Here is a 139,873-nt window from a genome sequence, read left to right as displayed (position 1 = left end):
GGAACAATCAACAGGTAGTGATGACTATACTACATCAGCCAATCAGTTCCAAATGTACAGTCACATGACACAATTTACTCACATAGAATTAGCCAATGGCACTTGTATACATTCAAATGTACAATAGAAAAGTGGCAGTACACAAACATGATCGAGCAGAATAAAGTGCACGGCTTCCCGCCTAAAACGACACAATGAAACCAGTGTGTAGAACAGTGAACGCTGCTCTGATCAAACTCGAGCATGCACTCCCACCATTACTACTGGTGTGAATCCTATTTAACAAAGCTTCAGAGAACAATGCCTAATCGGATTACTGTATATTACTGTTCCCATAGATGTGAGGCTATCTGCAGGGAAAGACCCATGCAGTTTCCACTATGCTGATAGGGTATAGTAGAAAGAGCAGGTATCCCTTCATAAAGGCAGATAGATATCAAAACAATATTGACTCCGCACAGCAATACACATAGATCTATACCAGCAAACAGATCCACACATAGCGCATGGAGTGGTAGCCGGCGGAGATGTCTACGTAGAGGGAATACATCTACACACCTAAGGGAAGGTTTTCACTGCCAGTAGTTTTTCCTCAATGCCGATTTGCCCGTACACGCTCTAAAGAGCGTATTGCAAGCAAACCGACAACAGGAGCCATAATGACAATCTAAATAAAATGCATCCTGAAAAATGTCCACACTAATCCTAATAAAATTTCCACAACAATGTGATTTAAGAAAACTGACACTTCCAAAGGCATCGTAATAACAGATTAGAGCTGAATATACCGGGAGCCACACATCAGAACAAGACCTACTGTGTGCAGACAAGTGGCAGTCTCAGCCTGGACACCCGCCAGGCCACGCTCCAACGTGTTTTACTCTGTCCACTGGAGCTTACTCATGGGGATGCAATAGTATTTGATATAGTAATTTATGTTCTGATGTGCAGCTCCCAGGATCTTCAGCTCTTATCTGTTATTGTCTGGAGCGTGGGCAGGCTCCTTCATGGCCGGCACTCACAGCAGCAGGTACAGTACTACACTTCCTAGCAGCCTGAGCGGCTCACATACACACCACAGGCATGGTAATGTTAGGCACATTTGTAGGGAAGCGTACACTTTGGGCAGTGTAACCTATAAATTAACAATCAGGTGGGGGCACTGGACAAAGTTTGGACAGCCCATCTGTGGGGCTTTTTTATTTTTTTTTTCACTCGCTCTTTCTCTATCACTTTCTTTATATTTGGCATCAGAGGAAAAGTAGTAGTAGATCTTATTTCAAATTTGGATAATACTTTCTTAGCTTTTGAAGGTCAATAGCCTGCCTAACCTTGCGCACCAAGTCATCATTAAGAAAGTTGACTAGAGAGATGGCCCATCCTAGATTTGACCCCCTCTGCGTGAAATTTATTTTCTTTGATGTAGACACACGGTGAGAGTTACTAAAACTGGAGCACTTAGAATCTGGAGCAGCTGTGCATGGTAGCCAATCAGCTTCTAACTTCAGCTTGTTCAATTAAAGTGGTCAAGTCAGATATTCCAATTGCTTCCAAGCCCTCTGGAATAGCAACATGTATAACACAGTGTGTGTGTGTGTTTTTTTTTTTTAGTTCGGCAGCTAAATATCTTTTTTCATATCGCTGATGTGTGGTCATATGACCGCCTGCCGCTCTCCTTTCCCAATCTATGGATTACAGTGGGAGGGGCTGAGTTTCCCTTCTAACCTCAGCTGGGCGGTCAAGTGAACATCGGTAATGTGAACAAAGACATTTAGCTGCAGAATTTTTAATAAAAACACGCACACTGTGTAGTACATCTTGTTATTGCAGAAGGGCTGGCAGAAATTGGAATCAGTAACTTTTTACTTACGGAATAGCGGCAGGAGGGGCAGGGAGGAGATGGCTCACTACACAGACTCCAGCGCTAACGGGGGGGGGGGGGGGGGTAGAGGAGAGTAGTGGGATGATGGAGGCATGTAACTTGACCACAGTATCATGGATCATATGGATCATCAGCCATGATAACCCATGGTCAGCACACAGGAACAGGCAGGATCAACCAGGTATGTTACAACATAGAAAGGAACAAATGACACTGCAGAAGCACTATGTTTTTTTTTTATTTCAGGGTTACAACCACTTTAGGCTTTAAAAAAAAAAAATAGAAGCTGATTGGTTTTGCACCAGATTTTGCATGCTCCAGTTTTAGTAAATGTCCCCAAAAATGTCGTATGCTGTCTAAAGTATGGACCACTGGAAATTTTCCCAGTGGATTTCCCCACAGCTGGGCCCACGATGTCAGCCACACGTTTCCTTAATACCCAGTCCAGGGGTGTTTTTGTTGTTTTTTTCTTTGGAGAACTTGGATAGCATTGAAGGAATTGAGTTGGACACTCCAAAAACAGAACTATGTACAATTTGAGGACCGTGATCCCCTTTCTGTATAACTAAAGCAGAAGTTCTTGCTTGGAGCATCTGTGGACTTGGCTTGTAATAGAAACAGTTAACAGCACACAAGCTTCTTCCTTTAGATCACCAAGAGTAAAGTCCCTTCACAGAGAACTAGATAGACTAAGCTCTTCCCGACACCAGACAATGTCCCCTTTAGCAAACAAAAAGCTGACTCTATAGCACGCTGGGGGTAGCAGCAGCCTATAGGTCTCTAAGATCTATTAGCGGTCTGTACTCACAATGTCCAGGGACAGTTGGTTGTTTCCTTCCAACTTCCAAGCGACACCTTCCTCAAGTGATACCAGACTAGATTTTCAGCAGACAGCCCCTCAACCAGATCTTCTTAGCTTCAGCATCCAGGCCCTCAGATCACCCACCCGAGGCCTCACGAACAGCAAGCACATGGCAGCGTTGCCCTGGAGGGCAGCAAGTCCTCCAGGCTGGACTGATCCTTTCCAGGAAAAAGACCCAGATCTCAGGGTCCCTGAGAATATATACAGACTCCCTGCAACCTTCAGGGCCCTGCTCCTTGGGATTGGCCAGGGCTTTATATTTATACTGCCATCTGCATAGCTCCACACCTATGCTCCAGAGAATTCTACTAGCTCTCTGGAAAGTAAAACAGGGGACCAAACAGACTAGCAGCAGCTGAGAACACTGAACCGACCTTAATAATCAGCTGCACTGGCTACAGTCAGCAGACCTAACTTTACCTAACACAAAAATTACAGCTACACTGGTTACAGTGAGGCAAGCTAAATTTACCAAAAACACTCCCAACTCCACTAAACACAATGAGCCAGCACTAAATCTAACTAACCTTAACACCTACCTAGGAGGGTGCTACATACACCCCCACCAAAAATAGGCCATGGTCTAAGTTAAGCGCTCCCCCAACGAAAACTTTATGAAAAAATAGGGAGGAGTATCGCACAAAGTTGGAGGGGAAAAGGGAGGTTAACAAGGGAGGTTAACAAGGTCATATGTCATTCCAATACATATTTACACAAGGATGTACAGCCTAGTTGGTAGAATCCTACCAATATACACTGCTCAAAAAAATGAAAGGAATAAAAGGATGACACATCTTTTGATGGAAATGAAAATAATCAATCTACAGAGGGCTAAATTCAAAGATACCCTGAAAATCAAAGTGAAAAAATAATGCAGCAGGCCAGTCCATTTTTTCTGAAATTTCATTGCAGCAACTCAAAACGGTACTCAGTAGTTTGTATGGCCCCCCACATGCTTGTATGCATGCCTGACAATGTCGGGGTATGCTCCTTTTGAGACGATGGATGGTGTCCTGGGATATTTCCTCCCAGATCTGGACCAGGGCATCACTGAGCTCCTGAACAGACTGAGGTGCAGCCTGGTGGCATCGGATGGACCAAAACATAATGTCCCAGAGGTGTTCTATTAGATTTAGGTCAGGCGAGCGGGGGGTGGCATTCAATGGTATCAATTCCTCCATCCTCTAGGAACTGACTGCATACTCCCACCACATGAGGCCGGGAATTGTCATGCACCAGGAGGAACCTAGGACCAAATGCACCAGAATAGGGTCTGACAATGGGTCCAAGGATTTCATCCCGATACCTAATGGCAGTCAGGGTGCCATTGTCTAACCTATAGAGGTCTTGTGGGTCCCTCCATGGATATGCCTCCCCAGACGATCACTGACCCATCACCAAACCGGCCATGCTGAATGATGTTACAGGTAGCATAACCTTCTCCACAGCTTCTCCAGACCCCTTCATGTCTGTCACACGTGCTCAGGGTGAATCTGCTCTCATCTGTGAAAAACACATTGTGCCAGTGGCAGACCTGCAAATTCTGGTTTTCAATGGCAGATGCAAATTGAATTCCATGGTGCCAGGCAATGAGCACAGGGCCCACTAGAGGACATTGGGCCCTCATGCCACCCCCACTAGAGGACATTGGACCCTCATGCCACCCTCATAAAATCTGTTTCTGATTGTTTGGTCAGAGAGATTAACACCAGTGGCCTGCTGGAGCTCATTTTGTAGGGCTTTGGCAGTGCCCATCCTGTTCCTCCTTGCACAAAGGAGCAGATACCCATCCTGCTGATGGCTTAAGGACCTTCTACAGCCCTACCCAGCTCTCCCAGTGTACCTGCCTGTCTCTTGGTATCTCCTCCATGCTTTTGAGACACCAAAGCAGCAGAAACTGATTAACAACTCCCTCTGCTACCTAACTGATGAGATCAATATCATCTGATAAAAAAGTGTTTATTTAATTTTTTTGACCAGTGTAAGAATACTCGCAATAAATGTATCCCTCCCGCGCCAAAAAGAAATGGAGAGGTGGGGTGACATAGCTAAAATATACTGTACATGCATTATCCTAATGAATCCCTTTAACTATCTAAGCTTACAAATATTCACAGTTGTAGGTTAGTAATGAAGCTGAAGTTCAACAGTCTTCACCTAGAAGAAAGCAGAGTTTAATACATCCTATCAAACTAATATGTACAATCTACTTAGGATAAAGGTTGAAGCACTATGCAGGTGTGCACAATCTACTCTAAGCACATAATTTACTATACCAAATACTTTTACATCCTACTCTTAGCAAACGGGGCCACCTAAACACACTACCAGGCCCCTACTGGCCACAAAAGAGCACTTGCGAATGAGCAACATATGTATATTTGGCTACATTTTGCCACATAGAGTCCTCCAGAGTACTGGAAAACAAAGCAAAAGCAGACATCCTAACTATGCTTAAATGGTAACTCCACTTTTGTGGGAAAAAAATAGCAAATAAAAAAAAATAATATAACTTAAACATTTGCAACACAAGTCATATTGTAATTAAATGTTACATTTCCTTTTCAATCTGCAATACTGTAATTTTCTATAAAATGCAGTACAATATGGCTACCTAGAGGTGTACGGTATCTAGAGGTGTACTGTGTACAGAATGCCCCCCACAGATATGTAATTTCCTGCTTGCGTGATTGGCTCACTGATTTTCCCAGAAGTCTGCACAAAGATACAAATCAGATTGCAGGCATCCCCTTCAATAACAATTACATTTTTTGTGAGATACTTCTAAAGGTGAAATCACATCTAAAGGGAAGCAGACCCTGCAATGTTCCTCATTAGAGCTTTGCAAGTGCTGCTAGCAGCTGGTTGACCATTATGAAACCACTCCCATTAGACTCACTACACACATGGGCACAGAGAAACACACAGAGATTTCTTCAGAATAACAAAAGGTAGGAATCTGCAACAAAGTTTGTTAAAATCCTTGCAATGTGCATAGATGACCCAGAGGGGAATGCTTTTGTTTCTAAACAAAAGTGGAAATACTTTTTAAAGCATTACCCTTAAAAAAAAAAAAAATGGATCCTGTTACCTTACAGCATAAATAACAACACAGTGTAATTTTGCTGTGTAATTTGGCCCCTTCTATCACCTAAAAAATCTGGCTGATCCTGACAGTTTCTACCCTCCCCTCTGTACACTGACCATGGTGTATCATGGCCACTGAGCCCTGCCACCGTGGTCACTGTATATGCCTCCTTCAACTGCAGCCCTGCTCTCTGCTCTCCTGTGTCCCCCCCCCCCTCCCCAATCTGCCTGTCAGCTCCGTGAACGCCCCCCCCCCCTCTCCTGCTGTAGCTGAAATGACTGTTACTATATTATGTAATGCTCTTTGTTTTCTAAGCCTGTGTGCCTCTGTCTATGTGTTTTTTTTTTAAATGCTGTGAATACCATATTTCAATGTGCTGCTTTGCGATCATGTGACCGGCCGGCTCTCTCTCTCTCTCCCCACTTCTCCTCCTGAGTGATGTCAGCAGGGGAATCTCGGCCCTGCCCCTGCAGCTGTCAGACAGGGAGAGGCCAGTCACATGAACGCAAAGCAGCACACTTAATTAAGGTATTCACAGCATTTTTTTTTTTTTATAAAACATGTGGACAGCGGCACACAGGCTTAGTAAACAAATAGAATTATAGAAAGTCATACAAGTGGCTTAACAACCACTTTAGGCTATATACAGTGGTGATCGAAAGTTTGGGCACCCCAGGTAAAAATTTGTATTAATGTACATAAAGAAACCAAGGAAAGATGGAAAAATCTCCAAAAGGCATCAAATTACAGATTAGACATTCTTATAATATGTCAACAAAAGTTCGATTTTATTTCTATCATTTACACTTTCAATATAACAGAAAACAAAAAAATGGTGTCTGCAAAAGTTTGGGCACCCTGCAGAGTTAATATCTTGTACTGCCCTGCCAGACCTGCCAGTGTCATGGATTGTTCTCAATCATCATCTGGGAAGACCAGGTGATGTCAATCTCAAAGGTTTTAAATACCCAGACTCATCTGACCTTCCCCCAACAAATCCAAGTAGATGTGGAATTCAGCTTAACGGACACTTGCAGTGCCGTCACCCCTGCAACGTCAGGAGCACCAACTTCTTTTTAACTTTAAAGTAGTCATTAAAAATTGGTAAGAGAAAAGCAAACATTGGCCTTGGGACTTTACACGAGGTGAGCAAGTGGGGTCGGTGATGAAAGATGAACACAGTAAAAATAAAATAAGTACCAATTTATTGTAGTATAAAATGTAACATCATATATCAACGGCACATGAGAGTGCCATAATGGTAAATATAGCTGCAGTAAAAAATACTGATAAAAATAAATTGCAGACTTGTATCCATGACATGTTGATCATTGACAGTAGTACATACATATAATACATTACATCATCTCTAGTAATCTTGATCTCGATGCGTTTCACGAGCTATACTTTCGCTTTTTCAAGAGGGGATGCATACAGAACATGTCTGAGGAAAAACATGACAATGTTGGAGAAAACAGGCCAATATATAGAATAGTTAGAAAATCCTGCAAAGGGACTCAATATTTACAAATATATTGTACTGGAAGCAAATGATGGGCTTCTGATAGGTGGCAGTGGTATATGTCTGCGTACTAATACACCTTGGGGTGGCGGGAGGAGGGTCACGTTCGGCGTCCCTCTCCCGCACGAGGTTGCCGACGCCTTTGGCGTTGCATTTCCTCTAATGCCGGCCCCTCACATGGCGTTCGGGTCTCTAGGATCATAATCGCTGTGGACTACAATTGGTGCCTGGAGGTAATTTCTTGTGCTTTCATCACTTGACCATCCCTTGCACGGCACTATCCTCCACTTGGTGATGGTTTTATGTTCTATTTACTTTTTAAATCTTCATTTTAAGGTATCAACCTGGTATATGGGTACTTTTTCATTCTACTTCAGCACCTTTGTTCATATTTATATTTATATAATTTTTTATTGAGGTCTTTGTCATCCTCTGATGATAGTGGTGTTTCACTTTTCACACTCTCCCTTATTGTCGTATTTTTTTCACATCAGGCAATTTCTTTTTTTTTTTTTTTTCTTCACTTATCACCTCAACATATCACCTCTACAGGTATCAGCATTTATACCCATTTCTGTCCTTCCTTGACCTAATATCAGTATTTAGGCACATGATTACTGGAGATATTTTTATCCACAATTATACTACTACTACTACCTAATTCTTTTTGATGACAGATAAGGAAGGACATACCTTTTATTGCATGCAACTATTACTCCATCCACCATATGCCGCTATGCTGGGTCAGGTCCGTTTGGACCCGTCAGCTTCCGGGTCAGACATATTCCACTGCCACCTATCAGAAGCCCATCATTTGCTTTCAGTACAATAGATTTGTAAGTATTGAGTCCCTTTGCAGGATTCTCTAACTATTCTATATATTGGCCTGTTTTCTCCAACATTGTCATGTTTTTCCTCAGACATGTTCTGTATGCATCCCCTCTTGAAAAAGCGAGTATAGCTCGTGAAATGCTTCGAGATCAAGATGCGATGTTTTACTAGAGATTACGATGTAATGCATTATATGTATGTACTCCTGTCAATGATCAACATGTCATGCATACAAGTCTGCAATTTATTTTTATCAGTATTTTTTACTGCAACTATATTTACCATTATGGCACTCTCATGTGCCTTTGATACATGATGTTACATTTTATACTACCATAAATTGGTACTCATTTGATTTTTACCTGTGTTAATCTTTCATCACCGACTCCACGTGCCCACCTCATGTAAAGTCCCAGGGCCAGTTTTTGCTTTTCTCTATAGTATATTGGGATGGAGGTGTGTCACAGATGACACCAGACCATGTTCTCTTTTTTGTTAAAAATTGGTAAGGGATCCTTCCCCTGCTGAGCAGAAAGTAGTTTTTAGCAGTCAAGAGTCTCCTGTAACGAGCCATTGCCCATCACTAATAACAGCTCAAAACAATGTCTCCTAATAACTAGCGAGGGCTTCCCCATATGATGGGCAACAGTTCTGTTCCTGATTGTAGAACATGAAGAAGAGGAGCTTCTTCCTTTCGATGGTAAATCGTTGTCCCGGCTCAAAGCAACCCCCTCAGTGGAAGAGATTTAGAACTGGGGGATTGTCCCTTTAAGCTGCAGTTCAGTTGAACACTTAAATTTAAAATTTGAAAAATGGACTGGAGAAGCTTTGGCAGAACGTCTTTCCTCCTTTGCACTTGTGTAGAACTTTAGGGAGCAACTGCCCTTTGCCACAACAGCAACTCACTGGAACCTAAAGTGTTACTAAACCCACAACAGTAGAATCAATCTGTATATACAGTAAAGCATGCCTGTTATACTTACTGTGGTAGCTAGGGGTTAATCCTTTGCATTGTGTATAAAAGCGGTTTGATCCTGCCTTCCTGATCCTCCTCTTCCTCCACTGTCTCCAAAAAATAACCTGATAATTACATAGCCGGGGGATGGGCTGTGCATGCTCAGTTTGATGTATATTGCTAGAGTTTCATTTTTCTTGGGAGAGTGCATGTGATCAGCACAGGACCAATCAGCACTGTCCAGACAGAGGATCAGGGGAGAATGAAAACTCCTCCCACAAGCTTTATTAGGAATTGATACAAGTCATAAGACTGCTATATACTGCTGATGAGAAAAGATATTTATCAGTTTTATTTACTAAAATATTTGCATTTCCATGATCTGTGTACTGTGGGAGACCAGATATTGTGAATGCAGGTTCTGGGTTTAGTTACAGTTTAACTTCAGCTGCGCTTCAGGAGCTGAAACACCCTTCTCCTTAACTTGCAATGATAGAAGGGAAGGGTTCTTTTTTTTCTTCCGGAAATTAGGGGGACTGCCCCCTTTAAGTGTCCTTGTTGACACACAAAGGAACGTTCAGCATCAACTGCACTTTAGACGTAACTTCAATAACTGGCAGTGGAAGGTGGTCACCATTTGAGAGCTCAACACTCAGCTCTCTGAACAGGCACACTTGAAACAGACCAAACGGAAGCAGCTTCTTGTACAGTCGAAGTCGACCTACCTGTAGAATTCTGGATTTGAGATCGGCAACAGACTTCCATCCAGACCCCAGACAGAAACAGACCACACTTGATCCTCATGTCATGCTCTCCTGAGGACCACATGGTCATGAGGAATAAAGTATCCTTCACTCCACTCAGTTTTAAGGCTCTGGAACCGTTCCCAGAAAGAGGCATACTGAGGGCTACAGCAGGGTTTTGGTAAATATAGGAAATCCAATACATATTCATCACCCCATTGCTCCCTTAGTGCCTCTAACTCTTCCATCACATGCTGAGGCACATAAGGGTATTGATACCCATACTCGATTGCTACCTTCCTCTGTAGCATGTGCCTTTGGGTCCCATTGGGACACAATAATCAATGGCCTTTCGAATTAGCTCCCTTTGACTCTAAACAATGACATAAGCCTAAAAGTCCTCAACAATAACACTCCACATAGCACTTTCATATTCGTGCCTCCTTGGATGAGTGAGTCTCTTCTGATTCTGCGACAAACCAAGTAGCTGACAGTTTAAACTTGCCCCTCCATCACCCTCCCCCATCAGCTCACCTGATAAATCAGTAACTCCTCACCCTTTTGTGTGGGGGCGACAAGGCCCACTTGGGTAATGGACCTCCCCAAAGCATCTCTCGGATGGACTTCAGCTATAAGCCTTGCTTTAGTAGTGAAAGTAGCGGCCTCGCCCCATGGGTGCATTTGCTGGCAAAACCTCTAGGCATCTGTACTGGCCCCGATACCTGTTTAGCTCCTGCCTGCTTCACAGAATTCAGTCCATTTAGTGTTACAAACAGCTTCCCTATTAGTGATGGACGAACATCTGATGGGACGGTTCGCGAATGCGATCGCACGAACTCGAAACTAGAAATGTGAGGTAGTCAACACTGTCGTGAGCTAGGCAAGTATGCTTATTGGTCACGATCCCCCCTGCTGCACTGAACGTCCTTTTGGACAGGACACTGGACGAGGGGCAAGCCAACAGTTCCATTGCAAATTGTGCAAGATCTGGCCAGAGGTCAAGCCTGCCCACCCATATGTCCAGGGGCCATTAACCAGATGTAGTCGGACACCTGTCGGTCTAGGCATTCCCTGATGCTGGATTTGGAGGACAGCTGTCGATGGGTCGGCTGAAAGAATGATTTAATATCAGAAGTGACCAACACATCTTCAAACCGCCCTCTTCTTGCAGGCGCTGTTGGATTGGTACCCGCAACTGTTTCTCTGTGAGTGGAAATTCCTCTGCCAGCGCACGCAAAAGCAGAATGCAGCATTTCTCGAAGCAAGGCCTGGAAGTGCTGCATTCTGACAGCCCTCTGTGATGGTGGTAACGTTTCCGCCATTTTTATGTTTGTGCCGTCTAAGTACGCTGCCACCCAGTACTGGTCCTTGCCCTTTATGCTTTTTATATGGGGGTCCCTCTTAAAACACTGGAGCATGAAGGCCACCATTTGCACTAAACTGGAAGCGGTGTAGTGGCCTGGCTCCTGCTCATCATCCAGGATAATGTCATCCTCGTTCTCCTCCCCCCATCCACGGACAACACCAGGGATCCCAGAAAGGTTTAAAGCATGCTCTTCTTGCTCCTCCTCATCCCCCCGGCACCATCCTCCTCTGACTCCTCTTCAGACTCCTGTTGTTGACTTGTCTCAGATGGAGTAGCCCCCCCTGGGAATTCATCCAACATTGCGACTTGCTCATCTTCCTGCTCCTGCTCCTCGACGGCTTGATCAATGACGCGATGCAATGCACACTCCAGAAAGAAGGCGTAAGTTACGATGTCACTGATGGCGTCCTGGACGCGACTGACCAGTTTAGTGATCTCATCAAATGGCCGCAGAAGTCTGCATGCGTCGCGCATGAGCAGCCACTGGCGCGGTGAAAAAAAAAAAGCTCCCCAGAACCTGTCCTGTTGCAGAGTTCGTACAGGTAGTCATTAACTGTACGTTTCTGCTGGAGCAGCCTATCAAGCATATACAAGGTTGAGTTCCATTGCATCGGGCAGTCACAAATAAAAACGTCTGACAGGCAGGTTGTGTCGCCGCTGAATATCAGCAAGGCGAGCCATGGCTGTGTAAGATCTTCTAAAATGGCCTGAGATTTTCCTGGCCTGCTGCACGACCAAGTTCAGGATGTGTGCCATGCATGGCACGTGTGTAATTTTGCCCTGTTTCAGCGCACTCAGCAGATTGGCACCGTTGTCGCACACCACTTTACCAACTGTCAAATTGAGCGGTGTAAGCCACTGATCTGCCTGTGAACGCAAAGCTGAAAGGAGTGCAGGACCAGTGTGGCTCTTGGCTTCCAGGCACAACAGACGCAGCACAGCATGGCAACATCTCACCTGGCATGTGGAATAGGTTCTGGGGATCTTGGGCGGCGCAGTGGAAGAGACGGTAGCAGCAGAAAAAGGAGGAGTCGGCCAAGGAGGAGAGGGAGGATGGAGTAGGAGGAAGAGAAGAAGAGGCAGGCCTGCATGCAATCCGTGGCGGTAAAACCAAATTTACACGGGTGCCACGGATTACATGCTTGACGGCCGTCAGAAGGTTCACCCAGTGGGCAGTAAAAGTTATATACCTTCCCTGCCCGTGTTTGCTAGACCACGTGTCTGTGGTCAGATGTATCTTGGCACCGACACTGTTTGCCAGAGATACATTTCCAATGGCCACAAATTTCCGAAAGGCCTCCGAGTCCACCAGTTGATATGGCAGTAGTTGGCGGGCTATCAGTTCCAACAAGCCAGCAGTCAACCGTTGGGCAAGAGGGTTATCCGGCGTCATCATTTTTTTATGCTCCAACATTTGGGCCACGGAAGCCTGCCTTTTTCCAGAACAACGTGAGGACGGCATGATGGAAGGTGGAGTGGAGGACAATTGTGAGGAGAGAGAAGGAGAAGAGGCTGGACGGTGAGAGCCTGGAGTGTGGCTTTGTGGGTTTTGACGGTGTTGATCCCACAGGGCTCGGTGATGGGAGTCCAGGTGCCTTCTTAAGGCGGTCGTCCCTAGGTGAGTGTTGGGCTTACAGCGACTTATGCATTGACTGCAAAGGCTGCAGATGGCAACACTATTGTCAGCAGCGGAAACATTAAAAAAAGCCCACACTGTGCCGGCGTCCTGGGAGCGCCAGATGTGACTGTACATGGTTGATGGCTCGCTCCTGACACATTAGCAGTCTGCTTTGTCCCTCCTGTGCAATGTAAGTTCCGCCTGCTTCTCCTCCCTATCTGCTGGTCCATCTCTCCCTCTGAACTCCCCTCCTCTTCCTCTCTTGTGGGCGCCCATGTGACGTCCATAGACACGTCATCATCGATGTCATCTTCCCCACCACTAACATTCGAGATCTCAGAGTAGGCAGCAACAGCGGGGACCAACCTCCTTTGGCTGATATAGGTACTGTCGTAAGACTGCTGGGTGGCGGCTGTTGCTAGCTCCTCTTCCTGATCCAATGCCAAGAATGGCTGCGCATCACAAATGTCTTGTGATGGATCGGAAAAAAATTCCAGTGACTCAAGCGGAGGGTATATGGTGGTGGTGGTGTTGGTGGTTGTGTCTTTGGGGGTGCACACAGTAGAGAGGGAAGAGGGTACAGATAGAGAGGATGAGGAGGGTGCAGAAGAGGAAGACTGAGTGAACCACTCATCCAAGTCTGGTGCGTCCTTTGACGTAATCAAACGCACCTTCTGAAACTTCACACTTTATCTCCGGCCTACTGCTCCTGCCCTACCCCTACCACCCCTGCGTAAGGGCCTGCCTCTTCCTCTGCCTGTCATTTTTTAAATTACCCTGTAACAAAAGTCTCTAGAGAAGCGCAGTATATGTGGAAGAAGGTATATAACACCCCGCTTCAATCTGTGGTTTTGGGGAGCCACTGGTCTATCACACCAGTTCTACAAAAAATTAGCCAGTAACTGTTGTCACTGTGTGTAGCACAGTTAACGCAGCAAAAGAGGCAAAATTTTTGCAGGACAAAAATACACTGTTATAAAAGTATATTGTAAGATAACACCCGCTTCAATCTGTGGTTTTGGGGGGCCATTGGTCTATCACACCAGTTATATAAAAAATTGGCTAGTAAGTCTGGCACTGTGTGTAGCGGAGTTAACGCAGCAAAAGAGGCAATATTTTTGCAGGACACAAATACATTTATAAAAGTATACTGTTAGATAACACCCCACTTCAATCTGTGGTATTGGGGGGCCACTGGTCTAGCACACCAGTTCTCCAAAAAATTGGCCAGTAAGTTTGGCACTGTGTGTAGCAGAGTTAACGCAGCAAAAGAGGCAATATTTTTGCAGGACACAAATACACTTATAAAAGTATACTGTTAGATAACACCCCGCTTCAATCTGTAGTAGTGGGGGGCCACTGGTCCATCACACTAGTTATACAAAAAATTGGCCAGTACGTTTGGCACTGTGTGTAGCAGAGTTAACGCAGCAAAAGAGGCAATATTTTTGCAGGACACAAATACACTTATAAAAGTATACTGTTAGATAACACCCCACTTCAATCTGTGGTTTTGGGGGGCCACTGGTCTATCACACCAGTTCTATAAAAAATTGGACAGTAACTGTTGTTACTGTGTGTAGCACAGTTAACGCAACAAAAGAGGCAACATTTTTGCAGTACCCAAATATACTGTTATAAAAGTATATTGTTAGATAGCACCCCACTTCAATCTGTCGTTTAGAGGGGCCACTGGTCTATCACACCAGTTATAATACTTTTTTTTAAAAGTGCTTTTGTCACTCTTTGTAGTTGTAGTATCGCTGCAGAATTGGACACCACACCAGTCACAATGCTGCACGGTGCACAATACAAATCCACTATAATATGCTTTCTATAATAGAAAGTATATTATAAGTGTATTACACCCCTATATAGTGCACACCATAGAATAGCACACCTATACCAAATACCAGTCCTTGAAAGGACTTTTGTGGACCTATAACAGAGCGATCTGTGTCACTGAAAATCTGTCCCTGCTCCCCACAGCAAACCTCTCCCTACACTGACAAAAGAGACAATATAGATAGTACACCTATACCAAATACCAGTCCTTAAAAGCACTTTTGTGGACCTTAACAGAGGAATTTGTGTCACTGACAATCTGTCCCTGCTCCATACAGCAAACCTCTCCCTACACTGACAAAAGAGACAATATAGATAGTACACCTATACCAAATACCAGCCCTTAAAAGGACTTTTGTGGACCTATAACAGAGCGATCTGTGTCACTGACAATCTGTCCCTGCTGCACACAGCAAACCTCTCCCTACACTGACAAAAAAGCAGAATGTGAAATGGCAGCCACCTCAGGTCTATTTATAAGGTAGGGAGTATGTCCATGTGCTGAAATGTCTCAATTGGCTGTCCTGTTCCACCTGATGGATGTGTCATGGGTCAAAGTTCTCCCCAATGTAAACTAATATGGCCGCTGCAAACAACGCCATATGTTCGCAAGATCGGCGAACTGCGAACGAGCAAAGTTCGCCCCGAACCGACCACCGGGCAAACCGAAAGGCCATCTCTAGCCACTGGTATATCACACCAGTTATAATACTATTTTCCAGTAACGTTTGTCACTGTGTGTAGCAGAGGGAACACAGCAAAACAGAAAAAAAATTCTGCAGTACCCAAATACACTATTATGAAAGTTTATATAACAACCCGCTTCAATCTGTCGTTTTTGGGGGGCGACTGCCTATCACACCAGTTATAATACTATTTTCTAATTGTGTTTGTCACTCTTTTTAGTTGTAGTATCGCTGCAGAACCGCTCACCAGTCACAATGCTGCACAATACAAATCCACTATAATATGCTTTCTCTATTAGAAAGTATATTATAAGTGTATTACACCCCTATATACTGCACACCAAACAATAGTACACCTATACCAGTCCTTAAAAGGACTGAAGAAAAAGAAAATGGCAGTCGCGAATATCGCCACGGCCATATGTTTGCATGTTCGGCGAACGAGCAAAGTTCGCTGCGAACCGACTGCTGGGCGAACCGCAAGGCCATCTCTATTCCCTATCTCCCTATCCCAACTCCATAAGTATTGAGCGGAGGGTGATTTGCACCAGCCAATTATGGCAGGTGTCCTCCTATAGATGCTGTCATCTTGGTGCTCTCTCCACCGGGCTTCTTCTCTGCTACACCCAGAATTGGTATGTCAGCTCCATCCACTTTCTGCGATAGGCTGACACTTTGGCAGTAACACACTCCTGTTGGGCAGACTTCCTCAGTGTTCTCTCTTCCATGCTGCACATTAACACTTTTCCCACCATACTCCAGCATTCTGCAGTAATATACACACTGGCAGTACCTTCACTTGTCACCAAACAGGCTTTGAAGGCCCTCTCTCTCTAGCTCCCTAAGTTAACTTCTTCACTGCCACCAGCTGAAAATGCTTCTGCACTGGCAACAGTCTCTATTGTCACACAAACATTCTCCCTGACAGCATAGACATTGACGGTGACTCTGCGCCACACAATAACTCTTCTACTGCCGCCACTTGAAAATATACAGGCACACAATCTCGACCACACTTTTTCTCAATAACCAGTCTAGGGGTGTTGTTTTTGTTGTTTTTATTTTTGGAGAACTTGGATAGGGGTTTAGGGACTTCAGTGGAATACTCAGAAAACAGAACTATGTACACTTTGGGGACAGTGAACAAGCTTCTTAATTAGAACACCAAGAACAGAGTCCCTTCACAGAGCACTACATCTGACTGTCTAGCACGCTGGGGGTGGCAGCCAGCGCTGGATTTAGACCTTTGGGGGCCTGGGCCACTTCAAGTTCGGCGATCCCTTAGCCTAGAAATTAAAATTACATGACAAAGAAAAAAGTGAAATAAATGATACTTCGCATTTGTTCTTAAAAAAATATATACGTTAGGTTCCAAAAAAGACACTTGTCTGTATGTTTTTCCTAATTTTATTGACTGCAAGAATACACATTACACATGTAATTGGCAAGTCATATATCACAGTTATGCATCACACTACAATATTTACAAAAAGTCTTTCTTCCTGCACCTAGGTAAAGATTTTACAGATGCTAACTCATCAAACTGTATCATCCTAAGGACACTGCTTTCGACAGCAAGTAGACACAGAACACAGGAGGCGGTGTGTATGAATCCACAGGCTGAAAAGTTTGGCAAACAGAAATTCATTTGTGGGAAGTCTGGTCGAAGGATTCAGGATACAGACAAAACCCATCGGTTAGGAGTCTACTCTTCTCTCTGCCACTTTCAACTGACATTCTGCTAAGTCATTCTGGCAAAATTTTGATCCAGGGTGAATTCAACCAATTTCTGAATTTTATTATATTTGAGATCGCGGAGTGTCGGATTTGCCCATTGACCCAATCAGTGTCAAGCAGGAGAGTGAGCTTCTCTCTCATGTTGCTCACTGCGATAAATCAGTGCTGATCATTAATTTCACTCCCACACTATGGGTCGGGACTGTTGCCTGGCACTTTCCAACATTTTTTTTTTTTTACTTTTCCCTTGTCCCAACCACTTGTCTGTCGTAAACAAGGCAATAAATTCCACAACACAGTCATGTTAAAACAAACATCTCAAATAGTAAAATAATATTAGAAGTTGAAATGTGAAACATTTGCCAAAAGCCCTCATCCCTTTCTTTGCCTCTGAAGTCAGGTTTAACCATTTTGACAATCACACACACACACACACTTTGTTCATTTTTTTAATAATAAAAAGAATTATTACTTTTTTTTTTTATAAAGGAAGTTGAAGGCCCGGGGCAATTTTCCCTTTTGCCGCTTTATAAATCCAGCACTGGTGGCAGCAGCCCAAAGGTCTCTAAGATCTCTCAGCAGCCTGTACTCACAAAATGTCCAGGGCCAGTTGGTTGCTTTCTTCCAAATTCCAAGTGACTCCTTCCTCAAGTGACACCAGACTAGATCTGCAGCAAACAGTCCCTCAGTCAGCTCTCCTTAGCTTCAGCATACTACGGGCCCTCAAGTCACCCACCTGAGGCCTCACGAACAGCAAGCACATGGAAGCGTTGCCCTGGAGGGAAAAAGACCCAAATTTCAGTGTCCCAGAGTACTATAAAGGGGGCACTGTGATATAAAGAGGACTGCACTGTAAAGGGGCACTGTAATTATTACAGCGCCCTTTTACAGTGCGGCTCCCTTTTTATTACAGTGCCTCTTTACATTAATGTAAAGGGGGCACTATAATGTAAAGGGGGGCCGTAATGTAAAGTGGACTGCACTGTAAAGGGGGCACTGTGAAATAAAGAGGACTACACTGTAAATAATAATTACAGTGCCCCTTTACAGTGCAGCCCCCTTTTTATTATCACAGTGCACCTAGCAATCACAGCCACCTCCATCACGGTGCTCCTGCAGTTTGCTCCCCCCCCCCCCTTTCCTCTCTGTGACACTTCCCCATTCTAATCTCTGCCTAGGACTCCTACCTTTGACAGGGCAGAGGCTGTGATCAATCCGGGTGCCCCCTTTTGGCTCCCCGCCTGCCGGACAAAGACATCCTATCAGCAGGGCAGGGGGCAGGAGGAGCTCTCCATTCCAATCTGCAGCTCCTCCCACCATTTGCCCTGCTGATTGGATAACATTGTTGGCTAGGTGAGTGGAGGAGCTGGGAGAGGACACACAGGCATGGCCCCACAGCAGGAGGCATGCGACAACCGCAGTCTGCCCAGTCATCAACAGGCTGCGGACCAGCACCGGTTCACGGCCCTGGGGTTGGGGACCCCTAAACTAAAGGGTGCACATCCTGTGAGAACCAGAATTGGGTAGGATGCAGGGGACATACCCAGAAAAAAAAGGAAATTGTGGTGTTAGAGGAAGTCTGGAGCAAGGGCAAAAGAAGAACACTGTAGGAGGCCCTCTCAATTTGTCATCTGTCAGAGGTTGTTCTGTATGGGTAATGGGGCTAGAGCTGACCCCATTTGTGTGCTGACAGAACTAGTAAAGTCTATTTAAAATTACATGTCCATCTAAGACTACTCTGTCCAAAAGGGGTATAATAAAGGGGACATAACCTTAAGGAAATTGAAGCATTAGAGGAAGTCCAGACCAAGGACAAATTAAGAACACTGATCATGGGAACCTCTCTCAATTTGTCATCGGTTGTCCTATACAGGTAATGGACAGGAAGCAGACCCCATTAATGTGCTGACATGATGTAGAGCCAGGAAATTCTATTTAAAATGACATGTCCTTCCAAGCTTACTTCATCCCACAGGGTGACATTACTGATGTACAATTTTACTGCAAAACAAATAGCTTTTTCACCCTATTACAGCATAGAAGAAGAAAAATAGCTGATCTGCTGGCAGAATCAACAGGTAATAAAACTACCTTACCAAAAATATATTATATTGCAGCTTACCAATCATTGCATGTGGTGACTGCATTTGTTTTATTTTATAGGGCTTTTTCCCTAAGATTTCACCTGGTCATTTTACAAGCAAAACACCTTTTGCATTAGAGTGCCCCCGCTCTGGATGTCATCTTTGGACAGCAGCATTGTCAGTTTTTGGGGGAGGGGAGTGTTAGATGCACTAGCAGATTTAGATACACTAAACAAATTGAAGAAAAACTTCAGCTAAGACTAAGGGCTCTTTCACACGGGCGTTCCGTATGTCCGTTTTTCATCCCATCCGTTTGCGGATGAAAAACGGACATAATGTATCTCTATGTAAATACGGATGTCATCGGATGATCATCCTCTGACATCCGTTTTTTGTCAGTTCAGTTCAGTTCAGTTTTTTTGAACGGAGGAGAACCCTATTTTTTCTTCCTTTCAAAAAACGGAACAGAAGCAAAAACGGATGTCAGTGGTGTCATCCGCAGACATCCGTATTTACATAGAAATGCATTATGTCAGTTTTTCATCCGCAAACGGATGGGATGAAAAACGGACATATGGACCGGATGACACAAGTCTCATCCGTGTCCGTTACAAAAAAAAAAAAAAAAAAGGACCTGATCGGGCAAAAAAAAAAGGAACGCCCGTGTGAAAGAGCCCTTAAGTGGTTACAGCAACATATTTATTTTCCTTTTGGAATAAAGGTTTTACATAAATAAATAAAAGCTGATCATTAAAGGCACCTCTCTCAGCGGTAAACGGTTTGTCTCAACCCTCTAACTGCCACATCTGCTTGGTCACTAGGAGAAAATATAAGAAAAAGCCTGAAAAAGAAACAAATGCAGTCATCACATCTAAGAAGTGGTAAGCTGTAATATAATGCTTGTTTCTGTGTTTAATACTGTTTTAAAAATAAATGCTGTTAGGCAGGGTTTTTATATCAGAAGAGATCCTGATGGTCTTTTCTACCATAAATGCTGTCAGAGTAATATAAACTGAGTCAGCATGCAAATGTGGACGGGACCTGTAGCTGTGGTACTCAAAGGGAAAGCACTCACACAGACACCAATTGGTGGTAAAGTTCTTATATTGTAGTATTGCAGAAATTTAGTGAAGTACTTATAGTGACAATGGATGTAATATTTACAGTAACACTTGCAGTAGCTAATACTTTGCTTCTACACAGCACAGTCCAGATGTCAGATACAGTACAACAGTCCAAGCATTAATGGCACATGGTGCATTATAAAGGCATACAGGAATCACTGATTTGTAACAGCAGATTACTCAGCACTGGTGCAGATATGAAGCGGTGATTTACACAGGCGTACAGTAAAACACTATTTCAGGTACAGCCTACTTTACCAGAATGGCATCTGCTGGAGAGTTTGCTGACTGACAACATAGATAGCTGGTCAAATAGATTGCAGCTAAAGTGACAGTGACAGGAAACATGAAGAAGATAGCTGCGTCCGTATCCTGTCCTAATGCTTTCTTGCCCGCTCTCCCTCTCCAGGGTAAGACCAGTCCCTAGCCTTTCCACTCCACAAATGTGCACCAAACCCAGTAGGGCATTGCAATGTTTTTGCACTGTCCTCACTTAAAGCAGAGTTCCACCCAAAAGTGGAACTTCCACTTTAAATATTGCTGACCCCCTGAGATGCCACAGTTAGCATGTCATTTTTTCTTTTGGGGGGGGGGCGGGTACTAAGATTTGACTAGTACCCGCTCCCACTTCCGCTCAGGCTGCCTAGGTGGCTCGGGCGGATGTTTTCCTATCCCCCTCTCTCCCTGCAATCTTCTGGGACATGTCACAGGTCCCAGAAGACTGCCCGGCCATTCACAATGCAAAGCGCGACTCGTGTATGCGCAGTGCGCACCCGGTTGTGAAGTCGCAAGCTGTCACAGCCAGGTGCCCACAGTAGAGATGCCGGAACCGCCGAGAGGAATGGGAGAGGAGCGAGGCTTCGGGTGGCCGCATCACTGGATTGTAGGACAGGTGAGTGTGTGTTTATTAAAAGTCAGCAGCTACACTTTTTGTAGCTGCTGACTTTTAATAAACACAAAAATTAGTGGAACTCCGCTTTAAGATGGCCGCCAAAGGTCATCCGGAGTTAGCATCCAATCACAGCTGATTCCCTTGAGACACCTACAGAGTCTGAAGAGGAACAATGTTCCTCTGAGCCTCCAATCTATCTGCATTGTGACACAGCACCACCTACAGGATGGAGGACAAACTACACCTGCCTACTCACAGCTCAGAATACAGTATGATACCTGCCCTGTGCTGTGTTGATGTGACTCACATGCATGCGCAGGAAGTCACTGAATGAAGCACAGCGATTGAGGCAGAGGCGTAACTAGAACCTTTAGGGCCCCGGTGCAAGAAACCATGAAGGGCCCCACTGTCCCCCATCCGAGCTCTGGGCTTCCAGTTCTGGGAGAGCATAAATGGACATCCCCCCAGAATCCTGCCTCCCACATGCCCCCTGGGGCGCGCATCTAACATACTCTGTGACTGCTGTGATCTTCGGACAATCACAGTGGCCCTTTACCATGTGATCAGCTGATCACATGTAAACAGACTTGTTGGTTATCGGCACTCCTTTTTTCCCACGTGGTGTCTGTGTGAGGAAAGGAGAGCTGTTAACCAGCAAGACTGTCAGTACATTGTTTACACTGATAATCAGGGCTCTGGTCATCGATGTTCTGATTATCAATGCTACCTATCAGTGCTCATGAATGCCGCTGATCAGTGCCGCCTATTAGTGCTGCCTATCAGTGCCACAAATCAGTGCTTATCAATACCGCCTATCAGTGCCGCCTATCAGTGCTCATCAATGCCCATCAGTGCTGCCTATCAGTGTCCATCAGTGCTGCCTATCAGTACCACCTATTAGTGCTCATTAATGCCGCCAATCAGTGCTCATCAATGCTACCTATCAGTGCTCATCAATGCTGCCTATCAGTGCCACCTATTAGTTCTCATCAATGCTGCCTATAGGTCTCCATCAGTGCTGCCTATCAGTGCCACCTATCAGTGCTCATCAATGCCGCCGATCAGTGCTCATCAATGATGCCTATCAGTGCCACCTATCGGTACTTATCAGTATTGTCTATCAATGCTGCCTATCTGTGAATAGTGATGAAAAATGTACAAATATGCCACCAGCCTGTGATTTCACACCACACTTATCCTAATGTAGTGATCCCCTACAAATGTAGGTCCCATTCACTTTTTTGAACAACTGGAAGCAAAATCCAAATCTCTGGGATGAAGTTCCCTCAATCAGATACCAGACACAATATGGCAGCATCTGCGTCCCTCATTCATGAAAGGATACGCCAAGGAGCGCTCAGATTACCAGGATTTCATGCAAATAAAATGACCCACATAGCGTAATCTCATTTAAAATTTAATATACTGAAAAAAAAAAAGAGTAACACTCACATAGAAAAGCATTGGGAGAAGCATGTAATAGATACATGAGTATATCCAGTAATTAAGATGGCCGACATCAACCACGCATGTGTAGTAGTGTGTGTGCATAGCTAGACCCGATGCATTTCATCATATGTGACATCATCAGGGGTACGCACACACACACAAATATTATGCCTATAAATACACAGAGAGACCCGGGAGAATCCCAGCGATTGGACCCCCTCTAGATAAGGAAGACCCACAGCTAAGTGCACTGCAGGTGGAGGATCAAATGGGACTCTCTTCCAGGAATACAGGAATACCCCTCCAGATAAAGAAGACCCCAGCTGTGAGGACTGCAGGGGGTGATAAGACTGGACCCCCATCCAGGAATACAGGAACTCCCCCTTCCAGTTAAAGAAGACTTCCAGCTAGGAACACTGCAGGGGGGTGATAAGACTGGACCCCCATCCAGGAACATTGGAACTCCCCTCCATTTAAAGAAGACCCCTAGCTGGGTGAACTGAAGGGGGGTGATAAGAGGGGACCCCCATCCAGAAACATAGGAACCCCCTCCAGTAAAGACCACCACCAGCTGGGAGGACTGCAGCTAGGACTGAGCGGGGGCTGATAAGGGGGACCCCATATAGGAGCATTGGAACCTCCCTCCAATCAAAGAAGACCCCTAGCTAGAAGGACTGCAGGAGGGGTGATAAAACTAGACCCCCATGCAGGAATATAGGAAACCCCCTTCAGTTAAAGAAGGTCCCTAACTAGGAGAACTGCAGGGGGGGGGGGAGTGATAAGAGGGGACCCCCATTCAAGAACATAGAAACCCCCCCTCCAGGTAAAAAAGACCCCCAGCTAGGAGTACTGAAGGGGGTTAATAAGATGGGACCCCTATCCAGGAACATAGGAACTCCCCTCCAGGTACAGTATCTCACAAAAGTGAGTACACCCCTCACATTTTTGTAAATATTTTATTATATCATTTCATGTGACAACACTGAAGAAATGACACTTTGCTACATTGCAATGTAGTGAGTGTACAGCTTGTATATTGCTGTCCCCTCAAAATAACTCAACACACAACCATTAATGTCTAAACCGCTGGCAACAAAAGTGAGTACACCCCTAAGTCAAAATGTCCAAATTGGGCCCAATTAGCCATTTTCCCTCCCCGGTGTCATGTGACTCGTTAATGTTACAAGGTCTCAGGTATGTTTAATTTGGTGTTATCACTCTCACTCTCTCATACTGGTCACTGGAAGTTCAATATGGCACCTCATGGCAAAGAACTCTCTGAGAATCTGAAAAAAAGAATTTTTGCTCTACATAAAGATGGCCTAGGCTATAAGAAGATTCCCAAGACTCTGAAACTGAGCTGCTGCATGGTGGCCAAGACCATACAGCGGTTTAACAGGGCAGGTTCCACTCAGAACAGTCCTCGCCATGGTTGACAAAAGAAGTACGTGCTCAGCGTCATATCCAGAGGTTGTCTTTGGGAAATATACATATGAGTGTTCCAGCATTGCTGCAGAGGTTGAAGGGGTGGGGAGTCAGCCTGTCAGTGCTCAGACCATACGCCGCACACTTCATCAAATTGGTCTACATGGATGTCGTACCAGAAGGAAGCCTCTTCTAAAGATGATGCACAAGAAAGAAACATGTTTGCTGAAGACAAGGAGACTAAGGACATGGATTACTGGAACCATGTCCTGTGGTCTGATGAAACCAAGATAAACTTATTTGGTTCAGATGTTGTCAAGCGTGTGTGGCAGCAACCAGGTGAGGAGTACAAAGACAAGTGTGTCATGCCTACAGTCAAGCATAGTGGGGGGAGTGTCATGGTCTGGGGCTGCATGAGTGCTGTCAGTACTGGGGAGCTACAGTTCATTGAGGAAACCATGAATGCCAACATGTACTGTGACATACTGAAGCAGAGCATGATCTCCTCCCTTCAGAGACTGGGCCACAGGGCAGTATTCCAACTTGATAATGACCCAAAACACACCTCCAAGATAATCACTGCCTTGGTAAAGGTGTTGGACTGGCCAAGCATGTCTCCAGACCTAAACCCTATTGAGCATCTGTGGGGCATCCTCAAATGGCAGGTGGAGGAGCGCAAGGTCTCTAACATCCACCAGCTCTGTGATGTTGTCATGGAGGAATTGAAGAGGACTCCAGTGGCAACCTGTGAAGCTCTGGTAAACTCCATGCCCAAAAGGGTTAAGGCAGTGCTGGAAAATAATGGTGGCCACACAAAATATTGACACTTTGGGCCCAATTTGGACATTTTCACTTAGGGTTGTACTCACTTTTGTTGCCAGCAGTTTAGACATTAATGGCTGTGTCTTGTGGTATTTTGAGGGGACAGCAAATTTACACTGTTAGGGCTCTTTCACACAGTCCGCCTCCGGCGGATGACAGCTCCGTCTCAGCTTGCAGTGCGGAGAGGGAGGTGTCACAGCCCCCGCTGCTCTCTATGGGGAATCGGATGAGAGCGGACCGCCTGTCCGCTCTCATCCAATCCCATCCGATCCGATCCCCAGGACGGATGGAAAATAGGGTTTCCATCCGTCCGGATTTCGCGGACAGGATCGGATGTGGATGGCAGCGGGTGTCAGCGGACATGTCACCGCTGACATCCGCTGCTCCATAGGGCTGAATGGGGCATCCGATCAGATCCGCCTAAAAAACTGACAGGCGGATCTGATCGGACCGCCCGTGTGAAAGAGCCCTTATACAAGTTGTGCACTCACTACTTTACATTGTAGCAAAGTGTCATTTCTTCAGTGTTGTGACATGAAACGATATAAGGAAATATTTACAAAAATGTGAGGACTGAAGAGAGGCTGATAAGGTGGGACTCCCCATCCAGGAACATAGGAACTCCCCTTTATCCTTCTCCAATGAAAAAAAGACCCCCAGCTTGGAGGACTGCAGAGAGGTGATAGGAGGGGACTTTGCCTACCCCCTTTACTAGAAAGAGCTGCCTGTAGTCCTCCTGGCCAGTGGTCTGCCTCCTCCCCCTAGAGAGGGTGAATGGTGTGTAGTGAATGAACAGATCCAGAACCATACACACATAGCAGCCCTGGTCACAGTGCGGAGAAGGAGGGGGTGGCTCACAGTAGCAGAGAAGGAAGAAAAATCCCCCGCAGTTCAGATGGCTGTTAGTGAGGTCACCGTCACTGCCGCTTCCACTGCTTGCTGTGTTCTCCATGCTGCCAAAACCAACCCTCCCTTTCTTCACTGTACAGGGACAGCCAGATCCGATCCCAGGCTCTGCACAAGGGGGAGGCTGGAGGATCCAGAGTGGAGGTGGGGATGATACTAAGCCTGTGCAGTGAGTTAAAGCGCCCCCTACCAATAAAAATAAAAACACTGGAAGCTGACAGGAGGGTAGGGGAGAGGAGAGGAAGGGAGGAGAGGAGGACTGGTGCTGCAGGTCTGCCACTGATGTATCTGGGTTTTAGGCAGACTGAAACCTGGACACAGGATCAAAACCCGGACTGTACAGGTGAATCCCGGACAGGTGGCAACCCTACTAACCTCTGTGCTTGCCATCAACGGTTCCTCCACCAAGTACTAAGTCATGTTTTGCTTGGGGATAAAATACTTATTTTACTCACTGAACTGCAACTCAATTTATAGCATTTGTTTTATGTGTTTTTTTTTTTTCTGGATTTTTGGTTTATATTCTATAATTTAACCACTTTAGCCCCGGAAGATTTTGCTGCTCAATGACCAGGCCACTTTTTCAACTTGGCACTGAGCGAATTTAATTGACAATTGCGCGGTAATGCAATGCTGTATCCAAACAAAATTTACATCCTTTTTTTTCCCACAAACAGAACTTTCTTTTGGTGGTATTTGATCACCTCTGCGCTTTTCATTTTTTGCGATATTAATAAAAAAAGAGCGAAAATTATGCAAAAAATTGACATTTTCTACTTTGACTGTTAAAAAATATCCAATATATTCAATGTTTGTCATATATTTAGGCCAAAATGTATTTAGCTACATGTCTTTGACAAAAAAATTCTCAATGAGCGTATTTTTATCCACTTTAAGACCGGAAGATTTTACCCCCTTCCTGACCAGGCCCTATTTTGCGATTTGGCACTCCGTTACTTTAACAGGTTATTGTGTAGTCGTGCGACGCTGTACCCAAACAAAATTTATGTATTTTTTTCCCCACAAATAGAGCTTTCTTTTGGTGGTATTTGATCACCTGTGCGATTTAAAATTTTTGAAAAAAAAAAGCAACAATTTTGAGAAAAAAAATCAATATTTTTCACATTCTGCTAGATAACATTACCAAAAAAAAATTTAAAAATCAAAATTTTTTAACATTTTAGGCCAATTTGTTGTCTGCTACATATTTTTGGTAAAAAAAAAAAAATAGCAATAAGCGTATTTTGATTGGTTTGAGCAAAAGTTATTGCGTCTACTAACTGTGGGAAAGATTTGTCATTTCTTTTTTTTTTTTTTTTTTTTTTTTTTACTAGTAATGGCGGCGATCTGCGATTTTTAGTGGGACTGCGACATTGAAGCGGACAGATCGGACCCCTAACTGACATTTTTGACACTTTTGGGGGGACCAGTGACATTGCTACAGTAATCAGTGTTAAAAATATGCACTGTTACTGTAATAATGCTATTGACAGGGAAGGGGTTAACCCAGGAGCGATCAAAGGGTTAAATGTGTTTCTAACTGTATGGGGGCGGGGCTTGTGAAATGATCACAGAGACATGTGATCCTATATAGAAGGATCATAGGAGCTCTGTGATCATTCCAGGGAGAAGAACGGTCAGCTGTGTTTACAACAGCTGACCGTTCTTCTCTATCAGTGGGGAGCGATCATGGGTGCCAGGCGGCAATCGGAGTCGCCTGCCCTGTGCATCAAAGTCCCCGCTGCCGAGTGGAGGCGGGAGGGTGCCGGTGGCACCACGCGCTCGCCCCCTAGCTGCAAGCACGTGACTAACGTATACCTACGGCGGTTCGCGTAGGAGGGCCAGCCTGCTGCAGTATTTCTGCGGCGGGCCGCGGGCGGTCCAAAAGCGGTTAAACATGTGTTGCAATGCATGTGAAAAAAGAGCCTGTTTTGTGCAAAGCTTGCTAGAAAGGGTGTAAAGCAGTGTGTGGAGGGTTCATTTAGAATTTTTAGTGTTAACATGTGGTCACATCCCTTTAACACCTGATGGAATATACGTGTACTGTATACGTGTATAAGTTATTGGGATTTAAGAACAGCAATACAGTATCTTATTTTTATAATAGAGGGACTGGTGTATTTACTGCCAGCAGGCCAGCCAGCTGTGCCCCTCCCCCAGTCCCCAGCGCAAATACTTCTTCCCCTATGCTTGGTTGACATGATTGCCCTGACTCTGCTGGGGATACTTGGATGTAAGGGGGTTCATCTGGGCACTCCTGGAGGTAAGGTGGACTCTGATGGGAACAGATAGAATTAAGGAGGACTCTGATGGGCACACATGAATGGGCACTCCTGGATGTAAAGGGGACACTGATGGGCACAGGTAGATGTAAGGAGAACTCTGATGGGCATACATGAAAGGGGGACTCTAATGGACACTCCTGGATATAAGGGGGGACTCTGATATGCACAGATAGATGTAAGGGTAACTCTGATGGGCACTGATAGATGTAAGGAGGACTCTGATGGGCACACATAAATGAGCACTCCTGGATGTAAGGGGGGACTCTGATGGGCACAGATAGATGTAAGGAGGACTCTGATGGGCACACATGAAAGGGGGACTCTAATGGGCACTCCTGGCTATAAGGGGGGACACTAATGGGCACAGATAGATGTAAGGACTCTGATGGGCACACATGGAAGGGGGACTCTGATGGGCACTCCTGGATATAAGGGGGGACTCTGATGGGCACAGATAGATGTAAGGAGAACTCTGATGGGCATACATGAAAGGGGGACTCTAATGGGCACTCCTGGATATAAGGGGGGGACTCAGGTATGCACAGATATATGTAAGGGGGACTCTGATGGGCACAGATAGATGTAAGGAGGACTCTGATGGGCACACATGAATGGGCACTCCTGGATGTAAGGGGGGACTCTGATGGGCACAGATAGATGTAAGGAGGACTCCGTTGGGCACACGTGAAAGGGGGACTCTAATGGGCACTCCTGGACGTAAGGGGGGGGGGGCTGATGGGTACTCTTGGATGTAAAGGAGGGGGTGGGTTCAGTTGGGCACTTCTGGATGTAAGGGGGGGGGCTCTGATGGGCACATGTGAAAGGGGGGCCTGTAATGAGCACTCCTAAATGAAAGGGGGACTCTGATGGGCACAGATAGATGTAAGGAGGACTCTGATGGGAAGACATGAATGGGCACTCCTGGATGTAAGGGGGGACTCTGATGGGCACATATAGATGTAAGAAGGACTCTGATGAGCACACATGAAAGGGTAAACTGTAATGGGCACTCCTGGATGTAATGAGGTGGGGTGGGGGGGCTGATGGGTACTCTTTGATGTAAAGGGGTACTCTGATGGGCACACATGAAACTGAGGACTCTAATGGGCACTCCTGGATGTAAAGGGGACTTGAATGGGCACTTGTGAATAAATGGGGAGAAATATGATAGGCATTTCTGGATAAAGGGGTACTCTGCTGGACATTCCTGGTTGTAGGGGTATCATTCATTCATACCAAATGTATTATTTATTTATAAAACTGCTTTTTTGCAGCCCATGAGATATTATAAAATATTTAATGTCGCTTTTGTAGTGAAAAGTTTGGAGACGTTTGTCTTAGTGCTTAGACCAATAGGTAGAAGCAGTCCTCACCGTCGTGTAATCATATGCTTCCTCGGACACCTTTCTGCTTAGGAAGTTTATTATTGAAGTGCTATATCTATAAAGCAGCAGCAGGTGGCAGCATTAACACCCTTTGCTGGGAAGAGCCGTCCAACCAACCAAAGAGGAAGTGTGTGTTGATGGGCGGGGCTAGGCTCCGGCTCTGCAAGTTCCTGGATTTTATTATTGGAGAAGATTACTTGGAAGAGTTCGTATGAAGACCTGGGGACAGGTAAGTGACGGTGCGGTGGGTTCTCCTTGTATGCTGAGAATCATACCACCCCCATGTATGTACAGGGGGAGCATGTTCTGTATATGGAGGAGGGATTTCTGTATCCTTCACACAGAATGCAGCTAATGAGGGAAAGGTAATACAGTATAAAATGCCATCTAGCAGATGGAATAGATTCCTTTCCAGTGTGATAAGAAGATGCCAATGTACAGAGATGATTAGACCTGCTCAGTACATTGGGAGATATAGACATGGCTGGCACTCATTACACTTCTATTATGGTGAAGGTTGGATCTCAGATCTCTAACATAACCTGTTTCATTCTGGTATTCACAACCTAACCAGACCAAACCTGAGACCAGACCAAACCTGAGACCAGACCAGTGTGAATAAACTTTTTTTCCAGTTCAACTGAACCAATTATGGGGGAATTTTGTTAACCACTTAAGCCCCGGAAGATTTTACCCCCTTCCTGACCAGGGGGTATTTTGCGATTCGGCACTGCGTGACTTTAACGGACAATTGCGCAATCGTGCGACGCTGTACCCAAATGAAATTGACATCCTTTTTTTCCCACAAACAGAGCTTTCTTTTGGTGGTATTTGATCACCTGTGCGATTTTTTGATCATGCGCTATAAACAAAAAAATAGCGACGATTTTGCAAAAATAACAATATTTTTCACATTTTTTTATTTGAAATTCCCCCCAAAAAAATGTAAAAATCAAAATTTTTTAACATTTTAGGCCAATTTGTTTTCTGCTACATATGTTTGGTAAAAGAAATTTGCAATAAGCGTATTTTGATTGGTTTGCGCAAAAGTTATTGCGTTTACTAACTAAGGGAAAGATTTTTGTCATTTTTATTGTTTTTTTTTAATGAGTAATGGTGGCGATCTGCGATTTTTTTTTTTTTTTTTGCAGTACTGCGACATTGCGGCGGACAGATCGGACCCTTGACTGACATTTTTGACACTTTTGGGGGTACCAGTGACATTACTACAGTAATCCAGGGTTCATACGGTCCTGGAAATCCTGGAAAGGTTTTGGAATTTTTAGATGACACTTTCCAGGCCTGGAAAGGTCATGGAAAATTAGGAAACACACTAAGGTTTTGGAAAAGTCATGGAATTAAATTACTGTGGAGAAGCGGGGAGCTGCGGGGAGCGGATGCTTAATTATTTTATTTTATGATAATTATATTGCCACATACTGTATTTACATATCGCTGTATTAGCGTCCTTCCAGGTCCGCGGTATGCACGTGATGATGACGCGGAAGGAGGCGGTAACTGTTTCGGTTACCGCACCCCCGCGTCATCACGTTCATGCGGCTGGCCCGCCCTCCAGTGACGCTTCCGCATTGGTTAATAATCTCCTGGCTGTTGCTGCTGCTGCTAGCCAGTCACAGTGTCTCCAGGCAAACCGCGGCCGGCCCTCCCCGCTGCCTGATTAGGTCATCTCCTCGGCTGCTGCTGTTGGCCAGTGACTGACAGTAAGGGCAAACTGCGGACCCGGAAGGACACCTACCTGTACCAGTGCTATACGCTGAATGTAAAAATGCCCCCCCCCCAGTGCTCTTTAGCCCCCCCCAGTGCTCTTTAGCCCCCCCCAGTGCTCTTTAGCCCCCCCTCAGTGCTCTTTAGCCCCCCTCAGTGCTCTTTAGCCCCCCCCCAGTGTTCTTAGTCCCTCCAGTGCTCTTAGTCCCCCCAGTGCCCTTAAGCCCCCCCCGTGCTCTTAGCCCCCCCAGTGCTCTTCAACTCCCCACAGTGCTTTTCATCTCTCCCCCCCATGTTTTCTGGCTCCCCCAGTGCTCTCCAGCTCCCTGGCTCCCCCCTCATTGATTTCCAATTCCTCCCAGACAGTGCTCTCCAGTCCCCCCCCCCTCTCCCCCTGTGCTCTCCATCCCCCTGGTTTTCCATGCCCCCCCCGCGCCTTCCAACCCCCCTGCAATGCTTTCCAAACCCCCCCTTAATTCTCTCCAGTCCCCCTCCCCCCAGTGCCCTTCAGCTCCTCCAGTGCTCTCTGCTTCCCCTGTGCTCTTCTATCTTCTATCATGTCTGCAGTCTCTGACCTTCTGTTGTATCATGTCCGCAGCCTCTGACTACCTCCTGTATCATGTCCACAGCCTCTGACTACCTCCTGTATCATGTCCACAGCCTCTGACTACCTCCTGTATCATGTCCGCAGCCTCTGACTACCTCCTGTACCATGTCCGCAGCCTCTGACTACCTCCTGTACCATGTCCGCAGCCTCTGACTACCTCCTGTATCATGTCCGCAGTCTCTGACCACCTCCTGTATCATGTCCGCAGCCTCTGACCACCTCCTGTATCATGTCCGCAGCCTCTGACCACCTCCTGTATCATGTCCGCAGCCTCTGACCACCTCCTGTATCATGTCCGCAGCCTCTGACCACCTCCTGTATCATGTCCGCAGCCTCTGACCACCTCCTGTATCATGTCCGCAGCCTCTGACCACCTCCTGTATCATGTCCGCAGCCTCTGACCACCTCCTGTATCATGTCCGCAGTCTCTGACCACCTCCTGTATCATGTCCGCAGTCTCTGACCACCTCCTGTATCATGTCCGCAGTCTCTGACCACCTCCTGTATCATGACCGCAGCCTCTGACTACCTCCTGTACCATGTCCGCAGCCTCTGACTACCTCCTATATCATGTCCGCAGGCTCTGACCACCTCCTGTATCATGTCCGCAGCCTCTGACCACCTCCTGTATCATGTCTGCAGTCTCTGACCTTCTCTTGTATCATGTCCGCAGCCTCTGACCACCTCCTGTATCATGTCCGCAGCCTCTGACCACCTCCTGTATCATGTCCGCAGCCTCTGACCACCTCCTGTATCATGTCCGCAGCCTCTGACCACCTCCTGTATCATGTCCGCAGCCTCTGACCACCTCCTGTATCATGTCCGCAGCCTCTGACCCCCTCCTTTATCATGTCTGCAGCCTCTGACCACCTCCTGTATCATGTCTGCAGCCTCTGACCACCTCCTGTATCATGTCCGCAGTCTCTGACCTTCTCCTGTATCATGTCCGCTAAATGTACAGTGTGTGTCGTAAAACGTTTGACATTTCGAACATGGGAGAGGCAGCGCTGTCTAGCCACGCTAAAGGTGCAAAGAACCAGTCTGCAGCTGCAAGCTTGACCGCTTCCAATCCGATCGCTGGCTTTTTCACCCGTGCGCCTGAAGTGACACCGGCTCCCAACTGCGGCAGCGGTGCTTCCATCTCATCCACTGTAAAATAAGGGACCATTTTGGGTCACGCTGTATCCAGAAACGAAACCCTAACTGCAGAGGTACTGTACACTACAAAGTTTGTCATTTATTTTAGTAAAAATATGCTGGGTGTGATATGGATTTTCTTCTTATTTACCATGTATACATAGACATTTCATGAAACTTTAGGTCATGAATATTTACGTGAAGTCATGGAAAAGTCATGGAATTTTATTGTTGAAAATGTGTATGAACCCTGGTAATCAGTGCTATACATATGCACTGTTACTGTAAAAATGACACTGGCAGGGAAGGAGTTAACTTTATTGGAGAGGGAGGGGTTAACTGTGTCCCTAGGGGCGTGCTTCTAACTGTGATTGGATGTGGCTGTGTGTGTAACAGCAGAGATCAACGGTCCTACATAGCAGGACCGTATGATCTGTGCTGCTACACAGGGGAGAATGACAGGCGGCTTTGTTTACATTAGCCGCCTACCTTTCTCCCTCTCCACCCGACGATCGCGAGTGACCGGTCACACGCACAGGCTGCTTAGGGAACGAGCGGGGGCGGAAGCACGCCTCCGGCGGCACGCGCGCGCCCCCTGTTGGCTCCCAGGCTAGTGACGTACCGGTATGTCACTTTGCCTGGGAGGGGCTGACCACTGCCGTATATATAGTTGGGCGGCGGTCGGCAAGTGGTTAAAATAGAATTCCAGGCAGAGCCTAACTAAACTTAAAAATGCTCCCTCGCCCCTCCTAACATCTATTCTGATTAACCTGTGTAAGAAAGATCTGTATACTTCCATATTATCAGCCCCTCCAGTCTGATCACATGATCTCCCCTGTGTCAGTCAGCACTGGCTGCAGGGGAGAAGAGGAAAGGCCAACAATGGGCTATTGGAGCCTATGGGTGACATCACTACTCCCAGGCATTCCAGCCATAGTTGGCTGACATAGGAGAGATCACATGACTGGACTGCCTGAAAACAGGTACTGTAATTATACAGATCCTTCTTACACAGGTTAGTCAGAAGGTGTGGGCTCCCTTCAGGTTTATCTACCCTACACCTGTCCATTTAAATGTATGTGCTTCCATTGTTGGAGACTCCCAGAAATTAGAGTTAGGACCACAGATAATGGGCTTACGCATGTATTTGGGCTTACGCATATATTTGCAAATGCGTGCAACTAAACCCCTGTTTTTAACGCATACTGTTAGACAGGTCAGTTCAGTTGGTCGTAGACTAGCCGGTAAGTTGAGCTTGGAAATTTCTTTGGTTATTTTTTTTCATAATCAGAATAGGTGTTGGGAGGGGCAGGGAGCATTTCTAATAGTATTTAGGTTTTGCATGGAATCCTACGTTAAAGTGATATTAGTGATACTAAAGTCTAGTTTTTTGGGGGTTTTTCTGGTTAAAAAAACAAACATGTCATATGTATCTGCTCTGTGCAGGGCGTTCTGCAAAGAGCAGCCCAGATCCTCCTCTTCTTGGGTCCCTCTTCGGTGCTCCTGACCCCTTCCAGCTGTTAAATGCTGCTATGGGGGCACCATTCCGACACGGAGCTGTGGCCCACCCTCTTTTTCTCCTCATTGGCTTACTGACTTTGACAGCAGCAGGAGCCACGCTGCTGTCTCAGCCAATGAGGAGGGAGAGTTCCGGACAGCCAAGTCTCTTGTGCAACATTGCTGGATCTAGATGAACCTCAGGTAAGTATTGGGGGGGGGGGGTTGCTACACTCAGGTTTTTTAATCTTAATGCATAGAATGCATTAAGATAAAAAAAAGTCCGCCTTTACTACCACTTTTTAAAGTCTTGTTTTCTTTTTTTGTTTTTTTGTTTAAAAATAATAAACCTGTCATACTTACCTGCTCTTTGAAGTCCTTTTGCACAGGGCAGCCCAGATCCTCCTCTTCTCGGGTCCCTTGCTTGCGCTCCTGGCATCTCTCTGCTGCCGAGTGCCCCCACAGCAAGCAGCTTGCTATGGGGGTACCCAAGGCGCTACTCTGTGTGTTCATTCAGACTGAATGGCCTTCATTCAGACAGGTGCCTTGGCCCCGCCCCCTCTATCTCCTCATTGGCTCACTGACTTCAATTGAGCCAATGGCGCCCGCTGCTGTCCCAGCCAATGAGGAGGGAGAGTCCCAGACAGCCGAGGCTCTCGTGCAACATTGCCGGATTGAGATGGGGCTTGGGTAAGTATTAGGGGGGCTGCTGCACAGAGAAGGGTTTTTTTTTTATCTTAATGCATAGAATGCATTAAGATAAAAAAACATTCTGACTTTACAACCACTTTAACTGAGTGCTTTGGCCCCTTTCACAAGGGCGCCATCCAGTCTGTACAGCAAGGGATTCTGTGTGCAGATCCCCTGCTGAATTGAAATAGGATAAATGGATGTCCCTTTTGTGACATGACTGTTCAGTGTTGAGCTCTGTTTTTTTCATGAACACATATACACATATGTGTATAAAAGTGCCAATATAATTTAGTAAGCACTTTAGGCCTCTTTCACATGGGCGTTCCAAACAGATCCGCTTGTCAGTTTTTTAGGCGGATCTGATCAGATGCCCCATTAAGCCCTATGGTGCAGTGGATGTCAGCGGTGACATGTCCGCTGACATCCGCATCCGATCCTGTCCGTGAAATCCGGGCAAATGGAAACCCTATTTTCCATTCGTCCAGGGGATCTGATCAGATCGGATCGAATGAGAGTGGACAGGCGGTCCGCTCTCATCCGATTTCCCATAGAGAGCAGCGGGGCTCTGACACCTCCCTCTCCGCACTGTGTGCGGAGACGGAGCTGTCATCCGCTGGCTCAGCGGGGATCGGCGGATCGATCCCCGCTGAGCAGAGCATGGTCCACAACGGAATGCGGACCGTGTGAAAGAGGCCTTACTGTACAATAACACAACACATAGGTGTAAAACCAGCCTCAGACAACCATTAAGCTGACCATACAGGGATCTAATTTTGGCTGGTTCAGCAGGGACTGGCTGAATTTCAATCCATGCCTGGCCACTGTGCTTCAACAGAAGTTGATCGATCGATGGACTTCTGTTCAACCGCTCTGTTGGGAAATTTCTGCTATAGACTGCAGCGCTGATCAATTAATTTTGACCGTGGGGAGGTTTCCCTGCTGTCAGAATACAAGGACATAGTGGGGAGGATTCCCCATCCACCTTAATGGGGGGATTCAAGTCAGTTTTTTTGTTCAACCCCCCTGAATAAAAAAAAAAAACTAACTCATCCATGGCCTTTCTTAGGACGGTCCCAATGAGTTGCAGGAAAGAAGTTCACACGACTCCCCCATCAACACAGACAGTGCTTACTGGGGAATCCCTCCTGGGGGGGGCATGGGAAGCTGTCCCTGCCGGGAGGAGAACGTGATTGTTGCTAGCGGCCATAGTGAATCCGGCAGGCTGGTTGGAACCTAAGTTGACTGATTGATCAACTTGGTACATTCAGCCTGCCCATATACGGTTCAAATTTAAGGCCTTACTGACCTTTTAATGTGGTCTCTGTGGATCAATTCATCTTCAAAGTTCACAAGAGAAGCACTGTGTTTACATTAGAGATTGGAAGGTTACCAAGACACTATTGAGGGAGGGGAGCAGAGTGCATTGGCTTAGACAACTTAAAGCGAAGTTCCGGCCACAAAATCGACATAGTCGATTTTGGACCATCTGCTTGCTTTTCGTCACCTGAAAAATAAATGGATGGTTACGATTTCTTTTTTTTGTTTACTTATCTTGTTATTGAAGAAAAATATACTCACCTTTCTTCTACTTCCTCCCTCTGCGGCCGCAGCCCGCGCAGTCACTTCCTCTTTGCATTGATTCCTGGGAGCTGGAGGTCATCGCTTCCAGGAATCAATGCGCCTGCACCGGCCTTGCTCGTCAGTTCCGGTGTGAGCGCGTCATTCCCTTCTAAACAGCTTCTGGGCACCGGAAGTGACGATAGGGGCCGGTGCAGGCGCATTCTAGGAGAAGAGGACACGGAAGAGGACGCAGAAGAGGACGCGCTGGCTTCAGCTGCCCACATCCGAGATGGCAGCGCTGGAGAAGGAATTTTCAAAGTAAGTATTTCTTCTAAAAGGTAAGTGCGACCCGGGACAGTACAGAGGCTATCCATTGTGGAATTTACTAGCCCTGACTTTCCGGGGGTATTTTTATTGAAAAAACTTTTTCGTGGCCGGAACTCCGCTTTAAGCTGTTCTCTTTTGAATGTTGAGAATGAATTGCGCCACAGTGCCTGCTGCTACAAAGTGTCAGCAAGGGTTTGTTTTAAAGCTCATTTACTACTTGTTAAAGCAGAACTAAACCGTCATATTCTTTAGCCCCTGTTTGATCTGCATTTGCCATAGTGCTAAACATGTGATCAGTTATGACACCAGGCATTTAATGGCTTGACAGTTTGGTTGAGAGCGCAAGCAACTGTGACAGTTATTTACGACAATGCCTTGAATGTAACGGTTTTGAGAAACCATATATCAATCAGTTTAGTTCTGCTTTAAGGATCTATAAACAATTGATTGCTGGCATTACCACATTTAAACGGAACTAAGCAATAGTAATAAAACTTTGCTGGCTGGTAGGCTTTTTATTGCAGGAAAATATTGGGGGGATTTACTATAACTGGAGCACACAGGATCTGGTGCAGCTGTGCATGTTAGCCAATCAGCTTCTAATTTCAGCATGTTCAATTAAACTTTGATGAAAGAGATCTGGAAGCCGATTTTGTTTCTCTATGCAGAGCTGCACTGAATTTTGCATACTCCATTTTTAGTAAATCTCCCCCACTATGTCTTTTCTGTAATAAAAACTCCTATTCTGCCTGCCAGCAAAATTTTGCATTCTCACCATGCCTTTGGGCGCAGCGGAAATATCTCCTTTGTGCATGTGCTGGAGTCAGAATCTTTCAGGGGTGACTAAACAAAATGCCAATGATACTGAAAGAAGACTGGATGGAGATGGCAATGGCAATGGAGCAATAAGGGAGTCTTCAGCAGATAAGTCTGCCAAATTGAACAGTTATGCTGTGCATAGTTGCACATTAGGACAAAAGCCACAGGGATTTGGTTCTGCTTTAAAGGATGCCCTAGTGCAGAGGTAGGCAACCTTAAAGAGGTGGAGATCTACCTGAACAACATGGGAGAAGTCAAAGATCACCGGGCATAGTGTCGCCCAGTTTGGCCTTCTCACACCTGATTTAAACCTCCAATTGCTGTACTTCCGCGTTGAAATTGCGTGCATTGCATGGCAATCATGGGTTTAAATCAGATGGTAAGGAGGTAACATATTGCCTCCTCCTCACCTGTCAAACACACTCAGATCTCTATTTACAGGAGCAGCAGTGCCTACTGCACTTGTGATTGAGCTCTTAGTTGCATTCCGCAGCAGCACCTTTAGGGCCCATTCACACATAAAGTTGGGGGGTAGTAAAACACTGCGGTTGAGTTTACCACAGCCCCCCCCCCCCCCCTTTTAGCTGCTGAGGCAGCAGCCAAAGGTGTACACATGCTGCAGCAGGAATTAAGCTCCCTGTTGCCTTTGATGAATGCTATGGCCTGCCAGTAATGGGATCACTCTGCAAGCACCTTGCAACTGCATGCTTATGATGGGTCCAAGGGATTAGAGCAGGTGGTGAGACAGCAACACAATGCTGTCTGCTTTAACAACTTGTTTGCTGTACTGCACAAGGTTGCAAGGCACTTGCAGATTGATCCTATTCACTTGAATGGGTTATGCTTGGCAGGTGCTACACCCGCCAACCATGACAGGGCATTTAACTCCTGCTGCGACATGTGTACACCCCTGGCCACTGCAGCTAAAGGGGGGTGTGGTTGGGGCGGGGGTGGTAAAAACACAATTATGGGGTTTTCCACCCTCCAAACTACAAATGTAAAGTGAGTTCTTATGTTCTATAAGGCTGCTTTCACACTGATGTGCTGTGGTCTACTTGCACCTCGGATGCAGCGCAGTGCATCTGCGACTTTCCGGGGTTAGCTGCGCTTTGCCATAGACTTCTATTATATTCTGCAGGTGTCATACACATTCTGAAAGCACACCAAATCTCCTGCATTCAGAAAGTGCACCAAACCCGCAGGATATAATAGAAGTCTGTGGTTAAGCACGGCAACCTGCAGGAAAGCTGCAGGCACACTGCACTGCACCCGCCATGTGGGCAAACAGCACATCAGTGTGAAAGCAGAGGACAGGAACCAGCACTACAGAGGAATCATTGGTTTATGCGTCTCTTGCTCCCTACTACAGTCTCCACTTTACAAGCAGTCCCTCTACATTGTACTCTAATGTTCTGAGACTGCGGGTCAGCTACTACTGGTAGATCACTTTCTACAGGTTGCTGATTTCCGCCCTTGTGAATAGAAAAAGTCTTTCCACAAATCACCTAAAGTGTTACTAAGCCCAGGACCCTGCATTTACTATATCTGGTCTTCCAGTACACAGAACATGGAAATGACTGTACTTTGAGACTGCAAGTACCCTGACCCTTTTCTGGACAGTGCTGATTGGCCCTGTGCTGATCACATGCACTCTCCCAAGGAAAAAAAAAACCTCTAGCAATACACACCAAACTGAGCATGTGCAGCCTGACTCCTTAGACTCTGTGTTAACTGGAAATTATCAGTGGTCAATGGAAGGAGGAGACAGGATCAAACAGCCTTTTTACACAATGCAGAGGATTAACCCCTTAGGTTCCACAGTGAGTATACCAAGCATGCTTTACTGCATATACAGACTGATTTTACTGTTGTGGGTTTAGTAACACTTTAAATAAAATATTTCTTTCCCTAAACTTTTGCTTTAATAGTTCACTTAGCTTATAGTTCCATAAACAAAAGTACAAACTTGATAGTTCAAATAAAGGTAAATTCCATAAATGTTTGGCAGAATTCTCAGTTAGGAAAAGTTAATTGTGGTCATTCTGGTTACACATTTGCCTTTGCACCTCACACTGAGTGCCTGAAGAATAGTGTACAGTTCTTGTTGTTCCCCAGCCCTTTAGCTGATGGGGACCACTTTTTCTAGTGGGACTGAAGTTCATCTGTAACACCCTGTTACAGACAATACTGATGGGACACGATAACTTCACTCTAAAACATTTACAATTTTCTCTTCCACTTCATTGATCACTCTTGCACTTCAAGGGTCACTCTGTACCAGTGTACCCAAACCAAGATACATTCAATGCTTGCCACCGAGAGGCCACATTTATTGTAGGTTATTACTATATAACATCCAATAAATTATATTAACCACTTGCCGTCTGAGTACCGTAGTACTACTGCGGCAAAGTGGCTCGTTATCGTCTGACGACATAGTACTACGTCGCCAGACACTCCCCTTTCTCTGCGGCGCGCGCGCGCCGCCGGAGGCTCGCTCCCGCTGTATTCAGTCACAGCGGGAGTCGGGCCAGGGGAAGAGCAGCGACGATCGCCGCTGCTCTTCCCCGATCGTCGGGATCTAGTGTGGAGATCCGCCTGCTTGTGTAAACACAAGCGGGCGGATCTCCCAAGTGACAGGCAGGGTCAGATTGCAGGGTTCTGCATAGCTGAACCTGCGATCTGTCCTTGTGTCACTCAGTCACCTCCCCCCACACACGTTAGTAAGCACCAGGCATACATTAACCCCTCCCTCTCCAATAAAAATTAACCCCTTCCCTGCCAGTGTCATTTTTACAGTAACAGTGCATATGTATAGCACTGATTACTGCAGTAATGTCACTGGTACCCCCAAAAGTGTCAAAAATGTCAGTCAAGGGTCCGATCTGTCCGCCGCAATGTCGCAGTCCCGCAAAAAAAATCGCAGATTGCCGCCATTACGCGTTAAAAAAAAAACCACCAAAAATGACAGAAATCTTTCCCTTTGTTAGTAAACGCAATAACTTTTGCGCAAACCAATCAAAATACGCTTATTGTGAATTTTTTTACCAAACATAGGTAGCAGAAAACAAATTGGCCAAAAATTAAAAAAAAATTTGATTTTTACATTTTTTTTGGGGGGAATTTCATATAAAAAAATGTGAAAAATATTGTTGTTTTTTCAAAATTTACGCTCTTTTTTTGTTTATAGCGCATAAAGTAAAAATAGCACAGGTGATCAAATACCACCAAAAGAAAGCTCTGTTTGTGGGAAAAAAAGGACGTAAATTTAGTTTGGGTATGGCGTCGCACGATCGCGCAATTGTCAGTTAAAGTCGCACAGCGCCGAATCACAAAAAGTGGCCCAGACGTAAGACAGCAAAATCCTCTAGTGGTAAAGTGGTTAAAGACCTAAAAAAAAAAACAATACCATTGCACTTCACCAGTCACAGCAGGAAGCCCCCTATTGGCCTTTCTAAGCCTACTGGTAACAGTTCAATGGCTATGCAGTGCATTCTGGTTTAAAAACTTTCTTTTGGGTGAATCTGCACAAAAATTTGATGAGGCTGCGATTCTAGAACCAATACCAGCAGCAAACTAGTACCTCATACCTTTAGCGGGCCATATACCTGTAGAGTTTCAAACAAATATTTGAATAAGCATACAAACATTTTGCATGAACATTTTGGGTACATTTGAATACTTGACTGATGTTGTTCAAAAGTACCTCCAAATTTAATCTACTCCTAACATTCAATTTTTGGAATAAGTACATTTTCCCAGATGAAAACCTCCTTCACTGTTGGAAAATTGTACATTTGAGAAAAACCTTCCATGCAGCTATTTTGAATTTTCTAGTCCCTGTGGTTGAAAACGAATGGGGATTTGATCCTACTAACCATTTTCAAACAAAATTCTACCAATATATGGCCGGTTTAACCATACATTCCCTCAATAATTGTAGATATCAATCGAAATTTCAGAGCAGGACAAGGCCCCTTTCACACAGGTGGTCTCTGTGATACCCTGCTGAGTTGGATACGAAGGGTACAGCATTTGTGACATCCGTGCCCATTCCGTTTTTTTTTTTTTCCCACCATAGAAAAAATGGAACTATGTAATTCCTATGAGTGGGCTTATATAAGCGGAAATGCATCCTCCTATATCTGCTCACCACTTTTCTGTTTGGTAAAAGAGGCCCGAATGCAACGTTTTTCTCTTTGGTCTGCAATCATTTTCCTATTCGCTCTAAAAAAGGGCAGAATTTGAAAACCGGATTTATCCCCATAGACTTCAATAGAAATTACCTCTAAGTTCGGGTTTGTTGATTTTCATCAAGATTTGTTAAACCCTTGGCAAACTGAACCCAGGCAGACTGTATACTTTATATAAATGAAATACAATGTTCACACTTGTATGTTTTTCAGATATTAGTAAGGTTTCTTGCATCTTAGCTGGTTATGTTTTGGATATTTTACAGTCTGTAAATGTAGTTTTGCTTGCAATAAAAAAGAAAGAAGGTAATCTTCAATTTACCACCAATAATATTCCACATACAGTACATTCACTTAGTATAAAATGACTTCAGTCAGATCTTCAAGCATCTTAGAAATCGGACAGACACTTGGTCATGTATGACTGATTATTTATTTTAGATTCTTTGCTCTTATCTTGTTGATGATTTTTTTCTGAGATTAACTTAGATTTTTACCTCCATTTCCTTGTTAGGCAAACATCTTATGATAGAAATTGTATAATTTTAGGTCAAAATCTTTTTTAGGCCCCTTTTCACACGGGCTTTTCTGTTCAGGCCCGCCTGTCAGGTTTTTCAGGTGGACCTGATCGGACGCTCCATGCACCTCTATGGAGCAGCGGATGTCCGCTGACACCCGCTGCTATCTGATCTGATTCTGTCCGTGAAATCTGGTTGGATGCAAACCCTATTTTACATCCATCTGGAGGATTGGATCGGATGAAAACGAACAGGCTGTCCGTTTTTATCTGATCTCCCATAGAGGAGAGCAGGGTTCTGACAGGTCTATCTTTGCCCAGTGAGTGGAGATGGACCTGTCATCTGCCTGCTCAGCGGGGATTGACTGATCGATCCCCCGCTAAGCAAAACAGAGTTCACCTGGCGGAAAGCCCGTGTGAAAGGACCTTAAGAAGCAGGAGAAATTCTAAATCCAAACTGAATTCTTTCCACATTTCTGTTGTTGCACAAGAGAGCTGTTAATACAGGGCAGGTGTTTAGAGTAAATGCAACCAATCTGGAGCCTGACTAAAGTTTAATTTAAAGCATTATTATTTATATCTACTTCCTGTTTTAGTTCCCTTTTTGTTTCTTGCGATATTGCATTTACCTATCTGATCTTTCTTCATTTCTGTTCTTCTTTTTTTTTTCCTACTTGTATTTATATCTAGGGACATAAATATGAAGAAAAATTAAACGAAAAAGATAAATCTGCCACTTGACAAAAGGTGCATTCCCCAATTCCCATCTACGGTGCCTTGAAAAAGTATCCATACATTTTCCACATTTTGTCAAATGCATTTTATTGGGATTTTATGTGATAGACCAACACAAAGTGGCACAGAAAGGATAATGATGGTTTTCAAATTTTTTTACAAATATCTGAAAAGTATGGCGGGCATTTGTATTCAGCCCCCTTTACTCTGATACCCCTAAACTAAACTAAAATCTAGTGGAATCAATAGTCTTCAGAAGTCATCTGATAAGAAATGGAGTCCCACCCAGCAGTATATTACATACAGTAGTTACATAGTAGGTGAGGTTGAATAAAGACAATAGTCCATCCAGTTCAACCTGTGTAGGTGTGTGTGGCTGTAATCATCTCACATACCCCTGAATGTTCTGATCCTTGAGATGTAAGTCTAAGAGACTTTTGAAAGCCACCATACTTCCCGCAGAAACCACCTCTTGTGGTAGAGAATTCCACAATCTTGTAGCCCTAACAGTAAAGAACCCCCCACGTTGCCTGAGGTTAAAACGATTCTCCTCTAATCACATTGTATGCCCTTGAGTCCTCATGCAATCCCTTCGACTGAATAGCTGTTTTTCTATGCCGAGATCCCCATTGAGATATTTATAAATTGCTATCATGTCCCCCCTCGGGTGTCTCTTCTCCAGGGAGAATAAATCAAGCGATTGCAGACGCTCTTCATAATTAAGGTCCTCCAATCCCCTAATCAGTTTAGTTGCCCTTCTCTGGACTCTCTCCAGCTCCAACACATCCCTCCTGAGGACTGGCGACCAGAACTGGACAGAATACTCCAGATGTGGTCGGACCAGAGTTTTATAAAGTGGAGGGATTATAGTCTTATCTCTGGAATACATCCCTTTCTTTATGCATGCAAATATTCTGCTGGCTTTGGCAGCTGCCGCTTGACATTGCGTGATATTGCCTAGTCTATCATCTACCAAGACTCCCAGATCTTTCTCCCCCAAGGGTTCCCCCCCTGTATTGTCCTTTTATGTCTTTAGTCCCCAAGTGCAAAACCTTACACTTCTCCACATTAAACCTCATTTGCCATGTTGTTGCCCACTCCGTTATTTTGTCCAGGTCATTCTGTAGGATATCTGCTTCATGCTGTGTAGTTATTGCCCTGCCCAATTTTGTGTCATCTGCAAAAACTGATAACGAACTACTGATCCCGACCTCAATGCTGTTTATGAATAAATTGAACAAATTTGGTCCCAGGACTGAGCCTTGGGGGACCCCGCTTACCACTTCAGACCAGTCTGAGTATGCACTGTTTATTACCACCCTTTGGACACGCCCTTTTAGCCAGTTCCGCATCCAAGAGCAAACCCTGCTGTCGATACCTGCAGACCTTATTTTATAAATTAAGCGCTTGTGGGGAACTGTATCAAACGCCTTAGCGAAATCCAGGTACACCACATCCACTGGGCTGCCCCTATCTAGCTCACAGCTCACCTCCTCGTAGAATGTTAAGAGATTGGTTTGACAAGAACGCCCATTTGTAAACCCGTGCTGATTACTGCTGATGATGTTGTTGTCTTTAGCAAACTCTACGATATAGTCCCTTATCATCCCCTCCAGAAGTTTACATACTATCGATGTCAAACTGACAGGCCTATAATTTCCCTGGATATGCCTCTGCCCCTTTTTGAATATCAGTATCATGTTAGCTTTCCTCCAATCCCCTGGTACATTTCCTGTCATAATACTGTCAGCAAAGATCAGGAACAGTGGTCTAGATATAACCTTACTGAGTTCCTTGAGTACTCTCGGATGTACGCCATCCGGGCCTGGTGATTTGTTTGTGTTAAGTTTATCCAGCCTTTCCCTGATTTCACCCTCTGTTAGCCATAGCGGCAAGACCTGTTCTAGCATATTGTACCTGTATATGTTATAGCACTTTAACTTGTGGATTACTATGTGTGTTTTTAAGTTTTTTTTTTTTTTTTTTTATACTTTTAATCTTTTGTTGAAAATAAATAATACACTATAAGTCTTTTTCTCTCTGGCATTGGTGACTCACTGTTCAGATGGATGTGAGGGAGTTTTCCTTTTGATGTCCATGTATAATATTGGAGGAATATTATTTTCCAGTGAATGCTGCATGCACCCCTTGTGAAGAAGGAACACATCATCATGTCCGTTTTCATCCGGTCCGACCCGCTGGACGGATGGCGAACGTATCGCCATTCGTCTGTTTTCAGCGGATCTTGTTGGATGGGATGCCAGACGGGTTTCAGCCGACATGTCTGATGACATCCGCCACCCTATAGAGGAGAATGGGGGGGGGGGGGCCCCGATCAGGTCTGCCTGAAAAATGGACAGGCGGACCTGATCGGTCCAATCGTGTAAAAGGGGCCTAAGGTGGAGGTTCCCACACAGTCGATTGTCTTTGTTTTCAAATAAACTTTACGATTTTGTTTGTTTTAAAGCACTATGTATGCGGTGTAATACCACATCACTAAGTTTTGTCTACACTATAGATTGTCAATATTCACTTTTAATTCAATGTTTATTTGAGATATATAGCCCTCAGAGGTTTGTTACAGAACCTTAGTGAACAAACAGCATTATGAAGGCCAGGGAACACACCAGACAGGTCACGGTTAAAATTGTGGAGACGTTTAAAGCTGGGTCAGGTTATAAAAAAGTATCCCAAGCTTTGAACATCTCACGGAAAACTCTTCAATCCATCATCTGAAAATGGAAAGAGCACGGCACAACTGCAAACCTACCAGACATGGCCGCCCACGTAAACTGAAAGGCTTGGCAAGGAGAGCTTTAAACAGAGAAGCAGCCAAGAGGCCAATGTTAACTAGAGGAGCTGCAGAGATCCACAGCTCAGCTGGGAAAATCTGTTCACAGGTCAACTATTAGTCGTACACTTCACAAATCTGGCCTTTATGGAAGAGTGGCAAGAAGAAAGCCATAAGAAGTCCCGTTTGCGAGAAGCCATGTGGGGGACACAGTAAACGTGGAAGGTGCTCTAGTCAGATGAGACCAAACCTGAAATTTTTTGACCTAAAAACAAAACCCTATGTGTGGTGGAAAACTAACACTGCACATAACCCTGAACACACCATGCTTTTTTTTCAGCAGGCACAGGAAAGCTGGTCAGAGTTGATGGGGAAGATGGATGGAGCCAAGTAAAGCATTGTAATTTTGGAAGAAAACCTGTTTGAGTCTGAAAAAGAGACTGGAGCAGAGGCTCGTATTATGAAAACAAATGCAAGCCACACTTTTCAGAGCTGGTTCACACTGCCACGACCATAAAGTCGCCCCATGTCGGAGCAACTTTTTACCGCGACTTTACGGGACTTGTGAATTATTTTGCAGGACTTATATGACAGAGGACTTTGTGTTTGGCCAATCAGAATATGATGTGTTGTGACCTAATTCCCCTTTTCTGTTTTTTTTTACTCATTTCCTCATTGCCAACCAGTGCCACGTATCAGTGTCTACCAGAGCCACGTATGTGTCCACCAGTGCCACTGCCCACCAGTGCCACGATTCAGTGTCCACCAGTGCCACATATCAGTGCCACGAATCAGTGTCCATCAGTGCCACGAATCAGTGTCCATCAGTGCCACGAATCAGTGTCCACCAGTGCCACGTATCAGTGCCACATATCAGTGTCCACCAGTGCCACATATCAGTGCCACGAATCAGTGTCCACCAGTGCCACGTATCTGTGCCACATATCAGTGCCACGAATCAGTGTCCACCAGTGCCACGTATCAGTGCCACGAATCAGTGTCCACCAGTGCCACGTATCAGTGCCACGAATCAGTGTCCACCAGTGCCACGTATCAGTGCCACGAATCAGTGTCCACCAGTGCCACGTATCAGTGCCACTAATTGGTGTCCACCAGTGCCACATATCAGTGCCACGAATCAGTGTCCATCAGTGCCACGTTTCATTCTTACGAATCAGTGTCCATCAGTGCCACGAATCAGTGTCCATCAGTGCCACGAATCAGTGTCCACCAGTGCCACGTATCAGTGCCACATATCAGTGTCCACCAGTGCCACATATCAGTGCCACATATCAGTGCCACAAATCAGTGTCCACCAGTGCCACGTATCAGTGCCACATATCAGTGTCCACCAGTGCCACGTATCTGTGCCACATATCAGTGCCACGAATCAGTGTCCACCAGTGCCACGTATCAGTGCCACGAATCAGTGTCCACCAGTGCCACGTATCAGTGCCACGAATCAGTGTCCACCAGTGCCACGTATCAGTGCCACAAATCAGTGTCCACCAGTGCCACGTATCAGTGCCACTAATCGGTGTCCACCAGTGCCACATATCAGTGCCACGAATCAGTGTCCATCAGTGCCACGTTTCAGTGCCACGAATCAGTGTCCACCAGTGCCACGAATCAGTGTCCACCAGTGCCACGTATCAGTGCCACGAATCAGTGTCCACCAGTGCCACGTATCAGTGCCATGAATCAGTGTCCACCAGTGCCACTTTTCTGTGTCCACCAGTGCCACTCACACAGACCAAGCAGAGATAATGGAATATATATACCATTACATATATATATATATATATATATATATATATATATATATATATTTTTTTTTTTGTTATGTCAAGCGACCTGGGGCAACACAAGTTGCCTCACAAGTCGCGCTAGTGTGAATGGGCTCTCCGATGTTTATTTGTAAAAAGAATTTTGAAAACATGTATCATTTTCCTTCCACTTCACAATTGTGTGCTGTGACAGGAGTCACTTTGGGTGGGGGGCTTGTGGAACCCAGATTACCTTAGAGAGGTCAGAAAACTTCTTCTCCAGCTTCCCCGGCCCCTCCTATGTGTAAGTCACCCTGTGTCTATTAGGGGCACAGGGTGACCAAGAACCCCAGTTGGGTCTGTACTAATCAGACTTTCTGTACAACCACACCGGACTCAGCATTTTTTTTTTACCCCTGTTATCTTGGGTTCTATATGTGTGGTTTGTATTGAAAGAATATTGTAGGAGTGTCTCATAGACCATGGCTAGATAGTTTCAGGTGGTGTGAGGTTTGTTATTGTTAAGTGCCTGTATCCCATTGTTCTATTGTTTCTGTCTGCCTTGGGATAAACCTATTATGGCATGTATATGTGTATGTGGATTAGCTGCTAAAGGGGAGGAGGGATTGTCCCAGAGTGTATATCTCTTTGTGCCTGTGTTTGAATAAACTTATGTCTTATGTTTCTTACGACCCTACACTGTTGTCTCGACAAGTGACTGGGTGGGCTAAGGGATCTTGGATCGTGCTGGTACCAGGCAAGGGAAGCTTTTACGGCGGACATACTATTCTTGAGTAAAGGGGATCCGTCACTTTGTTGGCAAGCGATGGCATAGTGCTTCCTTCCAGTGAACACGTCCCAAATCATCACTGGGATCCAAGATCGGGATAGCTTGGTCATCCCGGCGGAGATATGGAGCTGGCATCAGAGTTCCAGGGGCTGCTGTGTATCGCCCTTTCAGTAATCCCCAGGACTGTGTCAGCGGATCAATACCTAGAGATTAGGCAGCAGATTCCGGTGGAGGTCTGGATTGAAGCCCTCCAGATTGCTGGTATGCACCAGGGCAAGTGCTTTCCAACCCCAGGGCAACAGGCCAGTGACCAACAGAAGTTTCAGATGGCATTCCTGGGAGAGTGGCCGCAGGAGCAATAGGTATCTGAGCTGGACAGGCTGGTCCAGCAGGAGATGGAGCTGGACAATCAGCATCGGGCTCTGCAATGGCATGCAGAGCAGTAATATTTAGGAGAGACATCAGAATGCTCTCCGGAGGGATATGACTTTGGCGGCCCTGGATTGCTGTGGGAGAGCCTTATAGATGTGTTTGTGTTTGGCGATGAAGGGGAACCTACCCTTGAGAACCTGGGAGAATACAGAGAGGATATGCTCGGTCTCGCAGGGGTCTCAAAGCTTAAATCTGATATAGAACACTTGCTAAGGAAAGAACAGAATCTGGAAAGAGCATACAGGAAACTGCTAGAACACGTTCAGCAGCATGCCTTAGAATCGGCAGTGGAATCTCCAGAGATTGACGTCACCAAAGCTGAAGTGTTGACAACAGGGCAGAGCTCTGCTAGTCTCTGCCCAGCACCGATAACATCTTCTGGGTTCCACAGACAGGAGATGGTGAATCTCGATCCCCAGACACCACCAGAGACTGGGGATTTAATATACTTTTTTGCTGAGGAGGAATAACCCGGTGAGCCTCCAGCAGAAGAGCTGACTTCAGAGCATGGCGTTGTTGATCCCTGCATGCAACAATCGGCGGCCCTGAAGGATTTGTGCAAGGCCCTCTGCGTTTCACTTTACTTCCCAGTGGAACAGCTGGCAGCTGGGAAGAACGCTACTGGCCTCTGCCCACAACAATCGACCCCGCAGGAGCTCCAGGGAGGGAATGCAATCGGCACCTCACAACTGCAGCTTGAGCTAATATCGGTGGATGGGACTGCAGTATTCACAGACAGCAACCCAGCAGAAGAGCATGTCTCCGCTCTGTGTGCAGAGACGCAAATGTCAGATCCCCGCACTTCTGTATGGGAGATCAGATGAGAATGGACCGCCTATCCATTCTCATCTGATCCGATCCTCCAGACGCATGGAAAATAGGATTTCCATCCGTCTGGATTTCATGGACAGGATCGGTTCGGTTAGCAGCGGGTGTCAGTGGAGATGTCTCCGCTGACACCCACCGCTCCATAGGGCTTCATGGAGCACCCGATCCGATCCGCCTGAAAAACTGGCAGGCGGATCGGATCGGAAAGCCCATGTGAAAGGGGCCTAAAGCTGGATACACGCTATACAATTTTCTCAAGATTTTTTTCCAGACAGGCCCTTGCACTACATAGTTGAAGGTACATCTAAAGGAAATCTACCAACAAAAGTTGTATAGTGTGTATCCAGCTTAAGGGCGGGTTTGAAATCAACTGAACTCGCATGATTTCAAACTGGTATTTCAGTCCGACTTTGGGGACGATTTAACAGACATCTGTGCGGGTTCCTGCACAAATGTCTATTGAAATCACCCCCCGAAGTCGCCAAAAGTAGCGCAGAAACTACTTTTGGGAATCGGTGCGGCATCGCACCGATTCGGATGATGCTATTTCCAGCAATAGGTTCTGATTTGGTATGCGATTTGACATGTCAAATCGCATGTCAAATTGACCCAATGTGAACGTGGGCTAAAGAATTGCTGTTAAGCCCCGGTTCACACTTGTGCGTGTGCGGGGTTCGCATGTAATGTCGGAGCGCACTGCTCCGACATTACATGCGATCGGCTGTGCGGTGCGAGTTTAGCCATACAAACTGTATGGCTAAATTCGCATCGCACCCGCAGCAAACGCGCACAGGAGGCATTTTTGCAGCCGCATCAGGATCGGATCGCACAGCGGTTCACACTTGTGCGATCCGATCCTGTGCGAACTGCACGATCGCACTGCGATATGCGATCAAACTGGGGGTGTCGTTAAGATTACATTGACACCCCCAGCGGATCGCATATGGCAGTGTGAACTGCCGGGGGTGCGTGTGCGATGCGGGAACAGGCTGCGAGTTCGCAGCCTTCCCGCATCGCATCAGTGTGAACCGGACCTTAACAATGATCATCATTGTAATTGCAATTAAAATGTTAAAAAAAAATTCCTGATCGCATTTTTTTTTGTAAACATACTGTCACCCATCAATGTCCCTGATCGCTACCACACCACTCATATAATGATATGCTGTACTGCGCTGGGGACAATATGTAAGAAAAAAAAAATAGTGCAAAGTAAAACCTAATTTCTTTATTTTCCAAAAAACTGTGACAAAAAAATGACAACTTCAAAAAACCTGCTATGTCTCTTACTAAACAATTGGGGAATATTTGTACTGTCCTGGCATTTTAGGGCCCCAGGAAATGAGACTGGCCCATTAGTACATCAGGATTGATGTATTCTCAAATAAATGTATCTTCGTTTGTAGACACAATAAATTTAATGCAAAATAACTGATATACACTTAGCCCCCGTTCACACTGGGGCGACCTGTGAGGCGACCTGGTCGCCTCACAGGTCGCCGCAGGTCGCCTCCCATAGGGAAGCTGCGGACCCGTTCTGATAGGAGCGACACAAGTCGCTCCGACTCAGAAAAAGGGTCCGGAGCTTCTTTGGGGCGACCAGGAGGCGACCGCCATAGACTTCAATGTTACGAAGTCCGTGGCGGCCGCTCCGAGGTAGCGGCGCGCTGCTCGCACCGCGACCTCGGAGGTCGCGGTGCGAAGTAGCGTCGCCCCAGTGTGAGTGGGGGCTTATTGGGATTATTTTTTTTTTTTTTTAACTAAAACATGTAGCAGGATACATTTTGGCCAAAATTTATGAAGAAATTCGATTTTATTGGATATGTTCATTTTTATCACAAAACAAAAAACCCAGTGGTGATGAAATACTACCAAAGGAAAGCTCTTTTTGTGAGAGAAAAATTATAAAAATGTAATTTGCATACAGTATTGCTTGACAGTGCAATCGCCAGTTAAAGTAGCTCAGTGTTGAATAGCAAAAAATGTCCTGGTTATGAAGGAGGTAATATCTTCCGGAACTTAAGTGGATAAAAAGCAATATTTTATTTTTTATTTGGTTACATGTTTTAATTTTAAGTCCAGCCAAGGCTAGAATAATAGATTCCTAGTTCCGCAGCCTCCTGGGATAATTCTGACACACATCCCAGGCTGCAGGGGCAGGGACACACAGCTGTTGATGGGAAGAGCTAGCGCCACGTCATCAGGAGCCAGCTGCCTGAACCTAAAAGGTGCTGGTACTTGATGATGTTGCAGAAGAAGATGGTGCTGGAGGACCACGGCTTAAGTCTGATGCTGGTCTGATGTGGAAAGTGAAGAGGTTATTTTCATACAAAGTCTCCCGTACGACAGAATTCTACTTCAGAAGTGATGTCATGTGTTGGATTGCTTTGTATGTGTTCTTTCATCTCTGAGCATGCCTAGTCTTGCTCTTAAGATTTTTTTCCGTCAAAATCTGTACGAGACGAAAATCGGACGTTGTATTACGAACGACAAAAATTTTATAGCCTGCACATCAGGGTTTTGTCAGCCGAAAAGTCGGAGTCGGCTGTCGAAAGCACCATACTAACAATCCGAAAATCTGCAGATCGGTCGTCGGATGAATTTTCCCATCAGATTTTCTTATCGTGTGTACGGCCTTTAGGCAGCAGATTGGCAAATCACAGCAGAATAATGCAAGTTTTGCTGGGCAGGTAAGGGTGTGAAGCTAGTGTTTAGGGGGTGGGGGGGTCAAGTTACTCTGGGTAATAGCTGACAGGTTTTTGGACTCCAGTCCTCTAAGAAATGTAAACCACAGTCAGATTGCGTCCCTGTGGCTGTTTGAATGGGGGCTGTTCCAAAATGCACCAATCAAACCTCGATTTTTATTTATTTTTCCTTTTAAATACTGTTTAAACTACTTGGCTTCGCCATTGTAAAGTATAGGTCACCCTGTGGGACTGTTGCGGCTTTTAAGTGACAATGTCACACCCCAGGTTGGTGCTTTTAAGTGGTTTCCTGTGTAATAACACTTTTGTTGGTGACAGACATTGGGTGCTATAGCATACATTTTTTTTTTTTTTTAGGTTAAGAAAAAAAAAAAAAATAACACCTCCTGTCTCAGAAAGAAATCTACTTCTATCTTGTGGCTGTGGGCAAAATCCTACTGTTCATTTAGGTCCCTTTCACACAAGAATTCCAATCAGGTGTGCTTGTTAAGCCCCGTACACACGTACCGATTGTCAGCCGAACGATCGGCTGTCTTTTGTCCAGTGTTGTTGTGTTGGTTGAAATGTGCTCTAGACTGCACACGAATTTTGTTGGCCAACAACAACCGACTGCAGAAGTGATGTCATGTGATGGTTAACCACTTAAGCCCCAGAGGATTTGGCTGCTAAAAAGACCAGGGGGTATTTTGCGATTTTTTTTTTTTTTTTTTTTTTTTTTTTTTTTTTTTACTGCGTGATTTTAACTGACAATTGCGCGGTCGTGCGACGCTGTACCTAAACGAATTTGACGTCCTTTTTTTCCCACAAACAGAGCTTTCTTTTGGTGGTATTTGATCACCTGTGCGATTTTTTTTTTTTTTTTTTTTTTTTTTTTTTTTTTTGATCATGCGCTATAAACAAAAAAAAGAGCGTCAATTTTGCAAAAATAACAATATTTTTCACATTTTTTTAATATGAAATTCCCCCCAAAAAAATGTAAAAATCAAAATTTTTTAACATTTTCGGCCAATTTGTTTTATGCTACATATGTTTGGTAAAAAAAATCACAAAAAGCGTATTTTGATTGGTTTGCGCAAAAGTTATCGCGTTTACTAACAAAGGGAAAGATTTTTGTCATTTTTGGTGGTTTTTTTTAAAGAGTAATGGTGGCGATCTGCGATTTTTTTTTTTTTGCGGTACTGCAACATTGCGGCAGACAGACCGGACCCCTAACTGACATTTTTGACACTTTTGGGGGTACCAGTGACATAACTGCAGTAATCAGTGCAATACATATGCACTGTTACTGCAAAAATGACACTGGCAGGGAAGGGGTTAACTGTATTGGAGAGGGAGGGGTTAAGTGTGTCCTAGGGGCGTGATTCTAACTGTAAAGGGACATGGCTATTGGTGTAAAAACAAAGATCAACGGTCCTACATAGTAGAACCGTCTGATCTTCATTTTTACACCAGGGAGAATGACATGCGGCTTGTTTACATAAGCCGCCTGACTTTCTCCCTTCACCGGAGCGATCGTGAGTGACCGGCGGACGATCGGGTCCGCCGGTCACACGCACTGACTTGTCAGTGAACGAGCCGGGGCGGGCGCGCGCCTCGGCGGGTGCGTGCCCGCCCGCAGTTGGCTCACAAGTCAGTGATAGGCGAGTGACGTACCCATACGTCACTCTGCCTGGCCGGGGCTGACCGCCGCAGTATATAGTCGTGCGGCGGTCGGCAACTGGTTAACTTTCCGTGTGTTTTTCTTCTCTGAGCATGCCCAGTCTTGCTCATCTGGCTTTTGTCGGCCGAAATCTGTACTGACTGACGAACAATCGCCCGTTCTTTGTTGGCCAACAAAAATTTTATAGCCTGCACACCAGATTTTGTTCGGCCGAAAAGTCGCAGTCGGTTGTCGGAAGCATCATACTAAAGCCGACAATCGGCCGATCGGACGTTGGCCGAATATTTACGGCCGGCAATCGGTACGTGTGTACGGGCCTTTAGTTTTTCACGCAGACCTGACCGGAAAGTCCATTCCTCTCTATAGACAGGCAGGTGTATACAGATTTGTGTCTGTTTACACCTGCCTACCTTTGGGTTTAATTAGGTCCACTAAGAAAAACCAAAGCGTACTCTGTTCTCTTCTGTTTAGGGGGAGTGGATCAGAGGTAGTCGGATGTAAACCGACAATGCAGTTTTACTCCTGGCCTGCCATAGAGCAAATCAGGCTCTGTCTGTGTCTGCTCTGCAGAAATTGAGCAGACAGGAATGTATCATCTTCCCCGCTCTGCTCTAATCAGCAGGCGATCTGTGGAATCCGCCATGTGAATGGGGCCTTATATGATGTAAATAAGGGTGCGCTGATAACTTAAAGCTGCTACCTGAACTATACCTAGTGAAATAAATGCTGAAAAATAAGGTGCGCTAAAATAATCAAAGTGACAATATGCACAGTGTGAATACAAAATCAATATATACAATCATACATATAGGTGATAGTGTTCCGGTGAAGCTCAAATAGTGAAACAACCAAAAAGAGTCCACAAATCCAAAGGGATTTCACCAAGTGTCATAGGCGATAAACTTTTAAATAAAGCTGTAAAAAACTTGAGCGTGCAATAACTGATATAAAATTGCAAAGTCCACAAAAGTCTTCACCAGATGCTATAAATAGTGAAAAGGTTGAAAGTAGTATTTACAGTGCTGTGTAATTGAAGATCCCGCCACCAACAAGCTATCCTCTTTACCAAATAGATTAGGATGGAACGCAGAGAAAACTCTGATTGTTGGGTTGGGAAGGAGGAGATATCACTAAATAACCACCCTGTGGTATGGTGCAGTAATAGCCTCTTGCCAGATGGTAAATAAACCCAGCGCAGGAAATATTCAATAGATGATGCCTTTTCGATGGATCGAATACCAGTAGCTGTGTTCCACTCTCTCACTATGAGTCCGTGTTTCTATTGGCTCTCCAAGGTTAGCATGTGTGGAATAAAGAATAAACGGACCATAGTGTATTATCCCCGAGATAAATTTATTAGGTAAGATATTGCACTTACATTTATGGATGGGAATGACAGCGACAGTATGAGTGAATCCGCCTAGCCCGGCTGCAGTCCGAGCTGTGCGTGACGTCTGTGGCGGCGTGACATGCCTCCTCTCTGACGCGTTTCCTCTGACAAGGCTTCTGCTGAAATAGGATTCCTCCTCGGTCTGCAGCTGGGCTAGGCGGATTCACTCATACTGTCGCTGTCATTCCCATCCATAAATGTAAGTGCAATATCTTACCTAATAAATTTATCTCGGGGATAATACACTATGGTCCGTTTATTCTTTATTCCACACATGCTCACCTTGGAGAGCCAATAGAAACACGGACTCATAGTGAGAGTGGAACACAGCTACTGGTATTCGATCCATCGAAAAGGCATCATCTATTGAATATTTCCTGCGCTGGGTTTATTTACCATCTGGCAAGAGGCTATTACTGCACCATACCACAGGGTGGTTATTTAGTGATATCTCCTCCTTCCCAACCCAACAATCAGAGTTTTCTCTGCGTTTCATCCTAATCTATTTGGTAAAGAGGATAGCTTGTTGGTGGCGGGATCTTCAATTACACAGCACTGGAAATACTACTTTCAACCTTTTCACTATTTATAGCATCTGGTGAAGACTTTTGTGGACTTTGCAATTTTATATCAGTTATTGCACTCTCAAGTTTTTTACAGCTTTATTTAAAAGTTTATCGCCTATGACACTTGGTGAAATCCCTTTGGATTTGTGGACTCTTTTTGGTTGTTTCACTATTTGAGCTTCACCGGAACACTATCACCTATATGTATGATTGTATATATTGATTTTGTATTCACACTGTGCATATTGTCACTTTGATTATTTTAGCGCACCTTATTTTTCAGCAATGGGGCCTTATAGTATAACACTGATTTTGTCATTCGCAGATTTCATTTGAAAGACATAGTATGATATTGCTCAGATTAGCAAAATTGGTTATCCGATGTTGATATTGCAACAAGCTTGCGAACGGACATCATTTTCTAATATTTCATATTTTTTGTTTTGAATGAATGAAAAAAAAAAAAACTCACAGTTAAAGCATTTTGATAGGCCATCACAAACCTAGATGATCTTTGATATCCATGGGATGCTAAGGCAATGTGTGTTTCAGCACTTTTTTTTTTGTATGTTTATTATTACATATATTAGCATTTGTGAATGCTGTCCTGTGTGTATCTCATATTTACGTAGAAACTTGAAATATGAAATATCTGCTTCCATTGCTTGTGGCTTTTATGCACCTGATTTGTTGTGTAACGTTTGTGTCAGCATGTTTTTTGTGTTAAACTAGGACAAAAGTCCTCAGGATCTGCTGACAAGAATGCTGACCTTAATGTGAAACTATAGTCATTGTACCGAACTTCCGCTTTTTATTTTTTTTATTAGTAATAAAGGTTTTTTTAAAAAACATTTACAGTGCTACTTTAAATACCATAAAAGTCCAATAGTTCCTTAAATTATAAAAAATTGCTATAGGAAACGGTAAACTGGACTTTGATTATTTGGTCTGCGTAGCATTGTTCACTCCATTATGGGTATGTTCTCACCAGCCACCAAGCAAATGGCGTAAGACAGGAGCTTCATACTCATCGACCAGTGAACAAGGAAAAGGGGGAAAGGCAGAGGAAATAAACAAGCTATAAATTAATCTATAGCAGTGATGGCGAACCTTGGCACCCCAGATGTTTTGGAACTACATTTCCCATCATGCTCATGCACTCTGTACTGTAGTTAGGCATCGTGGGAAATGTAGTTCCAAAACATCTGCAGTGCCAAGATTTGCCATTACTGATCTATAGGTTTCTTATTAACCCCAGAAAGTCCTTGTAAAGGAGTCCATCAAGTCTTTATCCTGCTCCACATACCAGCAGCTGCACCTCCATAAGAGTGAAGTGACCTCTGAGAAAATAGTCTGGCTCTCTGCTGTTTTATTTTAAGTACAGTAGTATGAGCACAGTTTTTATTAAAAGACAATTGGCAACTCACTTTTAGCTGTAAGAACAAAGCATGTCTCTATGATTTAAACAATGCTCTCCATGGACCTATGGATCTGCAAGGTGGATGGTCAGGATGCTGCTGTGGCCACCAGCAGATTTAGATGCCACTGTAGGATGAGCCAGTTAATGCAGAGAACCAGGCTGGTACACACAGGGGCACTGGATCAGAAGTGATGCCACTGTGGGCGAAACAGGAAGCAGAGGGGCATTGTTACGTATTTCAAAACCCTGCGACTTCTTACTCTAATCCTGCTGGTGGCCACAGCAGCATCCTGACCATCCACTATGCGGACCCATGGAAAGTATAGTTTTTTTAAATCATTTAGCCATGCTTTGTTCTTACAGCTAATAGTAAGTTGCCAATTGTCTTTTAATAAAAGCTCTGCTCATACTAATGTACTTGGTCTGGCACTCTCTGCTGTTCCATTTTATTTGCGTTACAACACTTGGGCTAGTGTGCAGTGCCTGGGAGGATTAGTATAGTTGGAATGCGCTAATTTTGGCGCTTTGCACTGTTCCTTTTTGTTTTTTTAAACAAACTTTGAGATGTCACACAGATGTCTAATGAAGTTCAATTGCAGACCATATGATGCGCAGCAGTGGATTACCTCCCACTGCGTTGCTCTGAAAAATAAGGACTGCACGCAGTGGTGTGAAGCGGGTAGATGGGGAGGCAAGGCATTTTGCCTTGTCATGCAATGAGACTGCACGGGAACAACCACTCAATGCAGTCCCACTGGTGTGGTGAATGGTGTGAATGTACCATAAATGTTTTAATGGTGGGGCATTAGAGTGATACCAAATTTAACTCCTCACTAAAGCCTGGTATGTGTGTACCGCTGTCTGAACAGAAAACAGTCCAACATTCAACTTCTACGAATAAGATTGCTGGAAAACTGGCATTCGAGCAGTGCTTACAGTCAATGGTCTCAAGCTCTGGCCTTTGTATTCTGACAGGGGAGTAGGGAATCCCAGTATTGAATTCATTTTTAATATTTAAGGCAAACTCCCCCATCAATCTATGTCTCTGCTTTTTTATTTCGCTTTCGTTCATTGACAGACACAGCTCCTGATCTTTATTACCATTGGGTTATACTGCTCCTTTCAGGGGTAGAGCACTAGGCAGAAAAAAAATCTGGCTATGCCTATGGGGTATACTCCCTTTCCCTGCTATAGGTACTCAGTTTTTTTTCTGCCTAGTCAGGAGTAAGGACCTAGTTGCTTGCTGGGATCTCTGGTCTGGGAAAATTTTTTTCCCTGCTTTTTTCCTGTGAGATTTACAATTAACTGCCAGACTGGAAGACGGGCTGTATAATCTAGATTCAATGGTCACCCCAGTCTGGGCAGCGAGCATGCGCAGACCTCCGCTCTGCGTTAGGTTAGCTGCGACATAGTCCTACTGGATGGGGGCTGGCCTGCGAGTTAAACTCCTTGTGAGGTCGCATACGACCGGGTCTCGGCCTGAGTCGCAGCGTTCCTCCTGGCCAACAGCCCCCCCTTTTCGATGGCGAGGGGTTCTTTCTGGAGCGCTACCTGCCTGGTTCTTAGTATGGTAAGTAGCTGCCCCCCTCTCATCCTGGAGGGTTTTGGGATGGACATGGGCCTTTCCTTGGGACGGTCGGACCCCCGGATTCCCCTCCTTGCCGTTAGGCACCCCCCCTTCCGCTGTCCCCCTACCCTCCCTCCACTTATGCTGGGGCTGTGTGGGTGGTCTGGTCCACCTCCCGGGGTCGGGGCAGGTTGCTGTGCTAGCTATGGGGGGGCCTGGGGTGCACCCAGACAATCGGCTGTGTTTGTAACTGGTGGGGGCTCCTGCCAGGGCACCCCCGTCTTGCCTGGGTCTGTCTTTGAGGTTTAGGGATCCCTCCTGGGTCCCTGGGAGCCTCATGGTGCTGCCATTTTGCTGTAGCCTGTGTGTTTCTATGCACAGCGGCTATGTTTGTGTAGTCCGGCGGCCATTTTGCGGTGGTTTGCCATTGAAAATAGCTGCAGCTATGACAGCAGAGCCCTGTGGGCTGCGATTTCGGCAGTGGGAGCCCCTCCTCATCCCCTGGTGCTGACTCCTGGATCTTTTCACTTCCTGATCACCGCACATGGAGTGCAGACTATCCTGGTGGCTGCCGGTGCCATTTTAAGGATTCGGCTGACAGGAAGGTGGCCCGCAATATGTACACTCTGGCTGATTCGGAACGGAGGCTGGTATTCACCATTGCCCTGGTGTCGCAAACTCTGGCCAAGTGGGCTAAGCTTTTACACCGTGACCTAGAGCGAGAACAACCCCCCCCCCCCCCCCCCCTGCCTTTGCCAGTTTATTGCAGTTTATCTGTGATGCCTCTTTGGATGCAGCTCCCCTAGTGTCTTGGCTTTCTGTTTCGGCAGTTGTCCTTCGGCGTGTCTTTTGGCTCAAATGCTGGTCTGCGGATCTGACTTCTAAAGAAGTCCTTGACTGATCTCCCCTTTTAAGGGGATTGCCTGTTTAGGGCTATCATTAAGGGTCTAACAGGGGGAAAGAGTACTTTTCTTCCACAGGCTACTAAGGGCAAAAAACCTCGTCGTAGATTTGGGCCCTCTTTCTTGGCTCATAAGAAGTTATTTCATCCCTCAGGGTCGATTTGACAAGGGCTTGAAGCCTTTCAGGTCTGCAGTGTCCCAGGCAAAACATCCAAAGGAAATTGCCTTGGATGTGGTCCGGCAATTAGGGTGTACCTGGCAGCTACTGAGTCTTTTAGGAAGTCAGACTCTCTATTTGTGCTCACGGATGGACCTCACAAAGGGTTGTCGGCTTCTTCTGCGACCATTTCCAGATGGATCAAATTATTTTTCTGCCTAGTGTCCTACTGCTGTAGGGGGCAGTATAACCAAATGGTTATGAAGATCAGGAGCTGTGTCCGTCAATGAACATCAGAGAATTGGCTTTTATTGTAAGTCAAAAATCCAATTTTTGCTGAGAAATCACTTTGAAAAACATTCCCCTAACATATCTTGGGCAGATGCTTTATGTAGCATTTATTTCCTGGAATCCATCTGCACTTAGCTCTGGCATGCATGCAGGAGGGTGTGCTAAGCCAGAAAAACCTATTTCCTGAAGACTCCTGGAATGCATGACAACATTTAAGAGACCCTAGAGATAAAAATGGAGACCGCTGCAACATTTTTTATCGCACCGTATTTGCGCAGAGGTCTTACAAACGAAAAAAATAATTTTTTTTAATAAAAAAATATGAAAGCAGTAAAGTTAGCCAAATGATGAAAAAATGGTCTCTTTAAGGCCGTTGGGAGGAAGCAACGTATGACGTCGCTCCGGTCCTCCAAGGGCATAGAGTCGAGTGGGGGCCATCTTGTCCTCACTCGACTTCCTGCCTGAGAGGGGCCAGACCGGACTGTTTTCCCTGCTACCGATGGCTCTGTTTAGCAGGGGGAGGGGCACCCTGTCCCGCCGCCCATAAAGGTGATCCAGCGGCGAATCTGCTGTTGGGACCACCCTTATGTTAAAGCGGACCACCGGCCATTTAAAAAAAAAATTGGGGTTCTAGCAGCTAAGTAAGTAAATATGATATACTTTCCTATCTATTTACCAATAGATAGGAAAGGCTAGCATTCGAAAAATCTGAACGTGTATACCCAACAGTTCTGTTGAGTTCTATTTACATATGGCTAATGCATGGGTGTGTCTTTGTGTACATCTATTATTGGACTGGTATGTCATTTTAGTTATTTCACTGCAGTTAGTATATACATTGTGTGTGCGTCTAAATATATCATATAATTTATGCATATTCTCTGCAAGCTTTAAGACTAATGTTTAGTTTCTTTGCCCTAACATGGAGCAGCTTTGTGATCATGGTCAAAAGTGGGACTTAAGATTATAAAATATAAACTTCAGTCTGTAGAATTCTTCTGCGTACTAACGCACTACATGTTCTGTTTGGTTGCAAGAATAACTGTCAGCTTTCCACTATGGTCCCAGAAACTAGCACATTGCTGTCTGAAATCCTGATGTTATGGGATTTGGGCACATTTGAACTATAATTTTATTATTGGAAATGATTGCTTTTGCTATGGTAGTAACATAGAAGTAATTAGCTTAGTTTTGTTATTGTTGTTTTGTTACATTTGCTTTTTATTTCCTTTTTAATTTAGATTTTGCAACATGAAAAACTCTCTTCGATATATTTTGTTGGTCACTTGCAGCCTGTGTGCTATACACAGCAGCTTCGTGGATAACTCCTTGTCTACAGAGTAAGATAAAATAAACCTTATATTATTTTTTTGCAGTAAATCTAATGCAGCACTTCGACAATAATAACAATAAGTCCAAATTAGTCCAGTTTGTCTAGTGAAGTCCAAATATAACACCTGTTTGCTTCAACACTATGCACTATACTATACACTCTTGATCCATATATGTATTATATTGGGGATGTCTTATAAGAATGTGAGGATTGGAGGATGTCCTAGCCAAGATCTGCTGATGCTTGTGAGATTCGCCCCTTAGTCAATATTCCTTTATCTGTGTCCTGGGTGGTAAAGGGAGAGAAGAAGTATCTTGATGCGGCCGCAGGTTAATGCATGCGGAGTGCAATATACGTCTGTGAGATTTTTTTTCTCTGGTAAGCCTTTTAATTGTCAGTGATGGGTTTGTGCATAAAGATCACTGCTGGTGTTGAAGCACACAGTGATATACTTGGATACTAGACAAGTTAGAGCAGGGCTAGGCAGCCTTTGAGAGTTGGAGGTCTACCTGAACAACATGAAAGCGATCAAAGATCACCGGGGTTCGAGGCACTTTTTTTTTTTCTTAAAGATATTAATTAGTAAGGCCTAGGCTTAGGACCAGGGGAGCACACAGGAGAGCCAAACAGCTGAAAGAAGAGGAACGGGCAGGAGGTGGGGGGCATTTACTGATACTGATCCCCTTTCCTCCTGCAGCCACTGAATGCCAGTTGGAGCGAGAGAAAGAGAGGCGTCTTTCAGCAGCTGCAAGAGGAAAGGGGATCGGTACTAGTAGGTGTTGCCCTTCCTGTCCAAGTTTCAGGGGTCAGCATCACCTACCAGTAGATTGCGATTGATGAGTAACTTTGATTTTTATTAGTTTTGCACAACTATGTTCAAAATAAAAGTGCAGCGCCTCAAAAACATATACAGACTCGCACACATTTAGCATTGAAGTCCAAAATAAAAAAAATAAAGTACAAACTGGTGACACAAATCTTCTCAGAAGTGCTTCAGTGATCTTCCATCACCCATGTACAGAGTGCAAACTCACCAAAATGAGTGACTGCCACTACAGCAGCATAACCGCCTCAATCAGCATGTTGCTCAGACACAAATCATTTGAATATAAGGATTCCCAAGACTTCTCCTTTTTAAAAGCCTCCAACACTGAATAAACAAAAGCTTACCAGGAGCCAAGAGAAGATTCTAATAGTGTAGTACTTTTAATATAAAAAGCATATAGACATCATATGTAGGACAATTAATTAAATTACTCACATCTCGGGTGGAGACTTTGGTGCTGACGTCACACCGCTGTTCGATTTTAGGTCGACATCGGCTTTTAGATGCGAGTGATTTGATTCATTGTCCTACATGTGCTGTCTACAGTGGATATAAAAAGTCTACACATCCATGTTAAAATGTCAGGTTTCTGTGATGTAAAAAAATGAGACAAAAAAAATAATTTCAGCACTTTTTCAACCTTTAATGTGACCTATAAACTGTACAACTCAGTTGAACAAAAAACTGTTGTTTTGTTGAAGCAACTTTCAGAAACCCTGACATTTTAACAGGGGCGTGTAGACTTTTTATTTCCACTGTATATGCTTTTTCATGTCACATTTACACTTTTATGTGTGTGTGCTTCCTCTTTTTGTTTTATTACAAAACAAAAGAATTTGTTATAGACTAGCCATTAGTGGCACAACAGATTATCTACTGCTATGATTTTACTTGGCAGCTGTTGAGGTTAAACATCAGCCAATGGAGTGCATTGTTTTCAATGATTTGGACAATTTGTTAAAGTAAAAAAAAAAAAAAAAAAAATTATATATACACTCATTGACCACTTTATTAGGTACACCTTGCTAGTGCCGGGTTGGATTCCCTTTTGCCTTCAGAACTGCCTTAATACTTCGTGGCATAGATTCAACAAGGTGTTGTAAACAATCCTCAGAGATTTTGGTTTATATTGACATGATAGCATCACGCAGTATGTGAATCTCCTGTTCCAGCACACATCCCAAAGGTGCTCTATTGTATTGAGATCTGGAGTATAGTGAACTCATTGTCATGTTCAAGAAACCAGTTTGAGATGACTTGAGCTTTGTGACAAGGTGCATTATTCAGCTAGAAATCAGAACATGGGTACACTGTAGTCATAAAGGGATGGACATGGTCAGCAACAATAGTTTTGTAGGCCGTGGTGTTTAAACAATGCTTAATTGGTACTAAGGGGCCCAAAATGTGCCAAGAAAGTATTCCCCCACCATAAGACCACCACCACCAGCCGTATGCTTTCATGTTGTTTATGCCAAAATCTGACCCTACCATCTGAATGTCACAGCTGAAATTGAGACTCTTCAGACCAGGCAAGGTTTTCCCAGTCTGCTATTGTCCAAATTTAGTGAGTCTGTGCGAATCGTAGCCTCAGTTTCCTGTTCTTAGCTGACAGGAGCGGCATCCAGTGTGATCTTCTGCTGCTGTAGCTCGTCTGCTTCAAGTTTTGATGTGTTGTGTATTCACAGATGTATTCTTGGTTGTAATGTGTGGTTATTTGAGTTACTGTTGCCTTTGGATCATCTCAAACCAGTCTGCCCATTCTCCTCTGACCTCTGACATCAACAAGGCATTTTTGTCCACACAACTGCCGCTCACTGGATATTTTCTAATTTTCGGATCATTCTCCAAAAACCCTAGAGATGATTGTGCATGAAAATCCTAGATGATCAGTAGTTTTTGAAATACTCAGTCCAGCCTGTCTGGCACCAACAACCATGCTACTTTCAAAATCAATTAAAGCCGAAGTAAACCCATTGATTTATTCGTTTAAAAAAACACTTCCATTCCCAGCATGCCAGAAATGCTAATTGTCGCATTGATTGTGCTCTCAACCAAATTGTCAAACCATCCAATGACTGGTGCCATAACTGATCACATGTGGAGCATGGCAGTTGAAGATTAAGCCGAGGCCAAGATGGCAGCTTCCTTTGCTGAAAACGATAGGAGGGTTTACTTCCAAAATCCCCTTTCTTTCCCATTCTGATGCTCGGTTTGAACTTCAAGTCGTCTTCACCATGGCTAGATGCCTAAATGCATTGATTTGCTGCCATGTTATTGGTTGATTAGCGATTAGTGTTAACATGCAATTGAACAGGTGTACTTCATAAAGTGGCCAGTGAGTGTAGATTCCCTTTAAAATTGTTACAAGTCATGCACTAGGTATAGAATCTTAGGTTTAAAATGTTTTCAAAGGAGTGAGATTTATATTGTTGTACTCCTAAACTGGAAACTAAAAAATGTACATATGTATAAAATGTGTAAATGGCAGAGTGATTAAAACTTCTTCTTCTTCACCCCCACACCTTGCGCTTCCTTTTTCAGTTCTCCCCTGTCTCTTTTTTTATGCCATTCACACAGGGTACTTTCGCCAGCTGAAAAAAAAAACAGAAGGGTGGGGGAGCTATTTGCAGATATACTGTTCAATCTGTTTCTGAATGATCTCAGAATATGTTGTATAATGCATGAAATGCAAAGTATTTTTTAAAGTATTTAAATAAAACTATATTTTTGTAGAAACGCTCCAGAATGGAAAAAACTAATTTTGACTCATCACTGGCCAGTTACAGTGTGCAAGGTAAGCTGTCTGTGTCTAGCAGCCTACACATGTGACTACAGTACTGTATTTTATTTTCTTAGCTTGTTTTGTTTTACAGATTGTATATTGTACATTTCCATTTTCTAGACTGAGAATTTTTTTTAGCAAATACAATAATACCTAAATCTTGCCAGAAAGGCATTGTCCTGTTTACTTATTGTGAGATTGCCTGGAAACACAATGTTATCTTTCTTGTGTAAACTACTTATCCCAACACCCCCATGTAATAAAGAAAAACAAAAGCAAACATGCTTGAATCCCAGCCTGGATGGCAACCATGGCTCCCTCCATAGATATAGTAAGGGTCCTTTCACATTGGCGTCTACTGGCATGCAGTGTGCAGAGGCAGAGCCTCCACATTATTAGAGTGCATCAGTCTTTACATTATTTAATTTTTTCAACTTTATTCAAAATTAACAAAATGCATTGATGTGTGTTGCGCTGCATAAAAGCACACACTAGCGCACATATATGGTATGAGTAGGGCAAATAGAGAACAATTTATTTATATAGGCTCTTGCAATGATCAGTGCAGATCAACACAGCTCAATCCACCTAGTATTAACGAGCCCTGAAGGAGTGAGCATACCCACCCTAATACATGAAGTGTTTTATTATCAGTATTACTGAATGATAATAAAGGAAGAAGCCTGAAAAAATAAGTAAAACAAATGCAATCACCTCTTCTAAAATCGGAAAAGCTGCAATGTATAACCATTTTGTGTTTGGATTTAGATAAAAGGATAGAAAATGGAAAACTTTCCTTAGTCTATTGATCCATGTAACTATTCAGGGGAAAAAGGAAAGAAAAGTGTGATTTGCCACATGAAAACCTGAAGGAAGAAATCCAATATTCTTATTAGTAATTCTGAATGCCCTGCTTTTAGTCTCCCTAGTACCAAGGGGGTCTTAATGCTATGGGTGATAATAAAAAATAAATAAATGAGCAGGGCAGGATTTTATTTTTACCTAAAATGAAGATATAAGTACAAAAAAACTGGGAGAGGTCATCTATTGCATTGTCTTTTAAAAAAGATGAACACAGTAATACATTAAATAAAATAAGTTCTTTTTTTCAGTGACAAAAACAAACAAATACAATCTAATCCTAACATTTTTATCTAAATATGATATATGAGACTCCAAAAAATGGGATTTTTGTCTTCCTGAAAAATCCATTTCTCTGATGTTCATTGACAGACACAACTCCTGATCTTCTTAACCATTGGGTTATCCTGTCCACTACAGGAGTAGGACACTAGGCAGAAAAAAGTCTGGCTATGCCTTTGGGCAGTCTCAGGGGGTATACTCCCTCTCTCTGCTATAGGTACTCAATAAACATCAGAGAAATGGATTTTACAGTAAGTCAAAAATCCCATTTTCTCTTTTGTTCATTGGCGGACACAGCTCCTGATCTTCTTAACCATTGGGACATCCCAAAATAGTGGTAAACATGAGGGGTGGGAACAGCAGAAAAAAAAATCCCCAAGGCTAAACCATAGCCAACCAGGTAACATGGAGCTCATCCAGGAACAACTGGAGCTCACCTGAAAAAAACAATACACCCTCAAAGAGGACCGAGTCCTCTAAGCAGCAGCCTTCAAAACCTTATGGCCAAAAAAAGCATCCACAGATGCCAATACATCCACTTTATAAAATTTTGTGAAAGTGTGCACAGACAACCAATGTAAGCAGGGGAACCTCCCTAAGACTTTCAAAAGGAGGTTTCTGGAGGATGGACAGTACCAAAATGAGGTCCTTGGGTGGCAATGGAGACCGCACTGGAGCCAAGTGTTGAACTCTCTGGATATAGGTACGCACCAAGGAGTGGGTGGCCAATGATCGTTGAAAGGAGACCGCCAAGCCTGAAACCTGTCCCTTGATGGTACTCAAGGACAGGCGCTGCTCAACCCTCCGTTTGGAGGAAGGTCAAAATCCTTACCACCGAAAGAGCGAGGATGAACCCCAAGAGACTCACACCACGCAATGTACGTCTTCCACGTACGATGGTAGATCTTCCTAGAAGTAGATTTCCTAGCCTTTAACAGAGTTGGAATCTGATTCAGACAATCCCCTAGCCAGCGACTGTAAGGCAGAATGAAAGATTGGCCCTTTGGGACAGCATTTACTCCCTGAGAGGAAGCTTCCAAGGAACGTCGCAACCAGCTGCACCAGATCAGTGTACCAGGCTCAGCTAGGCCAGTCCAGGGCTACTAATATGGGCGGAATCCCTTCTACCTTGATCCTGCCAACAGGTCTACCTCGGGAATGCCCCACCAGAGACACAACTGATGAAACGCCTCCGGATGAAGTGACCATTCCCCTTGGTCCAGCATCTGTTCACTGAGGTAATCACCTACCAGGTTTCCACCCCTGAAAACTGTGGGCTGGAACTAATTTTATGCCCATCGTAGAATTCCGGCTGCCTCCAGAGCTGCCAGGACACAACTTGTGCCCCCCAGGTGATTGACCTAAACCACAGCCGTGGCATTGTCCGATTGAATTTGCACCGGACCCCGGTGCAGATGATCCGTCCAAGATCCAGACAAAGTCCGATCGCTCAAAGTTCCAGTACATCGATCGCTAGTCTGGATTCTTCCAGTGTCTAGACCCCCTGAGCAGAATCATTGCCAAGGACACCTCCCCATACGGACAGGCTGGCATCCATGGCGACAACTGCCAAAAACAAGGAGAGGAAGGATTTGCTCTGTCGAAGCGCTGTAAAACCAAGCCACCAGATCAGGGACCCTCTCGTTTCCTGGCTCAGCTGGATCAGATTGTCCAGAGACTAGATTATTGTCCCATTTGACCAGAGACCTCGTGTGAAACCGCGCAAACGGAACAGCCTTGAAGGTAGACACCATCAGGCCCAGCGCCCGCATGCAAGTCCGGAGGGATGACCATCTGCTGGACAACAGAAGATGAATTGCATCCCGCAGTTTCCAGAGCAGACTTCTGAAAATTTAGAATCCAGCTGAACTCCCTCAGAATTCGTATAGTGATCTAAAAGTTGTCTACCAGAGCAGGAGGGGACTCTGTTCTCAGAAGAAGGTCATCCAAATAGCCCAGTACCACAATCCCCCGCTGACATAATGCCAGCATTGGGGCCAACACTTTGTGAAGACACAGGGGGCAGAAGCGAGACCCAAGAGCAATGCCACGACTGGTAAAACTCCGCTCCCTCAGCAAAACAGAGGCAGCACTAGAGTCAGGCATACATCGGAATGTGCAGGGAAGCATCCTTGCGAGTGGACTCCATTCTGAACTTCCGTACCCGCATAAAGCAGTTTAGAGCCCTAAGGTCCAGATTGGACAAACGTAGTCCTCTTTCTCAGGGACCGTGAACAGGCTTGAATAAAAGCCTTGAAACAAATCCGATACCGGAAAAAAAAAAACAGGCCATGCACCGCCTCAAGAAGCGCCTACAAGTGGTCCGGGACACACATTGTAAGGAAAGAACCTTTCCGGTGGGCAAGAACGAAACTCTGACTTGGAACTGGACAGTATCACTGCGTGGACCCATTGGTTGTTCACCAAGGAGGTCCATGGCCCGGATACCAGCAAAAACGCCCCCCCCCCCCACCCCAGGCATGGATGAGGGCACACCTTCAGATAGAAGATACCTTCTCTGCGGGTCTAGAAAAAAATCCCGCTCTTGGCGTGCCAGGTCAGGGGCGCTTGTATTCTCCCTAGGAGGACTTAAAACTTCTTGTGAACCAAGAAAGCTGGACTACGTCTGCTACGAAGATCTTTAATTCTTGGGTGAGCAAAGTACCCTCCCTCCCGTGACACTCTTAAAAGATGTCACCAAGGGTAATCCCAAACAGGTGATTGTCCGCTAACTCAGCCAAGACAGGGAAACCGGCTTACCCTCTAGGTCATGGCGCAAAAGCTTAACCCACTCAATTAGTGTTTGAGACACCAGGGCAATGGCTAGTACTGGCCTGCGTGCCGAGCCAGCAGTCGAAGATATTGTGGCCACAGCCTCCGTCTTCCTGTCAGCTGGATTCTTAAGGTTGGAGATTCCTCTACTGGAATCATGATTGCCTTGTCCAACCTGGGGACTGGGGGGCCCACCACCGGTGGAACAGTCCACTACTGGAGTAGTGACTGCAAGGGATACCTCACAGAAAAGCATTTAGGAACCACAAGGGGGCGTTTTGAACATAAGATATAGACACATTTGTCAAAATAGGAGGGATAAGGAAACACTGTAGCCATGCGAGATGGCTAGTGAGTGCCAAAAGAAGGGAACGGCAACCTATGCAGCCACTTCAGCTGCGCCTTCCATCTGCAAAGTCTCCTGCATGGATGTAATCAGCGTGTGAACCAGGGTCCCTCTACTGCAGCTACAGCTGTGGAGGGAATATCCTCACTATCTGACAGGTTAGGGATGTGGACTAACCCCGCAGGGTGGGCACGTCCATGGCAACAGAGCAAGATTCAGGATCTGGAAACAGATTAGGCAGGGGAGGGGAAGGTAGGGGGGCGCTATCAGGAACACAAAAAACCCAGAGGGGGCCAACGACTGAGACCCAACAGAAAAGCGCAGACTAAGGCCCCGTATAGGGGGCACCGACCACTGACACCCCTCCAAAGCCGTCTGAGGACCTGCTGCCAACCCCTCTCCGATGCCGGTAGTCCCGCAATCAGAAACCCCCTAGGACCCACAGCACCGCTGAGAAGGGTAGCATAATGACAGCTACTACTACCACAGACCAGGACCACGTCCACCGCGCTGCCTCTCCAGAAGTAGGTGGCCTAAATATTCAGACACCCGAGTGCAGTGCACGCATGGGAAAGAGCGAAGAGATTGGCCGAGGCAGCAGAAGGGAGGACGGATGGCGCGCACTGAAAGCGACCGGCTTCAGCCGCCCACACTAGAGTCGCCCCACAGAGCGCTTGGCTAGTAGGCTGCAAGTCACGGCCTAAATTTTCGGATGCCTGGCCACAAGTGTGTGGCTCCAAAGGAACTGGGAGACCCCCACCCCTTTACAATCAACTCCGAGTGGCGGGGGAAGGCCAGGGGGTCACAGTGCATGTACAATGCCGGGGGGGGCGTGAAGGTGAACCCCCGGAGAAACCGACCACCCCAGGGAGTACCTGCGCTCCACTCACTGTCCGGAAAGGAGGGAAGGGGCCATCTACTTACTGGTCCAGCGTGCATGCGGGTAACACACCCAAGACAGACCTCCTCGCCACCGAAGTGGGAGGGGGGGGGCTGTCGAACAGGGTAACACTGACGCGGACAATTGGCGCCCGGTCATGTGTCCCCGCGAGACATGATGGCTGCCCTGATCCAGGACGGGGCCTGTCGCGCACTGACCCAGCGCGAAGCTCTGGTCTGCATGCGCTTGCTGGCCAGACTGGGGTGATCACTGGATTTTTTAAAATATCCAGCCTGTCGTCCAGTCCAGCAGTTGATTGTAGAGTCTCACAGCAAAAAGAGAAAAAAAATCTAACTAGAAAAGGAAAAAAATGCCAGGACCAAAGATCCCAGCAAGGAACTAGGTCCTTATGCCTGACTAGGCAGAAAAAACTGTGTGTCAATAGCTGAGAGTGGGAGTATACCCCCTGGGACTGCCCGTTGGCGTAGTCAAGCTTTTTTTGTGCCTAGTGTCTGTAGGGGGCAGTAAAACCCAATGGTTAAGAAGATCAGGAGCTGCCCATCAATGAACGAAAGAAAAATTACCACATGGATATAGGCTGAAAATTATGTATGCTGGTGAAATGGCAAAAAAACTACAATACTCAGTTTTTTAAAATGTTTATCCTTTCCTAACTGTGACAGCTTATAGCTCTGAAGTTAAACACCTAAATAATGGGCCCAAAGTTGTTCTTCATTGGTGTGTTTGGAGATGCATAACGTGTGTGCATTTTTTTTTTTCTTACCTTAAATCCCATCTCCGGGCATTTTCCTGTTTTTTTCTTCTTCTTTTTTTTTTTTTGCTTGATTAAAGATGTGCACTCTAACCGAATCACTCTCCTCATTATCTGTTTTGGTGTTTCAATTTTGTTTCAGATGGCTGAAGAAAAATGTGATGAGATTCCAAACTACTGGACTTTACATGGACTGTGGTAAAACTAACAAATATGTTTCAATATTATCTATTATTTACTTATGACGGACAAGAAAGAAAAGTTTTGATCCTACATAAGACATGTGCAGCCTACAATGGCAAAGTGAAAATGGACCCTCAAAGATCTGAAATAAAGTTTGCTAAAAGCTATAGTTGACCTGAATGGAGGTGGATTTCTACAAAAAAAATAGATATTTCACATTCTCAAAATCTTATTTCTCTTTCGTTCATTGACGGACACCGCTCCTGATCTTCTTAAACATCAGGTTATACTGCCCCCTACAGGAGTAGGACACTAGGCAGAAAAAAGTCTGACTACGTCTATGGGCAGTCCCAGGGGGTATACTCCCTCTCTCTGCTATAGGTACTCAGTTTTTTTTTTTTTTTTTTGACTAGTCAGGAGTAAGGACCTAGTTCCTTGCTGTGATCTCTGGTCCTGGCATTTTTTTCTTTTTAGATAGAAATTTTTCTCCTGTTTTTTTCCTGTGAGATCTGCAATCAACTGCCCGACTGGGCAAAGGGCTGGATAATCTAGATCCATTGTTTACCCCAGTCTGGCCAGCAAGCGCGCGCAGACCTCAGCTCCGGGCTCGTTCGTCCGTAACATGGGCTGGCCTGCGAGTTAAACGCCTCACTAGGTCGCATATGACCGGGTCTCTGTGTGGGTGGTCTGGTCCACCTCCTGGGGTGAGGGCAGGGTGCTATGCTGGTGTTGGGGTGGGGTGCCTTGCCAGCGACCAGACGAGTGACTGTGTGGGGGGGTGGTTGTACCTGGTGGGGGCTCCTGCCTGGGCCTGTCCTTGAGGCCTAGGAGTCCCTCCTGGGTCCCTGAGAGCCTTGTGAGGCCGCCATTTTCTTGTAGCCTGTGTGCTCAATGCATGGCGGCCATGTTTCTGTAGTCCAGCGGCCATTTTGCGGTGGTTTGCCATTGAAAATAGCGGCGGGAGCCCCTCCCTATCCCCTGTTGCTGATTCTGACATATTTTCACTTTCTGATCGCTGCGTGTGTAGTTAGATTATTCTGGTGGCTGCAGATGCCTGTTTCTGCTGGGTGGTGAGTCTGGTGGGGTCCTCTTCCTCTCTGCTGAGGATCGCTTGGTGCTTTGTGCCTGGTGACCGGGTGCTGCTGCCAGCGTGGTGGGGGTTGTCCCTTAGCAATGTGTGTTACACTTTTTGTGGGGTCCCCCTGGTGACTCATGGAGTCTTTGGAGCACATCTCCCCACCTAATCCCCTCTCTGAGGCTGCAGGGCCCTCCGGGTCCCAATCGTCCATCGATGCACTGAGCCCTTTGTGTCCGAGGTGGAGGTGGCTTTCGCGTGACAGCTAGCAAAAAGCGCCTCCCCAACCAGCCTTCCCCTGCCTCATTTGTCTCATCAGATCCTGAATCTGATTCAGCCGCTGTGGACGTAGGTCACCCTGTTAGGTCTGTGCCCACACGCCTGGAATCCTCAGATAGTGAGGACGATTCCTTCACATCTGCAACCACGCACGAAAAGGTGCTGGTTGTATCTGTGCGTGAGACCTTAAAGATGGAAGTGCAGGTTCCCTTTGGCACTCACCAGCCATCCAGAGTGGCGAAGGTATTTCCTTTCCCCGCCTATTTTGACAGAATTGTCGCTAAAGCGTGGGGACGACCAAAGCGTCCCCTCGGGGTCCCTAAGCGATTTGCTAGGCGATACCCCTATGAGGAGTCCCTTATTAAGAAGTGAACTGTTCCACTGGTAGTGGCCCTCCAGTTTCCAGATTGAACAAGGCAACCATGATTCCGGTTGAAGAGTTCCTGGGCTATAAGAATCTGGCTGACAGGGAGGTGGAGGCTGTGGCCCGCAATGTGTATACTCTCGCTAGTTCGGCACTGAGGCCAGTATTCACCATTGCCCTAGTGTCGCAAACTCTGAGTGGTCTAAACTTTTATGCCGTGACCTGGAAGAACAGCTCCCCCCTGCCTTTGCTGAGCTGGCGGACCAGCTGGTCCAGGGACTGCAGTTTATCTGTGATGCCTCCTTTGTGGCTCGCCTAGTGGCTCGGCTCTCTGATTCGGCAGTGGTCCTTTAGCGTGTCTTTTGGCTCAAATGCTGGTCTGTGTATTGCCTGTTTTTTTTTTTAGCTACCCTGGATAACATCATTAAAGGTCTCAGTGGGGAAGAGTACCTTTCTTCGGCAGGCTACTAAGGGTAAGGACCCTCGTCGTAGACGTGGGCCCTCCTTCTCGGCTTATAAAAAGTTGTTTCGTCCCTCACGGTTGACTGACAGGGAATCGAAGCCCTTCAGGGCTTCTTCTGGGAGATCGGAGTGAACTTGGTCTGGCAAGTCAAATGTGAGCTTCTCCAGGAAGGTGCGCCCTCACCCGTATCTGGGGTGGGGGGATGTCTTCGCTGGTTCCCGGACCCGTGGACTCCCCTGGTACAAGAACAAGTGGGTCCACAAGGTCATTCGGTCAAGGCTACAGGATTGAGTTTTGTTGATACCCTCCAGTAAGGTTCTTCCTTTCGACGTGCAACTGTCCCCGGTCCACTTACAGGCTCTTTTTGGGGCGGTGCAAGACCTTTTACTTTTAAGTGAATGTCCCGGTTCCGACTTCAGAACATTTTTAGGGGTTTTACTCAAACCTGTTTACAGTCCGCAGGAAGGAACGCAAGGTGCGTCCAATACTGGACCTCAAGGCGGTGAACTGCTTTGTACAGGTGCAGAAATTCAGAATGGAGTCCGCTCACACGGTGGCAGCTTCCCTGCATCAGGGGAATTTTTCTTGCCTCCATCGACATCAAGGATGCTTACCTTCACATTCCAATATGTATCAGTCTCCTGCGCGTACTTCGTTTTGCCATGGAGAGAAGCATTATTAATTTGTGGCGTTACCTCTTGGTCTCTCCTCTGCTCCTCGGGTCTTCACGAAAGTGTTTGCCCCGGTGCCAGCAGTGTTATGCCAATGAGGGATTCCGGTGCTGGGCTACTTGGATTTCCTCCTTCTGTGAGCGGAGTCTCCTACTGCTCTGGTGGAAAATTTGGAAATCACCATACAAGCTTGAGGGAGTTTGGCTGAATTCTGATTTTTCAGAAGTTTGCTCTGGTTTCGTCCATAAGCTGGGCTATATGGGGCTTTAAGCTGGACACGGCCTTAGCCAGAGTGCTCCTTCCTCTGAACAAACTCCAGAAATTGCAGGCTGCAATTCGTCTCCTGCTGTCCAGCAGATGGTCATCCCTCTGGATTTTCATGCGGTTGCTGGGCCTGATGGTGCCTATCTTTGAGGCTGTTCCGTTTGCACAGTTCTATACGAGGTCCCTGCAAAGGGAGATTCTGGCCAAATGGGACAAGACTCCGCAGTCTCTGGACAATCAGATCCGGCTGAGCCGGGGAACGGAGTCGTCCCTGATATTGTGGCTTCTTTCTCTGGCACTATGGCTGAGCAAATCCTTCCTCCCCTTGTGAATCAAATGCAGGTAACACTGCTCCAGGTGAGTCTGCTGGGCTGAAAGTGGACAAACATCCAACCCGAGGTTTCCGCCACTGCTGCAGAAAATCATGGATGAATGGATGAGGAATTGGCTGCACTCCCGTAAGATGCAATTTCAAAAATGAGTATTCAGGAGAAAACAGAATAAAATAAGCACAGATGGTCCAAGGCTTACAGCAGGGGACAAAAGGTGACGCGTTTCACACGACTTGCGTGCTTTGTCATAACCATACACATGCAATCACATAGACAAAATATATAGGCATCAAATCACATGGTCATTAAATTATTAGCAGTTAATTACAGACGTGCTGCCCCAGTGATTGAATGCATGTGTTCTTTTATTCCTTGTCTTCGAGACACTCACTCATTTCTGTTCTCTGTAAAAATTAAAAAAAAGAGAAAAAAACAAAGCAAAGAAAACGGCAAAGAGATACAGCTAAACTGTATAAAAGTATACACATTACAAACCCATATCATAAGATTAAAAAAGTGATCGAACGACATGTGTCTATTCTAGATGAGGATGAATGTTATAAAAAAAATTCTGTCCAGGGTAAAAACTGTGTCCCGACGAGCTCCTTCATTAGCCAATTTTCTCTCCCCTAGTGATTTTGAATCCCGTGCTCACAGTGGAACATGGTGTGAAACGCATCACCTTTTGTCCCCTGCTGTAAGCCTTGTACCATCTGTGCTTATTTTATTTCATTTTCTCCTGAATAAACCTTTTTGAAATTGCATCTTACGGGAGTGCAGCCTATTCCTCATCCATTCATCCTTCCTCCTTTTGTATTGGACACCACGGATGCCAGCCTGTCCAGCTGGGAGGGCATCCTCTGCAAGAATTCTGCTCAAGTGATCCAGATACTGGAAGAGTCCAGACTACCGATCAATGTCTTAGAACTTCGTAACTCCGAGCGATCAGACTTTGCCTGGACCATTGGATGGATCGCTTCAGGGATGTCCAGTACGCATTCAATTGGACAATGCCATGGCCATGGCTTATGTCAGTCACCAAGGGGGCACGAAAAGTGTCATGGCGGCTCTGGGGATAGCCGGCATTCTATGGTGGGCAGAATGGTTTGTTCCACCTCTCTCCGCCATACACATTCCTGGGGTGGAAAACTGGCAGGCAGATTACCTCAGTCGACAGGCATTGGACCAAGAAGAGTGGTCTCTTCATCTGAAGGTATTTCATCAGTTGTGTCTCCTGTGGAGCCTCCCCGAGGTGGATCTGTTGGCTTCCCGGCTCAACAGAAAGGTGTAGAGGTTTGTGGCTCGGTCGCGGGATCCTCTGGCGTACGCCACAGATGTGCTGGTGGCCTCTTGGTTCAGTTTCATCTGATTTACGCCTTCCCTCCTCTTAAGGTTCTGCCAAGACTTCTACGCAGTATCAAGGCAGAAGGCATGCCGGTCATCTTAGTGGTGCGGACTGACCTTGCCGGGCTTGGTACGCCGATCTGGTGCGGCTGGTCACCGACGTTCCTTGAAAGCTTCCTCTCAGGGAGGATCTGCTATCCCAAGGACCAATCTTCCATCCTGCTTTACAGTCACTGGCTTTGATGGCTTGGCTGTTGAATGCCAGGTGCTGATGGATGGATGTTTGTCTGAGTTGGTGTTTCCAACGCTGTTAAAAGCTAGAAAATCTACTTCTAGGAAGATCTACCACCGTACGTGGAAGACGTATATTGTGTGGTGTGAGTCTCTTGGGGTTCATCCTCCCTCTTGTTCGGTGGCTCGGATCTTGACCTTCCTTCAACGGGGGGTTGAGCAGAAACTGGCCTTGAGTACTATCGAGTCAGGTGTCGGCCTTAGCGGTCTTATTTCAGCAGCCCTTGGCCACATACTCCCTGGTGCGTGCTTTTCCTCAGGGAGTTAGGCACTTGACAACTCCAGTATGGTCTCTGTTGCTGCCTTGGATCTCGATTTGGTGCGCTCAGTCCTCCAGAAACCTCTTTTTGAGAATCTTTGGGAGATTCCCCTACTTACGCTGTCCCAGAAGGTGGCCTTTTTGGTGGCTTTCACCTTTGCGCGCAGGGTTTCAAAGTTGGTGGCGTTATCCTCATGTTCACCTTACTGGTGGTTCATAGGGATTAGGTGGTTCTTCGCCCCCTGTCCGTCGTTTCTTCCTCAGGTTGTCTCTGATTTTCATGTGAATTAAGACATTGTGTTGCCTTCCCTGTGTCCCAGGCCAACACATCCAAAGGAAATTGCTTTGCATGCTCTGGATGTGGACCAGGCTATTAGGGTGTGCCTATAGGAAGTCAGACTCACTATTTGTGCTCAAAGATGGACCTCGTAAAGGGTTGTCTGTTTCCTCTGCGACCATTTCCAGATGTATCAGACAGACGGTGGTTCAGGTTCTTCCTTTCCCTGTCAAGGCGCATTCTACTCTGGCACTCAGTGCCTCCTGGGCTTTCCGTCATCAGGTGTCAGTGACACATGTTTGCAAGGCCGCCACCTGGTCGCCGGTGCACACTTTCACAAAGTTCTATAAAGTGGACGTGTTGGCATCTGCAGGTGCTTCCTTTGGCTGCAAGGTTTTTGCAGGCTGCTGTTTAGAGGATCTGGTCTTCTTTGGGGGTGTATTTTTTTTTTTTTTTTCAGGTGAGCTCCAGTTGTTTTGGTTGAGCTCCTGTTTACCAGGTTGGCTATAGTTAGCCTTGGGAATTTCTTTTTAGCTGTTCCCTTCTTTTTAGCTGTTTAGCTAATGGTCAAGTAGATAAGGAGCTATGTCCGTCAATGAACGAAAGAGAAAATGGGATTTTTGACTTACCGTAAAATCCATTTCTCTGATGTTCATTGGCGGACACAGCACCCGCCCCTCTGTGGAGTTGTAATTCTCTTGACACTGCTTGTAACAAAACTGAGTACCTATAGCAGAGAGAGGGAGTATACCCCCTGGAACTGCCCATAGGCGTAGCCAGACTTTTTTTCTGCCTAGTGACCTACTCCGGTAGGGGGCAGTATAACCCAATGGTTAAGAAGATCAGGAGCTCTGTCCGTCAATGAACACCAGAGAAATGGATTTTAAGGTAAGTCAAAAATCCCTTTATTTTTTATTGCTATAGTGGTTTGTCCACCTGGGAGTACATCAGGAAAACTGTAAAGGATTTCACCTTTAAAGTGGTTACAAACCATTACATAACTCTTAAATACTGTATACCCAGTGAAGTGACTAAGTGACTGGCCTCGGGTAATACACAAAGATGAAACCAATCCTCCCACATAAGTCATATCTGTTTATCTGCAGTCTTCCCAACAGCTGATCAAAGTCCAGAATTTAAACAGCTTGTCTGAGCTTTCAGAAAGCAGGGGGCGGGTTGCTGAAGATACTCTGCAGAGCTCAGTAAGGAGAGCTGATTGGAGGTAAGGGACACACCCCACCTTACAAAGCACAATGGAAAAGAGCTAAGGCTGTCAATCACAGGCTGGGTGCTGTCACCTTTTACCGCTTGGTGTACAAACTTGTCAGAAGTACACACTTATGTGAGAATATGTTTTGTTCATATTTTATGTCAAAGCTTTACAACCACTTTAACTTGTTACAGATTTTAGAACCAATTTACACTTGTGCAGAGACTGACATTTTTCTGCAGGGGAGGAACAATAGTCACCGCTAGGACACAGAAAACAATTGTTTTCCCACTGAAACGCAGCTGGAGCTGTACTGCAGTGATCTGCGATAAAATGCAGACATGCTATATTTTATTGCGGCGCACTGGACAAGATCAAGGTCACTGTACAGCAGCACAAAACACTGCACTGCTGTACAATAACATGAATTAGGTGTCGCTTTTGTGCACTCCAAATAAAGTTTGGTAGAAAAAAAGGGAAGCTGTGTGATGTTGAATTGTGCACCACATCGCCTCCTACTGCCAGTTCACTTCAGCCAAACAGACAGCCGCTGCACAGTAAGTTGTTACAGTTGCTGTGTGTTTGTGTGTGAACTGGGCCTTTAGACATATGAGGTACACCCAAAAAATTTTAATCTGTGTACCTTGGGTATAACTTTTAATGGTCTCTGTACCTGGCCCTCCTGGTCTCTGCTGGAAACAGTGGCAAACAGCCAGCTTGCCAGCTTATTTCATAAATACATTGTATTTATTTTGATTTATTTTTTTTATATGTAGCTCAAACCTTGTAGAAGTATAAATAGGTATAAATAGGTGTATTAACTAATTCTGGACCAGAAAGTTTTCCCCCCTTAATGACCAAATTTTTGCGATATGGCACTGCATTATTTTAACTGACAACTGCCCGGTCATGCGATGCTGTACTCAAATATATAACATTGATGTCCTATTTTTTTCCCCCATAAATAGAGCTTTCTTTTGGTGGTATTTGATCACCTCTGTAGTTTTTATTTTTTGAACTAGAAAAAGAAAAAAAAGACCAACAATTTTGAAAAAACAAACAATATTTTTTACTTTCTGCTATAAAATCTATCCAATAAAAAAAATGTAGATAATCTAATTTCTTCATCAATTTAGGACAATGTGTATTCATTCTGCTACATATTTTTGGTAAAAAAAAAAAAATCCCAATAAGCGTAAATTGATTGATTTGCGCAAAAGTCGTCGTGTTTACAAACTAGGTGATAGATTTATGGCATTTTTAGATATTTTTATTTTTTTTTACTAGTAATGATGGCGATCTGCGCTTTTTTTTTTTTCTTTGCGGGACTGTGACATTGCGGCCAACAGATCGGACGCCTAACTGACACTTTTAAGGGAACCAGTGACATTACTACAGTAATCAGTCTAAAAATATGCTGTTACTGTACTAATGACACTGGCAGGGAAGGGGTTAACACCAGGGGCAATCAAAAGGTTAAGTGTGTCCCTAGGGGATGCTTTCTAACTGTGTGGGGGATGGACTCACTAGATGAACATAGATCAGTGTTCCTAAATAGCAAGAACACAAGATCACTGTGTTCACTTGTAACAGAACGGTGGTCTGCCTTGTTTACATCGACAGACCGCTGTTCTTTCTCTTTGGGGAGTGATCGCGGATGGCCAATCGGCGTGCACGTTGGCCCACGCTGGCTATTGCACGAAACAACATACAGGTATGTCGTTTCGCGCAATAGAGCCAACCTGCCATAGTATATGTACTGCTAGTAGTCGGCAAATGGTTAAAATTGTTCCTGTTGAACCCCTTGTCAACCTCAGTTATGTCCCCTTCTCCTGTTAGCTTTTATGTTTTTGCAGATTTTTTTTTTTTTTTACCATTCATATGCAAATACTTTTATTTGTTTTTGTAGCATCATATTAAAAAAGAAATACCCAAAAATTAAAAAAAATAATTTTAATTTTATTACCAAAACTCCACACCATAAATCTACTTCTATTTACGGTAATAGTCATTATTTTAACAGTAAGGGTCCTTTCACACGGAGCGGACCATATTTTGATCCGCTCCGGCACTTTTTTTTTTTTACGGACACGGATGACCCTTTTGTCATCCGGTCCGTATGTCCGTATATCATCCCATCCATTTGCGGATTATATACGGACATAATGTATGTCTATGGGATTGCGGATGACACCGCTGACATCTGATTTTGCGTCCTTTCCGTTTTTTAAGCGGAAGAAAAATAGGGTTCTGTTCCATTCCAAAAAACGGAACAGAACTGAGAGGATGCAAATCAGATGTCAGCGGATGGTCATCCGCTGACATTCGCAATCCCATTGACATGCATTATGTCCGTAAATAACCCGCAAACGGATGGGATGATATACGGACATCCGTGTGAAAGAAGCCTAACTGTTGTTGTTTTCAAAATAAAACTGATAAAACACGAGCAAAAACTATGCGTATTATATCTTTGTCTTTAAATTGCCAAAAAAAATGCATCTACTGTATGTGTTGCGTCAGCAATGACAACGTTTTTTTCCAAATTCAGGCCCAAAGCAGAAATGGATTTATAACCAGTTTTGGGGCTTTAGCTTTTGTATGCCTTTAAAATTGCATGCTTGTGTTCATCCTTTAAATCCGTCTCTTTGGTTCTTATATTATTTATTTAGCTATTATATTTTTAAACTTTTTTTTTTTTTTTTTTTTTTAGGACTGATAAGGCACAAATGTGCAATAGATCCTGGCCCTTCGATTTCTCTGAAATTAAGGTAAACACACAGAGCTTTCATTGCATGTTATTAAAGTGGTATGCTGTAAGAATTCGATCTGTAATAAGCATGATTTTCATATATTATTTTGTTTGGATAAATTCTTAAAGGATAAGTTCACCGTTTTATAAAAAATAATAATAAGAAGAAATGCACATCCTTTTGCAGGTAAGAAAATGTGCATGTGTTATTTATTTTACACTGCAGCCTGTAAGGATCAGCAGATCGCGGGTACAGTGCCAGGCTCCTGCACACAGTTGCAGGTTGAAAAGCAAGCTTTTATGAAAATTTCAACAAACTTTTGAAAGGTTTTGTCAAGCTTCAGACAGCTTTCTCAAAGCATTTAAAGGGCTTTTCAGTGCTTGTTTGAAATGTTGTTATAAAGAGATCTTAATAGGAGTGTTAATTGTCTCTTTAAACAAGCTGCTATCAGGCTTTGACAGGCTTTCAACAAGCTTAAAGTAGCGCTACAGTCTGCTAGCAGCCGCTTTAGTTTTACTGCAGCAGGTCGGCTTTGTTACGTGAAACGATGTACGTCGCTTCGTGTAGCAGTAGTGAGGGCACGCACCGCCGGAGGCGCACGCACACGCCAATTGGCTAGAGGGGGAGCCAATCAGCGAGTCGGCGGCCGGGATGTCCACTGGGCTTCCGCGATCGCTCACCGTGAAAACAGAAAGGCCGTCTGCCGATGTAAACATGGCAGACTGCTGTTCTGTGAGTGCTGAACACAGGGATCCTGTGTTCCTCATATTTAGGAACACAGGTCTCTGTGTTCATCCAGTGAGCCCATCCCAACACCTTTAGAAAGCACCCCCTAGGCACACGTTTAACTCTTTGATCGCCCCTGGTGTTGACCCCATCCCTGCCAGTGTCATTTAATACAGTAACAGTGCATATTTTTAGCACTGATTACTGTAGTAATGTCACTGGTCCTCCCAAAAATCAAATGTCAGTTAGGTGTCCGATCTGTCCGCTGCAATGTCGCAGTCCCGCTAAAAAATCGTGGATCGCCACCATTACTAGTTAAAAAAATAAACGTGACATAAATCTTTCCCCTAGTTTGTAGACGCTATAACTTTTGCGCAAACCAATAAACACTTATTGGGATTTTTTTTACCAAAAATATGTAGCAGAATACATATTGACCTAAAATTATGAAAACATTTGATTTCTTTAATTTTTTTATTGGGAATGTTTTATAGCAGAAGGTAAAAAAAAAAAAAAAAAAAAAAAAAAAAAAAAAAAAAAAAAAAAAAATAAATATATATATATATATATATATATATATATATATATATATATATATATATATATATATATATATATATATATATATTATAAATATTTTTTTTTTTTTTCAGAATTGTCGCTCTTTTTTTTTTTTTTTTATAGCGCAAAAAATAAAAAGGTGATCAAATGCCATCAAAATAAATCTCTATTTGTGGGGAAAAAAAGGGCATCAATTTTATTTGGGCACAGCGTTGCACAACAGCGCAATTGTCAGTTAAAGTAACGCAGTGCTGTATCGCAAAAAATGGCCTGGTCATTAAGGGGTTATAACCTTCCAGTCCTTAAGTGGTTAAAGTGGTAATCAGCCCTTTCATTAAGATTTATGTTCAGCATTTACAAACTGGAGCTGAAGGGTGTTTGAAAAGCTTTACCAAAGCTTGCTGAAAGCTCTTCAAATGCATTAAAAGCTTTCCGTGCACACTGATCTTATACAAGCTGAAGCTCATGTAAAGCAAGCGTTACTGAATTGCAAGAATAATTGAACTACCAGAGCGCTCCCCAGCGCCCTCACAATTCATTGAGAACTACAAACCGTCTGCCACAGTGGCTGACAGTACTTGTAGCTCATTCATTCACAGAACTCTGAATAAATAAGGCCCTGTGTAGCCGTGCTGTTTTCAAATTGTTACAGTGGGTGTAGGGAGAGTTTCCCCTGCCCACTGTCATTGAAATGTGGTGGGTTGTGAGGGGAGTTGTGACAAGTGCTGTATGTTAACATATACTATAAATATGCGTGTAACATGTTACAAAGGTGAATTTTTCCCTTAGCCTTCATAATTTATATTGATCTTATTCTAATATATAAGTAGATCCTTGAGAGTTCAGTTTAGACAAATTTTGCTTTATATGACTAATTCTAGCTAATAAATATTTGTGGTTATTTTGAATCAGTCAGATTTCAGACTAGTTTATATTTTCTCCTCCTCGTTGCTTACTACAGATTCCACCAGAGTCAGGAGACACATTCTAGGACCGTGGTGGCAAACCAGATGTTTTGGAACTACAACTCCCATGATGCTCATGTACTCTGCAGTGAAGTTTAGAATCATGGGAAATGTAGTTCTAAAACATCTGGGGTGCCAAGGTTCACCATCACTGTTCTAGGATTTCATATATTTTGCCCACTTCAGGTAAAGGCTTCTTAAAATAGATGACCTCATTCATTCTAATGAGATATAAGCCACAGTATTAAAGTGGTTCTAAAGGCTGGGTGTTTTTGTTTACCCTAATGCATTCCCTACATTAGGATAAAAAAAACTCCCCACTAATTCCCTAACCCCCCTCTCTAAACATGTAACTGAGCCTATCGGGGATCCAGCGCTGTGCCTGTCTGCAGTCTTCTCTTCCCCTTCTCATAGGGACTGTGGCAGCATCAGGAGCCTTTCATCAAATGGCTTGCTATGGGGGCACACAGGGACTAGGAGGAACCAGGAGCTCCAGTGGGGGGCCCCAGAAGAGGAGGATCTGGGCTTTTCTGTGCAAGACCATTGCACAGAGAAGGTAAGTATAACACGTTTGCTATTTTAATAAAAAAAAAAAAAATCTGGACTTTACAATTACTTTAAGCTGAAGCTACTGTTCTATGCCCTACTATACTGCAATTATTGAAATGTTTGCTGGGCAAAAATTAGCCCAGTAGTTAAAGTGGTTGTAAACTTTAGACAAATAAAATATAAACAAAGCATATCCCTCTATAGTGTGTACTTGTCTCAATTAAGAACACTACATCAAGGGACTATTATGGGCATATCAGACGAAAGAAACTCCAAAATAAATGAAATAAAAAGTATAAATTTTATTACATATCTGATAAAAAGTAATTGGAAGTGGATAGCCTCAGCTCTGTTCATGTGTGCTGTGTGAAGAGGGATGTGTCCCTTACCTCCAATCAGCTCTCAGAGCTCTCCTCACTAAGCTCAGCTTCTCGTCCCCTTTTTCTGACAACTCACACAAGCTTTAGAAAATACGTGAACATTTTTTATATTTCATGTGTGTTTATGCATAATTTTATTTAGCACACTAGTTTATTTTTCACTTATTCATTATTTCTCCCAAAGTTCAGGGAGTTATAGGTGCTGTCAATTTTATTTTTCTGGTTAGTGCATTCTTTTTCACTCTAATACAAAGCTTTAAAAAATCTGGGTATTGAATGAATGAATTAATGTAGAGAATTGAAGACTAATTAAGACAGATAAACAGGTACAGCATATGTAGGAGGGTTTGTTTCATTTGTGTATCACCTGAGGCCAGTCGCTTCACTGGGTATACAACTGTTTAATGTTTTTAAATTGCAATATATGAAAGATCTAGAACAACAAATAGACTGCATTAAAATGCTTTTAAAATATCAAACTAAGTACAGCAAGCTTCTTAAAAGCGGAACTAAACCCTCCTATCCAAGGAACTAAACCCTCCTATCCAAAGAAGCTGCTATCTTAGCCTTTGTTTGATTTTCAGTTGCCATGGTATTGCACATGTGATCAGCTATGACACCAACCATTTGATTGCTTGACAGTTCGGCTAAGAGCTGACATAAGCATTCTAGTAACTGTACCATTATTTTTTTTTTTTTTTATCAACCCGCTGACTAATCTAAAAAAAATTCTCACATTCAATGTGGTTAAAGGATTCCTTCCCTTCTTCTCTGTCAGAACACACTGATCAGTACTGTGGCGCTGATCAAATGAAACATTTCCGACATTCCCATTCAAGAAAAGCCAACCAACTTTTCTCTGGGAAATATATAACATTTTTATCAGAGAGAGGTATCAGGGCACTTCTGCCCGGTGGACCTATCCTATATGAATGCAGTGGGATCATTAACCAAATGGTAATCACAAAACTGGAAAAGGCACTACGACAGTTCTTCAGAGAGTAAAAGCAACTCTAGCAGAAAAGAAGCAAGAAGGCGCCTCCTAAGTGCAGCATGCCAGCAGTTTATTCAGGATCACAGTTTTAAAAAAAATGGTTACAAGAAGTGGACATTTTGTAGGCTTATCATAACAGGACATTCCTGTCAGGGCTCCTGTCAGTGTTTCTCCATCTCTCTGTGCCAGCCAGCAGCTACAAGGGAGGATAGGATCACCAAGTCTTGTATTAACAGAGGCATGGACTCCAGAGAGAGAGATATAATTTTGCCCCTGTACAAATCATCAGTAAGACCTCATCTGGAATATGCAGTTCAGTTTTGGGCACCAGTTCTTAGGATATCAGGGAACTGGAGAAAGTGCAGAGAAGGGCAACCAAACTGATAGGTGGCATGGAGAAAAAATTAGAGGAACTGAATTTATTCTCTCTTGAGAAGAGGAGATTAAGGGGGGATATGATCAACATGTATAAATACATAAGGGGTCCATATAGTGAACTTGGTGTTGAGTTGTTCACTTTAAGGTCAACACAGAGGACAAGGGGGCACTCTTTACGTCTAGAGGAAAACAGATTTTGTCTCCAAATACGGAAAGATTTCTTCACCGTAAGAGCTGTGAAAATGTGGAATAGACTCCCTCCAGAGGGGCTTCTAGCTAGCTCACTAGATTGCTTTAAAAAAGGCCTGAATTCTTTCCGGGGTGTACTTAATATAAATGGGTACCAATATTTCTAGGTAAAGTTGATCCGGGGAATATCCGATTGCCTCTCGGGGGATCAGGAAGGAATTTCTTTCCCCTGCTGTAGCAAATTGGATCATGCTTTGCTGGGGTTTTTTCGCCTTCCTCTGGCTCAACTGCGGGTATAGGATTATGTATATGGGATTGTATGGTTGGGTTTTCATTACTGTATTTTTTTTTTCTTTTTATTGGTTGAGCCAGATGGACTTGTCTTTTTTCAACCTGACTAACTATGTAACTATGTAAGTCAAGATGGCCGCCACTTCCCGAACCATGGTGGAACGCACGCCATTCGCGTAGAATGCACGTGGCGTAAGTGGTGTCAGGAAAGGGATGGTGACGCGTTTCAGAGCATGCACATTAGGCTCCTTCATAAAATAATCCCCAGTATAGAGAGCCTGTATAAACAGGGAAAATGGGAGTGGGCAGGCCAAAAAGGAAGTATAAGCAAGATGTGGGCTGCACAGGTGTATGGATGGACAATGACAGTGTGCACTGTCTTATCTAAAGCTGCAATAACGGTACATAGACACAAATAGCATTGGACAAAGGACTGTCGATGTAAAAAAATATATAATCACCATAGATCTATATGGCTTTAGACACATAAACAACATACATAATATAAAGACTCTATCAAAAAAAATGTTAAAAAAAGAATAAAGTAAAATTCTTTAAATCTTACATAAAAATATACAAAGAAATGTAATAAAAGTACTGCAATAAAAATGTTGCCAATAACCTTCACCAAATAATAAAAATAATAAGCTATATGTGTGTGTGTATATATATCTACTGGGGCAAGGGACATACTGTATAACGTATAGAAGACGACAATTCAAAGTACATGATTCAGTAAAACTCCTAGATTAGAAGATATAAAAGGGGATTATGGTCTGCACATAATCTTAACACAGCTACATGGGGAGGACACATGTACTGTGGATGTCTACAAGGAAAAAGTACCAACCAAGGCCATTTTAATACTATATTGTGGATCAGTGATTTGGGTAGAAACCTGAAAAAAGTTGAAATGATAGATCAGTAAAGGACCATAATAGAGAAACTCATATAACAAATACAGTATCTCACAAAAAATAAGTACACCCCTCACATTTTTGTTAATACAGTATTTTATTATATCTTTTCATGTGACAACACTGAAGAAATGACACTTTGCTACAATATAAAGTAGTGAGTGTGCAGCTTGTATAACAGTGTAAATTTGCTGTCCCCTCAAAATAACTCAATACACAGCCATTAATGTCTAAACCACTTTTACGGTATAGGATTTAACGGGAAGACAAAAATCCATTTTTTTCATCGCTGACCAGCGACATATGTCACTATACTTCAAGTGGTTATACTGGGATGATGCCTGCAGGCGTCTTGGCCCTCCAACTGTCTATCGCTGCTTTACCTGGATCTCCTGAGTTCCGATCAACCAGCTGGCAATTCCACCAGCTGAACATAGAGGCGATCAAAGACTGGAATGGCTTTGATCATTTTTTTTCGGGATTTTTGTTACCCGAACACGGACACGGACACTTTACTATATGTTCGGGTAAAAAATCCGTGTTCGGTCGTTTTATTTCCGGGTTTTGCATGTTTTGGCGCTCTTTTCATGGCGGGCTTTCAACAGCCAATCAACAATCGTTTAACTGGTGTGCCTTAAGCTATCCCAGCCATGCCTGCAAATGTATGAGTAGCTGTGATTGGCCGTCTGAAGCATGTGACCAAGTCTTTATAAGACGAGGCAGCCGCAGCGGCGTCATTCTGCTGCTTAGCTCAGGGACAGAGCACACATACGTGCTGGCTGCTGATTAGGGAAAGACAGGCAGGGAAAACGAATTGGTGTCCGGATAGAATTTAGGGTCAGGTCGGAGTGTTTAGGCAGGGCGAGTTGTAGGCATTTTAGGGATAGAGTCTGCTGAATTATAGGGTCAGTGTGTTCTACAAACTACAATCGATATTGCTGTGTGGTGTGGGATAGGAGATAGGCAGGTGTCAGTGATCCACATCCATTTTTCTGTGTGTGGGCTGCAGTGAACACAATCTTTTTGGGGGAGCAGTGAACAAAATCTTTGTGAGGTGCAGTGAACAAAATCTTTGTGGGGTGCAGTGAACAAAATCTTTGTGGGGTACAGTGAACACAATCTTTGTGGGGTGCAGTGAAGACAATCCTTGTGGGGTGCAGTGAAGACAATCCTTGTGGGGTGCAGTGAACACAATCTTTGTGGGGTGCAGTGAAGACAATCCTTTTGGGGTGCAGTGAACAAAATCTTTGTGGGGTGCAGTGAACACAATCTTTGTGGGGTACAGTGAACAAAATCTTTGTGGGGTGCAGTGAAGACAATCTTTGTGGGGTGCAGTGAAGACAATCCTTGTGGGGTGCAGTGAACAAAATCTTTGGGGGGTACAGTGAACACAATCTTTGTGGGGTACAGTGAACACAATCTTTGTGGGGTGCAGTGAAGACAATCCTTGTGGGGTGCAGTGAAGACAATCCTTGTGGGGTACAGTGAAGACAATCCTTGTGGGGTACAGTGAACACAATCCTTGTGGGGTGCAGTGAACACAATCTTTGGGGTGTACAGTGAACACAATCTTTGGGGTACAGTGAACACAATCCTTTTGGGGTGCAGTGAACACAATCTTTGTGGGGTACAGTGAACACAATCTTTGTGGGGTGCAGTGAAGACAATCCTTGTGGGGTGCAGTGAAGACAATCCTTGTGGGGTACAGTGAAGACAATCCTTGTGGGGTACAGTGAACACAATCTTTGTGGTGCAGTGAACACAATCTTTGTGGGGTACAGTGAACACAATCTTTGTGGGGTACAGTGAACACAATCCTTGTGGGGTACAGTGAACACAATCCTTGTGGGGTACAGTGAACACAATCCTTGTGGGGTACAGTGAAGACAATCCTTGTGGGGTGCAGTGAACAAAATCTTTGTGGGGTACAGTGAACACAATCTTTGTGGGGTACAGTGAACACAATCTTTGTGGGGTGCAGTGAAGACAATCCTTGTGGGGTGCAGTGAAGACAATCCTTGTGGGGTGCAGTGATCAAAATCTTTGTGGGGTACAGTGAACACAATCTTTGTGGGGTACAGTGAACACAATCTTTGTGGGGTACAGTGAACACAATCTTTGTGGGGTACAGTGAACCAGGGGCGGATCCAGAGTCTAATCTCGGGAGGGGCACTGTCATTTTTATTTTTTTTACTAGTAATGGCGGCGATCAGCGATTTTTAGCGGGACTGCGACATTGCAGCAGACAGATCGGACCCCTGACATTTTTGGGGGGACCAGTGACATTACAACAGTAATCAGTGCTAAAAATATGCACGGTCACTGTAATAATGACACTGGCAGGGAAGGCGTTAACCCAGGGGCGATCAAAGGGTTAAGTGTGAGCCTGGGGGGTGCTTTCTAACTGTGGGGGGGGGGGGGCTTGTAATACCAACACAGAGACCTGTGTTCCTAAATAGGAGGAACACAGGAGCTCTGCAGTGATTCCTGAGACAACAACGGTCTGCTGCGTTTCCAACTGCAGACCGTCGTTCTCTCTTCACAGGAAGCGATTGCAGGTGCCCGGCGCCAATCGCGGCTGCTGGCCCTGTGCCTCAGCTTCCCCGCTGGCAAGTGGGCGCACGCCCCCAGGATCACTCCCGCACACCACCATACAGGTACGACGATTTGCGAGAACCTGCCGCCATATAACTGTGGTGGCTGGTCGGCAGGTGGTTAAAACAGTGACATTGTTTTAAAGTGTTCCATGCATCCCCATGCCCGCATGCCATTTATTTGTATTCTGACACATGGCTGCAGTGTCCTGATATGACATGCTGGTGCAGGTCCATGAAAGCACCCTGCATGCACACCTGGAAGCATGACATATTGGGACACAGTGGCTGTGTGTCTCAGTGGAAATAAAATGGGATGCCAGCACTGGGATAAATGCAACACTTTATGCATCCTAAAGCCATTAAATGACAGCCCTGCATGTTAGACTCATGTCTGCAGCACACACTGTGTAAAGGAGGCAGGAAGATTGTTTTCACTGTCAGTCTATATCCTCATTATCATCATGACAATCACACAATACAGGTGCTGTGGCTCAATGCATCTGTACTGTGTGATTATCATGATGATGATAGCATTTAGCTGCTGTATAATTCCTCATGGTGGCTGGCCAGCAGCAAGGACATGGCATAGGTGAAGGGGGATGGGTGTGTTACTGTACCTTTTTGGAGACAAATGAATTAATTGCAGTCTAGACGTTTTCCTTACTGCCCCTGTCTGCTGTGAAGATCTGTCCCTCTCAGTGTGTTCACACACACAGATGCACGCTGCTGTGTCTCAGGCTTCCCCCTCAGCCTGAGCCCGCACTTTCTTTTGTGCACCCATTGGCTGCAGGAGTCAGGCAGTGATGAGGCTGCTGACTGATATCACTCCGCCTGGCCGGAACTTTCATTTTATTGTCGCAAAATGCGGCTCCTGGTGGTATTAATCCACCTGAGCAGGGGAAAAAAAAAAAAAAACTCTCTCTATGAAACAGCATCCTGGGCCCCTCTGAACTGATGGGGCTTAGGGATTATATTTTAGGTCTCCTGGGAGCCAGGGAAGCAGAAATAAAGTACCTGCAGATGCATTTAGATAATGCCTCTGTAAACTTAAACCTGGTACTATTTTTCTCGGGGGGGGGGCAATTGACTCGATGCCCCCCCCCTGGATCCGCCACTGCAGTGAACACAATCTTTGTGGGGTGCAGTGAAGACAATCCTTTTGGGGTGCAGTGAACACAATCTTTGTGGGGTACAGTGAACACAATCTTTGTGGGGTGCAGTGAACAAAATCTTTGTGGGGTACAGTGAACACAATCTTTGTGGGGTACAGTGAACACAATCTTTGTGGGGTGCAGTGAAGACAATCCTTTTGTGGTGCAGTGAACACAATCTTTGTGGGGTACAGTGAACACAATCTTTGTGGGGTGCAGTGAAGACAATCCTTGTGGGGTGCAGTGAAGACAATCCTTGTGGGGTACAGTGAACACAATCTTTGTGGGGTGCAGTGAAGACAATCCTTTTGGGGTGCAGTGAACACAATCTTTGTGGGGTACAGTGAAGACAATCCTTGTGGGGTGCAGTGAAGACAATCCTTGTGGGGTGCAGTGAACAAAATCTTTGGGGGGTACAGTGAGCACAATCTTTGTGGGGTACAGTGAACACAATCTTTGTGGGGTGCAGTGAAGACAATCCTTTTGGGGTGCAGTGAACACAATCTTTGTGGGGTACAGTGAACACAATCTTTGTGGGGTGCAGTGAAGACAATCCTTGTGGGGTGCAGTGAACAAAATCTTTGTGGGGTACAGTGAACACAATCTTTGTGGGGTGCAGTGAACAAAATCTTTGGGGGGTACAGTGAACACAATCTTTGTGGATTACAGTGAACACAATCTTTGTGGGGTGCAGTGAAGACAATCCTTTTGGGGTGCAGTGAACACAATCTTTGTGGGGTACAGTGAACACAATCTCATACTTCTGAAGATTTGAGGGTGCTGCCTGTTTCATCCTCCTCCTCCTCATCCATCCTTTTAGGGGTACAAACAATAGTAATTGGGGCCTAGTGTGCTTCTGTACGTGTGAAAAACATACACTTTTTTTTGATCATATTTCCTATTCCGCTATTCAATAAAAACCTTTGGGGATCAATTAAATTGCGGGATAGTCTGTGTCGGTACGTGTGAGATCCACCTTTCCAAGTTTTTGGGGTTCATCTCATACTTCTGAAGCTTTGAGGGTGCTGCCTGTTCCATACTCCTCCTCCATCCTTTTAGGTGTACAAACAATAGTAATTGGGGCCTAGTGTGCTTCTGTACGTGTGAGATACATACACTTTTTTTGATCATATTTCCTATTCCGCTATTCAATAAAAACCTTTGGGGATCAATTAAATTGCGGAATAGTCTGTGTCGGTACGTGTGAGATCCACCTTTCCAAGTTTTTGGGGTTCATCTCATACTTCTGAAGCTTTGAGGGTGCTGCCTGTTCCATACTCCTCCTCCTCCTCCTCCTCCATCCTTTTAGGTGTACAAACAATAGTAATTGGGGCCTAGTGTGCTTCTGTACGTGTGAGATACATACACTTTTTTTGATCATATTTCCTATTCCGCTATTCAATAAAAACCTTTGGGGATCAATTAAATTGCGGAATAGTCTGTGTCGGTACGTGTGAGATCCACCTTTCCAAGTTTTTGAGGTTCATCTCATACTTCTGAAGATTTGAGGGTGCTGCCTGTTCCATACTCCTCCTCCTCATCCTCCCTTTAGGGTAGGAAAAAATTTAATCGGGCCTAGTCTGTGTTTGTACGTGTGAGATACACAGTTTTTTATCCTATTCCGCTATTCAATACACACCCTTTTGGTGTAAAAAACATTAAATTGCGGCATAGTTTGCATATTTGACTGTGAGATACACCTGTGCGATACTGTTGTTCTTTTGTTCTGCTATTCAATAAAGACCTTTCTAGGGCAAGATCTTAAATTTCAGAAATATGAGGAGAGCGTCAAATAGGGGCCGTGGCCGGGGTCGTGGTGCTGCTGCTAGAGCTCCTGTTGCAAGGAGAGGACGTGGTCGATCTGTGCCAGCTACACGCACAAGTGAAACACCTTCCTCAAGTGTGAGTAGGCGACAGAACCTGCAGCAGTATTTGGTAGGGCATCATACGCCTCTAGAAGTGATGAGGCCAGAACACAGAGAGGCGATAGTAGATTGGTTTGCTGCTGACAGTGCCGCCAGTTCCTTCACATTGTCTCCCACCCAGTCTACTGCAGAAAGGTCAGAGTTGGCACCTGCAGCCAATGTCCAACCGTCTTTCACCTCACCCCCTTGCAAATCAGGCAAGCAGTCTGAGCCCCAAGCCATACAGCAGTCTCTTATTCTTTTTGAGGACTCTGTCAGCAGGGTTTCCCAGGGCCATCCACCTAGCCCTGCCCCAGAAGTGGAAGAGATTGAGTGCAGCGATGCCCAACCACTTATTTCTCAAGATGAGTACATGGAAGGACCATCACAGCACGTCTCCGATGATGACGAAACGCAGGTGCCAACTGCTGCGGCGTTCAGCATTGTGGAGACCGACAGGGAGGGCAGGGGTGAAGACTGGGTGGAAGATGATGTGGAGGACGATGAGGTCCTCGACCCCACATGGAATGAAGGTCATGCAGGTGACCTGAGTATTTTGGAGGAAGAGGCGGTGGTCGCACAGAGCCACCAGCACAGCAGAAGAGGGAGCAGGGTGCAGAAGCGGAGCGGCCGTGCCCTAGACACTACGCCTGCTACTGCCCAACGCAGCAAGGGAACGAGCGCACCAAAGTCAGCTCAAAAGAGTTCTCTAGCGTGGAAGTTCTTTAGAAAATGTGCTGATGACAGGACACGAGTGGTTTGCACCCTGTGCAATCAGAGCCTGAAGCGAGGCATAAACCTTCTCAACCTGAGCACAACCTGCATGATCAGGATCTAAGTGCAAAGCACGAGCTGCAGTGGAGTACACACCTTCAAAACCAAGAAACGTCTCTGGCTCATCCTGCTTCCTCTTCTGCTGCAGTCTCGGCCGCTCCAGCCACCTCTGTAGTCATACCGGCACCTGCCACCCCGCAAACAGACGATCTGTCAGCAACACCACCACCTGGGTCACCAACAACCATCTCCACAATGTCCCGTGGAAGTGTTCAGCTTTCCATCTCCCAAACACTTGAGAGGAAGAGGAAGTACCCCCCTACCCACCCGCGATCCCTGGCCCTGAATGCCAGCATTTCACAATTATTGGCCTTTGAAATGCTGTCATTCCGTCTGGTGGAGACGCCCAGTTTTAAAAAGCTTATGTCGGTGGCTGTCCCACAGTACGTCGTGCCCAGCCGCCACTACTTTTCCAGGCAAGCCATCCCTTCCCTGCACAACCAAGTGGGGGAAAAAATCAGGTGTGCACTGCGCAACGCCATCTGTGCCAAGGTCCACCTAACTACCGATACGTGGACCAGTAAGCACGGTCAGGGGCGTTATATCTCCCTAACGGCACACTGGGTAAATGCAGTGGCGGATGGGCCTGAGGCGGATAGCAATTTGGCGCATGTCCTTCCACCACCGAGGATTGCAGGGCGCTTCAGTTTGCCTCCTGTTCCTAACTCATCCTACTCTGCTACCTCATCCTCTACCGCCTCCTCATCCGGACAGCGTAATACCTTCACCACCAACTTCAGCACGGCCAGGGCTAAACGACAGCAGGCAGTTTTACAACTTGCCTGTTTGGGGGACAAACCACACACCGCGCAGGAGTTGTGGAGGAGCATGGAACAGCAGACAAATGAGTGGTTGCTGCCAGCGAGCCTCAAGCCCGGCCTGGTGGTGTGCGATAATGGGCGAAATCTCATAGCAGCTCTGGGCCTAGCCGGTTTGACGCACATCCCTTGCCTGGCGCATGTGCTGAATTTGGTGGTGCAGAGGTTCCTTAAAAACTACCCCGATATGTCAGAGCTGCTGCAGAAAGTGAGAGCCGTCTGTGCGCACTTTCGGCGTTCTCACCCTGCTGCTGCTCGCCTGGCAGCGCTGCAGCGTAACTTCGGCCTTCACGCTCACCGCCTCATATGTGACGTGCCCACAAGGTGGAACTCCACCTTGCACATGCTGCAAAGACTGTGCGAGCAGCAGCAGGCCATAGTGGAGTTTCAGCTGCAGCACGCATGCGTGAGTCGCTCTGCGGAACAGCACCACTTCACCACCAATAACTGGGCCTCCATGCGAGACCTGTGTGCCTTGTTACGCTGTTTTGAGTACTCCACCAACATGGCCAGTGGCAATGACGCCGTTCTCAGCTTAACTATCCCACTTCTATGCTTCCTTGAAAAAACAATTCGGGCGATGATGGAAGAGGATGTGGCACAGGATGAGAAGGAGGAGGAGGAGGATGAAGAGGTAACATTTCGAAGGCTTTCAGGGCAGTCATTCGCAAGGGGCTCCGAGGGTGGGTTCCTGCACACACAAATGCCAGGGACACAATTGTCCAGCAGGGGCACAGTTCTGGAGGATGAGGAGGAGCTGGAGGAGGAGCTGGAACCATGTTCACAGCAGGGTGGCACCCAGGCCAGCTCATGGCCATCACTGGTGCGTGGCTGGGGGGATACAGAGGACACGGACGATACACCTCCCACAGAGGACAGCCTTTCGTCGCCTCTGGGCAGCCTGGCACACATGAGCGATTACATGCTGCAGTGTCTCCACAACGACCGCCGAGTTTCCCACATTCTAACTTGTGCTGATTACTGGGTAGCCACGCTGCTGGATCCCCGTTACAAGGACAACGTACCGTCCTTAATTCACTCACTGGAGCGCGATCGCAAGATGCGCGAGTACAAGCGCACGCTGGTAGATGCGATGCTGCTGGCATTCCCATCTGACAGCGGGGCCACAGTGGAAGCACAAGGCAGAGGAGGAGGAGGAGGTCGCCAACGCAACCAGGGCACCGCCAGCACCTCAGAAGGCAGGGTTAATATGGCCGAAATGTGGAAAAGCTTTGTCAGCACGCCACAACAAACAGCAGCACCAGCAGCTCAGATGGAACGTCTTAGCAGGAGGCAGCATTTTACCAACATGGTGGAGCAGTATGTGTGCACACGCCTACATGTAGTGAATGAGGGGTCTGCCCCCTTCAACTTCTGGGTCTCCAAATTGGGCACATGGCCTGAGCTTGCCCTTTACGCCTTGGAGGTGCTGGCGTGCCCTGCAGCCAGTGTATTATCTGAACGGGTATTTAGCACGGCTGGGGGCGTTATAACAGACAAGCGCAGCCGCCTGTCCAGAGACAATGTGGACAAGCTCACGTTCATTAAAATGAACCAGGCATGGATCCCACGGGACTTTTCCGTACCTTGTGCAGAATAGCAATGGATACCGACCTTACCCACCCATTGTTCCATTTTTGCTCTTTCTCACTCTTTTGGGGTGTACCCTCATTTTAAAATTTGTGAAAAGCAGTGTTGGCTACCTCGTCCTCCTCCTCAGGGCCAGATTAATGTAGGGGCTATTGGAGCTGCAGCTCCAGCCCCTACCTTTTATATAGGCCCCGGGTTGGCCATATTCACTGTGACCGCTCTTCTGTCACTTGTAAACACAGAAGTCTGGCTTCTATGCTCGCTTCGCCAGGCAGCACCCTCAGAACCTCCACACACAGCGCGAAGGCCTGACAAGGAGGGACAGTTGCCGATGCATGGATGTGTTTATGGGCTTCAGAGACAGCATCCCATGTTGAATTAGGCATGCATGGCTGCACCCTTCCTCCTCTGGGTGCATGCCAAGGCACGGCCCTTAAGGCCCTTCAAAATCCTCAGCACCAAGACCATGATGCTCTTAATCCGGCCCTGGTCCTCCTCCACCGCCGCTTCCACCTACACCGCCCATAGGTGTGCGCAGCCTATTGCATTAGGGTGTGCACCCCAAAGTTGAAATACACATGCATGTGTTTGCCTACATGTACATGGCCCCGATACATTACTCTCCCTGCTGGCAAAGAGAAATAGAGCAGAGCAGGTCCGAGGGAGATCTTTCCCATCTCCTCACTGGCAAACAGAGCGATAATGCTATGTGCCCTAGGTGATTAGGGTGTGCCCAGGTACACCCGGCACACCCTGTGCGCACGCCTATGACACCGCCACATCCACCACCACCTCAACCTCCCTCCTACTCCATATGGGCCTCGTCCTTCAGAGATGAAGAACATTGTTTTATTTTTCTGTTTTTTTTTTGTTGTTTTAAGTTATTTCCCTATCCACATTTGTTTGCAGAGCACTTGCCATGCTCTTAACTACGTTTTGCTGCCATTTGCAGCACTCTAGCCCTTTCCATTGGTGTTTTAGAGCCATTTTAGTGCCTTAAAGTTCGGGTCCCCATTGACTTCAATGGGGCTCGGTGTACGGGAAAAGTTTGGTAAAAGTCCGGGACATGGACCCGGACTTTTTTTTAAAGTTCAGCCGAACCTGTCGAACACGGACATCTAGGTGTCTGCTCAACCCTAATCATTATGGAAGGCATCTGTTTGAAAGGGGCCAGACTGAACTCGTTGAAGATAGAAAACTGATTGGTTACTATGCACAGCTGCTTCTGATTCTGTCTTCTGTTTGATAAATTCCCCACCCTGTCTGCACTGCTTGAATGTGCAAATGTCATCCATTTCTGTGGTCAGACATTTAGTAATAAGCACTAAAAGTATGGGTTTTTACCCAATTCCTAACTACATCCACAAATGTGAGGTTTTACGTATCTATTTTACTTCCTAGACCTCTGAACTTACCACATGAAAGACAGCTTATGGCTGACAGTTTGACTTAAACCTAACTGAAACACTTTTTAGACCTTAAATGGCATTTGCAAAACCAAATGCAATGTCTGCTACTCATTCTGCCTTATTCAGTATGACAAACCTCAACATGCAAAATGCACCAACACAAAAGTCATAATTCACTGAGGTATAGAAACTGAAGTCTAGTTCTAAAGGTGTACTGCACCTTGTACATACTCTTCACACTGCTTTAGCAGATTAGTTGCATACCCGTTACTTATGTTTTGTGTTAGTTTGTGTTGGAAAGTAATAATATCAGTACGAATTTAGAATATGTTTTTTTTTTGTTTTTTTTTTTGCAGGACATTTTGACAGATATGAATAAGTGGTGGCCTGATGTCCTACATCCAAACGGTTCTCAGCTCTGGTAAAAAATTATTTATGTAATTTAGGAATGAATGTGGTATATGTTTTGTTATCGTATATATTATAATATTTTATATATTTAGTTATATATTTTTGTTGTCGGGTGATTGACACCTTATTTAGATGTGTAGGGGGGGGGATGTCGCAAATGCGCAGTTGAGCCACGTTTTGCCATGCCCTTAACTGTGCTCCCTTCAGCTTCAATAGGCAGGGGAGGGGGTGTTTACTTGCTGTGGCTTCACAGCCCCAGGAAAGCTACATATTCAAGTAAATGAGGAAGCACTATATGAGGAAGCACTACAGACGCCCTAAAACCGAGTGCAAAGAGCACGTTTGTGGCGCAATTGTTGGCAGAAATGGGTTTAAAACAGGCAGTGAGGAGGTGTCGCATTGCTTCCTCACAGCCTGTCCGTAGCCTCTGGAGTGCAACCTGAACACAGATAGATAGTGTTTCAGAGGAAAGGGAGATTTAGACACATGTCTAAATCTACCCTAAGGGTGCACTCGCAACTGTGCCCAGGCTCATCCCCTTGATTATGTTCATTTGTGTAGTGCGAGTGCTCCAAACTGCTGTTTTGGGGACCACTTGGAATGCCTGGAACATTTTAAGCGCAATCCGTGCCTGAGCACAGATCTCTCAATAGCTCACTGAGCTCAGAAGTAGGCATCATTGTGGTCTAGATGATGTAAGTATACCCGGAAACACTTATTTTAAAGCACAGTGGGGTTGATTTACTAAAACGAGTGCAAAATCTGGTGCAGCTCTCCATAGATACCAATCAGCTTCCAGGTTTTATTGTCAACCATGGCTACCATGCACAGCTGCACCAGATTTTGCACTGTCCAGTTTTAGTAAATCAACCCCATTGTGACAGGGGAGTGGGGAGGGAGGACAGTTAAACTCGGACACAGTTCATTTTACCATGCCCAGTGTGAGTGCACTCTAGACAACTATTTTTGAAAATTCCGAAAGCCTCTTCAGTCATACATCAATTTTTTTGCCCTGCAGTGGTGACATACTAGTTATGCTTGTGTTTGCATTTCATTGGTTTACCTTTCTCCAGATATATACAATAAAAGCTTATAGTGATCATACCAACAAGTTAAATAACGGTAGTTTTTCTATAAAAAAAAATTCATTTAAACCTACTCTAAGAGAATCCTTGAGGGTAACCATTGCTGTCTTCTGAAAAGGCCATTTTCCTGGTCGACCTCACGTCAGCACACAACGGGTTAACACCACCTCTGGAGCCCACATGACCACCTCTTCCTAGCTAAATAAAAGACAGCCCCTCCCCCAACTGTATTGTTCTTCTTTTTTGGTCATGTTCCAGGCCACCTGTTGATTGCAGTTGGTAAGTACTTTGTTGGTTGCAAATATATCCCCGCAAACCTCCCCCTCCAAGTTCAGCCTCTCCTGGACCCAGAATGTTGGAAGTAAACTTTCATAAAAACTGTGTGCCAGGCTGCAGGCAAATGATGCTTAAACAACATTACTATTGTACAGGTGTGGTATTGGAAAATCTCTGCAATATCACCATTGCCTCTCCCTTATTTGTTTCCTATCTTGTATATGCAGCATGCTGCATTGCTCTCCTTGCTTGATTTTCAGTCTGAGAGCGACTGTGGATGATGTCACAGGAAGCAGGGAGATGGGGCAGCACGGAATGATAACCCCCAGTCTCCAAGCAACGGCGTGAACAATCTTAGAGGTCTGCAGAGGAAAGGGCTCCTCCCCCTCTCTCTCTCTGCAGTCCTGCCAGGTAATTGTCTCAGATTCTCATTGTGTCTCCTGTCTGCCTCTAGATGTGCAGTCCGGGCTCCCCTGCTATGCTGTGTGCTTCTGTGGGTTTGAAAGTCTGACTGGTTTTGTCTCAGACTCTGACTGTGTCTCCTGTCTTCCTCTGGAAGTGTTGCCTGGGCTCACCTGCTATTGCTTCTGAAGTAAGTGGATGAAGGCAGATGAGTCTTAAAGAGACAGTGTACCTGTTTTTTGGTGAGAGGTAATATGATTTTCTCCATATATTTTCTGCAAATTTGAGCTTGCCACATCTGTTAGTGGCACAGAAGACTAGCAAAGGTAGGAAGGGGCAACATGGGACATGTTTTTAAAAGAGTGCTCAAGAACTTCAAATGATGGTGTTTTGCAATTTTTTAGGAGCAGAATCCCTGCACGCAAACACTCCAAAAAACATAAGACCCACCAATGATCATCTTCTCCTGACTAGGACAACCGGCATTCCACGAAAGTCCTACACTGGGCAGTTTTCATGCTCCCCAAGCATCCCATGGGGCACTGGCTCACATGCATTTATGTCAGCATGATAAGAAATACCTCGCCCAGCTCAGGGTGCATTTTGGGCCTGTATGCAGTCTGCAGTGGCAGAGAAATTAAATTGCACAGATTGCCTCACAAGGATGTGGATGTGTAAAATTCTAAACCCTATTAAGGAGGCTATAGCAGAAAGTATGCTGCAAATATCCACACCACAAGCAACACACAAAAAAGAGCATAGGAGTTGAAGGCTGGATGAAGAAAAGTCAGGTGCACATACTTTTTAATTTCAATCTCATTGGCTCCTTTAGTACCAGGGGACAGATGCCCTACCACCGCAAAAAGCATGCAGATATTTCCGAGGGCCTTCTTTTCCCATAACGACAGAGCGTAAAGGGCTCGTTGATGAAGGATGGCAGAGACCTCATCAGAAAACGAATTTACAGTAACCGGTTCTCTAAGCTTTATCCAAATAAGATGTCTAATGCATTTTTATGCACTGCACTTCCAGGGGTGGGTGCTGCCCTCTAGCATCTGGCAAATCAAGTGTCTTTGCCTTTTTTTAACTCCGTTGCCTTTAGGGATCCTGTGAATGGGAAAGTGGACTTGTTCACACCAGATGTAGTCCAGTACATTTTTTTCTGCATCAAGAATGCATGGACAGTGTTTACCTTGGATTCCAATTACCTAGTTCACACCAGTGCAGCGCATTCTAGTGCAGTCAACAAAAGCAGAATATGTTCCATTGTTTCTGTATGGAACACATCTGGAAAGTGGCAAAATGCACGAAGAATGCATTGGAATGCATCAAACACACTTGTGCAGAAACACCGCCGTGAGAGCGTTGTGGTTTTGCCACTGGAGGGCAAATGGAACTTCCACACAAGCCTTTAATATTTCCTAGTATGGGAGGGTATTGTTTAGCCAAGCGCTGAACAACGCAATTAGGCGAATGACAGGAGGATAAGTCTGGACTGTGGCCACAGACTAGTAAGTGGGGGTTGCTATCTTTCACGCAAGCCTATTGGACTTCAGAAGGGTGCAGGAGGCCAAATCTTATAGGAAAGGCTGTAGATTTAACAAATCCCAGTGGAGGTGCCTCAGTTACTTTTTACATGAAATCAAGTCCAGAGCTGGCTGGAAAGTCTTTTGAAGGTGTGCCCAACCAGTCTTTTCTAGTTGGGGCTGTATGGGCAGCTATTTTCTGTTCACCATAGGAATGCATGGGGCAGCCATTTTCTTGTAGTCCAGATCGCTGGACAGGCAGCAGGCATGGCACATTTGATGTAGCAATGACCCAGGCATTTTTTCTTTTTCCTGTGTCAGATCGTTTTTACTTTCTGTTTCACAGAACATTCCAGCAAGCCTGAGCAGTTGGGTAATGTTTTTTGGGTCTCCTGTAGTTTATTCCTTACTCACTCTGCTGACAGATTGTACTAGATTGGGATTTGTGATACCGCTAGTGACATTGCATTTTTTTTTTATTCAGTGAAAAATGGAGTCCCAGGACAAAATTTCACTTACAGATCCCTTCAGTGCAACTGCGGGACCCTCTAGGTCGCAGTCTGTCAACTTTTACAGCAGTCTTCAAAAGTATTAATAGCCGCAAACGTCCGCTGCCTTCACCTCCATCTGTGGTATCCTCAGATTCTGAGGCAGATATGGCTGCCATGGATGCTCCCCATCCTGATGGATCGGTGTCCTCCCATTCTGATGGTGAAGAGGACCTGTCCTCTTCAGCCGCCGCACGGGAACCCGCATTGGTGAAAGCACTCATAGTTTCGAAACTTTAAAAATGGCAGATGAATCTACAGCGTCAGGTATGCAGGTGTCTTTTGGCTCCCGCAAAGCCCAAAAGTCAGGCAAGTTGTTTCCATTTTAACAATATTGTTAATGAACAATGGTGGCGCATCAAGCACATGCTAGTAGCACTCAAGAGCTTTAAACGCCGTTATCCCTTTGCGGAAGTGGTTTCCACCCGATGAGCCGTGCCACCAAAGTTGGATCAACCAGTTTCCAGATTGAATAAATCTACTGTTTTTCCGGTGAAAGAATCCCCAGCCTTTACAGACCCAGTGGATAGACAGGTGGAGTCTCTGTCCCATCATCTACACATGTTGGCGGGTTCTATAGTAAAACCAATCTTTGTGAACATTCTGGTGTCACAGACAGTCACTGAATGGGTGAAGTTGCTTAAAGGGAACTTGGAATCTGAACCGCTCCCCCCAGCGCTGATTGAACTCTTGGACCAGATGGCTCTAGCCCTCGGGTTCATGTGTGATGCGTTCTTGAATGCGGCTTCCCTAGTGGCCAGGGTATCTGCAGTGGGGATTGCCATTAGACGCATGGTGTGGTTAAAAAGCTGGTCGGCGGACCAGGCTTCCAAGAAGTCCATGACTGATCTTCCGTCAAACAGGTTCTTCCCAGCTAATCTTCATCTATCTCCAGACCGGTTAAGGGATCTACGAGAGGTGGTATAAGATCTCCTTGCACAAGGGGTGATTGTGTCTGTTCCCTCTCAGGAACGCATTCAAGGGTTCTATTCAAACCTGTTTACTGAGCCCAGAAAAGAGGTAAAGGTACGTCCAATCCTGGATCTTAAGGCTCTTGACCGCTTCATGCGGGTACAAAAGTTTTGAATTGAAACCATTCAGATGGTAGTGGTGTCCTTACACCAGGGAGACTTTTTGGCCTCTATGGATATCAAGAACGAATATATACACATCCCTATCTACGCTGGGCACCAGCGGTTTCTTCGCTTTGCTGTGGCAGAGGAGCATTATCAATTTGTGGCGTTACTATTTGGTATCGCCTCCGCTCCCAGGGTTTTCACCAAGGTACTGGCCCAGTGTTGGCATTGCTATGCCAACGGGGGATTGTGGTACTGAGGTATCTGGACGATCTCCTATTGAGCGGACTTTCTTTCGGCCCTGTTGGGCGATCTGACGTTCGCTGTCCAAACCCTGCAAGAGTTCGGGTGGACTGTCAATTTGAAAATGTCTGTCCCGATACCTTCATTGAGACTGGATTATCTGGGCCTGACTCTGGATTCCGCCTTGGCCGAGGGTCTTTCTTCCTCTGGACAAGCTGCAGAAGTTGCAGGGGGCAATTCGGTTGTTGTTGCGGGCCCTGGATCTGATGGTATCAACCTTCGAGGCGGTTCCATTTGCTCAGTTCCACACGAGACCTTTGCAAAGGGAAATTCTGGTGAAATGGAACAAGGATCCGAAATCCTTGGACAATTTGCGGTTGAGCCACAACACAGTCTGCTCTGTTGTGGTGGCTTCAGTCGCCAGCTCTATGTCAAGGCATTTCTTGCTTTTTATTTTGGACGGTGGTGGGTGGAGTGCTGGGAAAGCTTTGTGCCCAGGGAACCTGGACAGTAGAAGAGTCAAAACTATTGATAAATGTTTTGGTGCTCAGAGCAATAAAACTTTGTCTGAGCCACTGGACGACTCCTCTGCGAGCTTGTCCCAGATCGGATTCAATCTGACAATGCCACGGCTGTGGCTTACATAAATCATCAGGGGGGCACCAAGAGTGTCTTGACAGCCAAGGAGGTAGCCGAGATTCTTGCTTGGGTGGAAGAGTTTGTTCCAGCCTTCTCTGCTGTACATATCCCAGGTGTGGAGAACTGGCAAGCAGATTACCTGAGTCGTCAGGTGTTGGCTCAAGGGAAATGGTCTCTTCACCCGAAGGTGTTTCATCTCCTGTGTGTCCGGTGGGGGACTCCCAAGGTTGATCTGTTTGCTTCTCGTCTCAATAGGAATGTGCAGAAGTTCATAGCCAGGTCTTGGGATCCTCTGGCCAACGCCACAGACGCACTGGTGGCTCCTTGGGGTCAGTAACGGCTGATTTTTTGCCTTTCCTCCGCTGAAACTCCTGCCGAGGCTTTTAAGCAGGATAGAGGTGAAAGGGATTCCAGTTATTTTGGTGGCCCCAGAATGGCCTCATCGGTCTTGGTATGCAGACCTAGTAAGATTGGTCGCCGATGCTCCTTGGAGACGTCCTCTCAGGGAGGATCTGCTGTCTCAAGGACAGATCTTTCATCCTGCTTTACAGTCGCTGGTTTTAACAGCATGGCTGTTGAAAGCCAGGTGTTGAGAGATAGAGGCCTTTCTTACTCCGGGATTGCTACACTTTTGAAGGCCAAGAAATCGAACTCCAGGAAGATTGATCACCGTACGTGGAAATTGTACATTTCGTGGTGTGAATTGCTGAAGGTGCACTCTCGCTTGTTTTCTTTAGCTAGGGTTTTGGTCTTTCTGCATAAAGGGGTTGAACAGCGGATGGCTTTGGGCACTATCAAAGGCCAAGTGTCGGCTTTGGCTATATATTTCCAACGCCCGTTGGCTACACATGCCTTGATTCGTACTTTCAAGGGGTGCGCCATATGGCTCCGCCGAGGCAATCCGCGCTGCTGCCTCCGTCGTATCTGAATTTGGTATTGTCTGTTCTTCAAAAGCCTCCTTTCTCTGCTTTCTTAGTCCCAGAAGGTTGCCTTTTAGTGGCTATCACTTCTGCCCGCATAGTGTCTGAGTTGGCGGCGTTGTCCTGCCGCTCACCTTATTTGGTGGTCCACAGAGATAAGATGGTACTTCAACCTAATCAATCTTTCCTTCCTAAGGTTGTTTCTGATTTTCATTTAAATGAAGACAATGTGCTGCCTTTACTCTGTCCCAAGCCCAGGCATCTCAAGGAAATTGCCTTGCACTCTTTGGATGTTCTTCGGGCGATCAGGGTTTACCTGGCGGACACTGAGTCTTTCAAAAAATCAGATGCTCTATATGTCCTTACTGAGGGACCTCGTAAAGGATTGGCTGCGTCTGCTGCGACCATATCCAAATGGATCAAGCAGATGGGAGTTCAGGCTTATTCAATGAAGGGTTGGGTTCCTCCTTTCCCTGTGAAGGTGCATTCTTCTAGAGCGCTGAGTGCCTCTTGGGCTTTTCGCCATCCAGCGTCCGTGATACAAGTTTGCAAGGCGGCAACTTGGTCGTCTGTGCATATGTTTACAAAATTCTACAAAGTAAATGTGTTGGCATCTTCGGATGCCTCATTTGGCCGCAAGATTTTGCAAGCTGCTGTCTAAAAGAGATCTTTTGTTCTCTTTGAGGGTGTATGTTTTTTTTCTAGGTTAGCTCCAGTTGTTCCTGGTTGAGCTCCATGTTACCTGGTTGGCTATGTTTAGCCTTTGGGGAAATACTTATTTTTTGGCATTTTTTTTCTCACCCCTCATGCATATACTGCTTTGGGACGTCCCAATGGTCTAAGAAGATATGGAGCTGCGTCTGTCAATGGATGATAGAGAAAACTGGATTTTTGTGCTTACTGTAAAATCCTTTTCTCTGAAGTCCATTGACAGACGCAGCACCCGCCCTTCTATTTATTAGTGGAATGGGGTTTTTTGTCTTCTAAACACTGCTTGCAGCAAAACTGTAGCAGAGTGTGTGGGGTTATGCCTGCAGGGACAGCCCCATAGGTGTGGTAAAGCTTTTTCCTGCCTAGTGTCCTATTCCTGATGGGGGTAGCATAACCCAATGGTCTAAGAAGATATGGAGGTGCATCTGTCAATGGACTTTATAGAAAAGGATTTTACAGAAGTACTAAAATCCAGTTTTTACAGCAACTACTTGAGACAGAAGGATGTTGAAGATTGCAACACGTTTCCTGCAAGGGCCCTTTTGTGTCTTTTTTTCCCCCTAGAAATAGTGATTACTATGTCTCTCTTCAAAGTTCTTTTGGTATTCCGTTTCCAGCAAAACTGGGAAGTAGTTCCTCCGAGTTTTCGCACGAGAGTCACTGAGTACACAGCAGGAAGACTTCAGTTCTTTACAGTTGGGGGAGGGACTGTCTCTTTTATTTATCTAGGAAGAGGTGGTCTTGTGGGCTCCAGAGGAGGTGTTAACCCGTTGTGTGCTGATGTGGGGATAGGCCAGGAAAGGAAATATACAGTAAGTATCTGATAACAATTTTCGATTTTCCTGACTGTCTTGATGCTCTAATATCTTTCTGAGTTTCTAATCTAGAACAATCATGCCAATTAAGAGTTCTGACTCCTATTTGACTTTTATTCGTTGCATGTTTGTTCCAGGTGTCTCAGATTGTGTTGAAGTCAGAAAAGCATGACAGTCCAGCAATAAGTATTTTTATAAGGTCGTCAGCAATGGGGCTAATAGTTTCTCTCTGCACTGGTTTCTATTACACTGGTTATTACAATTGCAATTTTAACAGACTTTTAAAAATGTCATGTTTTTTACCAGCAGAAATGTGTAAGAACATGAATAAAAGTTAAAGCGGAGTTCCGGCCTCGGAAAAGTTTTTTTCAATAAAAATACCCCCGGGACAGTCAGTGCTAGTACATTCCATAATGGATAGCCTCTGAACTGTCCCAGGTCGCACTTACCTTTTTTAGAAGAATTACTTACCTTGAAAATGTATTCTTCAGCGCTGCCATCTCAGGTGTGGGCAGCTGAAGCCAGCGCGTCCTCTTCTGCGTCCTCTTCCGTGTCCTCTTTGTCCCAGAATGCACTGCACCGGCCCCACTCGTCACTTTCGGGGCAGGCGCTGCATGCCCAGAAGCTGTTTAGCAGGGAATGACGCGCCTGCACTGGAACTGACGAGCGGGGCCGGTGCAGGCGCATTGACTCCTCGGAGCGATGACGTTCAGCTCCCAGGAGTCATCGCAAGCAGGAAGTGACGGCGCGGGCAGCGGCTGAAGAGGGAAGAAGTAGAAGAAAGGTAAGTATACTTTCTTCAAAAACAAGATAAGTAAAGAAAAAAAAATCGTGAGTATCCATTTGTTTTTTAGGGGATTTACAGCAAGCGGATGGGCCAAAGTTGTTTTTGAGCCCAGAACTCTGCTTTAATTCATAAGGGTTATGGGAGTGAAGAGTCCTTACTGTTCTGCACAGGTAGATTAGTTGCAATTTTGTGTAATATAAAAACCCTAGGTAGATTAGTTGCAATTTTGTCTAATATAAAAACCCTATTATTACATTTTATAGAAAATCTTAATTTTGTGTAATAAAAAAACCCTGTTACCACATTTTTTGGAAAACCTGTTTTGTCGTTTTATGTAGAGAGCTTTGGGAAGTTGAGATGGTTACTATGATTATTCTTTTTTTTTCCTCTTTAGGAAGCATGAATGGCAAAAGCATGGAACCTGTGCAGCATCCTTACCATGTCTGAACACTCAGCACAAGTACTTTAGCAAAGGTCTGGAACTGTATACACATGTCAGTCTCAGCAGGTATTGTAACTCAAAATTATTAAATATATTCTGCTCTTTTTCTTTTCTTTACTTCATTTGCACTTTGGCTTGAGGAGTAAAAGGGGGGGGGGGGGGTGCGGTCAACAGCTGGATGTGAGACATAAATGTTCATACAGTAATTGGAAAACCTCTTGTAGCAAAACTTTACTGAGGAAGTAGTATGGCATTTACCATTTGCTGACTTCCCCTTCTACTAGCGGACTGGGTGCCATACTAAAATACTTTCATACTTTTGAAGTCACTCACCCAGTGCCTGTTTGAGCAACCTCAACTGGCAGCTTCCCTTTTCTGACTTTCTGTACTCCAGATAAACAGCCCAGGAGTTGTAGAACTGCATCTTCTATCTGATTCACATACACACAAATTGCTTTACGACCAATTTCTTTAACATGGACTCCCATTTACTAAAGAAAAATGCTGAACCCATTGGTTATACTGGCATAGTGTAACAAACACCTCCACAGCAGTTTTATATCGACAAAAGAATCTTACAGATATTCCTGGAATTAATGTTGAACCTAAGCAGGCCATACATGGAGCGAATTTCTTTCCTGCAACCTGCCGGGAGAAGTCAGTGACTATTGCTAGCAGCTATATCAATTGCTAGTGATAATTGCATGCAAATCCAGCAGGCTGGCTGTTCCCAAGTTGAATGATCGATCAACTTGGTACATTCAGCCTGCCCACACATGGTTTGAATCTTGGCAGGTTTCTGCTGAACCGTCCGAGATTCGAACCATCGATGGTCGGCCTTGGTCCTGTGTCCTGTAGTGACAAAGTAGCTGGCAGGAGGAACCACTCAGTGGATGATGTTAAAATCTGTCACACCAGGCAATGTTGGATGTGAATATTGTTCAAAGTCAGTCTAGCTCTGCAGCAGAGGAAGATTTTGTTTTTATTGTTGCATTATTTGCAGGAATGAGCTTTGTGTTTGGACCAGTGTAAGGTTCAGCCCAAAGCCTACCTGTGGTGTCAATGGAATAATTAAATGAGTTGCATTACTACCACTGCTAAATGTGGCAGCTTCCTGCTCAGGGCTCCTGGTTGCTAGGAAGCCTGCGCCCCCATTTACTTCCTGGCCAGCAGCTGAATGTAAACAAAGCAGGGAGGATACTGGCTGACATCATTGACCAAAAATGGCCATAGACCTATTTGGGCAATGACATCAGCCAGCATCCCTGCCCCTTTGTTTACAATTAAGCTGCTAGCTGGGGATTCTCTGTTGGGAGTGGATTATGTCGTATAAATTTCCTATTTATTTTTTGGCATGTCAGCGGGTGGTGTTCATCATGATTGACTATGGATCTACATCATCGGACAGTGTGATTGACAATGGACTTACATTGTTTTTCTTTTTAATAAATGATAAACAAACGTCTGTGTTTTACTTTTTAAAAAATGTTTTTATTTGTAAATGAGTAACCAAGGATACAGGGTACTCCTTATTCATTCATGTAGCAGGGATTGGTATCTGCTGGACCCCTTATTTCTAAGGCAATTTCATTATTTTGATACCTCACCTATTAGAGGAGGAATTATGTGCAAAGGAGGCACTTATTCTTATCAAATTGGGGACAAAGCAAGTTGTGTTTTTTTTTTTTGTGAAATCCCATTAACATCTGTACGAGGCCATCATTTAAGATAAGGGTCTGGTATAGATTAAATTAATCCCCAGGCGCTTTGTTTACAAACAGAACAAAGGAACTGTGAAATTTAATTTTTCCACCAATTTAAATGGAATTTTATGAATGTGCCATTTCACAGGCCGGTTTAGGGTAACCCCAAGCATTCCTATTTAAAATAATTAAGCATTTTTAATGTTGACCTATATTAGTAGTTATATTAAAATAGCTGCTCCCTGCTGAACAAAAATTTAGAGCATTTTTTTTTTTTTTTTTTTGCATTAGTTTATGTCCCTTGGGCATTGCCCAACTCTCCTATGCCCTTTGTTTGATTTAGGGGGGTCCCTGTGCTGTTTTTACAACAGAAAGCATTCCAATAGTAAATGTCATTTAGCAACAATTGTTTTTTTTTTTTTTTTCATAAAATGCCAGTTTTGCTCTTGTACATCTTACAAATGTCTGTCTTCGCAGGCAGATTTAAGGCACCCTCCAAGCATGTTAAAAGAATTGTGCATTACTAGTGCTGCTCTTTATGTGTTATTAAAAGAGCTGCCCCCCAACTAAACAGAATTTTAAAACCTATTTTTTTTTATTTTAAAGATTTGGCCCATATTGATTTTAACCCTTTCGCTGCCATGCTCTGTGCTACACTTTTAAACTTAGCTGGCCAGGCCATTTTTGCAAATTTTCCATTGCTTTTTATTTTTCTCTTACAGCTTTCAGAGTTTAAGACCCCCAAACCATATATTTTCTGAAAGCACATGACCAGTAGAATACGAATAAGGTACTACTGATTTTTAGGGCACAACAATATTTGCGCAAATGTCAAAACAAAATTTTTGCTAAAAATACACTAAACTCATTATTAGCAGATAAAAACACAGCCCATTTTACAAAATTGATTTTTCTCTTTAGTTTACTGACAGACACAGCTTCAACACTTAAGACCATTGGGTATTATTCTGTCACTCTTCAGGAGTAGGACTAGGCTTAAACCTTTTTGGTTATGCCCCTGGGCATTCCTGCTGTAGGACTTCAAGTTTTTTCTGCCTAGTCAGGAGTAAGGACCTGGCTCTCTGCTGGGATCTGCGGTTCTGGCATTTTTTTTCTATTTAAAATGTATTTTTTACTTTTTCTTTATTATTTTTGTTCCTGTGTGAAGTACAATCAACTGTTCCTGTGAGAACTACAATCAACAGCCGTACTGGGCGATGCACTGGCTATTCTAGATCCTTACGGTCTTCCCAGTCTGGCCTGCAATCGCAACCCAACTATTAGCTCCGCGCTAGGTTGGCCACGACATAGCCCCACTGGACGTGGGCTGACTGGCGAGTGAAACACCTCATGAGGCGCTGTTCACAACAGCAGTTGACCAGAATCGCAGCGTACCTCAGGCCTCAGCACCTCCATTCCAAGATGCCTGGTGACCGTTATTGTGAGTAGTGTCCCCATTTCCTTTTCTGCAGAATTGCTGGTCGTACCTGGGTGCTGCGGGGGGTCACCTCCTGGGCTCTGAACTTTTTCCCTGGGGTCCAGTGGAGTCCCGTGGAGCGTAATATAGCGGCTCACGCGGCGGTCCAGGCCTCGGAATCACCTTCCCACACGACGTCTGTACATTTCCTGCTGGCCAGGAACTGGAGGCAAGAGAGTGCAGCCGACCTAAAGCAGTGGCCCCATGCCAACCCTGGACGCCGGATGATCCACACATCTGCATTTACTTATATGTACGTTTTTAATGTACTTTGCCAAATAAATGTTTACAGTCCTTACTCAGAGGCGCCTGTTTTCTCTCTGTTCTACATGTTTAGAGATTGCTTCTGCTCCCCACTAGGCTGGCCCTGAGTACAAAAACTGTTTCCTCATACACCAGAAGGACAATCAGGGTTGTCTATATGGCTACCCTATGGTCTATCTATTAGTTTCCTATGCTTTTTGCTTGGGCCACCATGTATACATATTTTTTAATTCTGGTGGCACCAGACTGGCCTTGCCGGTCTTGGTACGCAGGCCTGGTAATGCTGGTAGCAGACATCCCTTGGAAACTTTCTCTCATCCTCTCCGGGAAGATCTTCTGTCTCAGGGACCAATCTTCCATCCTGCTTTGCGGTCGCTGGCTTTAACAGTGTGGCTATTGAAAGCCAGGTGCTGAAAGATATAGGGCTGTCGGAGTCAGTGATTCCTATGCTGTTGAAGGCTAGGAAATCTACTTCCAGGAAGGTTTATCATAGTTTGGAAGGCGTATGTTACTTGGTGTGAGTCTCAGGGGGTTTCTCCCCGCTCCTTTTCTGTGTCTCGGCTTTTGGAGTTTCTATAATTGGGTGTAGATAAGCGTTTAGCCCTGGGCACCATCAAGGGCCAGATTTCCGCCTTGGCTATTTTTTTTCCAGAGGCCGTTGGCGACAAAGTCTTTGGTTCACACTTTTGTGCAGGGAGTTCGCCATCTGGCTCCTCCGGTGCGATCCCTGTTATCTCCGTGGGATCCCAATTTGGTTCTGTCTGTGCTTCAAAGGCTTCCCTTTGAAAATATTGGGGAAATTCCTCTGCTCACTGTCGTAGAAGGTGGCTTTCTTGGTGGCTGTTGTCCTGTTGGTCACCTTACTTGGTGATTCATAAGGACAAAGTGGTGTTACGACCCTGTCAGGCATTCCTTCCTAAGGTTGTCTCAGGATTTCATTTCAATGAAGACATTGTGCTACCGTCTCTGTCCTAAGCCTACACATCTTAAGGAAATTTCCTTACGTTCCTTAGATGTGGTACGGGCGTTTTGGGTTTACCTGGCAGTGACTGAACCGATTAGGAAATCCTATTCTTTTTTTCTTATGGATGGACCTCATAAGGGGCAGGCTGCATCTGCTGTGACCATTTCTAAGTGGATCAGGCAGATGGTGGTGCAGCCCTACTTCGGCAAATGTCAGGTTCCTCCTTTCCCTGTTAAAGGGCATTCTACGCTTAGTGCCTCCTGGGCCTTCTGTCATCAGGCGTCAGTGGTTCAGGTGTGCAAGGCGGCTACCTGGTCGTCTGTACACAAATTCACAAAATTTTATGAGGTGGATGTTTTTGCATCTTCGGATGTGGCGATTGGCCGCAAAGTTTTGCAGGCTACGGTTGCGGAGGCTTCCGCTTCTTGAGGGTGAACATTTTTTTCTGGTGGTAAGCTCCAGTTGTTCCTAGTTGAACTACTGTTACCTAGTTAGCTATGTTTAGCCTTGTTGGAAATTCTGCGTTTGGTGTGTTTTTTCCCACCCCTCATGTTGACACTGCTTTAGGACATCCCAATCGTTTGAAGAATTGAAGCGGCGTCTGTCAGTGAACGAAAGAGAACTGGATTTTTGTCTTACCGTAAAATCGTTTTCTCTGAGGTTCACTGATGGACACAGCACCCACCCCTCTTTTGGGGTTAAGTTATTTGTTCTTCTGACACTGCTTGTTACAAACCAGTCCTACAAGTATACCTTTTGGGACTGCCCCAGGGGCGTAACCAAAAAGGTTTCCGCCTAGTCCTACTCCTGAAGAGTGACAGTATAATATCCAATAATCTTAAGTATTGAAGCTGTGTCTGTCAGTGAACCTCAGAGAAAAGGATTTTACGGTAAGATCAAAATCTAGTTATCTGGAGTACAGAAAGTCAGAAAAGGGAAGCTTTCAGCTGAAGTTGTTCAAACACTGGGTGAGGGACTTCAAAAGTATGAAGCTATTCCCACCCAGTCAGGTAGTAGAAGGGGAAGTCTGTAAATGGTAAATGCAATTCTTCCTGGGTAGAGATTTTCTGTGTGAACATTTGTGGCTCACATTCATCTGTTGACTGCACCCTGTCCCACACCCCCCTCCCTTTTCCTCCGCAGGCAGATTTAAGGCATCCCCCCAAGCATGTTAGTTAAAAGAATTGTGCATTATTACTGGTGTTCTTTATGCCTTTTTTCAGAAGAGCTGTCCCCCCACTAAACAATTTTAAAACCTATTTTTTTTTTTTTCATTTTAAAGATTCGGCCCATATTGACTTTACCCTTTCGCTACCAGGCCCTGTGCTCCATTTTTAAACTTAGCTGGCCAGGCCATTTTTGCAATTTTTTTCCATTGCTTTACCTTACAGCTTTTAGCGTTTGTTAAAGACCCCCCAAACCATATATTTTCTGAAAGCACATGACCAGTAGAATACAAATAATGTGCTTCTGATTTTTAGGGCAGAACGATATTTGCGCAAATGTTTATCAAAACCAATATTTTTGCTAAAAATACACTAAAATCTTTATTAGCAGATAAAAACACAGCCCATTTTACAAAATTCCTACTAAATATAAAAGCTACCCTGTATTGAGTTCATAAAAAAACGCAATTTGTAAATTTTAAATTGCACCTTTTTGCGAAATGGTGAAAATCAAAAATGAAAATATCCAAATTCTCCAAAAAATCTAGAGGATTTTATTGTTCCCTTACAGCTTTCAGTGTTTTAAGACCCCCCCCCCAAACCATATATTTTCTGAAAGCACATGACCTATAGAATAAAAAAAGGTGCTACTGATTTTAACGACCTGTGATATTTGTGCAAATGTTTATTATTATTATTATATAGTATTTATATACAGTTTACGCAGCGCTTTACAACTTGAGGGTAGACAGTACAAATACAATACACTTCAATACAGTAGGAATCAGAGGACCCTGCTCGTTAGAGCTTACAATCTAAGAGAACAATATATTCGCTAAAAATTCTCAAATCATTTTTAGCAGATATAAACAAAGCAAATTTTTCAAATTCCTGCTAAATTCCTACTAAATATAAAAGCTTGACCTGTATTGAGTTAATAAATAACAAATATTCATACTTTATAATTACGCCTTTTGGCAAAATGGTGAAAATTGAATGTACGCAAAAATGTAAATAACCACATTTCTCTAAAAATCTGAAGGTTTTCATTGTTCCCTTACAGCTTTCAGAATTTGTTAAAGAAATAAATAAAGTGCTACTGATTTTTAAGGCACTGCAATATTTGCGCAAATGCTTATCAAACCAATACTTTGGTGAGCTATCAGAGGTCTAAACAGACCCCCAGATCTCTTTTTTGAGACAGAGAAAAGGACTTAAGGTCCCTTTCTCTGCAGCACTTTACATGAATGAATAGGTGTCTTTTTAGAGACTCCTTATCCATTCACAAACTGATAGTCTGACATAGTAAACTCTTGGTTTACTATGATCAGCTGTCAGTGGACATAGGAACCATCGGTAGCGATGGCTGCCTAGGTACCACAGGGAGGGGGCTAGTAAACACATGTTCCCCCAAGCCCCAGCCTCACCAGCACTACCCACCCCCCCCCCCTTCACTTTCAGGATGACAGCTCGCCAGAATAGTGCCAGTTTAACAGCTGCAGGCGGCGGGAGGGGAAGAAGGGATGCCGCAAGAGCAGGGCTTCTAAAGGTAGCTGCAGGGCATCGGGTTTGCGGCGGATCAGGTGTGGGGGGGGGGGATCAGTGCTGGAGGTAAAGAAGGGGGTGAAGGGCTTAGGAAAGGAGAGTGGGGGGAGTAGTTTTAGCAGGTGGGAGGTGAAGAGGCTGGGGACAGAAGCGGCAGCGTGGGGGGTGGGGGGGGGGGCAGTCGCATTTTAGGTTAATAACGCTGAACAGCAGATTGACCATGCGCTTATAGGAGAGGGAGAAATGAGGTCCAGGGCTGTAGGCAGTGCTGTAGGTCCGTACGCTCTATGGACCTGGCAGTAAATGGGGTTTGGTTTAACATGCAGAACTTAGTAGCAGTTCAGCAAATGTCCTGTGATTTTATCCAAAGTAGGTTTGTCTCATCCGTAATTATAAGACTTTTACTATTGGGTCCTGTTGTGTAGCAATGTTTTTAGACAGACCAGTAGTAGATATCTGCTCATATTCCAATTTTCTGACATATCTGTTTTCTTTTAAAGCTGTTGCCTATTGCTTGACTTTAAAATATACTAAGCATTTCAGAATATATTTGCATTGCATGAATTTATGTTTGTTTTTGTTTCCAAAATTGAGCGTATAAACTATACAGTAGAGTATGAGTAGAGTTTGAACAGTTTGAAAATGATTTGCATGTTTTCTTTTCCAGTGCTCTCGAGAAGTCTGGCATTAAACCCGGAAACACATACAAGGTGAAAAACCACTGTGCACAGTTATTTTAGTTTGTCTATCTGTCTTTGTAAAATATAGTTTTAAAAATGTCCCAGTAGTTAGGTATTTTTCCCATAAACTAAACTAAAATTCCACAAACAAATTCTCTTACTTTACAACCCAACTTCAGGAAATCTAAAAACCCTCCCTTACAGCAGGGCTGTGCCCGCACTGCAACAGACCCCTGGGGAGGGGACAGGGACGATTTTTCTATGCTCTGTGTTTTTTCATTGGTGTAATTGGAGGGGGGAAAAAAAGCCCAAAGTTGCTGCCACTTTTTTTGCTGCACATCTTATGCTGCTGAATTTTTTCCCCACAGGAGTAGGACACTAGGCAGAAAATAATTCTGGCTACACCCATGGGCAGTCCCCGGGGGTATACCCTCTCACTCTACTATATCCACTTTTTTCTGCCCAGTCAGGAGTAAGGACCTAGTTCCTTGCTGGGATCTTTGGTCCTGGCAAAGTTTTTTTTTCTTTTTAGACAGAAATTTTTTCACCTGGAATTTTCCTGTGAGATCTACAGTCAACTGCCGGACTGGGCGACGGGCTGGATAATCTAGATCCAGTGGTCACCCCAGTCTGGCGAGTGAGCGTGCGCAGACCTCAGCTCTGCGCTAGGCCAGGCCACGACAAAGCCCCACTGGACAGGGGTTGGCCTGCAAGTTAAACGCCTCGCAAGGTCACATATGACCGGGTCTTGGCCCGAGTCGCATCATTCCTACTGGCTGACAGCCCCCCCCCATTTTGATGGAGAGGGGTTCTGTCTGGAGCGGTGCCTGCCTGGTTCCTGGTATAGTGAGTAGTTGTCCCCCCTCTCCCCCTGGAGGGTTTTGGGGTGGACATGGCCCCCCCTCCTTGGGACGGTTGGTCCGCCAGGTTCCCCTCCTTCCTGAAGGCACCCCCCATTGCCGAGTCCCTCACCTGCCCCCCCCCTCCACATATGTTAGGGCTGTTTTGGTGTTCTGGCCACTGTTCCTGGGGTGGGGGCAGGGCACTTACTAGCGATGGGAGCCGGGGGTGGGGGGGTTGTAGCCTGTGCATTCCTATACATGGTGGCCATTTTTGTGTAGTCCAGCGGCCATTTTCTTGTGGTTTGCCATTGGAAATAGCGGCGGCCATGACAATGGAGCCCTGAGGGCAGAGATTTCAGCGGTGGGAGCACCTCCTCATCCCCTGGTGCTGACTCCTAGATAATTGTACTCCCTGATCGCCGCATGTGTAGTGCATTATCCTGGTGGCTGCAGGTGCTTGTTTCTGCGGGTGGTGAGTCTGGCGGGTCCTCTCCCTTTCTTCTGAGGAATCGCTTGGTGCCTTGTGCCTGCCGACCGGGTGGTGCTGCCAGCGCAATGGAGGTTGTTCCTCAGCAGTGTTTTACACCTTTTGTGGTGTCCCCCTGGTGACTCATGGAGTCTTTTTGAGCACATTCCCCACCTGATCCCCTCTCTGAGGCTGCGGGTCCCAACCATCCATCAATGCACTGACGGTGATCCTGGAGTCCCTTGTGTCCTGGGTGGAGGTGGATTTCAGGTGACAGGCTAGCTAAAAGTGCCCCCCCCCGCCGTCCCCTGTCTCATCAGATCCTGAATCTGATTTTTGCCGCCGCAGACGTGGGTGACCCTGCTGGGTATTCAACCATGCGCTGGTGGATGCACTGATTGTATCTGTGCGTGAGACCTTAAAGATGAAGGACGCAACTAAAGCTGCGACGGAGGCGCAGGTACCCTTTGGCACACACACAAGCTATCCAGAGCTGCAAAGGTGTTTCCTTTTCCGCCTATTTTGACAGAATTGTCGCAAAAGAGTGGGGGCGACCAAAGCTTCCCCGTGGGGTTCCTAATCACTTTACTAGGCGTTCCCCCTATGAGGAGTCCCTTCTTAAGAAGTGGACTGTGCCACTGGTGGTGGACACTCCGGCTTCCAGATTGAACAGGGCAACTATGATCCCGGTAGTCACCATTGCCCTAGTGTCGCAAACTCTGACCGAGTAGGCTAAGCTGTGACCTGGAGGGGAAATAGCTCCCCCCTGCCTTTGCTGAGCTGGCTGACTAGCTGGTCCAGGGGCTGCAGTTTTATCTTTGATGCCTCTTTTGGATGCGGCTCCCCTGATGGCTCGTCTGTTTTGGCAGTGGACCTTTGACGTGTCTTTTAGCTCAAAGAAGCTGGTCTGCGGATCAGACTTCAAAAAAGGCCTTGACTGATCTTCCTTTCCAAGGTCATCTTCTGTTTGGAGCTATTTTAGATGACCTCATTAAAGGTCTTACAGGGGGGAAGAGTACGTTTCTTCCGCAGGCTACTAAGAACAAGGAACCTCGTCATAGACGTGGGCCTTCCTTCTCAGCTCATAAGAAATGTTTTCGTCCCTCAGGGTCGACTACACAAGGGCTCAAAGCCTTTCAGAGCCTCTTCAGGAGATTCCAAACGAGACTGGTCTGGCAAGCTAAGATCGGGCTTCTCCAGACCCGTAGATAAGGCTCCTTCTGCATAAAGGTGCGCGCTCCCCCATATCGGGGGTAGGGGGACGTCTTTACTCATTTCCGGATCCGTGGACTTACCTGGTGCAAGACAAGTGGGTTCGCAAAGTCATTCGGTCCGGCCACAAGATAGTTTTGTTCTTGTTCCCCAGCAAGGTTTTTTCCTTCCAACTTGCGCTTACAGAGCTTGTTTGGGGTGGTACAATACCTGTTCCTTCAAGGAGTGATTGTCCCGGTTCTGACAGAATGTTTTCAGAGTTTTCACCTAAACCTGTTCAGTCCCCAGGAAGGAAGGCAATGTGCATCCAATCCTGAACCTCAAGGCGCGCAACTGCTTTGTGCGGGTACAGAATTCAAACGATTTGAACGGTGGTGGCATCCCTGCATCAGGGAGATTTCCTCGTCTATCGATATCAAGGATGCCCACCTTCACATTCCAATAAGTGCCAGTCACCAGCGTTTTCTCTGCTTTGCTGCAGGAGATGAGCATTATCAGTTTGTGGTGTTACCCTTTGGTCTTGCCTCTGCTCCTCGGGTCTTCACAAAAGTGTTAGCCCCGATGCTAGCTTTGCTAGGCCAGTGGGGGTACTGGGCTATTAGGACGATCTCCTTCTGCGAGCGGAGTCTCCCTCTGCTCTGGTGTAGAACCTGGAGATCACAATACAAACTCTGCGGAAGTTCGGTTGGCTTCTGAATTTTCAGGAGTCTGCTCTGGCTCCGTCCACGAAGCTGTACTATGTGGGCCTGACTCTGGAATCGGCCTTAGCCAGAGTACTTCTTCCTCTGGACAAAATCCAGAAATTGCAGGCTGCAATTCGCCTCCTGCTGTCCAACAGATGGTCGTCCCTATGGACTTGCATGCGGGTGCTGGGTCTGATGGGGTCTACCTTCGAGGCGGTTCTGTTTGCACAGTTCCATACGAGGTCCCTGCAAAGGGAGATTCTGACTAAATGGGACAAGATTCCGCAGTCTCTGGACAATCTGATCTGGCTGAGTCGGGGAACGAGGGAGTCCCTGATAAAGTGGCTTCGTTCTCCAGCACTTCGGCTGAGAAAATCCTTCCTCCAGTTGTATTAGACAGTGGTCACCATGGATGCCAGCCTGTCCGGCTGATAGGGGGGCCTCGGCAAGCATTCAGTTCGGGATCTGGATGCTGGAAGAGTCCAGACTACCGATCAATGTCTTGGAGCTCTGAGCGATCAGACTGTCTGGATCATTGGATGGATCATCTTCAGGGTTGTCCAGTGCGCATTCAATTGGACAGTGCCACGGCCGTGGCTTATGTCAATCACCAAGGGGGCACAAGAAGTGTCCTGATGGCTCTGGAGGTGGACAGAACAGTTCGTTCTAGCCCTCTCCGCTGTGCACATTCCCGGGGGGGGGGGGGGGGGGGGGAATTGGCAGGCCAATTACCTCGGCGGGCTTTGGACCAAGGGGAGTGGTCCCTTCATCCGTAGGTGTTTCATCAGCTGTGTCTCCGGTAGGGTACCCCAGAGGTGGATCGGTTAGCGTCTCGGCTCAACAGGAAGGTACAGAGGTTTGCGGCTCAGTCAAGGGATCTACTGGTGGATGCCACAGACGCGCTGGTGGTCCCGTGGGGTCAGTATTGGCTGATTTACACCTTCACTCCTCTCAAGCTTCTGCCCAGACTTCTATGCAGGATAGAGGCAGAAGGAATCTTGGTGGCTCCGGACTGGCCTCGTCAAGCTTGGTAAGCCGATCTGGTGCGGCTGGTCGCCGACGTTCCTTGGAAGCTTCCTCTCAGTGAGGATCTGCTGTCCCAACAACCGATCTTTCATCCCGCTTTACAGTCGCTGGCTTGGCTGTTAAACGCCAGGTGCGGAAGGATAGAGGTTTATCTGATTCAGTGATTCCTACACTGTTGAAAGCTAGGAAATCGACTTCTAGGAAGATTTACCATCGTATGTGGAAGACGTACGTTGCGTGGTGTGAGTCGCTTGGGGTTCATCCTCGCCCCTTCTTGGTGGTGAACAGAAGTTGGTCTTGAGTGCCATCAAAGGCCAGGTGTCGGCTTTGGTGGTCTTCTTCCAATGACCTTTGGCCACACACTCCCTGGTGCGTACCTTTCTTCAGGGTGTCCAACATTTGGTTCCTCCAGTGCAGGCTCCATTGCCGCCTTGAGATCTCAATTTGGTGCTTTCTACAGAAGCCTCCCTTTGAAAATATTTGGGAGATTCTTCTGCTTACATTGTCCCAGAAAGTGGCCTTTTTGGTGGCTATCAACCTCACCTCTGCGCCCAGGGTGTCGGAACTGGCGGCGTTATCCTGTCGTTCACCCTATCTGCTGATTCACAGAGATAAGGGGGTTCTTTCGCCCCTGCCCGTCTTTCCTTCCAAAGGTTGTCTCTGATTTTCATTTGAATGAAGACATTGTGTTGCCTTCCCTGTATCCCAGGCCTAAACATCCGAAGGAAATTGCCTTGCATGCCTTGGATGTGCTCTAGGCAATTAGGGTGTGCCTATTTGTGCTCACAGACGGACCTCAAAGGGTTGTCTGCTTCCTCTGCGACCATTTCCAGATGGATCAGACAGATGGTGATTCAGGCCTATTCCATCAGGGGTCAGGTTCCCCCTTTCCCTGTCAAGGCGCACTCTACTAGGGCGCTTGATGCCTTTTGGGCCTTCCGTCATCAGGTGTCAGTGATGTAGGTTTACAGGGCGGCCACTTGGTCGTTGATGCACACTTTTACAAAGTTTTATAAAGTGGATGTGTTGGCATCTGCTTCCTTTGGCCACAAGGTTTTGCAGGCTGCTGTTTAAGGGGACCTTGTGGGCTCCAGTTGTTTTGGTTGCGCTCCTGTTGCCTGATTGGCTACTGTTTAGCCTTGGGAATTTTTCTGCTGTTCCCACCCCTCATGTTTAACACTGCATTGGAACGTCCCAATAGTTATGAATACCAGGAGCTGTGTCAATGAACGAAAGACAAAATGGGATTTTTGATTTACCGTAAAATCCATTTCTCTAATGTTCATTGACGGACACAGCACCCACCCCTCTGTGGAGTTACTATTCTCCTGATACTGCTTGTAACTGCTTGAGTGGCTATAGTAGAGAGACAGAGTATACCCCCTGGGACTGCCCATGGGTGTAGCCAGAATTTTCTTCTGCCTAGTGTCCTACTCCTGTAGGGGGCAGTATAACCCAATGGTTATGAATACCAGGCGCTGTGTCCGTCAATGAGGATCAGAGAAATAGATTTTACAATAAATCAAAAATCCCATTTTAAGAACATGGCAGCCCACTTTTATTAATCAAAATGGAAAGTTCATATAGATAACAGTTGCCCACACAGGTGTTATTCCATGTCAACATAAACAGTCAACCGAAAACATTGAGCCACCTAGCTCCCTTGTTAGCAACACCGCTGCTCTTCTTACCAGTCCCTCTGACTGTGTTGTCCAGCTCTACTTGTTCCCTTGGCTCTCTTAGCCTTTAGTCGCAGCACCCTGCTGCATAGCCCAATCCTGACTTCTAGATGGGGGTTCTCCTGACACCTCGATAGGAGCTGACTTCTGAAACGAGACATGCTGGCTGGGACACCTCTGACCCCTGCGTGAGACCTCCTACCTCTTGGCTCCTGGCTGGGGCTCCTCTGACCTCTGAGTGGGACCTTCTGTCTCCCAAACTTATGGCGCTTTTCCACTGCATGGAACCGTACCGGTTCGGCACCCTTTTGTGCTTTTCCCACTGCTGGTACCGCATGGTATAGGGTCGGAACAGTTCGGTACGGTACGGTATAGGTTTGCTTTTCCACTGCATGGAACCGAACGGTACAGTACGGTACGGCTCTGAAAAAACAGTACCTACTCGATTGTGGTTCCAACAGGTACCAAACTGGTACCATATCCCACAATCCTTTGCATGCAGTCACTACTAGCCACTGATTGGTCAGAGAATCCCACCCACCCCGTTGTTATCCCACCCACTTAACTTTAGTACTGCTTTAGTGGAAAAGCAAACCTATACCATACCGTACCGAACCCTTCCGACCCTATACCATGCGGTACCAGCAGTGGAAAAGCAAACCGGGCCAAGTAGAGCCGAGCCGGTACTAGCCGGTACTTGCAGTGGAAAAGTGCCATTAGAGCCCTGAGCTATTCTCAGGCTTGAGCATATAGCGACACTTCACACCTGTGTACTTAGACAGGCTGCAGGCTTCTGGTAAAATCCAGGCACAGGATTGAAGTTTGGATCCAGGAACTACAGAATCCGTGGAAAACCAAAAACACCGCTTTCTCTGCTCAGAAACAAAACTCTGGAACCTCGCGTTAAACCTCAATGCGAATCCTGGGTAATATTCTCATGCATTTTCACAGTGAAAGGGCCTCGTATGCAAGAAAGCCAGTGATAGGAATGAGAAGTAAAAATACATAGTAGTAGTCAGATAAGAAAGCTTGCTAAAAGAGGATAATGATCATAATGTTTAAAAAGCAATAATTATTTTACTGAAGATGTAGAGATCACAGTTTGGGGAGACAAAATTATAGATCACGTGATGATAGCTGATATCAGTCAAAACTCCTGGATGTACATAACTTTAGTGAACCAGATTGGGACACCATACCATGTGACTCAAGGGCAGACCAAATGTAGCAGTATTGGGGCTCAGTTCACATCTAGGCTTCCCGGATCACTGGCGGAATCTCCACGATTCAGCCCACAGTCCCGAGTTGAGGCATATTGCGGGGCCCATTTGCGATCCCCATTACTTTCAATGGCACCCTGATTGCAGCTCGAATTTTGCAGTGATTGATGCCAAACGGAATCACGGGATGTCTGTCGCTAAAAAAAGGTTCTTCTTTTGAGTGACAGGCCTCCCGCGATTCTGTTTGCACGGTTTTATCGTGATTCGTCAGGCGACAATCGTGGCACAATCGTGCCACGATCAGGGTGCCATTGGAAGTAACGAGGACCACAAGCACGCCCCCCCCCCCCCCCCATTTAGCTTTGATTTGGGATCGCGGTCAAAATCGCAGCGATTCTGCCCACCATCCGGGAGGCCTAGATATGAACGAAGCCTTAGACCTCCAAAAGGGAAGGGGCAACTAAGCCTTATTGTGGTAAAAAGGGGATATTTTGATGTTGTGCAATAAAGAAAAGCATTTTGCAGAAACTTCGTAAAAGTATGAATTTGAGAAACCATAAAATAGTACAAATTAATCAGAAGAGCTCTGCACAAAGCATGTGTTAAAATACAAAAAAATAATAAAAATAAACATTAGTAGTTTATGAAATATAATAAAGCTTTAGAAGAAAGCAACATAATGTGGATGAGGATAGTATTGAAAACAACTAGGTCAACAATAAATGAATTTAAGGAAGTAAGAAGAGAACATTTAAATATGCTGAGCAGAAGGGTTGTGGATGGAAAAAACACAGAAACCTCTGAAAAGAGAACAAGATGGTAGCTTTCATCTGAGCATATTATAGTCTTGTGTTTTGTGTGTGGTAACAATGGACCGCTGAGGATAGGTATTAGGCAGAATAGAGAAGGAACATAAAGAGCGTGAAGAAAACATTGGGTAAAAGAAACCATTTTTCCATAGATGCTGCAAGAATTGGCAGAAGCAGTAGAATGGCCTGAAAAACAACCAGGAACCTAGAGACAAAAATAAAGCAAAAATAATTGCAAACTTTATGGGGGAGGGGCTTTGATAGAAGAATCCATCATCCCGTAAATAATAATAGTAATTATTAATAATTGGGAGATAGGTTAATATAAGCAAGGCTTGAATGCTTTTTTCCCCCAAGTTCACAAAAGCAAAGTGTGAATCTACAAAGACATTGTTGAGAAAAGTTTAAAAAGTATGGGCAGAGAAAATGTCTCCTTCTATACATAAAAACATAATCTTGAATGCCAGTATGGATTTTAAAAGTGATATAGTACTACTAATGTGTTATACAAATGAAAAATCTTATAGCAGTACTAAATGTATAGCATACAGCCATAGAGTAATTAGGTTGGTAATTGTTAGGAATGTGTACCGAGCTCTTTATTGTGATGCCTGTACGTAGGATCTATATTTGGATTCTGCCATATTTACATTGTCAGCTGGTTAATCAGCTAACCGGGAGCCACATGTAAAATGCAATGGTTGTGAAAGAACAAATATGTATGTTAGAGTTCTAATTAAAATCAGCAAGTTTTAATTAAACCAGGAACTGGGAAGTGATGGAGAAACTCTCCAACCAGGACACAACAGCAGTAAAAACTGTTTTTTTTTTTTATTGTTTTGTTGTGGAGTGGGAGAAGGCTCGATTCCCCTTTAGATATATATGGCCATTGTATCCTTTTAGAGCTCTTTTACCCTTTTATTTTTGGGGTCTTCACCCACTTTCTGTCCCGACAACTACCTTATTACCAGAATAGGAAGTAGTGTCAATTTCCCTAATGTGGCTATAGAGTGCAGCAACACCTTTGAGTTTTGACTTAAGCTTTCTTTTAGAATATTGAAAAAAATCTAAACAGACCATTCCGCTCAATCAAAATCTTTCTTACCATGTATTATATTTGTTTTTTTCATTATAGCATTGTACATTATGTGAAAAAAATGATCATAGCATTTAGTCTTTGTTGCTGCATGTGTGTTGTTTCTGATGCCAAACTTTTGCTGACATTGCAGTATTTCACTAGAACAGGGTTTGTTCTAATGTAAAAACTGTTTGTCAGAATAAAGGGTATAATTGTGTGCACAACCATTATTGATATACAGTATGCCTGAACATCAAATGATCAAAGCCAATTATAATAAATATAATTAATGTATTTCTGTTCAGGTAGAAGAGATTGAAAATGCGATTGTGAATGTATATGGAGTGATACCAAAAATTCAGTGTATTCCACCACAGCAGGTAATATTATACTTTACCAATGCCTTAAGAAGAAGGGAGGAGGCTATTACATAGACATTGCAGAAAGAAAGGGGCACCCTCATCCCAATAGAATTTGGAAAAAATCCTTCATATAGATTGACCACAAAGCAGTGAGGCAGAGAAACCAGCAATGCCTTTTTTTCTATTTTTTAGAGCCTGTAATAAGATTTGTTACATTATGCAAGTTGCAGTTGCCTTAAATTGTTAAATATTATTTTATTATTATAGATTGTAAGCAATCATGAAATTAGAACTTTAAGTGTATTTTCTATATATTTATCATAACCATCTATAGGTGTGCTGCTCCATTAGTTGATAGCATTTGCTTTATGCATTAGTCAGTGTAATTAAAAGTAACACCAGCAATGTAGTATATTATTCATGAGATGTGGACTATTTTTGTCTCCTTTTTTTTTTTACAAGACTGGAACTTAACAGAAAGCTTTTGAGTCCTGTTTAGAGCATATCTCTAAGCTCACCTTGTTTAGTAAAGTGGTCCCAAATCCTTTCACCACCTTAATACAGGAAACTTTCACCCCCTTCCTGCCCAGGCCAATTTTCAGCTTTCAGCGCTCTCACACTTTAAATGACAATTACTCGGTCATGTTACACTGTACCCATATGAAAATTTTTTTCACACAAATAGAGATTTCTTTTGGTGATATTTAATCACCGCTAAATTTTTATATTTTTTGCGCTATAAATGAAAAAAGACAACAATTTTGGAAAGTAAAGGCGTTATTCTTAGTTTCTGAAATAAGTACTTTTTGCTTCATAAATTTTGAACAAAGTTTATACTGATCCGATTAGTTAATAAAAAATAACTGAAATCAGTGTATATATTCAGTCTGTGTCAACATTAGAGTCTACAAGTCTATGGTATATATTTTAAAATTGATCAGTCCTAAAGTACTGATGACTGATCTCATTTCTTGAGGCCCTAACATACCAGGCGAGGGTATAATATACTCCCCAAATTACCCCTTTTTGGAAAAAAGACAGTCCAATGTATTTAATAAGAGACGTGGTGAGTGTTTTGAAGTTGTACATTTTCCCACAAATAAAAAAAAAAATTATTTTCACAAAAATATATGAAGTTTTTCTTACACACTGCATAGGCATTGCAAACACTACATATATATATATATATATATATATATATATATATATATATATATAATGTATATGTGTGTGTATTTGTGCAGCGTTTTTCAAACGCAATATTTTTGGAAAAAATACACTTTAACCACTTGCCGTACCGGTACGTCACTAGCCTGTGAGGCTCTGGGGAGCGAGCGTGCGCCGCCGGAGGCGCGCTCCCGCGCGGTCACGCCCCCCCCGCGCGATGTCCGCTGGGCACTCACAGTCGTCCGTGACAGCGGGAGAAAGGCAGGCGGCTGATGTAAGCTTGGTTACGACTAAGCGGAAGACTCCGTGAAACGCGTGACCGCCGTGCTCCCCTTTCCCCCCCCCCATGTTTCCGACTGTTTTGGTTTCATCTTGGATGATTTTATCTTTTTGCCTGCAAAATAAATTTGGATTTTAACTTTTTGCATCTTCAACCGGTTGTGCGGCTTTTTGTGCTCTTCCATAGGCGGCTGATGTAAACAAGCCGCCTGTCATTCTCCCCTGTGTATGAATAGTGATCATACGGTTCTACTATGTAGGACCGTTGATCACTGTACCTACACCTCAAGCCACAGCCAATCACAGTTAGAATCATGCCCCTAGGGACACACACCACCCCTCCCTCTCAAAAAAGTTATCCCCTTCACTACCAGTGTCATTTTACAGTAACAGTGCATATGTATAGCACTGATTACTGTAGTAATGTCACTGGTAACCCCAAAAGTGTCAAAAATGTCAGTCAAGGGTCCGATCTGTCCGCCCCAATGTCGCAGTCCCGCAAAAAAAATCGCAGATCGCCGCCATTACGCGTTAAAAAAAAAACAACAAAAATGACAAAAATCTTTCCCTTTAGTTAGTAAACGCGATAACTTTTGTGCAAACCAATCAAAATACGCTTTTTGCGATTTTTTTTTTTTTTTTTTTTTTTTTTTTTTTTTTTTTTACCAAACATAGGTAGCATAAAATAAATTGGCCGAAAATGTTAAAAAAATTAGATTTTTACTTTTTTTTTTTGGGGAATTTCATATAAAAAAATGTGAAAAATATTGTTATTTTTGCAAAATTGACGCTCTTTTTTTGTTTATAGCGCATGATCAAAAATCGCACAGGTGATCAAATACCACCAAAAGAAAGCTCTGTTTGTGGGAAAAAAAGAACGTCAAATTCGTTTAGGTACAGCGTCGCACGACCGCGCAATTGTCCGTTAAATTCACGCAGTGCCGAATCGCAAAATACCCCCTGGTCAGGAAGGGGGTAAAATCTACCGGGGCTTAAGTGGTTAAATATTTTAATGCACATAAACAAACCAAAAATAAATCCTAATTTTTTGGTACACTATAGAATATGGTGTTGCGCTGAGTAAATGGATACCAAACATGTCTCGCTTTTAAATTGCACATAATTGTGGAATGGCACCAAACTACGGTATTTAAAAATCTCAGTAGACAATGCTTTATAAGCCTTTACGGGTTACCAATTTAGAGTTTTTGCTCATGCTCTGATGTTCGCGACAATACCTCATATGTGTGGTGCGATCACCGTTTATGTATGCGTACGGGTCCAAAGCGCGCGTTCGCCTTTGCACGCAAGAGGGGACGGGGGCGCTTTAAATTTAAATATGTGACAGATGTTGATGTGCTCGGTGCGTTGTTGACAGATGCCTGCAGTCTGTGTGTAGCTGAACAGTAAAATTATCAGCTACACAGAAACCACTGACAGGCTACAGTGATCCCCCTCTCCCCCCCTCACTGAGTTCAGGAAGAGAGCCGACACGGAGGCACGTGCCTCTGTATACTTTGTATGATGGCTGCAATTGAACATAGCCATCATATGTTTAGGAGGGCCAATCAGAGAGCCCATATCCGGATCTATGATGCACTGTGTCTGAGGGACACAGCCATTAAGGGATTGGACCACTGTATGGCCACACATTTTGACAGGTTGTACAGGTACGTCCAGTCAGGGTGGCGCTTGTCCCGCCCGGCCGTTTATGTACAGTGGCCAGGTGGGAAGTGGTTAAACAGGCATGTTTAAGTGTCTGAACGCTGGCTTGGTTTATCCTTGGAGGGGCTAGAATCTCCAACATCCTGGTGTTCTGTTTGCAAGCTTCCTGCCTTGTGACCTGGAGGCATCTGCTTTGTGGAGCTGGGTAATTTTGGTTGTTTTTAAACATAAATATTTTCTTTGTTTTTTTGTTTTTTTTTTGAGGCCTCATGCACACTGGACGTTTTTGCAGCTGCTGTTAGTAGCGTCAGACGTTTTTTTTTGCAGCTGCAGAACGCCCATCCATGTTATTCTATGGCCTCATGCACACATAGAGCTTTTAGGAGCTCCAAGTGGCATAGGCGTTTTACAGCTCCAAAAAAAACCCAGGAACTGTGCGTTCTGGAGCTGCAGCGTCAAGCTGTAAAAACGTCTGACGCTGCTAAAGGCTGAATAACGTTGCTTAACGTGCGTTAAGCCACGTTATACGTTTTTTTATTCTTCCATTCAAAATCAATGGTTCCCTAAGGGAGCCTATTGATTTGAATGGAAGTCGCACCGCAAGTCGGATAAGGGTGATCCGACTTGCGGCACGACTTTCGCTGTGAGAATCTTGAGGGGGAACTCCACGCCAAAATGGGGAAAAAAACGTCATGGGGTTCCCCCCCCAGGTTCCAAACCAGGCCCTTCGGGTCTGCTACGGAATTTGAGGGTAGCCCCACGCCGAAAAAACGGCGTGGGGTACCCCCCAAAATCCATACCAGACCCTTATCCGAACATGCAGCCCGGCAGGCCAGGAAAGGGGAGGAGACGAGCGAGCGGCCCCACCCCCCTGGACCATACCAGGCCACATGCCCTCAACATGGGGGCCCCCCAGATCCCGGACCCCCCTCCCTATGTGAATGGGTATGGGGTACACTGTATCCCTACCCATTCACCCCATAAAAGGCAGTGTGTGTAAATAATGACAGGAGACGTTTTGGAAAGTTTATTAAAAATCTTCATCTGGTCTTCTCCCTCTCCGGTCTTCTGCTCTTTGGATAACCATAACAAACAGAATAACTTAGACCGGGTTTTGGTGTATTCCCAGTATGGTCACAGGTCTGGGCCCCAGGTATGGTTTTTTACATAGTTATTTTGGGCCAGCTTGATGGAACCATAGTGGGGAAATGATTGTTCAGGATGCTGCAGCAGGGCAGCCACTCAGCATAGAACCTCAAAGCTAGTGGAGATCACTGGAGTGGCAGTATGGTATATGCACATTGGTCCAAGTTGGTCCAAATTTAAAACTGAAGTCACTTAATCTTACCTTTAAACAAGTTGCCACTAGGGTTGATTCTGTTCAGCCAATGAAATGGTTTTACCACCTTATTCATGACTCCCTTCCATACAGTACCAACTGTGGTATCCTTGGCTTACCCACAGGCACCTTTTTTTAGGGTCACGGTTTCAAGCTGTTTACTTACTTCTGTCTATTGGTTTGTTAAAACAGGTTGCTTTTTATTTCTTCAAAACTTTGTGGTTAATAGGACTTTTATCACTGTTCTTTTTGTTAATAGGACTTTTAGCACTGTTCTTTTTCTTCTTTGATACTTTGTACAGTTGTATCCCTTATACGTGTATCTGACTTACTGCATTAGTGTTCCACATATAGTATAGCTTTAGGGCTGTCAAGATATGCTTGCACGATTAATAAGGCTTATAGGTTGTTGGGATCTTTACAATCTGAACATCATATTACAATCCTTCAGTTTTTAAGATCCAATACATTATATAGCAATGTCCAGAAAATTTGTAAATTGCATATTAAAGCTTCCTTAAAAAATTCACTTCTCTCCCAATCTAGTCTGTGTAGTTATAATGTGAGATGGCCTCAGCCTTGCACCACTCCACAAGCCACGCCCTCTGACGTTTCACCCCACCCACCAGGGCTTAGTCAAAGAGGTAAAGTGCAAAGGCAGGACGGAAGAACATTAAAGCTGATCACTGGGAATTAGCCAAAATGTACCCTTGTAATTCCCCCCCTTCACCATTTTACCCAAGACTGCAAGGGTTTTTAATGCTCATTAGGAGGAAGATGAGGAATATGTATTACTTGCCTTACTTCCCCCCACCACTCTCCTTCCTCCCCTAAAGCCCCAGCCTGTTGGCAGTCTCTCTGCGCCATAATATGCAGTGCAGGGCTAATAATCCTGCATTGTTTGTGAAGGAGGCTGGAATGCGACTGTGACTGAGAGCAACTTAGAGAATACACCGTACTAGACTGGCCACACAGATCGAGGGAGCCTCATCCCTGGAGTTCAGCTATAAAGAGGCCCTTTCCAACAGGTGGTCTGTTAAAACTTTACTCTCTTGTCTGCTAGAATTTTAAACGCACATCATTTTAAATAGACTTAAGGCCCGTACACACGTGCAGATTGTCGACCGAAAAGATTCGGCCGACGACCGATTGGCTGATTTTCGGCTTGTTAGTATGATGCTTTCGACAGCCGACAGCGCACTTTCGGCTGAACAGAATCTGACGTGCAAGCATTAAAATTTTTGTATGCTGACACCAGAACGGCCAATTGTTCGCCAGTCAGTACAGAATTCGGCCGACAAACAGCAGATTTGCAAGACTGGGCATGCTCAGAAAAGAAAAAACACAGGGAAAGTTAACCATCACATGACATAACTTCTGCAGTCGGCGGACAAAATTCGTGTGCAGTCTTTTGCACTTTTCAGCGGACAGGACAGCCCGGGGACAAAAGACGGCCGATCGGTCGGCCGACGATCGGTACGTGTGTACGGGGCTTTAAGCCCCGTACACACGCACAGATTGTTGGCCAACTGATCGGCCAACTTTTGTCCAATGTTTGTTGGTTGAAATGTGCTCTAGACTTGCACTGGACTTTTGTTGGCCAACAAAAACCAACTTCAGAAGTGATGTCATGTTCTGGTTGACTTTCAGTGTGTTTTTTCTTCTCTGAGCATGCCCAGTCTTGCTCATCTGATTTTCGTCTGCCGAAATCTGTACTGACTGAGGAACAATCGGCCGTTCTTTGTTGGCCAACAAAAATTTTATAGCATGCACACCAGATTTTTTTCGGCCGAAAATTCGCAGTTGGTTGTCGGAAGCATCATACTAACAAGCCTACAATCGGCAGATCGGACGTTGGCCAACAATTTACGGCCAACAATCTCTGCGTGTGTACGGGGCTTTAGTCAAACTCTCATATTGAGAGATTGAAGCTTTCTAACATACCCAAAGATCAGATACCTGACCTTCTAGTAACAGGGTAACATAATAAAATTAAATTAACAGTGTATTGATTACACTACATTTCTATTCCTATTGGCAGTGCTGTGTTTGGCACATATTAATTACATTGCTTGATTAGTGTTATAGTAATGAGGTTTTGCAAATGTTTATTCCCTACTCTTATTTTTTCTTTTCATGTACTTTTCCATACAACTGCTGATGCTGTCACTTTGTCAATATGCAGTACTACAAGAATGAACTTTGTTTTTGCTTTAATAGACAGATTGTGTTTGCTAGTCATTGTCTGAATCACACTCGTAGTGTGGTTGACAGAAAAGCATATATTCCAGGAAAGGTCATTGACCTGAATTACAGGCTTGTCTGGTAATTATTGGATAATCACTGAGATTACATAATTTGAATGCAAATTGAAAACATAGGACTAAAAAATAGAAGTTGAGGTACTAGTCCAGCTCTATATACTGTAGAAGAGTTTAGGGCATTGCTAAAAAGCAAAAAGTGAGCATACATGATGATGCAGGACCACAGAAAGCTATGTGCTTTACATTTTATTTGTATGCTACAATAAACGCCTGTTATTCTTCTTGTTTAGAAATTTCCAATAAAAGTATAAGAACTTCAAACATATGCCAAGGTGTCCAGAAGTGTCAGAGGTTAATTTTCTTATCAGCCACTTTTTTAAAAGAGGATGACTTTTGTCAAACCTAGTACATCAGCCAGAAGCATGGAAGGAAAGTAGCATATACTGTTTATGCACAAACAGATTATGTAGATTTATATGATCTGATTGTTGTAAGAATTTGTGCTTGAGAAATCTGCTTGATCCAGTTAAATTGACCAATAACTGAATCCACTTCGATTAGGCAAAGGGGAGGCCTTCTAAAAAAAACACAGAAAAGGGAGTCCTGGGAGTGGAAAACCAGCTTACGAAACCCAATTTAGGGGAAGTGCATCCAAAACAGTGCAATGATGAAAAAGAACCCCACTATGATAAAGCACCTCAACGACTACTATTTGCGGTATAAAAAGTAATTTATTGGACATCAAAAAATATACAAAAATCATTGGCCTTGTGTGTCAACTACTCCAGTAAGGGGAACCCTAACTCTGGCCACCCTCCGGCTGCCATCACCACACCCAGACACAACCCCTACACTGATGGGCCTACCCCCCACTCCAGTGTCCTGGAAAATGCCCGCTACCTATACCTCCTCAATCCCAATCCTCCCCTCCACCAGCAGATGACCCTCCAGTGGGGACGTGGGAATACCAAATGTTCTTACAAACCAGGATGGTATTGGACAGTCTATGGATGAAAAAAATCCCATGAAAAGACAGGTCTTGTAGGACAGACCGATAGTTTAGTTTCACCTACTGCTCTTGAATAAGTGGAATGCCGAGGTGCAGAATCCTCACTAGTATACAGAGCAATAAAAATCGGTAAATGTGTGATGGGACAAAGTCCATGTCTTTAGAGGGCAAGCTTTATAGCAACCTCTAAGTTCTCCAACTCCAGTCTCTCTCTATCCTCTCTGCTAGATCAAATCTGGGGATGGTGTATACCTCCGTGACCACAGGCGTAAAGATCTGCTGTAAGGGACTGAGTGAGCTATGGGGTTGTTCCTTGACCCACTCTATATGGCATAAATGTAAACATCAGATCTCACCACCCCCAGTCTGACCATGAAAGTTCTTTCCTCTGTGTGTGGTCCACACTGTCAGCATGCAAGCTTGATGCTGTCACAATGCATGCTGTGGTCCTGTAGCTCCAAGTCGTAATGCTAGGCTCTGCTTAATGCTGTGTCACCAAAGATGTCAGTAGTCAATCCACTGAGGTGAGCTGTGTTGCAGTTGATGCACTGCCAATATCTCATTCATTCCATATGCCAGGTGAGTGTCACTGGCATTGGTGCTGGGGAGGTACACACCATGGTGCAAGCCTTGGAGGGGAGAAAGACATCTGCAATTGCCTACATGTTTTGCCACTACTGGGCATGATTAAAGGGGAAGCTTTAGCCTAGGAGCCAAGGAGAAATTAAAGTGATTGGAAAGGATTTTTATTTTAAATAACATGTTATATTTCCCTGCTCTGTGCAATGGAATTGCACAAAGCAGCCTCGAACCTCCTCTTCTAGGGTCCCCCACCGGCGCTTCTGGGGGCACTCCTGCAGCCTCCTCCCAGGATTTGCCTAAAAGCAGTGGGGACCAATGACTCTCACTGCCTCAGCAAAGCCTGTGAGAGCAGGGATTGAAGACAAAGCCACTTCAGACAGGCACCTCGCTGGATCCAGTGAGGACTCTAGACTTTAAAATGACTCGAATTTCTTGTCCTTGCAGGAAATATCCCTAGTAGTAGTTATTCAGCTGGACTTGTTTCGTAATATTGAACATTTTTTGCTGCTTATCCAAATAGCTTATTCAGTACTGAGAACTTCAGTTCTCACATGTTCTCTGATGCTTTTTATTCACCAAAGAATTTTCACTAAGAAGCTAGCTGGACAGGAAAAAGTCTGTAGACTGAAGAAATGTGTTAGGGAACACATGGCTGAACTGTTCTCTCTTGGGCTCTGTTATGCCATCTAGCTACTGGTTTGACCCATGGCTGAACTGTTCTCTCTTGGGCTCTGTTATGCCATCTAGCTACTGGTTTGACCCATGGCTGAACTGTTCTTTCTTGGACTTTGTTATGCCATCTAGCTACTGGTTTGACCCATGGCTGAACTGTTCTCTCTTGGGCTCTGTTATGCCATCTAGCTACTGGTTTGACCCATGGCTGAACTGTTCTCTCTTGGGCTCTGTTATGCCATCTAGCTACTGGTTTGACCAAGTATACCCATCTGTAACCATTTTCCAACAAAATACCTAAGATCATTTCAAGTGCTTGTACTGCTGGACAAAGAGTACTTTGACGCAAGAACAGAGAGAAAACCTTTCAATTGACATACTTGTTTCTGGTTACAATTTATTTTGAAATGATTTCTTCTTCCTACCTCCTACTTTCTGTTGTGCCTTTGGGATAAAAGGTATAGTATCTGTGGCGTCCTACCCTCCTTGTGGTGAGGATATAAGCATATGTTTTTTTTTTTTTTTTTTTTTTTTTTTACAATTAAATACTTTTATTTGAATTTAAAGTGTTTTGTTGTTTTTTTTTTGTTTTTTCTTACACATTTACAAAGAACATCACAAAGATCTATATAGAACAAGGGAAAAAAATAAAAATAAATTATTTTAAATATTTTTAAATAAATGTAACAATAATTTGTTCTGGTATATAGCAGTCATAGCTGGGAAATATTTAACATTACAGAACAATCCCTAAATAAATTCCGCACCATAGACCCATTATAGTGCAAAAATATTATCGATCAAAGCAAAGAGATCATCCACACTAGTGGATATTCTAAATGGGGAGGATAACCAAAAAGACCGGATCTTATTAAATGTATGCATACAACCCCTGTGCTCTAAATAAATCGCTCTCTATCCAGCACATCATTTACCGCCGTGCACCACTGAACACAAGTTGGCAGGTTAGACGATAGCCAATATTGCGAAATCAACTTACGGGCCAGAAATAACAAACAGGTAAATAACATTTTCTGAGAGAATGATGGCCAGTCCTCCAGAAATATACCCAACAGGGCAAGTTTAGGATCAGGAGTTAATTGATTTGAACAAAGATCGGGTACAATTTGAAATGTATCTTTCCAATACCGAAATAGTTTAGGACAGTGCCATAACATATGAATAAAGGTGCCTGGATGCATATTACATTGAGGGCAATTAGGTGAAGGTCGACAACCCTAAGAGAACAATTTTTGAGGGATATAATACTCTATGGAGTATATAAAGTTGTCAACTTTTGTGAGGAGGAAAGTGAAACTTCTGGAAGAAGCTGTAACGCAGTTATCCACTGACACTCGTCTAAATCGCCTTTATCTTGACTCCATGCCTGTTTGCATTTATTCAAAGTTTTAGAGCTTACTGCCCTCATTAAAACTTCATTTAAATCACCAATTAGACCCTTTTTAACCATTTCCATACCACAGTACGTCACTTGACATTCTGTCACTAAATTACTTGACATTCTGGGCTTTGAGTGGGATATTTGAATGATGTCTGCAGCTTCAGGCATCATTCAGATATCATTTTTTTTTAGCCAGTGATTCCCTTCACCATAAAAACAATCATAGGGGCTGTTCAGCTGCTTGATTGTTCTTAGAGGTGGCAGGCACCTGCTATATATCTGAATTGCATAAACCACATTTTTCAAATAAGTAAAAGTACCATCTTTTGTATTGTATTGATGTGCTATGTGGTTATGAGGCAGTAAGCTTTGACATGTCTTTAATGTCCTCATTGACGCTCTACTGATATGATTAATGTAATGTCCACTATTTTATATGATAATTTGTGTGGCACCTAAAAAATCCCAAATGATGTTTAACCACTTGCCGACCAGCCGCCATAGTTTTTTTATGGTCGGCTCTGTCCAGCGAAACAAAGTAGCTTATCGTCAGTTCACGGGACCGCTAGCGGGGGCCTGTGCCCATTCTCAACAGGGAAAGCTGATCAGCGGGTCCAGGGGCTGCGATTGCCTCCGGGCACCTGCGATCGCTCCCTGTGGAGTCAGAACGGCAGTCTGCTGTTGTAAACACAGCAGACCACTGTTCTGTCCATTATGAACACAGGGATCCTGTGTTCCTCTTATTTAGGTTTAGGTTATTTTGGTCCTCCCGAAAATGTCAGTTAGGGCTCTTTCACACGGGCGTTCCGATCAGATCCGCCTGTCAGTTTTTTAGGCGGATCTGATCGGATCTCCCATTCAGCCCTATGGAGCAACGGATGTCAGCCGTGACATGTCTGCTGCCATCCACATCCGATCCTGTCCGTGAAATCCGGACGGATGGAAACCCTATTTTCCATCCGTCCTGGGGATCGGATAGGATAGGATCGGATGAGAGCGGACAGGCGGTCCGCTCTCATCCGATTCCCCATAGAGAGGAGTGGGGCTCTGACACCTCCCTCTCCGCACACAGTGCGGAGACGGAGCTGTCATCCGCCGGCTCAGCGAGGATCGGCGGATCTATCCCCGCTGAGCAGAGCACGGTCCGCAACGGAATGCGGACCGTGTGAAAGGGGCCTTAGGTGTCCAATCTGTTCGCTGCAATGTCGCAGTCCGACTAAAAAATGCTAATCGCTGCCATTACTAGAAAAAATAAAAATGACCTAAATCATTCCCCTAGTTTGTAGATGCAATAAATTTTGCGCAAACCAATCAATATACACTTATTGGGATTTTTTTTTTTTACCAAAAATATGTAACAAAATACATATTAGCCTAAAATGATAAAAAAAATCGGAGATTTTAAATTTTTTTTATTTGGGAATGTTATATAGCAGAATGTAAAATCTATATATATATATATATATATATATATATATATATATATATATATATATATATATATATATATATATATATATATATATATATATATATATATATACATATATACTTTTTTTTTTTTTTTTCTTTTTTTAGAATTGTCGCTCTTTTTTTGTTTATAGCGCAAAAAATCAAAATTGCAGAGGGGATCAAATACCACCAAAAGAAAGCTTGATTTGTGGGAAAAAATACATAAATTTATTAGGGTACAGCATCGCACGACCATGCAAATGTCAGTTAAAGTAGCGCAGTGCCGTATCGCCAAAAATGGCCTGGTCATTAAGGGGGTAAATCCCTTCTGGTCCTGAAGTGGTTTAGGATGTAGTGTAGATCAATAGCTAGACTCTTATCCAGACATTTTATAACAATATATATTTTTTAAACATTGTGTAGTTTTGCCTTCATGCTTGGGGTCATTGCCATGCTAGAACAGTGGTTCCCAACTCCGGTCCTCGGGACCCACCAACAGGCCAGATTTTAAGTATTACCTTGGGGGATGCAGACTAGAATACTGCAATCACTGAGCAGCAAATTAGATCACCTGTGATGTAATTTAGTTATCTTGCAAATCTGGCCTGTTGGTGGGTCCCGAGGACCGGAGTTGGGAACCACTGTGCTAGAAGACACATCTCCCCAGGCTCAAGTTTCTTGCAGGCTGCATCAGATTTTCCATGTATTTTGCTGTTTTAATTCTACCATCTACCCTCATAATCCATCGAGGGCCTGCTGCAGGAAAGCCTTTCCACATGCTTTATGGTGTGGATGGTGTGTTTATGATCATGTGCAGTCTTTAAAGCCGAGTTCCACCCAAATGTGGAACTTCCGTTCATTTGCTTTCTCCACCCCCCTCCGGTGCCACATTTGGCACCTTTCAGGGGGGGAGGGGGGGAACAGGTACCTGTTTTTGACAGGTACCGTTCCCCACTTCCTGGAAACAGCGCAGCGGCAAAGTTTGGTCCCCTCCTCCTACCCCCCCCCCCCCCCCCGCCGAGCCAATCCAAATGCGCAGCGCATACGCAGTAGGAACCCACCAGTGAAGCCACAAGGCTTTACTGCCAGGTTCCCTTACCGCCGATGGCGTCGGCAGCACCCGACAGTCCATGGAGACATATTGTTTCTATTTCTTAGTTATTTAACTGTGCTCCAAGGAATAATCAGTGATTTGGAAATGTTCTTGTATCCATTCCTTGACATGCTTTTCAGTCACCATTTTTATTTAGTAGCTTGGAGTGTTCTTTTCTTTTTATAGTGCAGGTTATACCACAATACCAAAGCATCAGAAATTGAATATTTAGATGTATGGTACATATTTAGGCTACAACCCCTTGGTTACACACAGGGAATGTCTGTTTATCCAATCGTGACTTTAGAAAAGCATTAAATACACATTGATCCTTTAGACATGTTACATTAAAAGATGTTCATTCATGTTTTTCCATTAATTTGAATACCTTTTTAAGAAATCTGTTTTTACCTTGACATAAGAGAAACTGATTCAATGTTCTATCACAATAAAACATGAACTCTAGAATATTATTATTATGATTATACAGTATTAAATGTGTGGTTAAATACAATAATTTCAATGACTTCCCACTGTCTTTCTCAGGCTGAAGATGCTCAAACACTGGGACAGATTGAAATATGTTTCACAAAAGATTTTGATCTGCGAAACTGTACAGTGGAACCAAAAGATGAGCTTTTACTAACTAAAGAGATGAGCAAGGATTTGGAAACATCTTATATCGAGTTGCATGTTTGTGATAAGTCAATAAACACCTATTACCCTCCTGTTCAGTAATCATAGTTGTTTACGGATCAACTTAAAAATGTCTTTAACAATTTCAGGAAAGTTCACTAGCAGCAATTTGTTGACATGGGTAAGGCCTTAAGCACACGCGGGGGGGGGGGGGGTCTGTTTAAGCCCATCTGGACTAGAACTCCAGGCAGGATAATGAAAATGCTCCTTAAAAAACGTGCCAAAATCCACATATTGCACAAAACCTTAGGCACGTCCAGCTTTTGAGCGTTAATGCAATCTGTTGGCCATAAATTAATAAATACATTTACTCTGGCCATTGGAATGCATTAAAGAGGAAGTAAAGTCCCCCAAAAAAAACGAGAAAAAAAAAGCCCTGTAAAGAGAGGCATAATGAGCTAGTATGCATCGCATACTAGCTCATAATGTAGTACTTACCTTAAAACGAAGCCCCCGCCGTGCTGCCACCTCAGCGACAGGACGGCGACATGTCCGTCCGTCCTGCTTCCAGGTTCGCGTCCTCCGGCCATCTGATTGGCCGGAGGCGCGATTACATCACTCCCGCGCCTGCGCGCGGGAGCCGCCGTTCACGGCACTGAGCTCTGAAGGAACGGCACGTGTGGCCGTTCCTTCAGAGCGCCTGCGCCGATGACGTCATCGGCAGTATGCACTCTAAATATCTCCTAAACGGTGCAAGTTTGGGAGATATTTATAGCACCTATAGGTAAGCCTTAATATAGGCTTACCTATAGGTAAAAGTTTGTGAGGTGGGTTTACAACCTCTTTAACACTCAAATGCTAGATGTGTCTAGCAATGATATGCATTAAAGCGCATTCCATGTTTTTTCTGCTCTTCAGCTTCTCTCTTGAACGCAATTTGGTGGATTTTGTTTTTCAGCCTGTAAATGTATCCGCTTCTAATACATCTGTAATTGCCTGTGTGTGCATGGACACATAGGGGTTGATTTTACTAAAACTGAAGATTGTGAAATCTCTGCATAGAAACCAGTCAGCTTCCATTTGTTTTGTTTTTTTTTTTCCAAAGCTCAGTGGAAGAATCTGAAGTTAGAAGCTGATTGGCTACCATGCACAGCTGCACCAGATTTTGTACACTCCAATTTTAGTAAATCGGCCCCATAGGCTTACACAGAGGTACTATTACAGGCTTTTAAAGGATAAGTTCACCTTCTGTAACATATTACGATACACTCATATTCAGTGTGTAACATTACTGTAGCAGCAGCCCCGACGACCCCACCCCTGATCCCCTGTTGTGACTGCAAGCAGGGGATCTTGTCCCTGCACTTGCTGTCACAATAAAAAAAAATAAAAAATGGCAAGATAGGTGGAGCACTGCCCACCCGAACAGATCATTCATTCACAGAGTTCTGTGAATGAGAACTAAAAATACCAACAGCCTTTGCGGCTGTCAGCTTGTAGTTCTCAATGAACTACCGGGGTACTGTTCAGCACTCTAATTAGTTCATTGTTGCTTCCTGTCTGTGTGTAACTGCCTGCTCGTACGGGTTTTGAGAAGACGGCTTACACTGACAGTCTGCAAGAGTCCTGCTGATCGCGGGTGCAATGCTTTGCTGGCTCTTAGTAAAAAAATAAATAAATGCACATTTTTTCGCCTGCAAAAGATGTGCATTCATTATTATTATTATTATTTATTTTTTTTTTTTTTTACAAAAGTGAACTTATCCTTTACACTCTGTGTGCATAAGCCCTAAGTCATAGTT

The 139,873-nt window shown here is 44.8% G+C and overlaps 1 protein-coding gene across 1 annotated transcript; it reads left to right on the top strand.

Moving 5' to 3' along the window:
- Positions 1–29,627: 29,627 nt before the first annotated feature.
- RNASET2 (ribonuclease T2) lies at positions 29,628–138,264 on the top strand. Its single transcript, XM_082252533.1, has 10 exons — positions 29,628–29,736; positions 61,824–61,922; positions 65,475–65,535; positions 71,579–71,634; positions 81,162–81,219; positions 97,811–97,875; positions 107,288–107,401; positions 115,122–115,164; positions 124,455–124,529; positions 137,982–138,264. Exons 2-10 carry the CDS (start codon positions 61,834–61,836, stop codon positions 138,171–138,173), a joined length of 753 nt encoding a protein of 250 aa, XP_082108659.1. The 5' UTR covers positions 29,628–29,736; positions 61,824–61,833; the 3' UTR covers positions 138,174–138,264.
- Positions 138,265–139,873: the final 1,609 nt, after the last annotated feature.

This window comes from Pelophylax lessonae, assembly GCF_965119305.1.
Source record: "Pelophylax lessonae genome assembly, chromosome: 3".
Taxonomy (NCBI): domain Eukaryota; kingdom Metazoa; phylum Chordata; class Amphibia; order Anura; family Ranidae; genus Pelophylax; species Pelophylax lessonae.
This window is presented reverse-complemented; position numbering and strand designations above follow the sequence as displayed.

Coding starts and splice junctions, on each gene's coding strand:
- RNASET2 (XM_082252533.1), top strand. CDS start 61,834: ATGAAAAACTCTCTTCGATATATTTTGTTGGTCACTTGCAGCCTGTGT. Junction 65,536..71,578: donor GGCCAGTTACAGTGTGCAAG/GTAAGCTGTCTG, acceptor ATTTTGTTTCAG/ATGGCTGAAGAAAAATGTGA. Junction 124,530..137,981: donor AGTGTATTCCACCACAGCAG/GTAATATTATAC, acceptor TGTCTTTCTCAG/GCTGAAGATGCTCAAACACT.